This window comes from Bufo bufo, chromosome 1 (assembly GCF_905171765.1).
Source record: "Bufo bufo chromosome 1, aBufBuf1.1, whole genome shotgun sequence".
Classification (NCBI taxonomy): domain Eukaryota; kingdom Metazoa; phylum Chordata; class Amphibia; order Anura; family Bufonidae; genus Bufo; species Bufo bufo.
In genome coordinates, this window is record NC_053389.1 from 680,049,110 (window position 1) to 680,193,288 (window position 144,179).

The window sequence follows — 144,179 nt, forward strand, 5'->3', positions numbered from 1 at the left end:
TGGCACAATAGATAACGGATCCGTCCCCTATTGACTTTCAATGGTGTTCAAGACGGATCCAAGACCTAATACAACCGGATCCATTCATGATGGATGCATGCGGTTGTATTATTGTAACAGAAGCATTTTTGCAGATCCATGACGGATCTGGAAAAAACGTTAGTGTGAAAGTAGCCTAACTCAACACACAGCCATTAACCCCTTCCCGACCAGCGCCGTAATAGTACTGCGCTGCACGAAATGACTTCCCGACCAGCGCCGTAGTACTACGGCGCGGTGATCGGGCAAGTGCAGGAGCTGTGCCCGCCTGATCAGCTGCAGGGGACTGGCTGTTCCCGTTAGCCGGACCTCTGCTGTATGTGCCAGCATCGGTGAAAACACAGATGCCGGCGCATTAACCCTCACTATGCCGCGGTCGGCGCTGACTGCGGGGTGTGTAGAGGGAGCTGTGTGACGGTGACCCGACGGCAGGGAAGGCAGCCCTCTGCCGTCCATGTAAGCCTGTGAGATCCAACCCCTTGGATCTCACAGACAGGAGGGCTGTAAGTGTATTATAGTGTGTAATGCACTAACAGTCAACGCATGACAATACAGAAGTATTGTAATGCATTGTACAGGGAATCAAACCCCCAAAAGTTGTGGGAAAAAAGAAGTTAAAAAAAAGTTACAATTTTGCATAATAAAAAAAAAAATTTGTTTCAAGTGAAAAAAAAACGTTCTTTTCCCATAAGTAAGTAATACATTTTTTTTTTTAAATAGGAAAAAAAGAAAAGTATACATATTAGGTATTGCCGATTCTATAAAAAAAAGTATGCAGTAAAAAAACTAACAAAAAATCAGTGCCAAAACATTTTTGGTCACTTTCTCTTACAAAAAGTGTAATACCAAGCAATCAAAAAGGCGTATTTAACCCAAAATGCCCACTCAGGTGAATGCTGTAAATTATTATTTTTTAAACTATGCCAAAACAGCCATTTTTTTTGTCACCTTGCCTTACAAAAAGTATAATACCAAGCGATCAAAAAGTCTTATGTACCCCAAAATGGTACAAATCAAACCACCATCTCATCCAACAAAAAATGAGACTCTGCCTAAGACAATCGCCAAAAAATAAATAAATATGGCTCTCAGAAAATGGCACGACGGACGTGCACTCAGACTAACAGTTAAACCACCAACCAGGCTCTAGGCGAGAGGCAGGGGAAGGGTCACCTCCTAACTTATCCCTGATCTCTCTCCCTGCACTGCTCAGCCCACATGCAGACCTTTGTCGTAGGTATGATGTGTCCCCATGCCTGGACTGAAACACCCTAAATTCCCTGAGATGGTGAAGAGGGGAAATAGGAGCAGCCTGCTCGCACAGAACCTGGATGGGAGAGATGACACCAAACAATCAATCAAGAAACCACACTTATCTCTCTGTGCTGGAACAGACAACCTTCCTTTCTAGCTTCCAAGACCAAAGTGATTAATATAATCCGCTCAGAGCACTGGGGTGGAGTGCTATTTAAACTCATAACCCCACCCAGTGCACCTGATGGGAGGCGGATCCAGCACGGCTCCAAAACAAAACACTAAACTCGTGCTGCTATTCTGGCCGACCTCCGCACACCGTCAGGACGGGGCATGACAGTACCCCCCCTTCTACGGGTGACCTCCGGACAACCCGGACCAACCTTATCCGGATGGGACCTATGAAAAGCCCTCACCAGTCGGCTGGCGTTGACATCTAGCGCCGGAACCCACGTCCTCTCCTCAGGGCCGTATCCCCTCCAGTGCACCAGGTACTGAAGGGAACCCCGAAGAATTCTAGAGTCGAAAATCCTGAAGATCTCGAACTCCAAGTTTCCCTCGACCAGAAGAGGAGGAGGAGGCAATGGCGATGGTTCCACTGGTCTCACATATTTTTTTAGTAACGACCTGTGGAACACATCATGGATCCTCCAAGTCTGCGAAAGATCCAGCCAAAACGCTACAGGATTGATCACTGCAGAAATTTTATACGGACCAATAAATCTTGGACCCAGTTTCCAAGATGGCACCCTCAACTTGATATTCTTAGTGGACAACCATACCAGATCACCCACACACAGGTCCGGACCAGTCACACGTCTCTTGTCAGCCATTCGTTTATACCTCTCACCCATCTTCTCCAAATTCCCTTGAATCCTCCGCCAGATGGAGGATAAGGCAGAAGAGAATCTCTCCTCCTCTGGCATCCCAGAGGAACCAGTCCCAGAAAAGGTACCAAACTGAGGATGGAAACCGTATGCACCAAAAAATGGCGACTTACCCGTGGACTCCTACCTACGGTTATTCAATGCAAATTCTGCTAAGGACAAGAATGAGGACCAGTCCTCCTGATTCACAGCCACAAAACACCTCAAGTAGGTCTCCAGGTTTTGATTAGTACGCTCCGTCTGACCATTCGACTGCGGATGAAAAGCCGAAGAGAAGGAAAGTTGAATGCCAAGCCGAGAGCAGAACGCCCTCCAAAACCTGGAGACAAACTGCGTGCCCCTATCAGAGACCACATCCGAAGGAATACCATGCAATTTCACAATATTATCCACAAAAATCTGCGCCAGAGTCTTAGCGTTAGGCAGACTAGTTAGTGATATAAAGTGAGCCATTTTACTTAAACGGTCAACCACCACCAAAATCACAGTTCTCCCGGAGGAACTTGGCAGATCCGTAATGAAATCCATAGACAAATGCGTCCAATGACGAGACGGAATAGACAATGGAAGAAGTGAACCAGCCGGTCGAGTATGAGCAACCTTTGACCGAGTGCAGGTTTCACAGGCTGTCACGTAATTCTCAATGCTCTTACGTAACCCTGGCCACCAGAACCTCCGGGACACCAGATCGCAGGTGGACTTACCACCAGGATGTCCAGCAAGGACAGTATCGTGATGTTCCTTGAACACCTTGTATCGCAGGCCCTCAGGAACAAACAACCTCCCTGGGGGACAAGAACCAGGAGCCCCCTCCTAGGCTCCCAACACCTCCATCTCCAATTCAGGGTATAGAGCGGAGACCACCACCCCATCCGCTAAAATCGGCGCAGGATCCTCTGAATCACCTCCCCCAGGAAAGCTACGAGACAAGGCATCTGCCTTGACGTTCTTGACCCCTGGGCGAAAGGTAACCACAAAATTGAACCTGGTAAAAAACAGTGACCATCTGGCTTGCCTAGGGTTCAGACGCTTGGCAGATTGCAGGTATGCCAAATTCTTATGGTCTGTATATACCGTAACGCGGTGAACTGCCCCTTCCAACCAGTGGAGCCATTCCTCAAAGGCCAACTTGATAGCCAACAACTCTCTATCTCTAACATCATAATTCCTCTCGGCGACCGAGAGCTTCTTGGAGAAAAAGGCACACGGGACCCACTTGCCCGGGGATGAACCCTGTGACAGTACCGCTCCAACCCCCACCTCTGATGCATCAACCTCCACTACAAATGGCTGACACACATCCGGCTGCACAAGAATGGGAGCGGACGCAAAACGCTCCTTAATAGCCGAAAAGGCCTGCAATGCCTCATCCGACCAGACAGAGACGTCGGCGCCCTTCTTGGTCATATCAGTGAGAGGTTTTACTATGGTAGAATAGTTTGAAATAAATTTTCTATAATAATTCGTAAACCCCAAGAACCGCATCAAGGCTTTCTGATTCTCTGGTCGGTCCCATTCCAGAACCGCCCGGACCTTCTCGGGGTCCATACGAAAACCAGAATCAGAAAGCAGGTATCCCAAGAACGGAAGCTCTTGCACCGCAAACAAACATTTCTCCAATTTAGCATATAATTTATTCTCCCGAAGGATCGTCAAAACCTGTCTCACATGATCCTGATGGGTCTTCAGATCAGGAGAATAAATTAAAATATCATCCAGGTAAACTACTACGAACCTCCCCACCAAATGATGAAAAATGTCATTGATGAATCGCTGAAATACTGCTGGCGCGTTCGTCAACCCAAAAGGCATAACCAGGTTCTCAAAATGACCCTAGTGCGTATTGAAGGCCGTTTTCCACTCATCCCCCTCCTTGATTCTGATTAGATTGTAGGCCCCTCTGAAATCCAACAATCTGATCAAAAAGGTCAGAGATCAAAGGCAGCGGATATGGATCCCGGACTGTAATACGATTAAATTCCCGGAAATCCAAACACGGTCTCAGTGATCCATCCTTTTTCTTCACAAAGAACAACACCACTGCCACTGGAGACTTAGATGGTCTAATATGCCCTTTTGCCAAACTCTCGGCGATATACTTTCGCATGACCTCTCTTTCGGGTTGAGAAAGGTTATAAAGCCGAGACTTTGGCAACTTAGCCCCTGGGACAAGATTGACTGGACAATCATAGTCACGATGAGGGGGCAATTCCTGAGCCCCACCCTCCGAAAAGACATCAGCAAAATCTGAGAGATACGAGGGTAAAGCCGAAGTGGACACACCTGAGATAGAGTGCCAAAACAATTATCCGAACAAAACTCACTCCAACCGATGATTTGTCTCGCTTGCCAGTCTATAATTGGGTTATGTTTAGTCAACCATGGCAACCCCAAAACTATAGGAGCTGGCAAATCCTGCAAGACAAAACAAGAAATAATTTCCACATGTGAATCACCCACCCTTAAGTGAATACCATGAACAATGTGAGTAAGGCTTCTTTGAGAAAGATGGGAAGAATCAATTGCAAAAACACGAATCTCGTTCTCTAAAGTGCAAGTACTTAGTCCTAAATCTTGAAGGAAAAGAAAATCAATTAGGTTTACACCAGCACCACAATCAAGGAACACCTCTAAAAAAACATTTCTTGACTCCAGCGCCACCATAGCTGGAAGGAGAAAACGGGAACTGCAGGGAGCTTGCATACCTGCCTGCTCCACCACACCATTCATGCTACCAAGTGTCAGGGAAGTTTTATTTTTATTTTTCTCTACCACCTGTGGTTTAACATAAGGACAAGCAAAAACAAAATGACCACTCTTTCCACAATAGTAACATAGTTTGTTTGATTTCTAACGACATGGCGTTCTCCAAAGAGTCTGGGTATTCATGAAAAGCAAGGGCATCCTTCAGTCTTTCAGATAACCCCTGACAAAACTGGCTATGTAACGCAGGATCATTCCACTCTGATTCAGTAGCCCATCTCCTGAATTCAACACAGTAAGCCTCTGCAGTATGTTCCCCCTGAAATAAATTACGTAATCTCGACTCTGCCATCGAGACACGATTTGGGTCATCGTAGATCAATCCAAGAGCCTTAAAAAATTCCTCCACTGACCGGAGGGCCCGAGAACCAGGCGGCAGAAAAAAGACCCAGGATTGCTCGTCCCCTTTAAACAGAGAAATAATTATTCCTATCCTCTAACCCTCATCACCTGATGAAGATGGACGCAGCCGAAAGTACAATTTGCAGGACTCTCTAAAACGGACAAAGTCATCCGTACCCCCTGAAAATCGATCAGGAAGAGCTACTTTAGGTTCCACACAAACTTGACCTCCTCCTGATGCCAGAGCACTCTGACACCGTGCGACCGAACCACGCAGCTCCGCAACCTCTAGGGATAGCCACTGCATGCGGTCAACTAATGCCTCAATTGACGTCATTACAAAACCGCTGAGCAATGACAGTCAAAGTTTTGGGTGGACTATAATGTCACGACGGACGTGCACTCAGACTAACAGTTAAACCACCAACCAGGCTCTAGGCGAGAGGCAGGGGAAGGGTCACCTCCTAACTTATCCCTGACCTCTCTCCCTGCACTGCTCAACCCACATGCAGACCTTTGTGGTAGGTATGACGTGTGCCCGTGCCTGGACTGAAACACCCTAAATTCCCTGAGATGGTGAAGAGGGGAAATAGGAGCAGCCTGCTCGCACAGAACCTGGATGGGAGAGATGACACCAAACAATCAATCAAGAAACCACACTTATCTCTCTGCGCTGGAACAGACAACCTTCCTTTCTAGCTTCCAAGACCAAAGTGACTAATATAATCCGCTCAGAGCACTGGGGTGGAGTGCTATTTAAACTCATAACCCCACCCAGTGCACCTGATGGGAGGCGGATCCAGCACGGCTCCAAAACAAAACACTAAACTCGTGCTGCTATTCTGGCCGACCTCCGCACACCGTCAGGACGGGGCATGACAAGGGGATCTGTAGAGGACACTGAAGGGGGGGATCTGTGGAGGACACTGAAGGGGGGGATCTGTGGAGGACACTGAAGGGGGGGATCTGTGGAGGACACTGAAGGGGGGGATCTGTGGAGGACACTGAAGGGGGGGATCTGTGGAGGACACTGAAGGGGGGGATCTGTGCACGACACTTAGGGGGATGTTGCGGTGGGAGGTCCTGGAGGGGTGTTTGGGTGGGAGCTCTGGAAGGGGTGGGAGGTCCGATAGGTATGTGGGAGTGGGAGATCCGGGAGGGGGGGCCCATATTTTTTTTTTGCTATGGAGCCCAGTCATTTCTAGCTACGCCCCTGATTGTTAAGATTTGGCAGGCACTGGAGCGATAGAGCGCCCTGCTGTAGGAGAAGCCAGCGGGAGATGAAAGGAGGAGGGGCCAGCTCCTGGTGGTGTCGGGCACACAGCGCAAGCATGGCAGTGGAGGATCTGACTGAAGCCTAAAGACCAGACATCAAGGTAGACCTGCAGAAGAAGGTGACAGCGCAGTATGTGATGTATACATGTGTGTAATGTATGTAGTGCAGTGTGTGATCATCACATACTACACAACATACATTACACACATGTATACATCACATGCCCCCTCACAGTAATAATGCCAAGATATGTGCCCTCTTCACAGACTTAATGCTCACACATGCCCCCTCACAGTAGTTATGCCCAGATATGTGCCCCCTCACAGTAGTTATGCCAGATATGTGCCCTCTTCACAGTAGTAATGCTCACTCGTGCCCCCTCACAGTAGTTATGCCCTAATATGTACCCTCCTCACAGCTCACAGTAGTTATACCCTGATATGTGCCCTCCTCACAGTAGTTATACCCTGATATGTGCCCTCCTCACAGTTGTTATGCCCAGATATGTGCCCCCTCACAGTAGTTATGCCAGATATGTGCCCTCTTCACAGTAGTAATGCTCACACGTGCCCCCTCACAGCGTTTGCATTTCTTTCTGGCAAAGCTACCTGGTTCTGGCCCGCAAAATTTATACCAAGTCTAGTGCGGCCCTCAGACGAAAAATGGTTGGGCACCACTGGCTTAGGGGGTTAAAGTGCTCAGTACCCCCCTTAATATATTCTTTGAAGGGTTTCCAAAATAGGGTCACTTTTTTAGGGTTTCCACTGTAGGGGTACGTCAGGGTCTCTTCAAATACAAAATGGTTCCCAAAAACCATTCTAGCAAAATCTGCCTCCAAAATCCATATGGTGCTCCTTTCCTTCTGACCACTGCCACGTGCCCATAGAGCAGTTTACCACCACATATGGGGTATTTCTATAAACTGCTGAATCAGAGTAATGCATATTGAGATTTAGTTTGCTGTTGACCCTTGCTGTGTTGCAAGAATAAATTGATTAACATGAAAAATCTGCATAAATTATTTTTATTTTTTTTATTTCGCCTCCATTTTCCTTTAATTCTTGTGGAACACCTAAAGGTGTAGCAACGTTTGTAACATCAGTTTAGAATAATTTGAGGGGTGTAGTTTCTAAAATGGGGTCATTTATGGGTGGTTTTCATTATGTAAGCCCCTAAAAATCACTTTATAACTGAATTGGTGATTAAAAAAATGGTTTTGGAAATTTTGTTGAAAATTTGAAAAATGCCTTTTAATGTCCTAAAAAAATAAAATGACATTTACAAAAGGGTGCCAACATAAAGTAGACATATGTGGAATAATGACTGATAACTATTTTATGAGGCATTACTATCTGTCTTAGGCTACATGCACACGACCGTATGTGTTTTGCGGTCCGCAAATTGTGGATCCGCAAAAAAAAATGGATGACATCCGTTTTTTTTTGCGGATCCATTGTAACAATGCCTAAAACAGACAAAAATAGGACATAGTCTATTTTTTTTGCGGGGCTACCGAACGGACATACTGATGCGGATAGCACACGGTATGCTGTCCACAAAAAATGCGGACCCATTGAAATGAATGGGTCTGCATCCTATCCGCAACAGACACGGAAGCAAACGTTTGTGTGCAAGTAGCCTTAAAAGTAGAGAAATTCAAATTTAGAAAATTGCGAATTTTTTTTTTTTTTTTGTAAATTTGGGATTTTTTAAATAAATTTATAAAAAATATATTGACTCAAATTTAGCACTGTTGTGAAGTGCAATGTGTCACGAGAAAACTGTCTCAGAATGGCTTGGATAAGTAAAAGTGTTCCACGTCGGATTTGCAAAAAATGGCCTGGGCAGGAAGGTGAAAACAGGCCCGGGGTAGAAAGGGTTAATGTCTAAACTAGTGATGATCGAGCATGCTCGGCCGAACACCAGTTCGGCACAATACCGCATGTGCTCGAGCGCGATGCTCGAGTCTCCGCCCACACGTTTCTTGGCTGTGCAGCCAATAAACGTGCAGGTAAGTACTGCCCTCACTGTAATGCCGTAGCCATGTTGGCTGCTGGCATTACAGTGATTGGCTAGCCGGAACATGTCATCGCATGATGCATGTTCAGCTCATTCTTAGTCAGGGAGAGCTGTGCTGAGGAAGGGACAGACAGTGTAGGGAGTGATTTAAGAATATTTTTACCACCAAAACTTTTCAGAGACCCAAAAGTCCTTTTAAGGACTATTGTGTGTGGCAGCAGCAATCTATATTTTTAGCGCAACCTTTGCTAAATTGCAAAAACTTTACATACCCAAAAGTCCTTCTAACGACTATTGTGTGTGGCAGCAATATCTATATTTTTAGCACATCCTGCGCTAAATAGCGTACAATGGGCCGCTGCAGACAGCGACATGAGCTGCGCCACATCTCCAGTGTAAAGTGTGCGCATCCAAAAAATATCTGTGACATACAGTGTACTTTTTCCGTAGATGGTGTCCGCTGCGGACAGTGACATTAACTGCGCCACATCTCCAGTGTAAAGTGTGCGCATCCAAAAAATATCTGTGACATACAGTGTCCACTGCGGACAGTGACATTAGCTGCGCCACATCTCCTGTGTAAAGTGTGCGCATCCAAAAAATATCTGTGACATACAGTGTACTTTGTCAATAGACGCTGTCCGCTTCTGACAGTGACATTACCGGGGCCACATCTGCAGTGTAACGTGTGCACTTCAAAAATTTATCTGTGACATATAGTGTACTTTTTTGCGTAGACGCTGCGGACAGTGACATTGCCGGTGGTACCTCTCCTGTATAACATTTCCTCATTCCAAATACCTGTGACATTCCCTGTAATTTTTTATTAGCCACTGGTGACAGCATTGACATTACCTGGGGGATATCTCCTGTGTGACGTTTCCACATCCCAATACCTTTTTAAGTTAGTTTGCGTATACATTTCCAAATTCTACGCTACTGTACGTGTGACAGACTTTCACTCATATATAACATTTAATATGAAGAAGGCGAGCAGTAAGGGACGTGGCAGTGATGCTGATGGTGCACACAGAGGCCGTGGCGTGGTGAAACTGTGCCTGCTACCAGAGCACAAGAAAAACAATCATCCACGATACCTAGCTTCATGTCGCAGTTTGCAGGGCGGCGCAGAACACCACTCTTGAAGTCAGACCAGTGCGACCAGGTGGTTGGTTGGATTGCAGCAGATAATGCTTCTAGTCGGTTAAGCACCACCCTGTCTACCACCAAGTGCAGTCTCAGTAGCCAAGAGACTGCTCAACCCAATCCTCACCCTGATCCTCCTTCCTCCCACCATGGAGAGTCTGGGCAAACAAGTGATCCCACACTCGGATATTCCGAGGACCTCTTTTCAGCGCAATTCCTTGATTTGGCCCTCTCGCCAAGCACGCTTGAAGAGGGACAGATCTTGTGCCCTGATTCCCAAACTCTTGAGCATCCACAATCACAAGAAGGTGACGGGGGGAATGGCAATTACTGTTTAATGAGGTGGATGATGATGAGACACAGTTGCCAATAACTCAACGACAATTACTGTCTCAAGAGATTGATGAAGAGGATTAGACACAGTTGTCAATCACTGAGGAGGATGAGCAGAATGAGGAAGTGGAAGAGGAGGTGGTGGATGATGAAGTCACTGACCCAACCTGGGAAGGTGGAAAGCTGAGTGAGGACAGCAGTACAGAGGGGGAGGGATCTTCTGCACTGCAACAGGCTGGAAGAGGCAGTGGGTGGCAAAAGGGAGAAGGCGGGCCACACCAAACAGGCCCGCAACTGTTCCACGGAGCACCCCCTTGCGGAAATCTCCCTTGTCAAGGGGTAGGTGTTCCGCAGCATGGCGCTTTTTTGAGGAAAGTGCGGACAACAAAAGAATAGTAGTTTGCAACCTGTGCCGTACCAAATAGCAACCTCACCACCACCAGCATGATCCGCCACATGGCATTCAAGCACCGTAATAAGTGGGACGAACGCCTGGGTCCACAATCTGTGTCTGCGGGTCATACCACTGCCTCCTCTTCCCCTGTGTTAAGCGCTGGCCAATTCCCTGTCAAAGGCGCAGGCCCGGATGCCTCCCTCCCTGCACCTGGACCTTCGCAAGCACCATCAGTGACCACATTCACTTCCGTGTCCCAGCGCAGCATCTAAATTTCCTTACCACAGGCATTTGAACGTAAGCGCAAATACTCAGCCACCCACTCACAGGCCATAGCACTAAATGCGCAGCTTTCCAATTTACTGGCCGTGGAAATGTTGCCATTTAGGCTTGTGGACACTGAGGCCTTCCGCAGCCTGATGTCGGCGGCCGTCCCGCGTTACGCAGTCCCCAGCCACCACTATTTTTCCCGGTGTGCCGTCTCCACCTTACACTGGCATGTGTCCCGTAACATCACACGTGCCCTGACCAACGCAGTTACTGGGAAGGTCCACTTAACCACGGACACATGGACAAGTGCATTTAGCCAGGGACTCTACATTTCCCTGACGGCACACTGGGTGAATGTTGTGAAGGCCGGGAGTGAGCCGTACCCTGAGATGGCACAGATGCTACTGCTGCCAAGGATTGCGGGCCATAATTCCATCAGGGTTTCCGCCACCACATACATTAGTGGCTCCAACCCCCACTTCTCCTCTTCTGCCCTCCTCCTCCACCTCCGAATTATCTGCGTGCAGCACCAGTCAGTCATCAATCAGTAGCTGGAAGCAGTGTAGCATTGCAGTGGGGAAGTGGCAACAAGCTAAAGCTGATATGCTTAGGGGACAAACAGCACACCACCGCAGAGCTGTGGCAAGGGATAAGAGACCAGACTGAGCTGTGGCTCTCGCCACTCAACCTAGAACCAGGCATGGTTGTGTCTGATAATTGCCGTAACTTGGTGGCGGCTTTGGAGCTTGGCAAGCTCACACACATCCCATGCCTAGCCCACGTCTTAAACTTAGTGGTTCAGCGGTTTCTCAAAACCTACCCCAATTTGCCTGAGCTACTGGTGAAGGTGCGCCAAAAGTCATCGACAGCTTCAGGCGGTCTGTCAACACTGCAGCAGCGCTTGAAATTGCCAGCTCACTGGCTGTTGTGCGACGTGAGCATGCGCTGGAACTCTACGTTCCACATGTTGGGCAGGCTTTGTGAGCAGCAGAGGGCAGTAGTGGAATACCAGCTGCAACATGGTCGTCGCCTTTCCAGTCAGCTTCCTCTATTCACAAGCGAGGAGTGGGCTAGGATGTCTGACCTCTGTGAGGTTTTAAGAAACTTTGAGGAATCAACACAGATGGTGAGCGGCGATAACACTATTATCAGCGTAACCATCCCTCTTCTATGCGTACTCAAACGCTCGCTGCTCACAATAAAGGACGACGCTTTGCATGTGGAAGAGGTGGAAATGGGGGAAGACATTACACAGGGTGATAGCCAGACCACCCGCAGTTCGTCTTCTCAGGCGAATTGGACGATGAAGAGGAGGAGGAGAAGCAGATGGTTGCCTCCGCTACAAAGGGTAGTACCCATGGAAGTTTAATTCCACCTGTTCTGGGTGGGTAAGCAGAAGAGTAGGAAGACGATGAGGAGATTGAGAGTGATCCTCCTAATTACGACAGCTAAGTCTTGCCCATTGGTACTCTGGCCCATATGGCTGACTTCATGTTAGGCTGCCTTTTCCGCTACGCGTGTGTTATACGCATTTTAGACAACACGGATTACTGGTTGTTCACCCCTCTCGACCCCCGCTACAAAGAGAACTTCTCATCTCTCATTTCTCTGGTGGAGAGGACTAGCAAAACAGTGCAATACCAGAAGATGCTTGTGGAAAAATTGCTCCAAAAATTTCCATCTGACAACGCTGGCGGCAGAGTCCGTAGTTCCTTGGCCAACCGAGCAGGGGAGACAAGGGGAACACACAGCAGTTCCAACAGAGGCAGGGCAACACTCTCCAAACCCTTGGACAGTTTCATGACACCCCGCCAGCACCCTCACCCTGATGCGCGGCCTAGTGTCACAAGGAGGTAAAAATTTTGGAAGATGGTGGAGTACATAGCAGACCGTGTCAGCGTCCTCAATGATCCCTCAGTGCCTTACAACTACTGGGTGTCCAAGCTGGACACGTGGCACGAACTGGCGCTCTACGCCTTGGAGGTGCTGGCCTGCCCTGCCACCAGCGTTTTGTCCAAGCGGGTATTTAGTGCTGCTGGTGGCATTATAACAGATAAGCGTATGCACCTGTCAACTGAAAATGCTGACAGGTTGACTTATAAAAATGAACACGGCCTGGATTGACCATGACTTCTCGACTCCACCAGAGGAAAGCTGATGAACATAAAGGCACTTTAAATGTGTTGTTTATAATGTACTGAATACACTGTATTCCCATGCACCCCTTCCACCACAAACAAGGGTATTTGGTTGAATCTTCCTTTTCTCATCCTCCTTCTCCTCTTCCATCATATCAACATGCTTATTCGCCGCATATAATGCCCTCGCTTATATGCCCTTCGCATATAATGTTTTACAGGGTCAGATCAGCTGCAGGCCCTCGTATATAATTTTTTAGAGGGTCAGCTCACCTGCAGGCCCTAACCTACAACCTTTTAGAGGGTCAGCTCTCCAGCAGGCCCTCGCATATAATTTTTTACAGGGTCAGCTCACCAGCAGGCCCTCACCTACAACCAGCAGGCCCGCACCTAAAATCTTTTACAGGGTCAGCTCACCAGCAGGCCCGCACCTCAAATCTTTTACAGGGTCAGCTCACCAGCAGGCCTTCGCATATACTTTTTTACGGGGTCAGCTCACCTGCAGGCCCGCACCTAAAATCTTTTATAGAGTCAGCTCACCTGCAGGTCCTCACCTAATTCTACCTAAAAGTTCATTTGCGCGCATGCTGCCTTGCTTGAATGTGGTAGACGTAGCCGTTTCTCAGGCTCCCTCTCTGGAATCGAACACTGATTCACCGTTACCCGTGGTCACCATGGTTTGCGCTGAAAATAACATCAAAAGTTGATAGGGCAGACATCCGAATGGATTGTTGCCGTCACGGGGACGTGCAATCGGCCCCAGGTTATCTAGAGTCACCAAAACGGCAGCAGGCCCTCGCCCATAATGTTTTAGATGGTCAGATCAGCAGGTCCTTGCTCCAAATGTTTTTGAGGGTCACCAGCAGGCCATCAATCATAATTTTTTAAGGCTGTGTATGATGCCCTCCTTTATGTGTAACAAAGGGTGTATTGGAGTGCCGGTTCCTTGTAATTTTTGGCAGCCCTTTCACTTAGTGCATAGGCTTTATGAGTGTAAGAGTCCCACTTCATTAACAATGGTACCACAATGTGAATGAGGCCCTCCATTATGTGATATACAGGTTGTATCGGAGTGCCTCTTCCATGTAATTTTTGGCAGCACTTGCACTTTATATACAAGTAAATATACAGGAAAGAATGTTTCCTAACAATTTTTCCTCTAAAATCGATTTTATCTTCGGTTTTGTGCGTATTATTGTCAGTCTGTAAAAGTGTCGTACTACTGTAATATGTCTCTTTATGTAAAATATTTATGTATGAAAAATGTATCAACCTGATTTGGTAATCCTCTCCAATTTTAGTGTATGCTTATTTGGAGTAAAGAACACCTGGTGGACTCATCACCAGGATTCAACAAGAGTTACTGTATATAAAAAATGAATGATGTGATTTATTTTCAGTCTTCATAAGAGTTGATTACTTACAGAAATAGGTTAGGAAAAGTCTTAATCTATTGTCCATGAGTAAATGTTGGTAGTCCTTGAAGTATTATTGTTGAAGGTCAGGAATCCTCTTCTCAAGCTCCATGTGTCTTCCCTTCATCTTCCCCAGCAATCAACAACCCCCAACAGACTTGAGAGTGAGTGTAAGAAGACCACCCCTTGTCTGTCCCTGTCAGTCATTTATACCATAGATACAGGCGTGTCTTTACTAATGTATGGGCTTATGCATTGTCATATATGGTAGACTTCAAATATAGTTCTTGACGTTCCCATACAGACTTCCCATCACCCTTGTGTATCACTATAAATGGTGTCACTGTGTAGTGTAATACATACTTTATATTAAATATCAATTAATATTATATCACATATTGTTTAACAACTACTCGGACAACATCGTTCCCAGCAGTGACCTGGGAGTCCAAGATGCATCCAGACATCCTCCCCATGCTGTTCCTGAACCATTTTGGTGGCGTTTCCATCAATTTCTGACCTCTTCCTATGAACCAGGCACCCTCCCCTCTTCAGAGCAGGGGGTGCCTGATTTAATGCTAGGGTTCTCCCATTGACTTCCATTATACTCGGGTGCTCGGTAGAGCACCCGAGCATCCCGATGTGTTCAGCCAGAGCACCCGAGCACTTTGGTGCTTGATAAACACTAGACTAAACCACTGGCAACAAAAGTTAGTAAGCCCCTAATTGAAAATGGCCAAATTGTGCCAAAGCGTCAATGTTTTGTGTGGCCACCATTATTTTCCAGCACTGCCTTAACTCTCTTGGGCATGGAGTTCACTAGAGCTTCACAGGTTGCCCCTGAAATCCTCTTCCAATCCTTCATGATGACATCATGGAGCTGGTGGATGTTAGAGACCTTGCACTCCTCCACCTTCCGTTTAAGGATGCCCCACAGATGTTGAATAGGTTTTAGGTCTGGAGACATGCTTGGCCAGTCCAGCACCTTTACCCTGTTTCTTTAGCAAGGCAGTAGTCGTCTTGGAGGTGTGTTTGGGGTCGTTATCATATTGGAGTACTGCCCTATGGCCCAGTTTCTAAAGGGAGGGGATCATGCTGTGCTTCTGTATGTCAACGTACATGTTGGCATTCAAGGTTCCCTCAGTCAACTGTAGCTCCCCACAGCAAGCAGCACTCATGAGGCCCCAAACCATGACACTCCGACCACCATGCTTGACTGTAGGCAAGACACACTTGTCTTTGTACTCCTCACCTGGTTGCCACCACACACGCTTGACACCATATGAACCAAATAAGTTTATCTTGGTCTCATCAGACCACAGGACATGGTTCCAGTAATCCATGTCCTTAGTCTGCTTGTCTTCAGCAAACTGTTGGTGGGCATCATCTTTAGAAGAGGCTTCCTTCTGGGACAAGAGCCATGTAGACCAATTTGATGCAGTGCGCGGTGTACGGTCTGAGCACTGACATGCGGACCCCCCACCCCTGTAACCTCTGCACAATGCTGGCAGCACTCATACATCTATTTTGAAAAGACAACCTCTGGATATGACGCTGAGAATGTCCACTCAACTTCTTTGGTCGACCATGGCGAGGCCTGTTCTGAGTGGAACCTGTCTTGCTAAACCGTTGTATGGTCTTGGCCACCGTGCTGCAGCTCAGTTTCAGGGTGTTGGCAATCTTTTTATAGCCTAGGCCTTCCTTATGTAGAGCAACAATTCTTTTTTTCAGATCCTCAGAGAGTTCTTTGCCATGAGGTGCCATGTTGAACTTCCAGTGACCAGTATGAGAGAGTGTGAGAGCGATAACACCAAATTTAACAGACCTGCTAACCATTCACATGACACCAGGGAGGGAAAATGGCTAATTGGGCACAATTTGGCCATTTTCACTTAGGGGTGTACTCGCTTTTGTTGCCAGCGGTTTAGACATTAATGGATGTGTGTTGAGTTATTTTGAGGGCACACCAAATTTACACTGTTATACAAGCTGTACACTGACTACCATACATTGTATCAAAGTGTCGTATCTTCAGTGTTGTCCTATGAAAAGATAAAATAAAATATTTACAAAAATGTAAGGGGTGTACTAACTTTTGTGAGATACCGTATATTATTTGGCACATTATATTTAGTATGGTTTTTGTCCTTTTATTTCTGGTTGTGCACCCACAATACTGTCACATCCTTATGTCTCTTTATTAAAAATGATATAGAGACTTGGCTATGTTTAGCTGCAGTACCAGATACAGCCTATAGGTAACACTGGAGCTGTTTCTGGGGAGTCCCTTTTTTTCCCTTTTCGATTCACAACCAGTCTATGTTATCAGATGTGCCGCATGCCCCAATATGGAGCGATCTTTTGACTTTGCGGACTCATCCGGAGCCAGATCTTTCAAAATTAATCAGCCCCTTACATGCTCCAGCACGTGGGGAGTGTACTATGCCTCATGCCCATGCCCTAAGATATATGACAACACGCGAGTTGAGGGTCCGCGTGCGGGAGCATGTAAGGGACATCTTCAAGGCACAGGAAGTTAAGGAGGTTGAGGGCCTTAAACCAATTGCAAGGCATTTTAAGGAATTTAATTTATGCAACCCGAGATTCCTCAAGGTCAGAGGGATTGACTGTATCCAGGTTGATCTACGTGCAGGCAATACATCCAAGCGGCTAGCCCAAAAGGAGAGCCGCTGGATTTGAACCCTTGGGACTTTACGTCCCAGGGGCATTAATGAGAATTTGGGCTTTTTTTCTTTCTTGTAACCGTTGGGTCCACAACTGTGGATCCCATTCTTTTCTTTTAACAGTTTGTTTGGTTTTTATTATTATGTATACTAATTTGTCCTAAAAACATATTTTGTCTCTCTCTCCAGCATTTTATTTTTTAGCGGGACACCATGTCATCTTGCCTCCCTCCGGTCTGTTTCAATTGGATTCTCCTCTGTCTGTTATGGCCTAGCCAGTGGAGCCTTTGCAGCATTTTTCATGTACAGTTGCAAGAAAAAGTATGTGAACCCTTTGGAATAATATGGATTTCTGCACAAATTGGTCATAAAATGTGATCTGATCTTCATCTAAGTCACAACAATAGACAATCACAGTCTGCTTAAACTAATAACACACAAAGAATTAAATGTTACCATGTTTTTATTGAACACACCATGTAAACATTCACAGTGCAGGTGGAAAAAGTATGTGAACCCTTGGATTTAATAACTGGTTGAACCTCCTTTGGCAGCAATAACTTCAACCAAACGTTTCCTGTAGTTGCAGATCAGACGTGCACAGCGGTCAGGAGTAATTATTGACCATTCCTCTTAACCGAACTGTTTCAGTTCAGCAATATTCTTGGGATGTCTGGTGTGAATCGCTTTCTTGAGGTCATGTCACAGCATCTCAATCGGGTTGAGGTCAGGACTCTGACTGGGCCACTCCAGAAGGCGTATTTTCTTCTGTTTAAGCCATTCTGTTGTTGATTTACTTCTATGCTTTGGGCAGGGGCGTAGCTAAAGGCTCATGGGCCCTGGTGCAAGAGTTCAGCTTGGGCCCCCCTTCCCTCAAACCTTCGTGCTGCATGAGGCAAAAATTGAAACTGCACCCCCCCTCCTCCATACCAAATTCTTAACCTAACCCCTTCTGTCCAGCCAGAGGTGTAACTTGCATACACTTTCTATAATACCAGTGTCTTCTTATGTAGCACAAGGGTCTTTGGGCCCCTCAGGCTCCTGGGCCCGGTAGCGACTGCTACCTCTGCACCCCCTATAGCTACGCCCCTGGCTTTGGGTCGTTGTCCTGTTGCAACACCCATCTTCTGTTGAGCTTCCGCTGGTGGACAGATGGCCTTAAGTTCTCCTGCAAAATGTCTTGATAAACTTGGGAATTCATTTTTCCTTCGATGATAGCAATCCGTCCAGGCCCTGACGCAGCAAAGCAGCCCCAAACCAGGATGCCCCCACCACCATACTTCACAGTTGGGATGAGGTTTTGATGTTGGTGTGCTGTGCCTCTTTTTCTCCACACATAGTGTTGTGTGTTTCTTCCAAACGACTCAACTTTGGTTTCATCTGTCCACAGAATATTTTGCCAGTACTGCTGTGGAACATCCAGGTGCTCTTGTGCAAACTGTAAATGTGCAGCAATGTTTTTTCTGGACAGCAGTGGCTTCCTCTGTGGTATCCTCCCATGAAATCCATTCTTGTTTAGTGTTTTACGTATCGTAGATTCGCTAACAGGGATGTTAGCATATGCCAGAGACTTTTGTAAGTCATTAGCTGACACTCTAGGATTCTTCTTCACCTCATTGAGCAGTCTGCGCTGTGCTCTTGCAGTCCTCTTTACAGGACGGCCACTCCTAGGGAGAGTAGCAGCAGTGCTGAACTTTCTCCATTTATAGACAATTTGTCTTACAGTGGACTGATGAACAGCAAGGCTTTTGGAGATACTTTTTTTTAACCCTTTCCAGCTTTATGCAAGTCAACAATTCTTAATTGTAGATCTTCTGAGAGCTCTTTTGTGCGAGGCATCATTCACATCAGGCAATGCTTCTTGTGAAAAGCAAACCCAGAACTGATGTGTGTTTTTTATAGGGCGGGGCAGCTGTAACCAACACCTCCATCTCACCTCATTGATTGGACTCCAGTTGGCTGACACCTCACTCCAATTAGCTCTTGGAGATGTCATTAGTCTGGGGGTTCACATACTTTTTCCAACTGCACTGTGAATGTTTACATAGTGTGTTCAATAAAAACATGGTAACATTAAATTCTTTGTGTGTTATTAGTTTAAGCAGACTGTGATTGTCTATTGTTGTGACTTAGATGAAGATCAGATCACATTTTATAACCAATTTGTGCAGAAATCCATATCATTCCAAAGGATTCACATACTTTTTCTTGCGACTGCATATCATTACCATGCTCCCCTCCTTTCCCCCCACCCTTTTTTCCCCTCCCCTCTCCCCTTTTTTTCCCCTCCCCTCTTTGCCCCCTCCTTTCCTCCCCCCCTCCTTTTTTTCACACTTGCGCACTTTATCCATTTATTAATTTTTTTTCTACATACCACTGTAATTATATACACATTGGTATATTACCAATATATTGCATGTCTTATTCCTTTGCTTGATACATATATATGTTTCATCTTATATATACTTGTTCTTGCACATTGCACTTTATAAATTATGTATTTATATTGGCATAATAATTATCATAATTGCACTAGTCACATATTTCTTGTTTGCAATCATGGATTTAAATAATAACCTGACTGCATTATGTTTTTCATTTTGCACTACACCCCACTATGTTTAGGTCATTCTATTTTTGATTCACCATCATGTGTTTTTATTATATATATTTCTTGTTCATGACCCATTATAATACTTACGGTGGTCTGTTCCCATTAATTGCCTTTCCGTATTGTCATTTTTTAATATTTTGTATGCACCCACTACTTGTATATTCTACACTCATATGTATTATCTTGTATTATCATGCATTCCTAAATTAATAACGAAGTTGATAATTATTATCACATGGTTCGTCTATGTTCATATATCCTCTCACTATGATGTGTATGTATATATTATGTGGTTAAAAATTATGGATCACATGTGGGTGTACATCATTGGTTAAATGCACAATATGCTGTATTGTTGTACATATATATGTTGATTTTTTACTGAGACAATCGGTTTTTCTTTATGGGAGGCATACTGCGATACTTCCATGTTGGTGCCCTGATCCTCCTCCTCTTGTGTGATGCGTGCGCGCGTCATCCAGCGCCTCGCGTCCTTACGCCGTCCGATCATGTGACTTGTCACATGGTGTGGGCGTGTCGGCGGGACGCCGGCCGTGGGGTGGCGGGACGCGGCTCTGCTGGATTTTTGCGCGCCACTGGACATACAAACCTGGGGATGAGTAAGTATCCATTTCCCTATTGGTTGAGAGAGAGCTTAAAGGGAGTCTGTCAGCACATTTTCCCCTTTTTAACAGTTCCCATAGTGCTGTAGCCGCAACACAGATGATTAAAACGGTACCTTTATATGCTTTTGTGGACTTGTAAAACTGCCAAAAACGAACTTTGATGCATATGTAAATGAGGGCTCGCATATATTTTGGTACTATGAGCTCTATTTCTTTGTGTTTCTGCTGTTGTACTCGGGAGCTTGTGCCGAGTTACCCTTTGAGGGTGTCCTTTGTAGGCATATTGGGTGGACACTGTCCCTCACTCCTCCTTGGGACACCCTGGGTCATCCTTTTTGTTTCTCAGTTTATGTTATCTTTTACCTGCATCAGCTGAAGCTCCAACAATCCCCACCCCACAACTGACCCAAATTCAACTCTCCTGCTTGGCACAATCATCCAGGTATCAGTGTACATGATAAATTCAGAATGGTGAATGGATTTCACATGTTATTTTACACAGTTGGTCCCTTGCACAAAATGTTTGGGAGATTGGTTCCCACAGGATATCTTTTTCAATCGAAAAGAGGAGAGGAAACCTTCCCTAATATTCCCTTGGTGAATGTTTCCCCTTTCTCTTTGGTCAAGATATTTTATAGGTCATTCATATCTAATCTGTGAGGGTCTGAAACCAGACCCCCGCGGATCAGCTGTTTGAGAAGGCAGTGGTGCTCACAGTAGCGCCGCCACCCTCTCACAGCTTAGTGCAGGTGACTTCACGTTCATTGGTCACATGTGCAATGTGAAATGTACCGGAATAGATCTAGCAAAAAGGCAAAATGTTATAATGCAAGTTTTCCAGAAAAAAAAAAATGAATAAATGAGACTGCATATATTCCACATTTTATTAAAAATAAAGTGCTGTAATAAAAAATGTCCAGAAACTGCAAATCAACAGAGGGAAGCAGACTGTACAATAGGACTCACCAACACCACCTACTGACAAAACATTTGGCACAGAAAAGCGGCACATATACAGTATATTTACAACAGATGGGACGTTTCCATGCATGGGTTGTGATAAGGTGCGCGTTTCTATTGTTTTGCAACACAGGTAAAATTTCGTCAGAGTCCTAGTGGTCTTCTATATTCAGTGTAGTACCGGTAAATATCCCTGTCGAGCAGCAGCTGGTTCACAGCATTGTAGATCTGGTAATTAGCATGTATGCTACAGATGAATGTATGCATGTAGAATTGGCTACGGGAGTCGTATTATGTGGGAATGTGCTTTAGATCAGATGCTACTGACTCAATACTGTACATTCAAAGACGTAAAGAAGTTTTATCCAAATCAACATTGGTCAATGCTCCTTCCATAAAATGAAAATTTCCATAAAGGTCTATGGACTATTGTTCTGTAACATGAATAGGAAAGTTGGAGCTTGATTACAGCTGAGGTACGTGTGCTTTGTAAAGAAGTAGCTAGACTACAGCCCATGGAGAGGATAGATCCGTACACTTTAGTGCCATTCTCGTGGAGAGCTTGAAGCTCTCCTGGTGTATAAAAATGCTGCTTGCCTGGATGACCCTACATAGAGATCCTCGCAGCCTTATCCGCACAAAACTACTTTGTGCAAGTCTATACAACATCTAATAGTACTCCAACTACTTTGGTATTTTAAACACTGCTCAGAGCAGACATTTATGGCACTCTAGGAGCGAAGAGCATGTGCTTGCATTCTACTCTCAGACACCCCACAATCAGTATCTTGTGTTAGCCAAGGAAGAGTGTGCCTACAGCTTCCATAACATCTTTCATCTTATAGGTTACACCAATGACACAATGAGCCCAAGATGTATGACCATTCAAGCTTGTGTATGTCAACACAGTCCTACATTATGAAGGCACTGGAAAAGTGTGACCGGCCAGATTCAGACATTTCACGAAGAATGAAATTCTGTTTCCCTACTGGTCACTTGGAATAATGGCATACAGAAAACATCCCATTTACACACACGTTCTCAGAAAACAAACGCAAATAAAAACCCATGACAAATACACAGTATTTACACCCCCCCCCCCAAACAAAAAAAAACCCCTATGTGTTGTAATTTCTAACAGATAAATTAAAGAATCCGTGTGTGTACCTTTTATACTTTAGGCAGATTATAGCTGGTTGTTGGTGCCATAACACCATTTCCTGGTTTCACATTTTGTTAAACAAAGCAAAAAGGTAATGAAAAATAAAAATAAAAAAACATAATCAAAACACAATTAATATTTAACAGAGGATTTAGGATATGGATGATCATCAGCAGTAGGTGCAACAAGTGCTCGTGATGATGATTGCTTGGACGACATGGCAAATATCTGACAATTCCTCTGTCGGACAGAAGGGTTTCCTACACTTCTGCTGTGAGGCGTTTTGCAGTAGAATATTGTTACCAGTTGACAAGGTACCCGACTATTTTTGAACACCCTTTTCATGGCTAGTGCCAGACTCATTGTGCTTCTCGTAAAAATAAAACCTGTCAACACTGACACCATGTCCATTTGTTTTCCAGAATTACAAAGTCCAAATGCTCAGTGATCTACAAAATATTCACAGGTACAACGTTCTTGGTGATCTTCAAACATGGCGAGGCCTTGTGGATCTCCAATGACATTTGGTTTTCTCCTTTTTCTCCATAACCGATTCTCAAGACCGGCCGTAGTGGAGGAATAACACTAGTACTCCAACTTTCTACTAACCATGTGCAAATTACTCAAAGATGGTCCTTGTACACGGCTTATCAGATGAGTGTTGAAATGGAAATGTGCTACCTGGAAGCCAAGTGCGCACATGCTTCTAAACACAATTGTCCTTCTGTGTCTAGAAACCATGATGATGATTGTAACAGAAGATGATGTGCTGTCTTTCCACAATGTACACTTGTATACTTTCTGCAGTGAAGCTTTCCATATGTAGGTAGCCTGGGTTGACAATCAAGTTTTGACCATCATCATAAAGTTGCATGCACACACATAGAATACTTTTGGATCACAAAGCCTTGTTAAAAGGGTGCCTGTGGTCCCTTAAGTGGTTTGTGGCTACAGGAATGTCTTATGTTTTAGTCTCTCATACCACAGAATCTCTTATTTCTGAGCCCAGTCGTACTCTTGGTCTTGGGCAGGTTGGAGATACCTCCACAAGAGTGTCCTTGACATTCAGAGGTCTTTTCTCTGATTCTGAAACTATTTTACTAGCAATCAAAGAGTCGTGAACAGGAGTGCTGATTATATAGTTGTCATTTAGAGTCTGATAACCTTTATGGTCAGCTTGTGGGATAGGAACACTGTTCCCATTTAGAGGAACATTTTCAGCATTTTTACTTGGCTTCTTGTTGGAATTTTCTACTGGTTTCAGAATTGATTTCATTCCACTGCGATGTTTATACAGAAGGCAAAATATCATGATGACTACTACCACTCCAAAAAGTATAGTCATTATTAAAAATTCATTCCAGTAAGATTTCCCTAATAGCTGGGCAGAGCTACTCCCCGAGGATGAGGAAAGAAGATATTTTGAGGAGTTGACATCTTTGTCAATGGCACTAACGTGGTGAAAGATCATTTCTGTTTGGGTCCTTTGAGTGGTTGTCTTTATTGTACTGTCTGTTTGAACACAGTACTTTACCATCAGCTTTTTGAAATCCTTTTCTACTGACCAGCATTCAAATGTTCCCAGTCTTTCAGGGCTGTTCACAAGGATCAGGTCTCCCGTTTCGAATACAAAATATGAGGCATCAATAGGTTTCTCATTGTGAAGCCACTGACGAGAGGCTAAGTTGGATAACAAGTTGCATGGCAGAGTAGTAGCATTATTCGGTTTTAGCACAATCTTCTTACACTCCGGCTCTTCTGTGGATAAAACATCAATGGATTAATGACCAATTCTACTGACTGTAATAATAAGCATCTATCTATCTACGGTATTTTCTAATATCTATCTATCGTTTCCAATATCTATCTAATTATGTATCCAATATCCATCTCTCTTTCTAACTATCTATCTTTCTAATATCTATCTATCCATCTAATACCCATCTGTATATCTGTCTATTTATTATCTAATTATGTATCCAATATCTATTCATTTAATATCTATCCATCTGTCTAATATCTATCTATTTATTTTCTAATATCTATCTATCATCTATCTAATATCTAAATATCTCACGTAGTGTGTACACATTGTGGCGATGTGTACGGTGCAGTACGAGAGGCAGTGGGAACCTGCCAGTCCACACGGCCCGAGGTAATCTCAGCTCAGGCCAGCTGGGATAATCATTGGGGGATAAAGCAGACCTCAGTGTGTCAGTTAGGCCTCATACACACAACCATTCTGTTTTTTGCGGTCTGCAAATTGAGGTTTTGCAAAACACGGAAAGCCGCCCGTGTGCCTTGCGCAATTTGCGGAACGAAACGGGTGGCCAATTGTAGAAATGCCTATTCTTGTCCGCAAAACGGACAAGAATAAGGACATGTTATATTTTGTTTGCGGGGCTACGGAATGGAACAACGGATGCGAACAGCACACAGAGTGCTGTCTGCATCTTTTGCGGCCCCATTGAAGTGCGGACCCCCATTGAACTGCGGCTCGGATGCGGACAAAAACAACGGCTGTGTGCATGAGGCCTTAGGCGGGAGAGAAGGATGCCTGCAGAGGCTCTGTGTGGTCCCAGCTAGGAGGGCTTGGAGGGGCTACAAGGCTAAGTAACGCCTGAGTTTGGGGGTGCCTGGTGACGTCTGGAGAAGAGGGATGTCACATGGTCAGAGTCGGGAGGACTGCTGGACCATATAGCCCCAATGTATTGCATGGTCACTCCCAGGAGGACTGGTGGACCAAGCTAGGAAGCTGTCTGACCTCTTGGCTGAGTGAAGCCGAATACTGCAGTGTGAACACTGACCTAGAGGTGAGTTAGGGAAAACCGCTGTATAGAGAGTGCCTAGCCGGGCAAGGATTTATTGCTTTGTGTTGATGTAACACGTTGTGATGTGAAGCTGCGACTTCATTGTGCCAAGTGATGCAAAACTTGGAAGTTTGTTGTGCTGTGCGACAAATAAAGCACTGTTTGAGCTTGAAAACCCTTGTGTTTGATGAGAAGTGCGTCATCGCCGCCCCAGTCAGAGAGAACGATCCTTACAACATTTATCTTCTGTCTATTTATTATCTATCTCATATGCATCTACTATCTATTGATCTACTATCTAATTATCTCCATTAATTGAAATTACTGCATTAATTTGTTATTATTACACCAGATTTCATATTATTACACATCTCAGTCCTTCAGTGACTTACCAATTGATACAATAACCCGTCCTGAAGGTCCTGAGCTATTGGTCTGCTGGCAAAGTTTTTCAGTATCTGCATTTTCAATATCTTGCAGCCAGTGCCTGGAGAAATACAGAAAATAACAGTAAATAAAAAATCCATATGTACAGCCTGCACTGCTGAAAGGGACACCACAGGGACCACTTACTGGATGTTTGGATCATGTGAATGGTGGTGGACGCTGCGACAGCCTCTCTTGCTCCATGCACAATAGGGATCACGAGAGAGGATGCATTCCCCACAGCTCATGTACATACTGCAGTTTGAGACCGGAACTTGTACCACCATGGAACGAGACGAGGCGTAAACCAGGTTCTGTACAAGACACAACAACGTATGAGTTTGCAAGGTGACAAATGGAGAATCAAGGCGCGAGCAGTCAGTATATCTCTTCACACTGGTTAATAAGACTTAGATATTGATTTTTACAGAAAATGCCTGTTAATTAGTAACCTAATTGTAAACGGCATGTGAGATACACATTACCTAGCTGTCAGAAAAACTAATTGGCCTTCAGAAAAGGTGAAAGCGTACATGTGGATCTGTAAGAAAAAGAAAATCAATAGCACCATGCATGGTGGCACAGTGGTTGGCACTGTTGTCCTACAGCATTGTGCAGCCCGGGTTACAATACAACTAGAGCAGGGATGCCCAACTTGCGGCCCAACAGCTGTTGCAAAACTACAACTCTGAGCATGCCTGGGCTTCCTACAGCTATTAGGGCATACTGGGAGTTTTGCAACAGCTGGAGGGCGGCAGGTTGTGCATCCCTGAACTAGAACACTCATCAATAGCTAATAGCTATGCCAATTCTGTTTAAGGCCCAAAATGATTCCTCTTTTCCTCAGGATAAAAAATAACCTTTATTAATATTCTTTAAAAGAAACAGAATTAAACTAATCTCTCTCATCGTGTGACAGGTTTATTCTTTATCTGTGTTAAATTCTCAAATAAAGCCTCTGGTGATATTAAAAAACAAAAAAACTATCAGTGTTATTGTTTTTATTTTTTTTAAATATATTGGTAATATTGGTAGCTGGTGTAGGAAAGCGCAAGGGGCCGTCATTGATGGAAGGTATGTGTCTCCGAGGTTCCTGGCCTTGGTGAGGTAAGAGTCTGTATTTTTAAGTGTCAGCGGCAGCTAGTGCTGACTGATACTATTGGTTATTTAGTGTGGCTGTAAAGCCGATCCGGGCCGGCTCTTACTGGGAGCAGCCAAAGTGCAGGGTGGGTGGCTGTTCCCCAGGTTCCAGTTGGGTTTTGGTTAGGGATATAAAACCCAGTCAGCAGTCTCAGCTGGGTGTGGATTATCCTCCATTTCACAGTAAATCTGTGAGTCTCTGTGGTTTGAGATGTGCATGATGTGTGCAGTACTAAAGGGCTGAGAGCTGCATTGCTGGGAAGCTGGCCCTAAAGCCTGTTGGTGAATGCTTTTTGTTTTGTGGCCTTGCCATGGTGTGAATGAACAAGACGACGAACTGTCATTTTTGTTTGTGTGAATAAACACTGCACTGTTTAAGGCCTCATGCACACGGCCGTTGTTTTGGTCCGCATCTGAACCGCCGTTTTGGCGGCTCGGATGCGGACCCATTCACTTCAATGGGGCCGCAAAAGATGCGGACAGCACTCCGTGTGCTGTCCGCATCTGTTGCTCCGTTCCGTGGCCCCGCAAAAAAAATATAACATGTCCCATTTATGTCCGCGCTTTGCGGACAAGAAAAGGCAGCTATATGTAAAGGCTGTCCGTGCTGTTCGGCAAATAGCGGAACGTGCACAGATGCCACTCGTGTTTTGGGGATCCGCAATTTGCGGACCGCAAAACACACCACGGTCGTGTGCATGCGGCCTTAGTCAAAGACTTTCTTTTTGCCTCTGTACTGCGTCCGCTAATCTGCCTACCAGAGCGAATCCCAACACTGGGTACGGATTTTATAATAATGACGGTGGTTATGTTGACTCACACATACCACCACTATATAGTATCAAATTGCAATGGTTGCTGTATACTGAGAATAATCACTTATCTTTAGTAACACTCTTGTTACCAGTGTAGCAACTTGTTTCAGTTCCTGTTTGCTATGTATCAACTATATTTCTCAGTATTAGGGCTCATGCACACGACAGTGTGCCCCCTGTGGCCGTATTGTGGCCCTCATACAGCGAGTCCGCAATACACGGGCACCGGCCGTGTGCATTCCGCATCATGGATCGCGGACCCATTCACTTAAATGAGTCCGCAATCACGGAGATGCAGAACGGAGGCACGGATCGGAACTCCACGGAAGCACTACGGAGTGCTTCCGTGGTGTTTCTGGCTGTGCCTCCGCACCGCAAAAAAGTAGCGCACGCACTACTTTTTTGCGGTGCGGACCATCGGATGCGGATCGCGGACCCCATTCAAGTGAATGGGTCCGCGAGCCACATGCGGCTGCTCCACGGTCTGTGCCCGTGCATTGTGGACCGCAATTTGCGGTCCACAGCACGGGCACGAAGCCCTTACGTTCGTGGGCATGAGCCCTTACTGAAATGCCAATGGTCGGGGAAATGCCAAAGATAACAGAAGACCCATTACCCACCTGATAAATTCCCTTCCGCCGTCATTTTGTGTGCTGCAGCCATGGAGTGCCCCATTGCCCATGTGACAGCTGGAACCAATAACTGGCCTCAGCGGCCTCTTGCCGTACATAGTTGAGGCCAATGACTGGCTACAGCGATCATGTGGGTAGTCGGGCACGTCAGGACTGCAGCACAAAGACCAGAAGGGAGTGGGTGAGCGGTGGCACGGTCATGTTGGGGGATTTATCATCATTATTATTATTACGCCATACCCATTCCCGTTGGCCAATTTTTTTTCATGGCGTGCATGAATTGATTCTGAGCACAGCACTGGGATATATGCTGACACTTTATAAATGATGTAAACCTATTTTAACCATTTTGTAGCCTTATGCAAAATCAGCCTGCATCCTTACCTTGCTGTGATCTATCAGTAGCTCCTGGACTGGATCTGCACTTGGAAACAGTTTAATTTCCTCAATAACGTGGACTTTCTTATTCACATGGACAGCTTTGTGCAGCCGACCATCATCTGTGGAATGGAAAGTATTATTACCACTGAACCCACTGTAATAAACTGGGATAGAATGGTCCGTGGAGTCCGGCCGCCATTACCTGTCCCCAGGAACATGACATCATAGGTTTTCTTCAGCCCCTTGACCCTCTGCACGCTGATCTGCTGGTAGATCATCTGTGACTGCAGCAGCAGAGGCTGGCTCCGCACAGGACTGTCCATCAAGAAATGGTCTTTGATGAAGTTCAGTACTCTGTCCGGCATTTGCAGGGAGGAATTGATTTTCAGGTTTCTTGCTTTATTAGTAATGCACTGTGGGGATAAATAAATGAAAAAATATGAACGAACTGTATAGTCGTAGCCAAGAAGCACCAATGAGCTGTGTGCCAACTGATCTACAGATCGATCAATAGAATTGCAGAACAGATCATCTTCCACTTCTAATTGGTGCTAGTAAATATTCATAAAGTGCTATAACAAAGGAGGACAATGCATGCCTCAAATACAGATTATGTGGAATAGGAATTAACAGGATTGTACATTTTAAAGAAACATGCTAAGAGTAACTGGCTTTTTCTATAAATGGTCACAGACTGTGTGCAAGTCCTCAACATAGAAAAATGGAGATTGTAAACCCTACAGGGACACGGATTCGGTGTAGAGCACTGCAGAATATGTTGGGGCTATATACTGTAAATAATAGAATATAAATAACGAGTGTAAAAAAACAGACGCTGTCAAAATTCGGCCGGGTGTATACAGTTTGTCCACAAGGGGGCACTGTTGACACACATTATCCAATATAATGACAACTGCTTCTGAACTTTTAGCACAAAGGATAATAGGGAGAAAAAGGAACCGGGTCTGATCATCTGTAATTACTTAAAGCTCCATACATGGCTTTCTAGAACTTGCTGTGGTTTCAGATATACTCTTAGCCAGGTACATAATGGAATCTGCTAGTGCAGGAACAAAATGTTTCATTGTAGCTGCACTGATAACCATAGGATGAAAGATGATCTTTTTCCTGGTCTAAAAACCCTGTAAGATATACTGTGAGGCACATGCGATACTTACAGCTCCAGGTCGTGGTTCTGGTACAGAATCGGTGTATGTACTCCACTGCTGAGACTCGCGGTTCACTTCCTTGTAGAGGCCACTGAACGCTTTCTGCACATCGCTCATTGGAAAGGCACATACAGCTGAACTCCCAACACCTCCCTTGTTCCTGGAGGGAAAAATACATTTCTAGAATTAAGTGGTGCGAGTGCATCTACAACTTCCAGACCATTTATCAAATTACTACAGATATAATATAGGTTTCATATGTGTTTAATTATAGTGATCAGAAGTGATCCTGTAAACGCCATGCCGTTTTAACGGTCACATCAACAAGCTTGGGGGACTGAGAAGTAGGACAAAGTAGCCATTATAAAACAAAGGAAAGGCTGCGATGTAGTCCACAATACAAGGCTGTAATGAACTTTAAAAACAGCAATAACAGCTAAGGCTACTTTCACACTGGTGTTTTGGCTTTCCGTTTGTGAGATCCGTTCAGGGCTCTCACAAGCGGTCCAAAACGGATCAGTTTTGCCCTAATGCACTCTGAATGGAAAAGGATCCGCTCAGAATGCATCAGTTTGTCTCCGATCAGTCTCCATTCCGCTCTGGAGGCGGACACAAAAACGTTTTGCTGTCCGCTTGACGAAACTGAGTTAAACGTTTGCTCTGACACACTCTGGCACAATAGAAAATGGATCCGTCTCCCATTGACTTTCTATGTTACAGATAATACAAACGGATCCGTTCATGACGGATGCATGCGGTTGTATTATTGTAACGGATCCGTTTTTGCAGATCCATGACGGGTCAGCCCAAAACACGAGTGTGAAAGTAGCCTAAATCGCAGCATGGGACTTATAAAAGGAAAGCCAAAAATCTTGGGTGTTCCTCAAATTCACACATAGATTGAATGCCAATAACATTCTGCTTACCACTGCGAAGTAAAGACCCCATAGAACATGGTATTCTTCCAATGTTCCTCTCCTGGAGTGAGTACAAACATGTCCTTCAAAACATTAAAGGGGAAACCATCTTCTGGGCGAGTGCATAGAAGCTGGGCCTTTAAGAACGTGGTCCACTTCTTCTGTAGGACACGCTCGCCACCAAGGTCACCCTAGGAGAAGGACAATATAATGGTGTTAAAGGAGTCATTAAAAAAACAGCAATTAGTATTCAACCAAAAATTGTTAGAGAATTAGGACCATATTGGTGGTTAGGTTTTGGGAACTAAGAATTCATTGACTTCATAGACAAAGTCAGATATCATCATGACAAAAAGTGCATACAGTAGGATTTGCATGCCATTGATATAGCCTCTGTGGCTCCTACAGGGTGGAGGGCATCCGGGTCAACAGCTCAGATTGGCCCCATTCTCATTGCCCAGAGCTCCTGCACTATAACATAAGCAAAAGGTGGTGCACGATCCCTGGGATAAGACCACCCTGCAACTTGAAAAGGCCTTTGGGGTGAAGGGGAATGAGTGATGGTCTCAAAAGTCCAATGTATTGGTGTAGGGAGAACTAATTTTGAATGATGCTATACACACAATCTGCATTAAAGAAAGTCAAATCTGACAGTAGTTTATCTCCCCTGAGAGAAAAAATATTGGACATGTTGAAATCCAAATGGCCAATCCTTCTTTTCCATAATATCTGCTGTCTGGAAAGAATCAGGAGACCTCCATAGGCATTAGCTGGTTGGCCAGTCTCATAGAAATCTGTGGGTTTGGCCGACATTCATCTAATGTGAATTCATGCTATTTCCTACTGTCCAAATCATCTGACATGGTATCTTGAATGGCATGTGTTTCTAAATAGCGTTTTGCATTGTAGCCATAAGTGGGAATTTAAGGGCCTTTGATGGACCAGAAAAATTTAATTGGTAATGCAGATGTGATCTCAGCCTATGAAGTTTTAGAGAGGTCTTCTTGCAATCATATACTGTAGTATGAAGTCACTGAACAGAGGTCTTCAGCTGGTGCAGAGCTAACAGACTTTATTCACTTTCAGCCCTTGTACCACATTAAAGGGCTTGTCCACCCTTTAGATACTAATGACCTTTTATTTCAGACACGTCATCAATATCAGATCACCTCCACTGATGAGCTACCGATGATGCCAGTAACATAACAGCGGATGGATGTGGGAGCAGAAGGTTCTGTTCACCGAGTTGTAGTCGTGCTAGCATACTGCAGTATTAAACTTAATGGAAGCTGAGCTACAGTACCCCGGCATGGTCACTACACAGTGGACAGAGCCTTCTGCTTCTGGCTCCATCCACTGGTATGTTTCCAGCACCTGCTGCAAACAGCTAGTCTTTGGGGTGCTGGTTGTTGTACCCCCACTGATCTGATATTGATGATGTATTCATAGGCTGGGACATGTTCATGATCTGTGGGATGTGGTCATAGGCTGGGACATGTTCATGATCTGTGGGATGTGGTCATAGGCTGGGACATGTTAAGCTTGTTTCACATATGCATGAAACAGATCTGGCAGGCTGTTCTGGCTGGAAACGGCCTGTCGGAGCCTTCTCTGCCAGGTGCAACCATGCACTGCTGGAATCCCGTATGGCCCCATTCACTATAATAGGGGCCGGGGGTATTCCGGCAGTGCATGGTCGCGCCAAGCAGGGATGGATCTGACAGGCTATTCCCGCCTGGAACAGCCTGCCGGATCTGTTTCATGCATATGTGAAACAAGCCTTATACAGAAATGAAGTTTTTCAATACGCTCACCTTACATACTCGAGCAATCCGAGACACAATAGGGTTCTCAAAAAAATCAAACTCTTTTCCCGTCTCCGTAAAGAAGAAATAAATCTTATCATCGTCACCTATGGGGTTCCCTTCGGGAAGGTTCTCTGGAATATGAGCTGAGCCAACAAAAGCTGGATCTGCAATAACAAAGCAGAGGATAATGAGTTTAATGGCAGGTCCAGGGCACAGTTGATCACAGTGTCTGCAGCGTCCCACATATGTGTGTAAAGGGACACTTTAAACATCTGCCTATGTATTTGCATTGTATGGTATTTTCTATTATCGGGCTGGCATTGTCATTTCACCCATTCGCCCCTAGGTGATGCTGGTACCACATAAGAAAAATATATATATATAGCTTGGGTGTGTTTAGTACAGGAAGTGAAGTTAGTTACTACAGTGTGTATGGAGGAGAGGAACAGGCATCGTCCACCATGTAGTCTGCTATTCCTACCCCTTGGTCATGGCCAGGCTAAGGGAGTACAGCAAACATTTATCTACAGCAGCCAAGCACAAGACCATAAGTCTATGTCTAAATATGAAGCAAGCCTAGTGAGGGTTACAGCTGAGTCTAGCCTATGGACCTCATCAGCACAAGTGCCTGAGAGCAACTTTCCAAGTGCCGGGACAAGAATGGATAATTAGTGCACAGAATTGTCCTTATTCACTAGAAGCCTTCCGGGATATAGTGGAAACCTAAAAACCTGAATACTTCAGGAGAGCATCCTGCAAATAATGTAGCAAAAGACTGATGCCTGCCACGAGGGAGAACGCCTTTATTGGATAGATCAAGATAAGTGGAAAACAGCATATTTAGTACCAGAGTGCTATTGTTGGGACTTGAAGTAAATATACTCAGTCTTTGCCTGTCAAGTAACAGCATTAGAAAATCCCTCCATTGACAATTGCCTAAACCTGATATAAGGATTACAATTACCTTAACATCTGAATCATTACTGGTGCCATATGAATGCACTTTATTGATGGACTGTAACATCTGCCTTGAGACTATTGATTCAAGTAATGTTCAATAGTTTTACAACAACTGACTCTTCATTACCACTACTACACTCAACATTTTCACCTTACGGTGCTGGCGTCATGAACACAGGGGCCCAGCCACCAAAGCACCCTAAGCATACCCATTACCATCAAGGGCACCTCAACTTCCATCTGGCTGGTGTTCCCTGCAATAGAGAGTGCCCCGGAGGATTTAGTGCTGTCTTCCCATCCACTGCACTGCCGGCACAGGGGGGCTCTGCTAACTGTGAGTAAATGAACTACTACCCCCATCGGCCCACCGTAACCTAACGTGTTTCCCCTGTGGACCCGGCACGTTGCATGTCTATACACGCACACATCCCAGTCTGATTAGTACTCCCACTATGCTCTTATTTACACCTAGAAAGTACTCATCCCCAATCATCTCTGAATTATACTGATACAGCCATATCCTCCTTGAATATAGTAACTTAAATGGTCGGTTCTTTCTGGGCTTATGAGCAGAGGAATAGAAATCCCCAACAATGAGTTCCTGCTAGTTCAGCTATAGAGAACAGTTGGATTACAGGCAAATATTTGCAATTCAGGAAGGTTCTGCATACATCAAACACAGTCCCTGATCTCTATCAAACGCCATGTTATGTCTGAACACATTCTTATCAAAGAAGTAAATCAAAGGTCAACCTTGGAGCCAGTTCAAGGAGGTCTCAGTCTTCAGAGTAATCTTGTTGTCTTCACTCTTGTAGATAATGGGCTCATTTCCTTGGAAGGTACTGACAGTGCCTCCATACAGGTCCCCATCTGGCACCAAGACAGAAGAATTGAGTAAGCAGTGTACAGTATGTAAAATCAGAGAAATCAGGAAACTATGACTGAGGAAACTATGCTAATCTCTTGGAGGAGCTCTACTTACCAACCATTATGGCTGAGGACTTATACTCTGGATCAAACGGGCATCGGCCCTTTCCATCTTCCATGACAGGATTACCATTTGAATCTGTTTCCAAAGTAAAATCATCGATTTTCTACAATGAAAAAAATATATAAATAAATGTTTGATCAGTTGTCAGCAAGAAGATACCTAAAACTCCACGCAGATCTTACCTCCATTATATTGGAATCTACTGTAGGACCCCAACTAAACACTGAGAGGTTTCAGTAGGACCTCATCTAAAATGTATGGGGACAAGTAATGCAGAAATACTAGATACTGTACTAGATGTCCAATTAAATTAGTTATGGAGGAGAGGAAAAAGAATATCCAACCTTAGGGTACTTTTGCGTAATAAAGAAAAAAAAATTGTAGCGTACACCAATATGATATGATCACTCATTATCATATATTTACCATTAAAGTCAATAGTAACAGAGTAAAAAACTGCCACGCTGATCTCATCAGTTGTTTAACCCATGGACTGAACCAGTTTTTAATAGGACCAGTTCACCAACATGAATTTATTTTGATATTTGGTCTATATGAATGGAGTCAAATACGTATAAAATTTATTGACAAGAATACAACTGTGTTACCTATGAAAACCAGCTAAAAGCTGGAATTCTAAAAACTTTAATAAGGCTATCTGATAAGGGTACTTTCACACTTGCGTTTTTCTTTTCCGCCACTGAGTTCCGTCAAAAGGGATCAATGCCCTAAAAGAACTGATCAGGCATATCCCCATGCATTCTGAATGGAGAGTAATCTGTTCAGGATGCATCAGGATGTCTTCAGTTCAGTCATTTTGACTGATCAGGCAAAAGATAAAACCGCAGCATGCTACGGTTTTATCTCTGGCGAAAAAAACTAAAGACTTTTTTCCATTGGAATGTATTAGTACTGGATAGGGCATTCAAAATACCGGAATGCCGGATCCGTCCTTCCGGTCTGCGCATGCACAGACCGAAAAAAAAAGGTGAAAAAAATAAATGCCGGATCCGTTTTGCCAGATAACACCAGAAATGCATTTCAATGCATTTTTCTGACTGATCAGGCATTTTTAAGACTGACCAGGATCCTGATCAGTCTTACAAATGCCATGAGTTGGCATCCGGAACTGCTTGCCGGATCACCTGCCGCAAGTGTGAAAGTAGCCTAAGGCTGCTTTAACACAGTCAGTGTTTGATCAGTGATATCCATCAGAGACTGTGAGTGAAAACCAAGGTCAAAAACACAGAACAGACGCAAATCTTTACATATGGCTTATCTGTGTGTAGAATCTACTTTTGTCTTACAATCACTGATGGAAATCACTGATTAAACACTGGCCAAACACTGACTATGTGAAAGCGGCCTAAGGCCCCATGCACAGGGCTGTATCTGTTTTGCGGTTTGCGTCCAGCACTTTCTGTAGGCCCTATTGTCAAAATGCCTATTCTTGTTCCCAAACGGACAAGAATAGAACTTGTTCTATCATTTGTAGCACAGCCATACGGATGCGGACAGCACACGTCCGCAATTTTTGGCTGCCCCATAGAGATGAATAGGTCTGCATGCAATCTGCAAAAAATGCGGATCGGATGCGGACCAAATATACAGTCATGTGAATGAGGCCTGAAGCTGCATGGGGATCTTAGCTGTGACACTTGCGGTGCAGCCACTGAACAGAAAGGGGTCGCAGAATGACTCCAGCAGTGTCGGATTTTTACGAATCTGGGGTTGCGGTTGTGGCAACTTGTGAGATGCACTATGATCGCATTTACAGCTGTAGTGCTAGACAGTGATCTTTGGTGGTGACCAAGCCTTTCATTCCAGATCTTCATCACTTGGCTGGAATAGAGAGGCTCCAAAGACCGTATCGCACTCTGAAGGACCCAAAATGTTCATGCATTACATGCACAGTCCATTGACTTCAATGGGCTCTGGGTAATGCTTCCTTTTCCTTGTGGTGGTGCTGCAGGAGAATTGACCACTTGCTCACAGTTCACTCAGAATGAAGCCGATTACTGGGTTCCCATCAGTAGAAAGCGTTATGGGAACCTTCTAACAACAAGAAATTGTCCAAACTGGACAATCCCTTTAAGGGTGTGTTCACATGGTAAATTTTCCACTGTAAAAATCCATCACAGCATCTGGGGAAGAAATCAACTGACCATCCTTCTGCAGATCTGCACTAACAACTGCTGTGGGGCTCCACGTGGCTTAGTTCCATTCAATGGTGCTACTCCGCATGCGACTAACCTGCTGCGTTTTCCATACAGAAACTGTATGAAGAGGTGACATGTCACTTCCTGATGCGGATTCCAAATCTGTGTTGGAATAATCCTCAGACACATGAATGGCAAAGCGGGTTTGCATCAAAAACAATAGGGCGCGAAACTCAGAACCTGCACCAAAACCATAAATAGGAACCTTATGGTATGACCATACGATGCGGTCGTGTCTAGTCCTGCGCAGCCGCAGTGGGTTCTAATTAAAACAATGAAGTCCGCACTGTTTAGTTGGTTTGCATTGTTAGGCTGGGTTCACACCTGAGCGTATTCGATAAGCGCTTTTTACAGGCGTTTTTATCGGGCATTTTTGAGGCGTATTTTGTATTTTGGAAACGTGCGTAGTACTCGCGTTTGTGTGATTAACCACAGAGGCATCCAATGAAAAACTGCCACAATACGCGCGACAATACGCCCTAAAGAAGCTCCTGTACTTCTTGGGGCGTAGGGCGTTTTACAGCGCGTTCGTACGCGCTGTAAAATGCTCAGGTGAGAACCATGCCCATAAGGAAACATTGGTTTTTGCCTGCTGAGCGTTTTACAGCGCGTAGGAACGCGCTGCAAAACGCTCAGGTGTGAACCTAGCCTTTATGATCGCGCGGTATTATGACTGCGCCGTGTGATCGCACCCTTGCTGCTCGCCAGATACATGGCATCTGCTCTTATTTTGTGCTACTTTTATATACCGGACCTCACGCTCCACATACCTTAAGCTCTTCCTGCAGCAGATGTACAGATGTGTGTCAGTGGCATGGGATTTTATAATTGCCTTCACAGCGAGGGAGGCAATGAAGCAGGCAGGATTTGTTTGCGTGTGCCTGTTTACACTGATTCCCTGTTAGCACGGATGCCCATGTGCATCAATGCATCTGTGCAGAGACAATCCCAACTATGCTTTAGTCAGCAGTAGTTGGCATATGGATAAATATTGATATCGTTAATAATCCTCAGGTATTTTAGAGATGAATACATGCGTCTTCTGTTACTTTAATCTGATGATCGTTAACTGCTTAGATGCCACTTCCAAGTAACAACGTGCTGAATTAGATTTGTTGTGGGTGTAGTCGCATAAGATGTAGGTGTGAAGGGTGTCAGTATGGGTGACACAGGCATGGATTGCCATCTTGGCTGGTATCAGACATCGATACAAGTGAAGTCACCACTAGAAATAACAGTGGGCAGACTCTATACACAGAACCGGTTTCAGCCTATGGCCTACATACAGTACATAATAATGCCTCATTCATGGGACCAGACAAAGTCCTGGAATGTGTCTAACACTAACCATACACTTAATATATGAGATTATACAACCTGGGGGCCTTATTAAAGGACATCTGTCAGCAGATTTGTACCTATGAAACTGGCTGACCTGTTACATGTGCACTTGGCGGCTGAAGGCATCTGTGTTGGTCCCATGTTCATATGTGTCCCCATTGCTGTGAAAAATTAAGTTTTAATATATGCAAATGAGCCTCTAGGAGCAATGGCGGCATTGCCATTGCTCCTAGAGGCTCATTTGCTCATTTGCATATATTAAAACATAATTTTTCTCATCAATGAGGGCACATATGAACATGGGACCAACACAGATGCCTTCAGCTGCCAAGTGCACATGTAACAGGTCAGCCAGTTTCATAGGAACAGATCTGCTGACAGATGTCCTTTAAATACCTGCCTGACTGCCATGAGAAGGAAATGAGCTCACTGCAGCCATGAATTCTCATCTGCTTCTAAAAGCTCTAAAAATCCATTCATACACCATATTGACAGTAATGGAAATACACCCCAAAAATGTTACCTGCTTTACTACAGCAATGAGCAAGCAGTGAATTCTGGAATATTGCAAGATCTTCATGGTAATATTTCTATGGACTATGTGAATAAGGCCTCAGGCACACAACCGTATGTATTTTTTTGGACTCAAAATGCGGAGCCGTAAAATACGGATACCATTCGTGTTGCATCCACATTTTTGCAGAAGCATTGACTTCATGGTCCGCATTTGGTGGCCAAGTATAGGACATGTTCTGTCTTTTTGCAGAACGTATATACGGATGTGGAAAGCACAAAGATCATTCATATGTCCGTTCTGCAAACCGATAGAAAATGCCTGCAAAAGTTGGTACATGGGCTGCATCCGTATTTTACGGACCACAAAACAGAACCGGTATGTTGGGAGTTTTACAACAGCTGGAGTGCAGGAGGTCGTTTACCCCTGTAGTGCGGTATAACAGTACTCCACAGAGCCATTTCTAAAGTATGTCCAAATGGTAACTGTTAAGGTATGTTCACACAGTGGAAGTACAGTCAGCAAGTATTTGCCAAGGGAACAGTGTCAGAAATCAAAGGCTAATCCTCGAATTTCTGCTGTGGATTTAGAGTTTGAATTTAATCCACAGGCCACCCACCACCGTTTCCGTACGGAAACCTTCCCAATATAAATGCTCAGTTTTGAGATCTGAATGGGTACAATCCACGGCCTAATGAACTAGAGAGCGGATTGAGTATCAGTAGGACCTGAAATTTACGTTGATTTTGGTGCAGACTACGTGGCAAAATCCACATAGAGAACCTGCCGTGTGAACATGCCCTTAATAAATCAATGGGAGACATGCAAAAACATCAAATAATACAATGCATTACATTTTGCAATCGATCTGAGTTGCTGCTTGTATTATAGCCCCAAGCCGAGCTGCATTCACTTTGAATACATTTTCTAAATGTAAAAGCTGCATATACCTTAGGTTATACGCAGAGGCTGCTGAAATTTATCGCATGTGCAGCTTTTATTTCTGTTATATCTCAAAGCTGTACAGTTGCAGGTATAAAGATGACCCAAAAATCAACAGAACAAGCTGCAGACACAAAACTAGCAAGAAATTCTGGGAGATTTCAGCTCTGAAGGCTGCAGTTTAGGATTAAAGGGGTTTTATCCATATACTGATGACTATCCTCAGGATAGGTCATCAATATCTGATCAGGGAGTCCAACACCCGACACCCCCGCCGACCTGCTGTTTGAAGATGCCACGGAGCTCCAGTGAGCACTGTGGTCTCTTCCCAGGTAAGTGACATCACGTTCATTGGCCTAGTTTGAGCTCTGTCCCATCCAAGTGAATGGGATGGGGCTGCAATACCACTTTACAGTGAATGGTGCTGTGCTTGGTATGCTGTGAGGAGCCTGCAGCGCTCACTGGAGGGTCACAGCCTTTTCAAACAGCTGATTGGCGGGGGCGATGGGTGCTGGACCCCTACCCATCAGATATTGAGGACCCATCCTGACGATAGGTCATCAAAATAGGAGTCCCAGAAAAAAATCCTTTAAAATACATGTAAGGCCTCGTTCACATCTCTAGAACAGCCTGCCAGAATTCACCAGATTCCGTATTACCGGATTCTACCAATCACTGCTGGATCACTATTGACTATAATGGGATCTGGCTGCTTTCTGGTATAAATGCCGGGTTTCATCCATACAATAAACCATTGCAGGTAATGGTTTTTGCTCTGGCTGACAGCAGGATCATCTTGCTGGAGATGTGAAGGCACCCTAAAAGAAAGAAATGCTATGTATTTGCAGTGTTCATGTACACCGTATAAAACTGCTTTTCATTTGTTTTAGGGCACAAATTCCTCTGGAGATGTGCTATTTCCACAACAGCCATATATTCCTTATAAAAGAATAAGCCATGTCATTCCTAGCCCAACCCAGGCAGGGTGTGACTGCTTCCAATATAGCTAAAGAAGTGCGCTTACGATGTAGGTGCAGTTGGGGCTGAAGGCGTACGTTCCACAGGTGTAGAGGTGTGTGCTGTTCACCTGCAGGAGGATCTTAATATAGTTCTGACAATCTCTCTGAAACAATAAGAAAATCAGATTCAGGTTATTTCCTCTCATATTGCCTATTATTGATCATTAACTCATTGCATGTCTCCATCAGAAGCCACCGTCATCACAAGTGAGAGGCAGAAAAGGCACACCTATACTCTAATCACCTATAAGCTGCTCCCGGGGTCATACATTTTCTGGGATCTGTCCTGCTCGAGTCCATACAAGGTTTTTACCTCTTCAGTAGTGACTTTTTTGGATGCAAGCTCAGGTTGACTTTGCAAAATTGAGCTTTTTTTTCAATTTCCAGAGCGGACAACCACTGCATGGCATTGAACATCTATATTGTTTAAAGGACACCTCCACTAAATCTCCTACACAAGAGGTGATGCCTTATAATTATGTTATACAATGATAAATACACACTCTTCAATGACATCATTTATAACCCAATTATTAATGGGAACGGACATGTCCCCATGTGGTGATATACTTGATGCCATCGAAGTCATGTGATTCATGCGTGGTGATGCATCAGTGTAAATGTATTGTACTATAAAATTGAATCCCTCCCCGGATAAGGATTATTACAAGGTTAAAAACTGCACAATTAACAAAATTAGTGGACTCTCTTTAGTCCTCAAATAATTAAAAGATACTGTAAATCCCACATCCATTTTGCTTAGTAAATAAGTAACGCTCTACACCAGTTGACTGCAACTTGTAGTTCTTCAACCATCCCAGTTTGCCCAACATGATCTAGAGAAAAGACCTGACAGAGATGAGGCACCTGAACCTGAAATAAAGACCTATCACAGTGCAGTATAGGGGTCACACCAAATTACTTTCTGATCTCTAAAAAGCATCTCCAATTTCAATACACCCTGGAACGGACAAGCCCATGAGCTGGGACCTGGAACCTCCAATGACTGGCCAAATCATAGGGTTCCTAACACGTTAGGCACCTGTCCGTTCAACTTTTTAAACTCAAAAATCTCCAGATGCATGGTGAAGACTTGACTATAACTTTATACATAGGTAAGTCCCAGCAACTGGTAGAAGTGTGAACTTACGGACCCCACAGATCTAAACTTGTGACACTGCTCGATGACCTGGTAGAAATTTGCTAACATTTAAATAACTTTGAGGACCAGAAGCTATTTATGGTGACACATATGCAGGACATCTAGAGGTGGAAAACACGGTTTTGCAGCACAGCAGCTCTTTTTTTCGTCCATTCTCTTTTCCCATACAGGAATATGTGGCCATTTTACCAGTGTTTGCTGTACCCAAGCAGATCTCTACAAACACAGGACAGAAACCTTTTAGCTCCTGTTTACCATTTTGTATTTAAGAAGGAGGTCAAGCACAGTGCTCATGCAAATACGACTTTGTGCAGAGGATACGTGTAACAAGGGTGTGGTTGTACTTTGGACAATGGGTATGTATTCTGTGTCTTAATAGTCTCAAGTGCGGATTACTTTTTTCATTTATTACGCAAAAGAAATCAGAACAAATAAAATATCTATACTGCATCACTATCCCATGGGAAACTTTTCCTTTTGGAGGAGTCTCTGGTATGGCTGATATGAGATAGGTCTTCTCTAGAAGAAATAAAACCAATTGACATATTTTTTCCCATGGAGCACTGCCTATAAGGAATTCTCCATATGCCCGCTGGACCTCTTCAATGAGAAGCGGTATCGCCTCCCCAGTAATTTTAAGTTAAAGGGACATTTTTACTATTGTGATTAGATTTAAAAAGGGTTCTTTGGGACCCACCTGAACCCCTATATCAATGCAGTTACGCCACTCTTCTGCATTTATTTTTTACACCATATTTATGGAACACCCACAAATATTTTGAGCCACTGCAGCTCATGGCTGGTTCTCCTGAAGCAAATGGGAGATTTCCAATCTCAAATATATTAGTTATGTGTAGTGTTGAGCGAACTTTGTGTTTCAAGTTCGGCGTACAAGGTTTGGGTTATCTAAGAATTCCGTTATGGATTCCGCTACCATGGACTATAAGTTATGGTCCGTGGTAGCAGACTCCATAACGGAATTCTTAGATAACCCAAACCTTGTACGCCGAACTTGAAACACAAAGTTCGCTCATCCCTAGTTATAGGCATTTTTTAACATTGGAAAGTAGGGGAAAACCAAGGGGGAAAAAATATGAAAAAGTGAGCCTCTTTTATTGTGGCACCTCATGACACAGGAGCACAGGTATGTACGATAATGCCTCCTGGGCAGATCATGCTTCAGGACAACTGTGGGATCTTATCAAAGGTCTAAAATAGAATTTTATTCACAGGAAACGAATAACTTGGTCCCTCTTTCAGATCTTTAACAAGACTAGAGACTGCAAACATCAACTAGAAGAGACTTGTCAATATGGCTCCTGGGTGATCACCAGATCGTTGCAAGCTTCCTTGATGCCAGGTTGGACAACTGGAAGATAGCCACATACCCAGCTCAAACCACCGGCAGTCAGTCACCCTGCAGCCACAATGCTTCTGCTTACTGTTACTTTACACCCATAGATGTCTCAATATGTGGTAAAATGAGCAACATTAGCTGCAGTGTTACAGCTTGTATGGGCTTCTTCAACAGTCTCCACATGTGTCGCAACTATATCTTATGCAATATCATCAGTAGCAATAAAAATGGAGGTCTTTGCGTTGAGTAAGCAGTAGAATAGTTTATTTACAGGAGAACATACCTGGGCATCTTTTCCCTTGAAAGTACATTCCTTCTTTTTACTGTCTTCTGCTTTCCACGTTAACTGCAAAATGTAAATAAGAGAGTAAATTATTCAAAATGATCATTGGTGACAAGGTGGGTGGCCACTATTAAAAATAAGATCAGAAACACCTACCATTGACAGCGAGGTAAAGTTAGCGCTATTGAGGGAGAATAGGGCTTCCCTGGCCCCTACATATAGGGTGCTGCCATCTTTACTGAGCAGTAGGGTTGTGTAATGGCTGACTCCTTCTTCCTCAAACCTCTTTACTTTCCTGTCTGGAGAACCTACAAACAGGAAAAAACATATGCGTTTATTAGGCAGAAAGAAATAGGACATGATATTAATTTTATGTGAAGTATATAGTAAAATGTAATAAGATGCCATCTTCTAAAGAACATTAGGACAAAGAACAGAAATAATTGGCCATAGCCACGGACGTTGCCAACATAGAACCTCAAAGTTTCACATTCATAGCGTTCTTAGGCTGGCAATAGACATTAATAGCTGCATTTGGCCAACTCCCCCGTCACACATACACAGGTGGCTCAGGTGCTCTCCATAGGGAATGTGGGGTAAGCTGCTGCAAAAGTCCTCTAGCAGTGGCTTCTCTCCTCTCAGAGCAAAAAGATCGGACATGGTGAACCCCAACTGCCCACTCTACCTCTCCACCCACATCTGCCATCGGACAAGAGTAGGGAGGCCTCCATACATTAGATGGCCAGCCAGTCCTGAGACTTGTGGGTTTGGCCAATATTCATGTAATGTGTATGAGCAGCTTCAGTTTGTATGCATCTGGAAAAGTAAGATGGTTATCATGAAATACAAAGGCAAAGGGACAGGGAGATCAGAGGCAGCATTCACAACTGGTCCCTGGTGTCTACAGAAGCTCAAAAGGTATTTATTCTGTAGCACAGACCTCTGCAGTACCATAAATTGCATGTGACAAATGGATAGCACAGGACAATCTAAAGGCTTTCCTTTCCTGGTGTTTTTTTTTTTTTTTTAGCGATATATATACACTATAGACCAGGCATGCTCAACCTGCGGCCCTCCAGCTGTTGCAAAACTACAACTCTCAGCATGCCCGAACAGCCTACAGCTATCAGCCTACAGCAGGGCATTGTGGGAGTTGTAGTTTTACAACAGCTGGAGGGCCGCAGGTTGAGCATGACTGCTATAGACCATTGCACTGAAAACAAATGGTTTATATCCATCTCATGTTAGCCACACAGATCAGAAGTATGTGCCATGAATGAGGGGATTCAGATTTAATTTCTAGAAGAAAAAAAAGGGGAAATGTTTTTTTGTTTTTTTTAAAGTGGGGGAAAAAAATAGGGAAAAAAAACCCTTCACAGCTGGAAAATTAAGTGAATAAAAGAGAAGCTGAGTCAGTATTCATGGTATTCATTCCCTCGCCAACACATGCGCCGCTCCAATCAATTGATCCCCAGTGGGGAGGTATTCAGGACCGAGTGGCACAGGATAAACTGTGTCCTTTGAATAGTTTTCCAGTTCATTAACAACCATGAGGTGATCACTATTCCCCTCTGCAACTAGCCAACTTCTCGTTTCCTACGGCAAGCTTCATAGCACATACTCCGAGTGCTGCCAGATACAGATCTTTGGCTCAGAAACACAATATCAATATGTTGAACAGCATGACTGCTGCTCTGCTCCAAAGCAAGAGACACAAACCTTCTGGAACAGTTCACAAAGTTTATTAACTATGTGATGGATGAGGGGGTCCAAAGGATATATATGATGACCTGTAAATCACCAGGAATTATATTCTCTGCATTAATGGGGGGTTTCCAAGACTTTATAACTGATGACCTATCCTCAGGATAGGTCATCAGCAGGGCCGGATTAACGTAGGGGCTGATGGAGCTGCAGCTCCAGGCCCCTACCATAAAATAGGCCCATCTGCCAGCCAAAAGGCCGTCGGGAGGGTTAATAGTCCTCTGTTGTACACAGCGCAGCGTCACATAGAGCACAGACAATGCAGAGACGCTCACCTCACGCTGGCAGCAGGGAGCCTGAGGGAGGGACTCGGGAGGAGCGTAATATGATCCTAGAGTGGAAGCTGCTTCTGCCAGCCCCGCCCCTTCCCGCCCACCAACCAATCAGAGCTGAGGCAAGGCAGGCACTAGCAGCTCTGAGTCGTCTCAGGTCCTGTAAGGGAAGTGCACAGTGTAAAGTGTAGTTCCCAGGTTAGAACAGTGCATCTGCCAGGACCTGTGATGACATCATCTTCAGCATCACAGGTCCTGCAGAATCTAGCAAAGGAACTGCACCAAAAATGGTGTAGTTCCTAGGTTTGAAAGGTACATCTGCCAGGACCTGTGATGACATCATCACAGGTCCTTCAACCCCTAACAGCAAGTATTAGAAGTTCACAATCAGCTCTGCATTGATCCATACAGACTGGAATGGAGTGGTAAGAGGAGGTCCTCCACTTTTCATCATTTACCCCCCCTCCATGCCCTGTTTTTACTCATTGCTCACTCATGTATAATACTTCAGACAGGTACAGTGACCACAACCTCATGTACTTCACACACACAGTGACTATAATGCATAACTGACCACATATTTCTATAAACACTGCATCTACAGTATTATACCTTGTATGCCTCACATCTATATATATATATATACACACACACACTGCATATATTAAACAGTATTATAGATGCAATATGTACAGATATATAATATATATTGCAGTGTACTGATATGTGAGGTACAAGGTATAATATATGCAGTGTGTATAGATATATTGTATATACAGCAGTGTACTGATATGTGAGGTACAAGGTATAATATATGCAGTGTGTATAGATATATTGTATATACAGCAGTGTACTGATATGTTAGGTACGAGATATAATAGATGAAGTGTGTACAGGTATATTGTATATACAGTATTGGATTGATATGTGAGGTACGAGCTGTAATTTATACCTCATATATCAGTACACTGCTGTATATACTATATACCTGAACACACTGCATATATTATACCACGTTCCTCACATATCAGTACACTACTGTATACACTATACATCTGTACACACTGTATCTATTATGCCTCTTTTGTGTGCCAGGCCTGTTTTGTAATCCCAATCCGGCTCTGATGGCATAAATTATAAAACAGCAGCGAACATAGTTCATGGAACAAAGAAAGAGGCCTGGAATGGGTAGTGGGAGGGGCTATAAAAGGGGAATGGGGGCCCAATTTAGATTCTTGCTATGGGGCCCAGAGAGATAAGAGAAGTGACAGATGACACAGAGTTTAGATTACAGGTTGAATTAACCCTTTAGGATCAAATTGGCTTCTCAGGAGATATATATGTTAAAGGCATCTCATTCAGTAGCTATATAACTAAGGGTGGGTTCACATCTCCTTTATGGATTCCGTTAAGTGGGGACTGTGGGGACTATTTTATTATCAGCCAGTGACTGTTACTGTAATACTGTTATCAATTCAGCACATAGTTTTCCCTGTGCGGGCATTTACATTTCACTTCACTTGGTTCGTTGTACTACTGTCAGTGTCCGACTGTTGTCACTGTGGGTAACAATGCACAACAGACAACAATGCACACCACAGTGACAGCTCCTGAGTCCTCCTGTCCGGCGTCAGCCTCAGCTTCCCTTCACTATCACTATAATCAATCACTCTTCCTGATCCTGACTCACTCATTAGCGAGCTGAAGAGCCGACTGAGTCAGCAGCAGCAAGTGAATCGGATGGATAGCATCTGCGCATGCGCACCGGCACCTAGAGTTTTCGGTTCACTTGCGAGTCAGCTCAGCAGTCAGTGACTCAGCAAGTGAACCGAAGATCCGATTCATGAACCGATTCATCTGAAAGATCCGAGCTTCCCATCACTACTGAGGTCATATCCGGCTGGCCGCGGCATTACAGGAACAGCACCAGCTGCTCTGACGTCCTGCCGCCGGATATACGTCACAGGATATCCGGCGGCAGGACGTCAGAGCAGCTGGTGCGGTTCCTGTAATGCCGGCCCGCCGGATATGACCTCAGTGCGCCCGCGGTTATCCCTCCTGCACGCTGTGCTGTGTACAACCTACTCAGCAGTTTCGACCAGCACACGGCCCACAGCGCTCAGCCACACCAGCCCGTGAGACAGCAGGAGCTTCTAGAGCAGGGCAGGTATCAGATAAACTCATCCAGTTGGAAGGGAGGGCAATCATAGTGCTGTTATGATTTATGGACACAGCTCTCAGCATGCTTAGCCAGCCTTCTATCTGGCTTTGCATCTTGAGAGTCACAGTCCACAGGCTGTTTGAGCCTGTGGACTGTGACTCTCAAGAAGCACAGCCAGATAGAAGGCTGGCTAAGCATGCTGAGAGCTGTGTCCATAAATCATAACAGCACTATGAAAATTACTGACTGGCTAAGCATGCTGAGAGCTCAGTCTCTATAACATAACACATTAAAGAAATTACTGTTTCTAGCTGCTAGTCCACAGCAGCTAGAAACAGTAATTTCTTTAAAGGGATTCTGTCACCAGGTTTCACCCCTGTCAGCTAAAAATATGCTGATGTTCAGGGCGTCTTCACGATTCCTAATGTGGGCTTATAAATGTCATCTGTGGGCTTATTTAGCTAAAAAAACAGCTTTTACTAACCTGTCAGTCAAACAAATAAGGTGCCTAAGGGGATGTTAATGGGTGCAAGATGCCCGCCGCACCCACCGCCGTTCGTGCCCAGCGCCGCCTTTCCGGACTTCTGCACCGCCTCCTAATCCTCTGTGCCGCCTTTCGCTCTCCCTCCCTCCCTCCCCCTCCTTCTGCTGTAAGATCTCGCGCTTGCGCACAGGGCTCTGCCTGATGCGCCCGTGCAGACCTCTCCATTTGGCTTCTTACAGCGAAGTGCGCATGCGCCGGCACTTCGCTCAACCCCTGTATGCGCAAGATCTTACAGCAGGAGGAGGGGGAGGGAGGGAGAGCGAGAGGCGGCACAGAGGATTAGGAGGCGGCGCAGAAGTCCGGAAAGGCGGCGCTGGGCACGAACGGCGGCGGGTGCGGCCGACACCTTGCATCCATTAACATCCCCTTGGGCACCTTATTTGTCTGACTGACAGGTTAGTAAAAGCTGTTTTTTAGCTAAATAAGCCCACAGATGACATTTATAAGCCCACATTAGGAATCGTGAAGACGCCCTGAACATCAGCATATTTTTAGCTGACGGGTGAAACCTGGTGACAGAATCCCTTTAATGTGTTATGGTATTTAGACACAGCTCTCAGCATGCTTAGCCAGCCTTCTATCTGACTGGCTAAGCATGCTGAGTGCTGTGTCCATAAATCATAACACAGCTCTATGGAAATTACTGTTTCTAGCTGCTGTTGTCCACAGTCCACAGCAGCTAGAAAACAGTAATCTTCATAGTCATGTTAAATGATCACTATAGTGTCAGGAAAACAAAGCGGTTTTCCTGACACTACAGTGCCCTGAGGATGCCCCCACCCTCAGGGTCCCCCTCCCGTGGTCCCCCTCCATGTTGCCAAGATAGACGCCAAATGAAGGGGTAGTTGCAAGAACAAAATACTTTAATGGTATCGATAAAATATATATGTAATTAAGACACTGAGTGCAGTTCCATAAAAAGGCCCAGCAAAATCCTCAGCACCAGGCCCATGATGCTCTTAATCCGGCCCTGGTCATCAGTATCTGATCAGTGGGGGACCTCCGCCGATCAGCCGTTTGAGAAGGCAGCAGCGTTCGCAGTAGCACCGTGGCCTTCTCGCTGCTTTCCACGTTCATCAGTCAGGTGGCCAAGGCGCAGCTCAGTCTTATTCAAGTGAATGGGGCTGAGCGCAATACCATGTACAGCCGCTATACCATGTACAGCGCTGTGCTTGGTGAACAGAGAGAAGGCCCTGGTGCTCACAGAAGCGGCACTGCCTTCTCAAACAGCTGATGGGCGTGGGTCCCGGGTGTCAGACCCCCACTGACCAGACACTGATTACCTATCCAGAGGATAGGTCATCAATTCTAAATTCTTAGAAAACCCTTATGCTTCCCATAGCTTCTCTAAAGAACACACTTGGGCAGATTGGTTCAATCATTTACCATACTTTTGTGGCATAAAAAATAGTTTCAAATTATAGCTCATGCCATAATATGAATAATAATAATCTTTATTTACATAGCGCCAACATATTCCACAGCGCCTTACAAGTCAGGGGTTCATGTACAAACTGTCATAAATAACATAGCAACAGACAAGTCGATTATTACAAGAGGAATGAGGGCGCTGCTCGCAAGAGCTTACAATCTGTGAGGAGATAGGGGGTGACACAAAATCATAATTTGAAAAAAAAATTCACTCAAAAGTGGTGAGAACAGGCTTATTAGCATGAGAGGATGGGCTAGCCACAGCCAGATGATTTGATACAATTGAAGCCAGAGACTGGCATAATTTGGACTCCGCTCATAGCTTCCATAAATTTGATTTTCTGGTGCACAGATTACCAGAAAAGCCCCTCATTTAATAAAAGGCCTGGTCCTCTTAATAAATTTGGAGCCACGTAGGAAACACCAGTCTTAGGGCTGTTTCACACGAGCGAGTCCATTGCGGGAATTACGCTCCGTGTGTGAGTGTGATCCTCCGCTCTGGACTTCGGCATTATCATGATGTATAATGCTGTGTGTCTCTGCTTGGCCTTTTTTCCACAGAATCATAGTGACATAAAGCTGTCAGTATGATTCTGTAGAAATAAGGTCAAGCAGAGACACACAGCATTATAAATCATGATAATGCCGTGCGCTCCTGCAAGTCCAGAGCGTAGGATCACACTCACACACGGAGCGCGATTCCCGCAATGGACTCGCTCGTGTGAACCAGCCCTTAGTAAATCTGTCCTGGGTATATACAGTCATGTGAAAAAATTAGGACACCCTTTGAAAGCATGTGGTTTTTTGTAACATTTTTAATAAATGGTTATTTCATCTCCGTTTCAACAATACAGAGAGATTAAAGTAATCCAACTAAACAAAGAAAACTGAAGAAAAGTCTTTTCAAGATCTTCTGTAAATGTCATTCTACAAAAATGCCTATTCTAACTGAGGAAAAAGATAGGACACCCTCACATGTATTCCCTCTTAAATTGGCTCAGATCTCACACAGGTATATCACACCAGGTGCACATAATTAGTAGATCGTTACTCTGCATGTTGAATGAGGCTTGCCCTATTTAAACCTCAGACATTTAGTTTGGTGTGCTCCTGACTGTTGAAGTGAGAGTGAGCACCATGGTGAGAGCAAAAGAGCTGTCAGAGGACTTCAGAAAAAAGATTGTAGCAGCCTATGAGTCTGGGAAGGGATTTAAAAAGATCTCAAAAGATTTTGAAATCAGCCATTCCACTGTCCGGAAGATAGTCTACAAGTGGAGGGCTTTCAAAACAACTGCCAACATGCCCAGGACTGGTCGCCCCAGCAAGTTCACCCCAAGAGCAGACCGCAAGATGCTAAAAGAGGTATCCAAAAACCCTAAAGTGTCATCTCGAGAACTACAGCAGGCTCTGGCTACTGTTGATGTAGAAGTACATGCCTCTACAATCAGAAAGAGACTGTACAAGTTTAACTTGCATGGGAGGTGTGCAAGGAGGAAACCTTTGCTTTCCAAGAGAAACATCGAGGCCAGACTGACATTTGCCAGCGATAAAGTTGACAAAGACCAGGACTTCTGGAATAATGTTCTTTGGACAGATGAGTCCAAAATTGAATTATTTGGACACAACAGCAGAGGACATGTTTGGCGTAAACCAAACACAGCATTCCAAGAAAAGAACCTCATACCAACTGTGAAGCATGGAGGTGGAAGTGTCATGGTTTGGGGCTGCTTTGCTGCAGCAGGACCTGGTCAGCTCACCATCATAGAATCCACGATGAATTCTACTGTGTATCAGAAGGTGCTTGAAGAACATGTGAGACCATCAGTTAGAAAATTAAAGCTGAAGCGGAACTGGACCATGCAACATGACAATGACCCAAAACATACTAGTAAATCAACCAAAGATTGGCTGAAAAAGAAGAAATGGAGAGTCCTGGAATGGCCAAGTCAAAGTCCAGATTTGAATCCCATTGAGATGCTGTGGGGTGACTTGAAAAGGGCTGTACGTGCAAGAAACCCCTCAAACATCTCACAGCTGAAAAAGTTCTGCATTGAGGAGTGGGGTAAAATTTCCTCAGACCGATGTCGAAGACTGGTAGATGGCTACAAGAACCGTCTCACTGCAGTTATTTCAGCCAAAGGAGGTAACACTCGCTATTAGGGGCAAGGGTGTCCTATCTTTTTCCTCAGTTAGAATAGGCATTTTTGTAGAATGACATTTACAGAAGATCTTGAAAAGACTTTTCTTCAGTTTTCTTTGTTTAGTTGGATTACTTTAATCTCTCTGTATTGTTGAAACGGAGATGAAATAACCATTTATTAAAAATGTTACAAAAAACCACATGCTTTCAAAGGGTGTCCTAATTTTTTCACAAGACTGTATATATATATATATATATATATATATATATATATATATATATATATATATATACAGTATATATATATATATATATATATATGTGTATGAAGAAACCTGGACACTCTGGGACACCTATTGCCTGGAAATGTCACCTTCAAGTAGCCACGTACATAGGTTGATAGTTGAACAACCACTAAATGGCAATAGTCTGGTGAACGGCTGTTCCACCAACGCAGTCATAAACATTTTAGCCTGCCACAGTCGTTCAAACCTACAGGTCCAAAGACACCGGGTGAAGGATGAACGATCTTTCTGGGAACATGCAAAGAAAGATCTTTTGTAGACTATCAAAAATTTTACCCTTTTTCTTTCAGACACGGACAGTCTATCAAGGGTTGGCTAGACATTCGTTTCATGTTTCCCCCGACCAGCGATCGTTTTGGTTGAAATTGTCAGTTTCGATCAACTTTAGAATAATCTGTATGGTCACCTTTAGATATCAAGCCTCCTCCAACAAATTCTATTGTCTCTTATTTTAAAACCATATATGTAAATGAAATCATTTTACCAAGCCGTGGCAGGGGCGATAAAACGACGGACTATAAGGACACTAAACCACCTGCAGAAACTGGAATACTCTTCACTAGGAGATGAATGTGCCGGGCTGACAAGAGTAATGAAGAGCAAGCTTAGAAGATATTGTTCTCCTCAGTGTCCGGGCCTCCTGTGAGGCGTGATCCACAAATGCAGCCTGACCTTTGTCATCTTTCATGCCGTGTTTCACAACATTAGACAGCGTTCTGTGATTAGTGTTCATTAGCTTGTCTGAACAGCCTTGACATTTTCCAGTTGTGACTTGTCAGAGGAAATTAAGTTCACGTTACTTCTAGCTTTCAGCATTAAAAAATACTGCTGGTGTACTCAATGGTGGTGGTGGCTTTTGGAGATTTTTGAAAACTGGGAAAAACATATCAGAAGGGGACATTATTTGTCGATGCCTATACAAAGCTGTAAAGAGATTGTCACCATTCAGATCCTGTCCCCAGTTGGGTTCACAGCCTAATTTCCATCTATCTCATTCGAACACCCAAAAGCCAAGTGAAGGCAGCCATGCACATGAGATAACTGTCAGGCAGACAAGTATCTCTCGGACCCTCCCCACACATGCATGCCTGGCTGAACGTGGGAGAAAGCTGCTGCCAGACAACTCTGGTGGAGGCATTCTCCCTAAAAAACGAAAGAATTGGATACGCGTTGATATCCAACATGCCCAATCCTTCATCTGCCATCAGGGGAGAGTCAGGAGGCCCCAATATAAATTTGATGTTTGGCTGATCCTGCCGACATACATTTAATGTGTATGGCCAGCTAAACAGGACCCGTCACCTCTCCAGACATGTCTGCTTTAGTAACTACTTGCATTCCCCATGAAATAAAAATTCTCGATTATCTAAACTTTTGACGCTGTGTTGTGCCATTCCTTTATTATTCCTTCTAGAAGTTAAGAATTATTAGTAGTTTACAATGAAGGCCCAGATGGAGGTGTGTCCCTGGACTAGTCTGACACTGCCATCACTGACTGAATAGTGTCAGACTGTACAGGGACACACTCCCAACTGGTAACACCCATCTGGACCATTACTGTAAACTGCTTATAATTCACTCCCAACTTCTAGGAGGAATATTAAAGGAATTTCACACCATAAAGTCATAAGAACAGATGCTTACAAGATATTACAAGAGGAATGAAAGTAGCTGCTAAAACAGACCTGTCCGGAGAGGCTACAATTCCTCTGTATCTTTTTGAAGTGTGGGCGGTAACTGGAATGTCCGGAGAAAATCTATAAGGCCTGTTTCACACGAGCGAGTTTTCCGTCAGGGTGCGATGGGTGAAGCAAACTCATAGTATCCTGATGAATCCTGACCCAATCATTTTAATGCATTTTTTTACACATCATTTCTGCGTTCAGGAAAAAAAAAAAAAACGCAGCGTGTTCTATATTCTGTGTTTTTTCACGTTTTCCATAGAAGTGAATGTGGCTTCAGTGAAAAACGGAAGGCATCCGAATGCAATGCGTTTTTCACTGATGGCTGGTAGGAGATGTAGCAGTTTCTTTTCACGTGCGTGAAAAACGCATCAAAAAATGACTGCACCCGTGCGGATAAAAACTAAAACACTGAACGCAATTGCAGACAAAACTGACTGAACTTGCATCCAAAACCATCAGTTTTTTCCTGAACAGACCCCAAAGGGGGTCAGCGTGTGGGGTAAGAGTTTGTGCAACCACCTTGAAGTTATGTCTATGATTATATAATTATTGATATAACAATCCCTTCCTTTACATCGGGGAATGTTCCAATAATTATTAATACATTTTATTGGACAGTCCTGCAGGGTACAATAGAGAACAGCTCACTTTAATAAGGCTACTTTCACACTAGAGGTTTTACTGGATCTGGCAGGGCTCAGCAAAAACGCTTCCGTTACTGATAATACAACCATCTGCATCCGTTATGAACAGATCCGGTTATATTATCTTTAACATAGCCAAAACGGATCCGTCATGAACTCCATTGAAAGTCAATGGGGGACGGATCTGTTTTCTATTGTGGCAGACTGTATTAGAGAAAACAGATCCGTCTCCATTGACTTACATTGGTGGTCATGTCTTTCTCCGCATCTCAGGACGGAAAGCAAAATACAACATGTTGCCGTTTGCTCTCCGGTATGGGAACGCAACTAAATGGAACGGAGTGCATTTTGGTGCTCCGTTCTGTTCAGTTATGTTTTGTCCCCACTGACAATGAATGGGGACAAAACAAGCGTTTTTTTCCGGTATTGAGCCCCTATGACGGATCTCAATATCGGAAAACTAAAACGCTAGTGTGAAAGTCGCCTTATTCACCCAATATACGTGATACTATCAGAATGCAAGACAATATTTATTTACCGGACTCCACACACACATATCACTTCTCAAGAGAATTTTGGAAATGCTACAGGACATCATATCTGGGCTGCGTGTATTGTGTATTGAGCCGCTGCCATATTGTGTCAAGGTCTTCTTCTGCTGTTTCCTCCTCTTAACGTAGCCCTGGCCCATCTGCTGGACAAGTGTGCTTCACAATCGTGCTGAATACAGATTCATTAGAAAAAGCAAACATCAGTTGTGGTTAACGCTGGAAAAGCAACACAGGGCGACCATTGTACCTCATAATAAAAACACCCCCCGGCCAAAGAACTTTGAATTTTACAGGGTTATTTAGAATTTGTAAAACCATCTGCAATAATAAACAGTGGTTTTTAGAAGAACAGATTTAAAGAAGCACTCGGTGTTTTTAAAATTTTATTTATTTTACATATTTTTTCACATTTTATTTTACCTATATTACTAACTTATAGCAGTATAATATTTATATCCCTAAGGCTACTTTCACACTTGCGGCAGTGTGATCCGGCGGGCAGTTCCGTCGTTGGAACTGCCCGCCGGATCCGCCGATTTTGATGTGACCGAAAGCATTTGTGAGACGGATCCGTCTTGTATTTTTTTTCACATCTTTACCGGTCTGCGCAAAGATCCGGCATTCTGGTATTTTGAATGCCGGATCCGGCACTAATACATTCCTATGGGGAAAAATGCTACGGTTTTATCTTTTGCCTTTTCAATCAAAAAGACTGAACTGAAGACGTCCTGATGCATCCTGAACGGATTGCTCTCTATTCAGAATGCATGGGGATTAGGGATCGACCGATATTGATTTTTTTTAGGGCCGATACCGATAAATTGTGAACTTTCAGGCCGATAGCCGATAATTTATACCGATATTCTGGGTATTTTTATTTTTGAGAAAAACATTTTTTCCTACACAAATCTGCTGAAAATTAATATGTTTATTGTTAACGTGTATTTTTATTTTTTTTGTAAATCTTTTTCATTTATACTTAATATTTTTGTGTTTTTTTTTTTTTTTTTACTAACTTTTAGCCCCCTTAGGGACTAGAACCCTTGTCCCATTCACCCTGATAGATCTCTATCAGGGTGAATAGGAGCTCACACTGTCCCTGCTGCTCTGTGCTCTGTGCACACAGCAGCATGGAGCTGACTATGGCAGCCAGGGCTTCAATAGGCTGCCATGGTAACCGATCGGAGCCCCAGGATTACACTGCTGGGGCTCCGATCGGAGGAGCAGGGGAGAGGGGATCCTGTGGCCACTGCCACCAATGATTAATACTGGGGGGCGCACTGCACCACCAACGTTTTTACTACAGGGATGGGGGTGGGGGGCGCACTGCACCACCAACGTTTTTACTATAGGGATGGGGTGGGGGGCGCACTGCACCACCAATGTTTTTACTATTGGGATGGGGGTGGGGGGCGCACTGCGCCACCAATATTTTTACTATTGGGATGGGGTGGGGGGCGCACTGCGCCACCAATGAAGATAAGTCTTTCATTAATTCATATACAGGAGGCGGGAGCTGGCTGCAGAATCACATAGCCGGCTCCCGACCTCTATGAGCGGTACCTGCGATCCGCGGCACCTAAGGGGTTAACTACCGCGGACCGCAGCTACTGTTCATAGAGGTCGGGAGCCGGCTATGTGATTCTGCAGCCAGCTCCCGCCTCCTGTATATGAATGAATGAGAGACTTATCTTCATTGGTGGCGCAGCGGCCACAGCCCCTCCCCTCCTCTTGTCTTCTCTCCTGTCATTGGCGGCAGCGGCAGCAGCAGCACAGGGGGAGGGAGACACTGCTTCCTTCTCCCCTGTGCTGCTGAGGGAACACAGAGAGCACTGACAGCAGGGCGTTCTGTGTTCCCAATACATTATCGGTATATCGGCAAAATAGATGCCGATACCGATAACGGTCAAAATCCTCAATATCGGCCGATAATATCGGTAAAACCGATAATCGGTCGATCCCTAATGGGGATATGCCTGATCAGTTCTTTTCCGGTATAGAGCCCCTGTGACGGAACTCTATGCCGGAAAAGGAAAAACGCTAGTGTGAAAGTACCCTAACTCAGTTGCATCCATACATTTTGAACCTCAAGTCTGACTACTTGCTCTAATGTGTAAACCTTAACTCAGCCTCTCCCTGTGGCCGATTTCCTGTGAACTACAGGATGACATCTTCACCAATCAAATCCCTCCTGGCAGTATTCAGTCTTTAGTCCAGGTTTTTGGTGTAAAAAGTAGCTAAATTTGGAGCAAACAGTATTTGTTTTGCAAAATTTTTGTGACGTTTTCTGCTGTTGCTGCCGCCCTCTTTAAAAAAAAAAAAAAAAAAAAAGAAGGGGGGCATAACCACAGCAGCACAACACATTTACAGTAATTTACACTAGAAAATTGTCATAAATTATTTTACACATTTATATAATGCAGCACTCCAGTGTGGCCCACAATCTGAGCTCCCTATCAGTATGTCTTTGGAGAAACCAGAGGAAACCCACACAAACTCCATGCATATGTTGTCCTTGGTTGGATTTGAACCTAGGACCCCAGCGCTGCAAGGCTCCAGTGCTAACCACTGAGCCACCGTGCTGCTTCTAGCTGGAGTAGATGTCAGTTTCTGGTGCAGAGAAGATGCAGAAATACTGCCGCTGATTACCCAATGGACGAGCAATCATTCATCAGGTAGGCCAGATTTTTAAGCATGCTTAAAAACAATCACTTGCCTGCAGCAGATTGTACTGTGCAATTACGATCTGCCGCCAGCAAACAACTATTTATCATGGGGGCAAGCGATGGCATCAGTGATGGCTCCTCCCCACACTGTGGAGGAGATTTCTGCATGTAATAGCAGCAGTCACCTCCACTTACGAGCAGGTGGTTGCTGGGAAGGAAAGCTTCGCCCGGTGTGATGCTAGTTTAAGACTGACCTGTGAAGTGCTGGTCTTTACTAATTGAGCCCTGTTGTTCTGCACAAGAAGTGCGGAGTTGCGATACCAGCGTTTTTACCATACAAGTTGTGATGACCACAGATCAAAAGACAGAACTGGGAACCTTCAACCTTTCCTTCTTCTTCTCCCCCTAGAAAATGAAGTAGTGTCAGGCAGTCCCATAGCTGGAAGACATCTCCACAGTGGGATCTCATTTCTCCGGGAGATCGGGGACTGCAGGCCTGAAGACCCCCAAACTTGTGTTTGGTTGAAAAGGAGATTGTTGCAAAAAAAAAAAAGAGGACAGTAATCCATTAATGTATTCTTTTACTGGGGAGACTGGAAAATGGGATTAAAATCCATTTAATGTTGATTATTTCTTGACCATTTTTCTAATCATAGCTAAGTACTCAATTAACCGGGATAGTCTGATAGTTTTCACTTCTAGAAGTATTCAGCAAGCTTTGTTCCACTGATCCCCCCATATGTAACAGTCCGCTGAGCCGCCCAGACTCGGATTGTTCAGCCCCATGCAGAGCTTCATTCTCAGCAGTTTACTGTAGTGCCAATCTCGAAAATTTACAAGCCCGCGGGGACACAGCTTTCTCTGAAAGAGATGTGTTACCCTTTGATGCTCGACAGAGTTTAACGAAATGTAATTTACAAACCGTGAAAAATCCTTTCCTGTCCTGGCGTCAAGGGACAAAACCTTACTGCCTTACCGATTTGGCGTGCCCTTTCAAAAACCTGCTTGGAACTTCGCAATGTACAGGGCGAGAGTAATGGGTCTTTTTCAGTTTATTTTCGGCACCTCGAACTGCACTAATTTTCGGCCAAACACAAGAGTTATATGAACTCTAATAATGTATATATTTGTAGGTGTGCATACATACAGCTATCTATCTAGAGCAGGCATCCTCAAACTGCGGCCCTCCAGCTGTTGTAAAACTACAACTCCCACAATGCCCTGCTGTAAGCAGATACCTGTAGGCTGTTCGGGCATGCTGGGAGTTGTCGTTTTGCAACAGCTGGAGGGCCGCAGTTTGAGGATGCCTGATCTAAAGAGTAAAAGGGTCTAAATAACATTGGTTCTGGCTTCCACCCTCAACCCAAGATGATTCACATTAAGGTCTCCCTACAACAACCTGTACAATCAGCATCACCAGACAGGAGAACTAGATATAGAGGGTGGAAGAATATTACTTTAGTGGTACCATTATATAAGAACTACATAGTAGTGTTAGGCACAATATGGCAGTATCATTTCAGTAATGTCATGTCAAAGGGTTGGTGCTATATGGGATTATTTCAATACACACAAAATATATACACAGAGAAACATACACACATGTATACATAGAAAAACACACATATACACATACTGTATACACCCAGAAAAACACCCATGTACACATATATACCCAGAAAAACACCCATGTACACATATATACCCAGAAAAACACATACGCACATGTATACTTAGAAAACATACTGTACATACACATACGGTATATATGTAGATTTATTGAACAATTTCTTGCTATATAAAACTATAACTGAAAATATGCTGATTTGCCATGAAGATAAGGATGCTAATCCACAGACGATGTGGGAGATATCCTGGAGAGCGGCTGCCGGGTGGTTCTGGATATGCAGGCTCTCAGCAGTGATCCCAGTCTGTAATAATTAACTTTCAGACTGATTAACACATGCACCATCAGCTGAAAAGATTAGGATGCACAACATAAAGGTATAGGAGCAAAGTTCATTTGCTTTGCTCTGTAGAGCATGTAAAGTAGAGATGAAGAAGGAAGTCCCAGCACGTCTCCAGAAACCAATGAGGAGGAACATCCAATCTGCTGCCTTTTTATATCATATGGAGCATTTACCCCAAAAGTTCTATTCTGCCGTTCCTCTCATAGGCAACTAGCAAGGTCGCCATTACATTTTCTTATACATCTAAATGGCAAATTTGCCTATTTTGTAAACACCGTAGCATGCCCTACCCGTGCCTTGTGGTTTCTTTGTGGGTTTGCTGCATGCATTTAGACTCAAAACCATTGCTGTAAAAATTAAATACTAAAAACACATGCCACAAATGCAATAATTACTAACGCTCAAGTGTCAACTTGTAATTCTGGCAGCTTTCTGCCATATTACTACTGGCACGTATGGCCATACCCTCAAGCCACTCAAATACTAAAGACGTCAACCAACTCTACCTAAACTTAAAGGAATAAGCTGTTGTCAGACTTTATGGTTGTGGTTTATCCCCGGCAGTAACAAAGCCCTGAAATACAACTGCTCAATCCCTCTTCCCCCTGATATCTGCTGTTGGCGGACAGTCAGGTGGACTCCATTCACATGTCTCAACTTTAGCTGCATTTAGAAAGGTGGCAGTCCTTGAAGTACTATATATTCCTTTCACATGGGCAAATTAACTGCCTATAACGAGCACTGATTGACGATATAGGAACTTGATCGGCGCTTGTACCGTCCTTTTTCACAGAGCATTATCAGGAGGCGCGTTAACAAATGAATGTGAATGTGACTGAACTGCCATGTGACCTATGAATGGCCGCCACACTCATGGGAGCGCCGTGGCCTCTTCAAACGGCTGATCAGCAGGGGTGCCGGGAGTTGGACCCTCACCAATCAGATATTGATGAACTATCCTCAGGATAGGTTATCAGTATTGAACTCTCTGAAAACCCCTTTAAGTACACATTTATTTTACCAGCTCCTTATTTTTTGGGAAGAAACTACAGCATTCTGATTTCCCTGGTGGATAAATATAATGTGAGAGCTACAATGGCTTATACACATATTGTGCAGTACTAGATGACAGTATCAATAAGAAGTATTGCAGCAGAAAGGTCTATCACCACCGATATACAGTACTGTGCAAAATTTTAGGCAGCGTGGAAAAAATGCTGCAAAGAATGATTTCAAAAATAGAAGTGTTAATAGCTTATTGTTGGCAATTAATCATATGCAAATTGAATGAACAAAAGAGAAATCAAAATTAAATCAATAACTGGAGTGACTGCCCTTTTCATCTGAAGATATGCAGAGACCATTAACTAAAACAGCTGTGTAGGAGGTGTAAAACTGGGTAAGGAACCGCCAAACTCTGCTACAAATGTGAGGTTGTGGAAGACAGGTCATACACCATAACGAGACACAAGGTAGTTGTACTACATCAGCAGGGGTGTTTGGAAGAACTGATGCTGTTTTAAAAGGCAAAGGGCGGTCACACCAGATACTGATTTGATTTAGATTTCTCTTTTGCTCATTCACTTTGCATTTTGGTACTTGATAAAAATAAACTATTAAACACTTCCTACTTTGCAGTATTTTTTCTACACCTTCCTAAACTGTTGTACAGTTTTGTATCTCATGAACTGCTGAAGAGAATATAAAAAAGGTCACACAATAGGATGGCGCAGATATTTACTCATGTATTTCCCTCAGAGGTGAAATCCTTATTTAACGATGTATGTCGCTTTCGGCAAAACAAAGGATCTACAAATCCGTCTGACTAGAAAGCCATTTGAAGTCCTGGAGCGAGATGGAAAAAGCTGCAGAATGTAAATATCAATCGTCTGGAAAATGGTCCCAATGTATTTTCTCTGCTGGGGTCAACCAATTGCGTAGCTTAGATTACACAAACGACTAAGCTGCTATCTAAAGGGCATCACCAAAATAAGTGGAGTCAACAGTTCAGCAAATGGCCATAGCCGTGAATGTGGTGGACAGATAATACACGCACAGGTCAGCTGAGGTCATCTGTCCGCTGAGATTCAGGCAAATGGGATTAGATTGCTAGTAGCGTTCTTCAGTGTGTTCTTCGGCCATCGGTTTGTGGTGTACTGCATTACACCTTTTCAGGACAGAGCCTACACTTTATACAATTGCCCTGGTATGATGCTGCATTTCTGCCAACTGGTGCCACCGTCATATAATACTGCCTTACTCTAACCTTCAGGGCCATTATCCCGCATGTGAATAAATCACTATTTCAACCTGCTGCCCACATTCTGTGCCATTCATTTACTCATGTCATTACACATCAGCCAAGATTTCCTATGGCTTTACTGGAAACAGATTAACTCTCCATTCATTAAATATGTGAAAAGGAAATCGCCAGTGCAGAAACATTGCTAAAAGGGAAACTTCACATCGACAGTCGGAACAAAACAAAGAAATAAATGAGTTCTGGAAATTTCTGGAAAGCTCCTCCACCCTCATAACTCATCGGAGCATCCACTGAAGCCATCATTTGTCAAAATGGATGTGTCGGTAAAAAGAAAATAAGTAAAGCTTCTTATATATGGAAAATCCCCCCGAAAAGTATATACAATCAGTTTCACACATCCCTTATGCTGGGTTCACACCAGAGCGTACTGAACGTACGCTCTGTATGCGCCGTTCCGTTTACAATCGCGCCGCGGAGACAAGCGAACTCCCATTGTCGCGCGTTCCCGGAAGTCTATGTACAGGAACGCGCGACGCTACGGCCCAAAGAAGCTCCTGAACTTCTTGGGGCGTCGGGCGTTTTACAGCATGATCGTACGCACTGTAAAACGCCCAGGTGAGAACCATGCCCATAGGGAAGCATTGGTTTCTCCTTGTTGAGCGTTTTACAGCGCGTAGGAACGTGCTGTAAAACGCTCGGGTCTGAACCGGCTGTCAAAATGAAGGGGTTGTCCGAGTGTTTGGGATGAAAAGAAAAGGGAACAACAAATGTTCTTGGGGGGAAAAAAAATAAATAAAAAAAACTGCACTCACCTCTTCCATGACCCACTGATCCAGTGTAGATGAAGCGGCTGTCCCATGCCAGTCTTTTATGCATAGCCTTGGTGATGTCAGCAAGTACAGCACATGACCACGGGTCGCGATTTAGAGGCATTCCGTCATACTAGAAGTCTATGGCCAGCATAACGGATCCGTCGGGTTTACGTTATGCTGGAGTCCTCTCCTGCATAACGGAAATGGGACGGATCTGTTTTGCAGCCAATAGACTTTTATTATGATGGAATGAATAACGGAATGTCTCTAAAAGGCATTCCGTCATAGAATTGCGTTATGGTCCGTGGTAACGGAATCCATAACGCAATTCAATAAATACCACAACAAGTACCTGCACACGAACTTCAAAGTATTAAATTCACTCATCCCTAGTCACGATCACAGACCGCCATGACAGGTGATTGCTGGCAGCCTAGTTGGGGAGAGCCGGAGCATCTATGCTGGATCGGCAGGAAAATTACATCTACTACCATCAGCAGGGGACAGGTTAATTGTAATCTAACCTATAAAATTGCCCACACATATAAAAGTACACATTGGCATTTACAGAATGTAGGTACTCTAGTTTTATTGGATTACTATACTTTATGGGTTTATGGTTAATTAGTGGACATTTGTCAGAACACATGATCATTTTACTTGACTGTGAAGCCAGTCACATGATCCAGTTATACATAGTGTCTACATGTTCATTGGGTGCTTGTATTTAGAAACTCCCTAAAATTGTAGGACACCTAAAGTAGGCTTTTTTATGTGCATTGAAGATGGGGGAGGGGATAGAGTTGTGCCACAACCTTCGTACTTTGTAAAATATTTTTTTTAATCCTTTAATCAAAACGTCATCCATCCGATAATCCCGAAATGAGAATATTGCAACACTTGATCTTTGCTGTATTCACGTCTGCAGTGGAGGTTCCATCACAGATTCCAGCAAATCAGTATGTCCGTTCTACAAAAAGATAGAACATGTCCTATACTTGGCCACAAAATGAGACCATGGGCCGGTTGAAGTCAACGGGGCTGCAAAAAAGACGGATGCAACACGGACGTCATTCGTATTTTGCGATTCCGTATTTCGCAGACCATAAATGACATACGGTCATGTGCATGAGGCTTTAGCTGTGAGTAAGACCCCCCCACATGACTCCAGCATATAAAGAGCAGACATTTAAATGAGTAAGGCTACATGCACACGACCGTATGCGTTTTGCAGTTCGCAAATAAAAAAACGGATGACATCCTTTTTTTTTTTTGCGGATCCATCGTAACAATCCCTAAAATGGACAAGAATGGAATGGACATACGGATGCGGATAGCACACGGTGTGCTGTCCGCATTTTTTGTGGACGCATTGAAATGAATGGGTCCGCATCCTATCCGCAAAAAAACCGGAACGGACACAGAAACAAAATACGTTCGTGTGCATGAGGCCTAAGTTATACAGAAACTTGACCAAAAAAAAGTACATATCAATCTGCTCAGCTCCTCCTGCTCTATAACGGGCTGCCTGCAGATTACACTGCCTTTTCATGATGACAGGTTCCCTTTAATGGCCTAGACGTGAGCAGTGACCTAGCCTTTCAGGTCCCTTGTTAGGCCTATTGCACACTACCGTATGGCTTTTTCAGTGTTTTTTGCGGTCCGTTTTTCACGGATCCGTTGTTCCGTTTCCGTTGTGTTTCCGTTTTTCCGTATGGCATATACAGTAATTACATAGATAAAATTGGGCTGGGCATACCATTTTCAATAGATGGTTCAGCAAAAAACGGAACGGAAACGGAAGACATACGGATGCATTTCCGTATGTGTTCCGTTTTTTTGCGGACCCATTGACTTGAATGGAGCCACGGAACGTGATTTGCGGGCAATAATAGGACATGGTCTATCTTTAAACGGAACGGAAATACTGAAACGGAATGCATACGGAGTACATTCCGTTTTTTTTGCTGAACCATTGAAATGAACATAAGCGGTCGTGTGCAGGAGGCCTTAGCCTACATTTCTGCTATTTATAGCAGCTACACAAATCCCCCCCTTTTTACTTGCAAAAGGTCTTAAGACCAAAGTGTTTTTGGCTCCTAAGTATGAACACTGTGCCAAAAATATATAGCGAGGGAATTCCAAGCTGTGCAATACAAATACAATACATAAAATCGGGGCCAGGCATAAAGGGAGCCGTTCTATTCTTCTCCCAGAGCTGCACACAGCAGTTATAAGAAACTCTGAGATTACAATGTTAAATGTATTTTTACTTTCCAGGGAAACAAACACAGAAAAAAAACGAATGCAACACGGATATCAAATGGACGGCATCCTTATTTTCTGCAGATCGCAAAATACATATGGTCGTGTGAATGCATCCTCACTAATACTATCTAAGGGCTCATTCACACAACCTGATGTCCATTGTGCCCATGTTGTAGACCGCGAATAGCGTCCCGCAATGTATGGGCACCAGCTGTGTGAACTCCATGGTGCTGTGCAGACCCACGATCTGCAAAATATGGCAAACGATAGGACATGTCCTACCTTTTGCAGAGCGGAGACACAGATCGGAAGCGCTTCCGCAGGCTTTCAGGTCAGTGCTTCTGCACCACAAAAGAGAGGACACGGTTTTATCTCCGGCCCAAAAAAACGGAACTCCCGAATGTTTTTTTTTCCCATAGGAAATGTGACGGATCCGGCATTCAAATTGCTGCATTGACTGATCCGGTATTCCGGTCTGCGCATGCGCAGACCTTTAAAAATGTGAAAAAAATAAATACCGGATCCATTTTGCCGGATGACACCGGAAAAACGCATCCGGTATTGCAATGCATTTTTCTGACTGATCAGGCATTTTTCAGACTGATCAGTCTGAAAAATGCCTGATCAGTCAGAAAAAATGGCATGCGTTTGCATACAGTTTGCCTAATCAGGCAATGGAACTGCCTGCCGGAATCAAACAACGCAAGTGTGAAAGTACCCTAAATGCAATTTTTTGTACTTGGCTCAAAACAATATCATAAAAAACTAAAGTGGAAAATGACTGTGTGTAAAACAAGCCCAACTCTTCAGCAGTAAGAAGAGCGGGCTGTGCTACATCTGAGGCAACCATATTAATTAACCCCTTCTCCCCGGAGACAGCAATTTCCTGGGTATTAAGACTGTTAATGTGGGGAAGCAGCTGCCCAGGACCGAGCATACTTCCAATGTATGCGCAGCTTCTGCCCAGGACCAATACATTTATCTATGTCTGTTATGTTCATCCTTGTATTGCTGTTTCCCTTTAGGTGTCTGCAACAGCTTTCTGTTCTAGAAGCAACATACTATCCAATGTCCATTCCTTCTGGGCAAACGGGACAATGAAAATAGTCTATAAAAATGTGCACAATTCAAAAATGTAAGAATAAAAAAAGACCAGAGTTCTCCAGATTTGTGTCCTGCACCACCATATAGCTACGTTACCAATCAAGTGTCCATCACTTGACTGTACTGCGTATTTTCGGGAGAATTTCTTGTCCTGCCTCCTTAAACTACGACAACATGAAGCAATGTTACATTCCCAGGATTTTTGGACACTCTGTACAACCAAACAGTCAAAAGGATAACATTTTGTAGGCCTTTCCTCTGGGTCACACGGGACGTTTCGCTCCGATTTTTCCCACAACAGAAGCAACTTTGTTGTGTTCCCAAGTGTTTCCTCAATTTCGAAGTGCAAATTACAGAGGGTTTTAGCGTTTCAAAGCAAAGCTATTTTTATGTGGCTGGAAAAAGCATTAAAAGGCTTGTGTGACACACTTCGTAAGTTATATACTGCACTCCAAGGTTCACCACGCAAATAAATCTGCCTAAGAGACATGGAGGGGGCACAGGTCCTGGAAAACTACAGGAGCTACTTTTGCTTTACATTCTTACACATTATACATTAAGGTAGACACTGCCACAGATATACATGGAGTCACTGACCACAGGCAACTCAATGCAGGTGAAACCATGGATCTGGCTAAATAGGCACTTACGGCAACAACCGTCAATGTCATGGCCAGTATGGCTGAAGGCTTCAGACAATGATCAGCAGCCAGGTCTAGCATACACCAGACAAAATGTGCTGCATAGCTGTATTTAATGTGATGAAAAGTCCATTAAGCAGGTTGCTTCATTACAGGTGACCCCCTAAATCAACAGCTGCCTTGGCGGATTGCTGATTGTGCCATGGGAGGGTTCAGAAGCTACTTCAGTCATTCAGATGAATGGTCATACATGAACATCTTGACCCTGCTCCAGCTCTGGGTGGGGGAGTGTGGACCCTCCTTCTTTAGGAGGTCAATATACCCTAATAGCACTTACAAAGTTACAAGTACTCTACGTGATCTAGCACTTCCAACATATTTAAAGGGGTTGGCCCATGAACAACATTTATCACCTATGATGATTACTGGGGGTCCGAATGCTGGAACCCCCAGTGATCACAAGAACGGAGGTCCCCAAGTTCCCTTTTTGAAGGGAGCAGTAATGCACATGTGTGACCAACTCAATTCTCCTTCTATGGGACTACTGGGCACAGTTTTCAGATATCTCCCTCAGTCCAACCAGAAGGAAGTGTAGTGGAAGTCACACAGGAGACTCGGGTACCTCCGTTCTCATGATTGGTTTGGAGTCCCAATGGTCAGACCCCCATTGAACATATCTTTATCATCATTCAGCTGGACTTGCTCACATTGGTGCTAATCATTTCCATCTGTCTGCTTCGTTATAGGGCCAGAAGAAAGAAAATAACGGAAATGCTGGATCCGACACATAACAGATGTCAGCAAACGGACACCATTGACTATAATGGGGTCTGTCGGGTTACCATTTGGTTTTACTGGACAAAATAGTCATGTATGCTGCAAGGGAAGCCACATGTGAACCTATCCTAAGAGATTTTTTTGTTCCCTAGAAACAGCTTCCGTCCACAGGTATTATCTGAAATGACCTCATTTAAGTCAAAGGGGTTGAGCTACAATAGAAAAATAACCAGACCTTTTATTTTCAAATCTCAGACAACCCCTTTTACTAGTAATCACCAGTGGTGTAGATGATGGAGCACTTGAGCAGAAAAGGAATCATGTACTAAACAAGTACATCTTTATAGCACTTCCCAGTTGACTGGGAACAGGTCGGTAATCTGTACCCTTATATTGGAAGTTATTGCACAGTCAAGGAAATGATTGTTCAGCCAAAGAAACGTGTTAGAACTTGGCCTACCCCTCCCAGGTAAAACCCCTCCAGGCAGGATCCTGTCTGAGAACTCAATAACCGCACTGACTGCAGCTAACCAGCAATCTGTCAACAACCCAACGGTTCCCTGCCAGCCTGGGACTATCAAGCCCCATAAACAAATAAAACGCTCACACAAAGCTATCTACCATCTAGAGTTTCTCAGGCAATACTTGCAGTTCCTCTTCAGTTCAATTACTTTATAGCTGCCCTGTAGCCTTGTAGAGGTGGGGGTGTCTCTGATGTCCTACACAACACAATCCGGTGGCTCTTCTACAAGATTAAAGGGAACCTGTCACCGGGATTTTGTGTATAGAGCTGAGGACATGGGTTGCTAGACGGCCGCTAGCACATCCGCAATACCCAGTCCCCATAGCTCTGTGTGCTTTTATTGTGTAAAAAAAACGATTTGATACACATGCAAATTAACCTGAGATGAGTCCTGTCCCTGAGAGGAGTTTTTTTTTACAATAAAAGCACACAGAGCTATGGGGACTGGGTATTGCGGATGTGCTAGCGGCCATCTAGCAGCCCATGTCCTCAGCTCTATACCCAAAATCATGGTGACAGGTTCTCTTTAAAGGGGTTATATCATGATTGTCCAATTTTTAATTTTTTTACATCAATCTCGCTAGAACCAGCCCTGTACCTCACATGGATCCAGCAATCTCTCCATTCACAGCTCCAATTGTTCTACCAGATTCTCTTTAGGTTGACAGCCCAGGGAGCATGCAGTTTATCAGGGGACATATCCTTTTCGGCTGTAGCTCTTTACCTGTTACTGCCACAGCTTGTAACAGAAAATATGCCACCACCTCAGTCAGGTGGATGGATGGATAAATAAAGAAAAGAACAAACAGCAGGTGGCGCTATAAAGATACAATTTATCAAATAGATCTGTGGTTATACAAAAAAAATTTATTACACGCATTTAATTATTCAGATCCAGATGCTGGTTTTTCACGAGACACCCCTTAAATGGTTCTATGAATAAAGTCCCCATGATAGTTTTAGATCATTCTAGATAACCATTCATCTCCCATGTATTAAAAAAAAAAATGAACCAAATCTTTATTTTTGTTAATATCTTAAAGGGGTTGCTTGGGCTAGATATATTGAGGACCTATCCTTGGGATAGAGCATCATTATTAGATTGGTGGGGGTCCGACACCTGGCATAGCCCAGATTTTTTGTTCAGCAGTGGCGTCGGAAGAGTAAAGTGCATGTAGGGGAAGGAGAAGGCTCTGTACCCTCTGCATCCATGGGAACTGAGCTTCAATACCCCGGCACCACACAATGTATGGAGCTGTCGGCTTCTGCTCTGTCCATTGTACAGTTTCTGGCTCCACGGCTGCCCAAAACAACTGACTGGTGGGGGTGCCAGGTGTGGGACCCCCCCCCCCCCACCCCCTATCTGATAGTGATGATCTATATGAATTTACTTCTATACTATGTTCATGTGGGCTTTTTTTCTCATTACTGGGTCTGATACAATTAATAATTACCTAATATAGGCTTATTATCAAAATAATTCATTCAAAAATGAAATTATGAAAGTGAAATATTCTGAGAATAATAAGCATGATAACATCTTTAGGGAGCTGCGCTGCTGGAAGATGGTAAGATTTCTGCCCAATAACGAACACAGATCAGTGATACATAATGTCGATCAGCGCAGTTTACATGTGGTAATATCATTAGCATATGGAGGAATGATCTTTAATACGATCATTTGTCCCCCTGCAGTTCTCTTAGGCTTTACCCCATCCCATGCTTACATGAAGAGAGGTGCTGCTGAAAAAAATGCAGATTTATAGTGCTGCATAAAAGACGCAATCACCTGACAGCGGGTGCTTGCCTCGGGTGTTCAGGGGCAAATTTACATTAAACAAGTGTTTAAACAGACAAACATGTCGGTGGCATAGCTATGGGGTCTAGTGAGTAACAGCCCATAAAAAGACACCAGTAAGAGTAGTGTATCATATTTTAAATTAAATACAATCAAAAGTATTTGGATTGAGGCATGACTCTCGTACGCCTGACATGCCTACCCTACCACCTCCCCCAAATCCATGCATGCTCTGCCAAGCATGTATGTGTCCTGAATGGGGAGAAAGCCCCTACCAGACACCTCTAGCAGTGACTTATCTCCTCTGAGAGCAAAAGCCACTACAATACAACAGCTTAATTCTTCTTTCTTCAGATATCTGCCATAAGGGGAAGTCTGGACTGCTGCATACACATCAGATGCTCAGTCTGTGACCAACATTGCGCTAATGTGTATAGCCAGCTTTAATCATAGTCTCAATTCTAACAAATGAAAGGGAGACAGGGCCTTCACCAAATTCTAAGTCTACGCAAGGGCGGACAAAGAGCTATAGACTGGCTATCCGTCTTAGGCCTCTTTCACACTACAGTATGTCCATTTCAGTGTTTTGCGTTCCGTTTTTCACGGATCCGTTGTCCCGTTTTTGGGTTCCGTTGTGTCTCCGTTTCGGTTCCGTTTTTCCGTTCCGTTTTTCCGTATGGCATATACAGTATACAGTAATTACATAGAGAAAATTGGGCTGGGCATAACATTTTCAATAGATGGTTCAGCAAAAAACGGAACGGAAACGGAAGACATACGGATGCATTTCCGTATGTGTTCAGTTTTTTTTGCAGACCCATTGACTTGAATGGAGCCAAGCACCGTGATTTGCGGACAAGAAAAGGACATGTTCTATCTTTTCACGGCACGGAAATACTGAAATACTGAAACGGAATGCACACGGAGACACTTCAGTATTTTTTGCTGAACCATTGAAATGAATGGTTCAGTATATGTTCCGTATACTGAACTCAAAAAACGTCCAGTATACTGAACGCAAAATACTGTAGTGTGAAAGAGGCCTTATGTTGTCAGACAATAATATCTTTCACACCCATTAGTAGAAAAACCTCAAAAAGTTACACACCGGTAACAAGTTTCTAGCAGCACTGACTACATGGGAATTGTCCAGCAAGTAAAGTAAAGATCCACATTTATTAACTAGACGTAACCATGAAGATTGTGAAATATTAATGACCTGTTTGTTTCTAAATATACATTTATATAGGACAATTAAGATGATGGAGTCCTTTAATAAGGTATTTACCATGGAAGTCTATTTTTTACTCGTCTCGACGCTAGTAAAAAGAAGTCTATCAAACAAAAAAACATTTTTCAGCCGAGATGGACAGGAGATCTAGTCACATGGTGGAAGCTTCTCAACATGTGCGAGCACTCTCCACCGGCAACATAACCCTGGGAGAGTTCATCCACTGAATAGTCCAGCCACGTGCAACCCAGCCACTTAAACTCTGACAGCCTGGATCACAAGGACCACAGGTTAGTAATTTGGTTGGAAGCAGGCGGCACTCTTCCTTGTCCCCAGCAAAACAAACATATATGAAACTGAAGGTATTTTTTTTCAAGCCCAAAAAAAATAATCCACAGTAAAATATGTGTGAAGGAGGCCTATGGGTATAGCCACAAGTCCAGGTTTCTAGATGCAATTCTGGAAGCAAAAATCAGTAGAGACAGTATTAAAAGGGTTGTCCGGGAATGAATAACCTTTCATGGAGGTCCAATCATACTTACCTGCTCCCAACTACTTCGGCCCTGCGTGCGCTCTCGTATGTCCATCTTATGGTCCCTGGCATGGGCATGATCACCTGCTCTACTGAAGCCAACTGGCCACTAGAGACCACTAGCTTTGGCTTCCAAAACTGAATAAAAAAACCTGAACATGTGGCCGTACCCTAATAGGGGACATATTAGTTTCCCAGAAATCTGTATAATTAACAAATGACTGAACAGGTATAAATAGGTAAGGCTTTGTATACAAGGAGTGCTGCATGCCTCCGTATGGTGCCTCTAGTAATGCTTCTAAGGCCGGGTTCACACGGGGTTGCGGGAAAATGTGCGGGTGCGTTGCGGGAACATGCGTGATTTTTCCACGCAAATGCAAAACATTGTAATGCGTTTTGCACTCGCGTGAGAAAAATCGCGCATGTTTGGTACCCAAACCCGAACTTCTTCACAGAAGTTCGGGCTTGGGATCGGTGTTCTGTAGATTGTATTATTTTCCCTTATAACATGGTTATAAGGGAAAATAATAGCATTCTGAATACAGAATGCATAGTAAAATAGCGCTGGAGGGGTTAAAAATAAATAAATAAATTATTTAACTCACCTTAATCCACTTGCTCGCGCTGCTGGCATCTCTTCTGTCTTCATCTTAGCTGTGTGCAGCAACAGGACCTGTGGTGACGTCACTCCGGTCATCACATGGTCCGTCACATGATCTTTTACCATGGTGATGGATCATGTGATGACCGGAGTGACATCACCACAGGTCCTTTTCCTGCACACAGCTAAGATGAAGACAGAAGAGATGCCAGGCTGCGCGATCAGAGCTATTTTACTATGCATTCTGTATTCAGAATGCTATTATTTTCCCTTATAACTATGTTATAAGGGAAAATAATAATGATCGGGTCCCCATCCCGATCGTCTCCTAGCAACCGCGCGTGAAAATCGCACCGCATCCACACTTGCTTGCGGATGCTTGCGATTTTCATGCAACCCCATTCATTTCTATGGGGCCTGCGTTACGTGAAAAACGCACAAAGAGGAGCATGCTGTGATTTTCACGCAACGCACAAGTGATGCGTGAAAATCACCGCTCATGTGCACAGCCCCATAGAAATGAATGGGTCCGGATTCAGTGCGGGTGCAATGCGTTCAATCCGCGCGGAATACTCGCCCGTGTGAAAGGGGCCTAAAGGAGAATACCTCCATAATACGGCATCTGATGGACAATGACTTATTTCTCTGTTGAATACAGACAGAACCCAACAGAAAAAAACCTCTATATTAGGCTACATGCACACGACCGTGTGTTTTGTGGTCCGCAAATTGCGGATCCGCAAAAAAAAAAAAGATGACATACATATGCCATCCGTTTTTTTTTTGCAGATCCATTGTAACAATGCCTAAAACGGACAAGAATAGGACATGTTCTATTTTTTTTGCGGGGCTATGGAACGGACATATGGATGCGGATAGCACATTGTGTGCCGTCCGCATTTTTGGCGGACCCATTGAAACAAATGGGTCCGTATCCTTTCCGCAAAAAAAAAACAAAAAACAGAACGGACACAGAAACAAACAACGTTTGTGTACATGTACCCTAAGGCTACTTTCACACTGGCGTTTCTGGGTCTGCCTGTGAGATCCGTTTCAGGGCTCTCACAAGCGGCCCAAAACGGATCAGTTTAGCCCCAATGCATTCTGAATGGATGAGGATCCGTTCAGAATGCATCAATTTGGCTCCGTTGCGTTTTTTAGACGGTCACTAAAAGGCAGCTTGCAGCGTTTTTGTGACCGTCTGACTATGCAGAGCCAAACGGATCCGTCTAGGCTTACAATGTAAGTCAATGGGGACGGATCCGTTTTTCACTGACACAATATGGTGCAATTGAAAACAGATCCGTCCCCCATTGACTTTCATTGTAAGTCAAGACGGATCTGTTTTGACTTAGACTTTTTTTTTTATGAATAATGCAAACGGATCCGTTATTAATGGATATCAGCGTTTGCATTATTCGCGCGAATCCGTCTGTGCATATACAATACGGATCCGCATGAAACGCGAGTGTGAAAGTAGCCTTACTCTGTACGGACTGAGATATACAGAGATGTCAGCTCAGATGCACAGGGCCTTAACCAACTGACTACTAAAATCAGTCTATAAAAATACAGATGCTTTATTTCAATCACAATGCACCAACAAATTGTGCCCCAGCCTGTAGAACAGATAGATGTCTCGGTACAGCAGACAACTCCTTGGAGACGTGTCCCTTTGAAAAGCTGCGCTTTCCCATCGCTGACATTTGTGGTCACTATTGATCTTGTTCTTTTGATTTAAAATATCTAGACCCATTAACCTTACCAAGATGTCAATCCAAACATCCTGATCAAGAACAGGAAGAAACCTCTAAAGAAATAAACTGGATTGTACTTCCCACACAGACTTGAGAGTAGACAACTGAAGCCAAGATCCACAAGATGTGCGAATATATAGGTTATTAAAATGGACATACCTCGGAAATTCACATGCTTCTGGTCTTAACAGGGATTTTAATATTGATGGCCTATACTCACGGTAGTTCAACAATTACGGATTGTGGGGGTCTGACACCCCCCCGCCATTGGCTGTTTCGAAGGCCAACTACACAGCTGCGTCCATTGTGTAGTGCAGTGTTCCCCAACTTCTGTCCTCAGGGCCCACCTACCAGTCATGATTTGAGAATAACCCACAGAATGAATACCTATGGTAAGTCCTGATGCACCTGCTGAATACTAAGGAAATCCTGAAAACCTGACCATCATTTCAATGGTTCAGCAAAAAAAACTGAAATGTCTCCGTGTGCATTCCGTTTCAGTATTTCCGTACCGTGAAAAGATAGAACATGTCCTATTCTTGTCCGCAAATCACAGTGCTTGGCTCCATTCAAGTCAATGGGTCCGCAAAAAAAACGGAACACATACGGAAATGCATCCGTATGTCTTCCGTATCCGTTCCGTTTTTGCTGAACCATCTATTGAAAATGTTATGCCCAGCCCAATTTTTTCTATGTTGAGGAACACGAGTTGAGGAACACTGGTGTCGTGGACGGAGCTGGTTACTGCAGTGCTGCTACCATTCACTTGAAAGGAAGCGACAACAAAATAAATAAAAAGAGAATTGAAAACGCTAACTGATAAAAGTGGCGTTTTATTTTTTTTTAAAATGCCAGAAACAAGCAGGGTAACACTAAAAGGTGGCATCCCTGCAGTTACCAGCTCTGTCCAGTACACAACGCGCGGAGCTGTGTGGTTTTGGCACCAACGCTACTCTGAAAAAGCTAATTGGCGGGGTGCTGGCCCACTGCCGATCAGATAGGCCAATAATATTAAAATCCCTTTAGAGATTATGATCAACTTTTAACAGTACCTATAAAAAGTTGAGTCATTTTTTTATATACCCTTTATTATTTGTCTTTTAATCATTCTGAGTTTAGCTGGCCAACACATTAGATAATTGTCAGCCGGCAGGACCGGGAGACCACCTCATGTGTATGGGGGTGTCCCGACTGTCCTCCGACAGCAGATATTAGGGGAAAGAAGCTTTGTGTTGTTGGATTTCAACAGGCAAGGTACCTGGCAGCGCCTCTCTCCGTATAGCATATATAGTATGCATGATTTGCTGAGTTAGCATTTATATAGAGGCGGTGGCCGACAGCTAGCTAAGGCTACTTTCACACTGGCGTTTTGAATTCCGTTTGTGAGATCCGTTTCAGGGCTCTCACAAACGGTTCAAAACGGATCAGTTCAGCCCCAATGCATTCTGAATGGATAAGGATCCGCTCAGAATGCATCAGTTTGTCGCCGTTCAGCCTCCATTCCGCTCTGGATGCGGAGCCAAACGGATCCGTCCTGACTTACAATGTAAGTCAATGGGGACGGATCCGTTTTCACTAACACAATATGGTGCAGTTGAAAACAGATCCGTCCCCCACTGACTTTCAATGTAAGTCAGGACGGATCTGCACCTATAATGCAAACGGATCCGTTCTGAACGGATCCAAGCGTTTGCATTATAGGTGCGGATCCGTCTGTGCAGATACCAGACGGATCCGCACCTAACGCAGGTGTGAAAGTAGCCTAAAACATATGGCCAGCTTATATTCACAATTCGGCTACTTGCTTTTCTCAAATATTTCATCCATAACCACCCAGAATGCAAATCATCAGAGAAATCTCTGAGCTGGTGTGCAGGACGGAGGACTAAACTGAATTCTCCCCATTTTCGGAGCATGTGACGTACCTTCCCTGCCACAGGTGACAGGTATAGACAGTGACATGACAGCTAGGCTCTGCCCTGGGAGAGGCATTTGAACAGGCGAATGGAAAATATGCACCACGTGACCCAAGTCAATTACGTAATAAGGGCTTTATCATTTATTGTATAACTCCCATCATCACTGTTATATTACATGCATGCAATGTTATGTATTTATCACAACGTTTTCCTTTAGGCCCAAGGCAATCCCTTTAAGCAGAGAGCCTTTAATTAGTCCAGGCTCGTTACATAAATGTTGTTTTTAGCGGGCCAGCATGTCTTCTGGCTCGCTGCCAGCACAACACCTTAGTTAGAAGTTAAGAAAGGAGCAGGTTTGTGTCTATCTAAGTCAAAGTGAATTTTCCTTAGAACATTTACAAACAGCTCCAGGAAAAAGAGAGAACGCCAGTGATATTTTCCATGCGCAGACAGTCTGGTTTACGGATAGAGAAAGCCAAAAGATTCCGGCACGAATGGAAGGCCGGAGCTTCACAAAACTGACTTTATAACTGGGAAAGGTGCCATGTGTCCAGAGAGCGGCAGCCACAACAGCTGGTGCAGATCACTGCGCAGATCCTGCAGCGTGCGCAGATTATCTTACCATATAGAATTTCACTAACAGAGGTAACATGAGCGGCAGGTCTACTGAAACACACGGCTCAGCTTTCAGCAGCGGACACAAGCCATTTGGGTCGGCTTTGTCACAACCCTGCCCTGTCAGGGTTAGGAAATGTTTAGAAGGCGTCCTTACACTTAGTTTTTGTGGCTTTTTATGATAAAATGTATGCATTTTATAAGCTTTTTTGGGTGGTTTTTGGTTTTAGGAGATCAGAGTCAGACTGGGGTTCCTGGGGCCAGAGGAAATTATTCATGAGGTCTAACCCCTATATCATCAAAAACGTTTACTAGAAATAGACCCTAGTGGCAAGTGATTGGCTGCAAAGTGGGTCTTTTTCTCCAGGATCTTTGGGGCCCACTGTGGTATCTGACCGTGAGTCCAACCCTGCTGGCGATTATCAAATTCTAAAGTGAAGCCTATGAAAAAATGCTTGAAAAATATATAACACACTCAGAACATGCTGCAATTAGAAAAAAAAAGACACACCGTAGACCCAAAGGCACCAAACACTGCACCAAAAAATATTGTAGCATATACTATATATATCACAATGGGCTTTCAGCTAACATCTGCCCGCCTGGTTGTTTTGTGGGGGGAAATAAATTATGTATTTTTCTGAAAAACATGGAGGCAGATTTACTAATCCTATAGACGGCATAAAGGCACCAGGTTTATCACAGGGGCTCAGGCTGGATGATAAATGTGGTGCAGGGAAAGAGATTTTTCTTGGTTGGCTTACGCTGAGATGATTTTTTACATCCGGATTTTTGTGCAATTTTGGCCCTTAGGCCTTGGCTACACTGCGGCTTTTTGTAGCACTACTAATTGATTTTAACTATTGAGTGGCAGCTGCAGTCCTTACGATTGTATACAACCGAATATATTCCTTTGGACTGCAGCTGTCGCTTAAAGTCAATTTGCAGTAAAGCCCTAGCCTAAATTTGGCATATTAGGTCATGCCCCTTAGGGCTCATGCACGCGGCCGTAGTTTTGGTCTGCATCCAATCTGAGTTTTTTGCGGATCGGATGCGGACACTTTGTTCTCAATAGGGCCGCAAAAGATGCGGACAGCACACGTGTGTGTGATGCACATCCGTAAGTCGGTTCTGTGGCCCCAGGAAAAAAATCGAACATGTCCTATTCTTGTCCATTTTGCAGACAAAGAAAGGACATTTCTGAAAGGGTTTCTGTCACCCCACTAAAGTGATTTTTTTTTTTTGGGCTAGTTAAATTAGTTATATAGCGATATCTGAAAATATAATAGTGTTCCTTACTTTGATCCAGCAGTTTAGTCAAAAAACGAAGTTTTATCATATGCAAATTCGGTCTCTACCAGCAAGTAGGGCGTCTACTTGCTGGTAGCTGCTGCAGAAATCCGCCCCCTCCTCTTGTTGATTGACAGGGCCAGCCGGGATCTCTTCCTCTGGCCAGCCCTGTCGGCATTTCAAAAATCGCGCGCCAATGTTGAATCTGCGCAGGCGCTCTGAGATGAGGAGGCTCGTCTCCTCAGAACTCCCTCAGTGCGCCTGCGCCGATGACGTCTTCTATGTCGATGATGTCATCGGCGCAGGCGCACTGAGGGAGCTCTGAGGAGACGAGCCTCCTCATCTCAGAGCGCCTGCGCAGATTCAACACGGGCGCGCGATTTTTGAAATACTGACAGGGCCGGCCGGAGGAGGAGATCCCGGCTGGCCCTGTCAATCAACACGGCGAGGGGGCGGTTTTCTGCTGCGGCTACCAGCAAGTAGACGCCCTACTTGCTGGTAGAGACCGGATTTACATATTATAAAACTTCGTTTTCTAAAGAAACGGCCGCATGAAAGTAAGTGATAAGATTATATTCTCCTATATCGCGCTATAAGGAATGTAACTATCCAAAAAAAAAAAAAAATGACTTTTGTGGGGTGACAGAAGACCTTTAAAGGAGTAAAAAAAAAAAAAAATGGCAGCATGCACTCGGCTGGTATATGTAATTTGCGGACTACAAAACACCTATAGCCACGTGCATGAGCCCTTGAGCTATAATTTCTCTCAACCTAGATGTGCCAAATTGCAACACATTTTGGTGCAATTTACTCCAGAATCTAGGTGTATTCACATTAGTAATTGTGGGTCATTATTTATGATACCTCCCTCATGATACCTGGAGCACACAAATGGAGAAGTCATGCTGTATGTACAGTATTGTAGGATTGCCATATTGATGGGCTATTCTTAGGACAGGCCAACAATATTATAGTGGTGAGGTCCAAGTCTTAGCACAACCAGCGATCAGCTGTCTGAAGGGGCAGCTGCGCTTATATTTGGATAGGCCATAGGTGTACGACCACACGGTCAGGTTTCCTGATGGAGGTTTGGAAGCCAAAACCAGGAATGGATTTAAAAAAGGGAGAAGTAATACCTGTCCTCCATACTTTCTCTCCTTTTATAATCCACTTCTGGATTTATCTTCCAAAACTGTATGGGGAAACCTGGCCGTGTGGCCATACCCTAATGCAAATCCCATTTTCCAGATGATTGCTGTAAACATCTGCTCCAGCTCACCAGTCCCATTGGCTGAATAACCTCTGCGTCCATGGCTATGACAGGATCACAGTTCAAATAGGCCACACGCAAATGGATGAACTGTGATGAGGCACCTGTCATCCGGATACTCTGAAGCCTGCAGATGTCTTCAAGGCCTGGAAATGAGAATGGAAGAAGAACGCAGAACATATCCTTTCCTGACCGACACGGATGTGGTCATCGCTCTGCATCTGAGCTATCAGGCCAGTTTCTCAATATTGCTGCAATTATCCCAGCGTGTGTGGCCAATTCGTGGTAGTCCGACCGCAGAGTTAACGAATAGGCAGGACCTGGTCATTTCTCATCCACTCCTCCAACCTCTGTGTGTGGAGATGTTGTGTAATTCTTGGCTTATCCCCTCTGCTGTCAACAAGCAGATCCGGATAGGAAGAGCAGCGCACATTCGGGAAAACAGAAAACATAGGACATATTGTGCCAAACATGTGCGAGAGAAGAATAGAAGAAATGATGTGTGAGGTCTGTGTTCACAGATGCAAAACCCTACCAAATCCTGCAATCCCTGACATTGCACTTGGATCCAGCGCTCTCCACCGTGTACATGTGCATATAGGGAACTCCGTATGTACAAGCGGGTTTATACAGGGGAGATTCCCAATAACCTCTCCTTCCTTCCAAGAATAAGGAAAGGAACAGTTCTGCTCTATGCCAAACTGGCTGCAAAAGAAAGACCATAGAAACAACTGCTGTATTGCATATACTGTATAGAAAACATAAAATAAAAAATAATCAAATAAATAGTTTAAAGGGGTTGTGCAGCGCTAGTATATTGATGACCTATCCTCAGGACATGGCATCAATATCATGTTGGCGGTCTGACTCCCGCCGATTAGCTCCGGCCTCTTCACTGTCTGGCTAGCTTGTAGCATTGGTGCAGTGAATTAACAACCGCTCTTCCCATTCACTACACAGCAGCAGAATGGTTATTACATGGGGAAGTTGCTAAAACAGGAGGCATTACAGGACCTCTTTAAAAGGGGTTGTCTCACTTCAGCAAGTGGCATTTATCCTGTAGAGAAAATTAATACAAACCACTTCATAGATTGTAAGCTCTTGTGAGCAGGGCCCTGACTCCTAGTGTCAATTGCATATTATCCAGTTATTTTTGTTTTGTATATGAACCCTATGAACTTGTAAAGCGCTGCAGAATATTGTGGCGCTATATATCTAAAAAAAAAAATATTATAATTATTAGATTACTAATGTATTGTGATTGTCCATATTGCCTCCTTTGCTGGCTGGATAATTTTTCCATCACATTATACACTGCTCATATCCAGGGGTTACGACCACCCTATAATCCCGGAGTGGTGGTCGTGTTTGTACACTTTAGGAAAAAGCACTGGCCTCTCTGATGGCCAGGACCATGGGAGAGCACTTAGGCACAAATGCACTGGAGCGCCCATCCCGGCTACCTCTTATCTGTGCTGCAGCGGTGGTCGTAACCCCTGGAAATGGGCAGTGTATAATGTGATGGAAAAATGAATCCAGCCAGCAAAGGAAGCAATATGGACACTAACAATACATTAGTAAGTGCCTTGTATTAACTGCATCTACATGATAAATGCCATTTGCTTTAATGAGACAACCCCTTTAAGTCTGACATTCACTCTCAGCAATCAGAGATCTTAAAAATGACGAAAAACTGAAATATAAGCAAATCAGAAGAATGTAGAACTTTCTACTATGCAATGGGTCATTTACCAAGAATTTACAGGTTTTTGACATACGAAAGTTGCAAAACTTTTTGCTTTACGCCACTTGTGCTACTTTAAAAAAATAAAATAAAAAAATGAGTGGAGAAACACAGAAGGTATTGGGACCACCAGGGCCTGAAGGATTTACAATAATTTACACCAGAAAATTCATCATAAATTATCTGAAATCTCCAGAAGAATTTCTAACAAGGCATGCACCTCTTAATAAGAGCTCATGCACACAAAAGTGTTTTCTTTCCGTGTCTGTTCTGTTTTCTTTCGGGCCGTATACGGAACCATTCATTTCAATAGGTCCGCTAAAAAAACGGAAGTTACTCCGTGTGCATTCCGTTTCCGTATGTCCGCATGTCTGTTACGCCAAAAAATAGAACATGACCTATTATTGTCCGTATTATGAACAAGGATAGGTCTGTTCTATTAGGGGCCAGCTGTTCAGATCCACAAAATACGGAATTTACACGGACGTCATCCATATTTTCTTTGCAGATCCGTGTTTTGCAGACCGCAAAATACATACGGTCGTGGGCATGAGCCCTAAACTGTCTGGATCTTCCTCCAGTGGACTGTCACTGAGACTGGTGTGGGCAGTGCAATGATTTAGATTTATTTACATATCATTTGAAGTAATATTATTTTTACCTTCCAGATTCCCATCAGTCCCATGAAACAGTTAAAGACTCACTAATGTGAGAAGATGATGCATGAAACACTGTTGACCTTTTGTATGATGGAGGAGATATTGCCACAAGGCCCATACCGACTCATTCCAGCAGCTCCAAGAATGGTGTATTTCCTAGTTTTAACAGATTCCATTGATTTTCACCCTTTCACCTAACAGAGTAATATATATCGGATTTCAGCACCTCTCATATGAAGTTTTCCACAATCCCAGATAATTATTATTCTCTGAAGGTATCTAGCCAGCGTCCATGACTGAGGGAATGATAGCTAGAAGAAAAAAGCTGACAAGTACACGACTCTTCGTGGCACCTCTACCATGTCAAATTGTCATCTTTTGGCACTTCACGTAATGTCACCGAGATCCCCTCATGCCATATATTTCATCATGTCCTCCGGATAACAAGTCCATTTATTGCAATCCATTTCTGAGTTAAAGAGAGTCCAGAGGGTTTCTTTAGTAAGGGGGCTTTACCTGCTTAAAAAAAAAAGCAGGTCGCCCAGGGCTGGTCTTCTGGAGCTCTGAGGAGTACAGCATGGTTTTTCAACACGTAGATTATAAGATTTGTGGAATACGTCCACGTGGAACAATGCTCATACAGTGCGAGTCCTCAGGTATGGAGCCTGTATGGCAGCACATGGCGTCCTTACAGATCTACATTAGGCACTCTGTGTGCTGTCATATGGTGCCTCTATACACCACCTTCATATGGTGTCACACTCCATTGGCTGCCATAGAGACGGAGGTATACACAGAGGGAGTGTATCTCTGTATATATGATGACAAGCCATAGACTACGTGCACATGGTCTATGTGCATGAGGCCTAAAGATGGAAGCTTTGAGCTTGTATTCTGGTAAGAGAGAGGACACTTCTCTCCGAGCCGTCCACTGGTAATATCATTTCTGCTGTAAACAACACTCGAGTTCTCCCAAAGGCTCCTACATGGCGGTAGTATCTCATTTTAAAACTCCCTGGATAGCTGATGTGTTATTACAGGATCACTTCTGCTGCTGAACGGTGCAATTCTGAAATTGCTTATCATGCAATTCCCCCATACGCATTAACCTATAGTCGACTGAACCCATAAGAAACGGCAGGTTTGTCTGACAATCTGTAGTGTATGATGGAGGGGGAGAGAAGGAACGAGCATGTCGAAATTCAATCCTTTTGTTTTTTTCCAGGCTGATTCCTGTATGTCCACTAAGCTGCATCCAAGGCGTCTCACCCAGCCAGCCAGAATCCTGCTCTGTACTGATGAGGGGCAAGCACCCCGAAAAAAAAAAAAACTGTGCTTGGATATTTGGCCTTACTATTTTCCCCTGTCATGCTCCGAGGGTAGTTAAAAAGTCGGGCTTTGACTCGTCGTGAGCCATTGCCAAAAGGTGGCGCTATCGAGGCGGTTTTCTTTGCCCGAGAGATACCTCTTTCCATATTGTTCTCCCAGGAGATAAGCTACCAACATGGGTGTCTGGCAATGGCTTTCTCCTCTCACACCATAGAAAAACATATAAATGGTCAGCCAAACTGAACGTATGGGGGAGTCTGGAGGGATCGGCTGACAGCTATTGAAGGTGTATGGGTACCGTAGAGAGGATGTCCCATCCCGGCTTTTCATAAGCACTGGATGGGAGGGCTGGAATTGTTTCAGTAATGCTACATGCACACGACCGTATGCGTTTTGCGGTCCGCAAATTGCGGATCCTCAAAAAAATAAAAATAAAAAGGATCACGTTCCTGTATGGCATCCTTTTTTGGGGGGATCTATTGTAATAATGCCTATCCTTGTCCACAAACTAGAAAAAAATAGGACATGGACAACGGACATACTGATGCGGACAGCACAGAAATAAATGGGTCCGCATCCTATCCGCAAAAAGAACGGACACGGAAACAAACAACGTTCGTGTGCATGTAGCCTAAGGTCCCATGCACAAAATTGCGAATTCCACAAAATACGGATGTGGTCCGTGTGCAGTCTACTTTTTATTTGTGGACCCACTGTTTTCAATGGGTCCGTGGTCCACATTTTGTGGACATAGTCTGTCTCTTTGCAGACCACAAAATGATAGAGCATGTCCTATACTTGCAAAATGCGGACCACTGTCCCATTGAAGTCAGTTGGTCTCAAAAAAAATGCGGATGCAACATGAACTGCGTCCATATTTGCGGACTACAAAACTGATAAAGTCGTGTTGCAAGTTAAGGAAACAGTTAATCTCCAGTTCAATGCTATGGGAGTTATGGCCATGAAAGGCCGAGATTGGACGACCCCTTTAGTAGAATGAATACACTGCAGGAGCTCAGTACAACTGATAGGACTACACGTCATCAAAGCAGAAATGCAACCAATCCTCGTCCACTAGCTTCCAACCATAGAGGAGATCTGGTTCCTGCTGGATTGTATTGTTTCCCCCTATACTAAACAACAAGTAGTATGACCGTCCTTTCAGCAGATCCAGACAAGCAGTGCAGATCAGCTGCAACATGCACATGGAATTCCTAAGATATACTCTTGGATTAAAGTATAAAGATTTCACAAATTCTAGGGTTCATCCCTCCTGCACGGTCCACACGTCACACTTCTGAAAACATTTAATCCTGCAGCAAGTTTACAGACTACTGTGCACGTCTTCCGTGATTTATCCTCAACCAACAAATCAATTTCCATTACTGGATCGTCAGACTCTCCAGGTGATCAGAGTCCAACAAGACTGACTGAGCCACATGATCGGTATGATCGATACGACACCACCTCAACGAAAGGGTTAATAGAAAGATAACAGGAAATTACGTAGGTCAATCTTTAAGGGCCCAGCTTACATGTTTTTTTGGTAGGATCCGATCTCCTTAATATGTTTCTGTCTGTGTGGATCCAGTTCTGGCTTTGTTTTAATAAAAAACTGCATGAAAAACTGCCACAAAACCTGCATATGTGATTCCAGCCTTAGTAGGCAGGCAGTACGAGTATGATCTGTATTTCAATAGAAGATAGCTCATTGGTAGGTAGTAGGTACGTACCTGAAGCAGAACCTCTCCGGACATGTCTGTTTTAGGGAGAGTTCACATTAACGTTTAACTTTCCATTCTTTTGATCCATCAGAAGAACAGAAAAAAAAAAGGATCCGTTATTTTGAGCATCAGTTGTGCTCAGTTACCATCAGTATGCACTAAACATAACTGATCCAGTTTTTTTTTGGAGCATCGGTTATGTTCAGTTTGTGTCACTTCCGGCAGAGATCAGTTATTTTTGAGGAGAAAAAGTCCTGCATGCATACTAGAAGTGATGAATGAATCACTAGCAGTTTGCAATGAAGGTCCAGGTGGGTGTTACCAGTTGGGGGTGTGTCCCTGCACAGTCTGACATTATCCAGTCAGTGCTGCCAGTGACAGACTGTGCAACTGGTAACACCCATCTGGACCTTCAGTGCAAACTGCTGGTAATTCAGCCTACTTTCACATCTGCGTTTTCCTTTCAGGTTTTGACATCCGGCACAGGCTCTCAAAACCGGAGGAAAACGCTTCAGTTTTGTCCCCATTCATTGTCAAGCTGAACAAAACGGAACAAAGTGCATCAGAATGCATTCCGTTCCGGTTGGTTGCGTGGCTGGCCAGTCTTGCTAAAATAAGCAGGTTCCCCTTCTATTGTAGGCAACTATAGATCACCCCAGATCCTTTGGCAAATTAGAATTAAATAGGAGCTACCTCAAGTGTTTTATTACTGAACACATAAGGTTCAATCTACAATCCATAACATATGCTTAGGCAATGCTGATGTATGGAAGAATGATCCCAGAAAGGATTGTTCTTCCTTCACCAGATGTATTTGAAAATGAAACCATTATAATGGCCAATATGGACTAATAGTGTATGGATGTGTCTGTGTAGTGATCGTTCACTGGATGAAACCATCAGCCTACTTCTGTCTAAGGCCTCATGCACACGACCGTTGTTGTGTTCAGTCACGCAAAATGGGGTTCCGTTGTTCCGTGATCCGTCTCCGTGTGTCTTCCTTTATTTTTGGAGGATCACCAGACATGAAGGAAAGTAAAAAAAAGTCTAAGTCAAGTTTGCCATGCAAATGATGGGGAAAAAAACGGACGCGGATGACAATCTTGTGTGCCTCCGCGTTTTTTCACGGTCCCATTGACTTGAATGGGTCCGCAAACAGTTTTCCGTGAAAAGAATAGGACAGGTTATATTTTTTTGACGGACTGGAACCACGGACGCGGATGACAAACGGTGCATTAGCCCGAGTTTCCAACGGACCCATTGAAAGTCAATGGGTCCGCAGAAAATCACGGAAAACTGAACAACGGACATGGAATAAAACAACGGTCGTGTGCATGAGGCCTAATGTGTATGGCCACCTTCATAATGATCAAAATGCTGGCCATACATTGCCTTTGGATCCCATTTGTCTCCTAGTATCTGCTATCAGTGGAAACAAGGATCGGATATATTGGGTTTCCACCAGGAGAAACAATAGGAATCGAGGGTTGCCCCTGTCTAACATATATGGCCAGCTATAAAATAAGTAGCCCTGTATTTTGCCTGCTTGAAGAGCACCTATAGATTAGAGGTGATAGGGCCTGTGTGACGGAGAAGACGTGTAATGTACATGCCTCCTCCGGCAGTCCGTGCCCCAGAATGACATCCACAGCAGTTCGAAGTTCATTTCAGTCATTACTTATGCCAGTTTCTGTCCTAAAAATGGCAGTTGCGACTTTTTAACAGCCAAAAAAGATGTAGGGGGAATGATACATTTCCCCCATAATTTCTAGGTCAACGGTGGTAGTTTTATAATTACAGGGCAAGGATCAGATCAGTTTCAGCAGATGATTCACACATACAAATATTCACGGTAATTAGACTTGGTCATACAACAATATGATTAGCTTTTTGGTAAATGTCCAGTTGGTCACAGGTAACATGAATCACCCGTGATCACCAGTATCTGGTGACATCTGAGCTACCACACGTGGACAAGACATTGACCAATCCAAATGTTAATGTGATATGACAATCAGCATTTGGGTTGTTTACTATGAATGCCTGTCAGGACTTGACTTAAAAATAAGTTCAAAAATGTACATTTTTAACTTGAATTATGTAATTGAAAAGGAAAAATAAAAAATAAATCACAACCAGAACTTCTCTGCCTTTTTATGGTGGGGAGCTGCTCCAGATTGATTTACACTGCAGTCCAGGGTTGTGGAGCCGCTCTCTGATCTTTATTAGAAGCAGATTTTGACCGCACCCTTAGACATCAAAGCAAGAACTGCAAAACAGGTTAGGCTACTTTCACACTCGCGTTTGGTGCGGATCCGTCATGGATCTGCACAGACGGATCCGTTCAGATAATACAACCGTCTGCATCCGTTCAGAACGGATCAGTTTGTATTATCTGTAACATAGCCTAGACGGATCCGTCTTGAACACTATTGAAAGTCAATGAAGGACGGATCCATTTTCTATTGTGCCAGATTGTGTCATAGAAAACGGATCTGTCCCCATTGACTTACATTGTGTGCCAGGACTGATTCGTTTGGCTCAGTTTCGTCCGACGGACACCAAAACCCTGCAAGCAGCGTTTTGGTGTCCGCCTCCAGAGCGGAATGGAGATGAATCGGAGAGAAACTTCGGCATTCTGAGCGGATCCTTTTCCATTCAGAATGCATTAGGGCAAAACTGATCCGTTTTGGACCGCTTCTGAGAGCCCTGAACGGATCTCGCAAACGGAAAGCCAAAACACCAGTGTGAGAGTAGTGTTAACAGCAAGTACAGGCATGAGGTTCATCTCAATGGACACCGGGTCTTTCATGTACAAAAATACAACAACAAAAAGGCTTTTTCCAAACTGGACCAACTAATGGCGTGTGCGCATTGCTGGCAGCGCTGTTTAGCCAATATTGGCGCGCAGAGTTATATTAAATCTCCATTTTGGCACAAGTGTTGTTGGGGAAGGAGAATATTTGGCTAAAAAAAAAAAAAAGGCTTGATCGGACGGGTGATAATTAACTAGCGTAAAAACAAAAGCTTTGCTGTGCTGTAAAGTCGAAAAATGTCAAGGCCAGCCAAATGCAGCAGGGGACGTTCATACACCCGCCATACAAGAGGGCCACTGGCATGAGGTGTTAATAGGAGTCCTCGGATTCCTCTCAATAGGAAAACAGTGTGAAAACTTTAATGTTACATATCATGGAATTCTCTATACATAGATGGGGTCATTTATTAAAGGGAACCTGTCACCTCCAAAAGTGATATAAAACCGCCAGCATTACCTTATAGCAGCCCCCAGCCTGTTACTGATGATGTGTGTGAGCCAGAAATTCGATAATCCATACTTGATAAAAATTATTTTTTAATCTCCCTGAGCGCTCTGTTTCCTGTGAGCTTGAAGTCAAGGGGGCAGCGGCCTCCTTGCTTCAAGTCAAGCAATGCCCACCTCTTACCCGTCCCCTCCTGACTATGATTTACATATTTACTATTCATTGGGATCGTGCTAGTCTGGCGCCTGCGCGGTGCGCCGCTTCTGACTGCACAATCCCGTCTCGGGCTCCCGCAGTCAGCCATGCAAAATTTTGTAACTGCGCATGCGCGGGCCCGCTCGATTCGCCGAGCGCACACGCTGATTATTGCTAGCGCGCGCACGCCGACTCAAGCCGGCCGGCGCACGCGCAGTTACAAAACTATGCCTGGCTGACTGTGGGAGCCCGAGACGGGATCGTGCAGTCACAATATGTGACAGATATAGGCCAACAATTGACATGTATCTAATAATAAATGACCCCCATAGTTTATGTCTGTGTGTCTGCCCTGCATCTGTTAATAGATACAGCACGTGTCTGCTGCAGTCTGAGCAGAATACAGGCTGCCATAAAGTCATCCATCTACAAGAGAGCTGTTGGCCAACCTATCATTTGTGAGATATCCATTTCTGTTGACTGCCATAAACCAACGTTTGCCCGAGTATGCATGTTTATTTCAATGGGGAGAAAGGTATAAGCCACAGCTGAACGCCTCTGACAGCTGAAACAAAGGATTGGACATGTTCAAATCCAACATAACTGATCCCATCTACCATCAGTGAACAGCCAGCACGCCCCCATACACATGAGACCATTGGCCGACATTACTCTCATGTGTACGGCCAGCTTAAAGAGGAGCCGTCACCTCTCCTTACATGTCTGCTTAATCGGTACTTACACTCCCCATTTATGTCTCTGCAGTGCCATTCCTTCATTATTCCTTCTAGACGTTATGAATGAATTACTGGCAGTTTACAATACAGGTCCAGCCGAGTGTTACCAGTTGGGGATGTGTCTTTGCACAGTCTGACACCGACGGCACTAATTAGATAGTGTCACACCCTTCAACTGGTAACACTCAGCTGGACCATTATTGCAGACTGCTAGGAATTCATTCATAACTTCTAGAAGGAATAATAAAGGAATGAAAACATGCTCCCGGATTGTTATTACATGGGGAATGCAAGCAGGTACTAAAATAGACATGTCCGGAGAGGCGACAGGTCCTTTGTAAAGGGGATGTCCCGTTTTCTATATTGACGACTTCCATCTGAGCTGTAATTATGCTGCTCGTCACTGCGATGTCAACGAGGTAAACAGTGAAGAGAAGGCAGCACTTGTACAAGCAGCTGATCAGCGGGGGTACCAGGAGTCGGACCCACGCCCTGGCTGATACTGAGGATAGGACATCAATATAGGAAACGGGACAACCCCTTTAAGTGACAACTAGGGATGAGCATAAAACTCCAGGTACCACCTGGAACCGAAACCGGGTTCAGTAAAAGTTTTTTTGCTGTAGAAATTAATTTCTGAAGTTATTACCCAAAGTCTCGTGAGACTTTGCAAATTATTAACTTCGGCTCATCAGAGCCAATACATTCTAATACGCTGCTCGCTCCGTACAGTATTCTAACAAAGTTTTATGCGAATCGACTCCGGATGTTTCATCCGAAGTTGATTTGCTCATCCCTTAACATAGAGGTGTAGTGGGTCTTCTGCCGAGCATGAAATTTAGGAGATAAATAACATAAATTCAGCCATTTTCGAGTTTATAAATCCAGTCCTAATGGTGTATTATAATGGTCCTGAAGCGGTGACAAATATTCCACCAAGCTAACCAATAAGGCTGAGAAAATATGTCATGGCTACACCACTCTGCTGTTCCAGTATGGGCACCGCGTGTCACATATAACTGAGAAACACAAATCCCTGCCAATCCATAAAAATAATGGGGTACTAACATTTCCGATAGCCCCTGTGGAAGCATTGCTGTGTACGCTCAGCAGTCAGCGTTATTACTGTATGCCCTGTCTGCAGGTAGATACAGTGACAGGTGGAGAAGAACTATATTACTAAGGTAATAAACATCTCTGAACGATACAGAGAAAACCAAAGGTGAAACTGACGTGCCAGGGCCGGATAAATCTGTGCACTTCCTGTACCCGTCACCGTAGGTGTGATTCATTACTCAGCCGTGTGCCCGGAGGGGAGCGGGGGACAAATGTACTAAACAGCTTTTCCACCAAAAAATAATAATAATTACAAAAAATAAATAAATGCAGTCCTTGAGTTGCCCTTTTCTGTCAAGTTGTCAAACTATTTCTTAGCGTTATCGGTTTCTGGGAAATCTGGGTGACAACCAGTATGGGCACCAATACCTGCGCTGTCACCCATCTTTCCTAGAGAGAGGAAAGGATGAATTCAATTTTAACAACATGAAAAATGAGACCAGCCTAATGGATTCTTTTTGGAAAAGCCTTTTTTAATCAGTATCCAGGCTCCTAACACACGTTTCATTTTTTTACATTTATTTTGGATTATTAAAGGGAACCTGTCACCAGGATTTTGTGTATAGAGCTGGGGACATGGGCTGCTAGATGGCCGCTAGCACATCTGCAGTACCCAGGTCCTATAGCTCTGTGTGCTTTTATTGTGTTAAAAAACAGTTTTGATCCATATGCAAATGAACCTGATATGAGTCCTGTGTCCGGAGATGAGTCCAGCGGAAAGGAGCCCAGCACCGCCCCGCGTCCTCCGAATCTCCTCCTTGCTGGCTGACGTCACAGAGCTGGAGCGCCGAAATCTCGCGATGCGCGAGCTAGCGCATGCGCAGTGTCGGCATCATGTTCATTCCCTGTACTGGCATCAGCACAGGGAACGAACTACGCATGCGCTAGCTCGCGCATCGCGATATTTCGGCGCTCCAGCTCTGTGACGTCAGCCAGCAAGGAGGAGATTCGGAGGACGCGGGGCGGTGCTGGGCTCCTTTCCGCTGGACTCATCTCCGGACACAGGACACATATCAGGTCATTTGCATATGGATCAAAACTGTTTTTTAACACAATAAAAGCGCAGAGAACTATGGGGACTGGATTTGCGGATGTGCTAGCGGCCATCTAGCAGCCCATGTCCCCAGCTCTATACCCAAAATCCTGGTGACAGGTTTCCTTTCAGAAAACACTGAATTTCAGACTTTTTCTGGTGTTTTTTCTTACATTTGAATTGTTTTTTGGTGTCCTATAGACATGTCTATGGGACAAAACACTATAAAGCATGCTGCAATTTGGGGGGGGGGGGGGGGGACACAAATTCAAAAAGACACCAAAATGCCTCAAAACAGAAGATACCAAAATGTGTTTTCTATTTGTCCATAGTGTCTTTGGCCAAGACAGGCGGGGATCGAGACGGATTCCAGCATGAGCGCCAGGTTTTGGCTGGACAAAAACCAGTGTGTGCGCCAGTCAGGGGTGCACCTAGCCTTTCTGCTGCCCCTCCCTAATGGCAATTTCTTAACCCCTTCCCTTCAGCCCATGGCCCTTTGGCTGCCCTCCCTCTTGCCCCTACCTGGTGCTGCCTGAGGCGATCTCCTCACCTTGCCTCATTGGTGGTCAACCCGTGGCGCCAGTTTATGTCCAACCAAAACCTGCCAAATCTCCACCAGATCCCATTATAGTCATTGAGGTCTGGCAGTATCTGGCTAGGCCGGTTGCAGTGACCTCCGGCAGGCTGTTCCCCTGCCCGATAGCTTTACCGCAGGTGTGGAACTAGCCTTAGGCTCCATTTCTGTCTACACAAGCAGCAAATATTAGTTGCATGACTTTGTCTTTCACCATGTGTCCTCCTTATGTGATATCTATCAATGTGTATCTTTATAGCTGTGTAAATGCATGAAAAAGATATTGCTTTGCAGTTCCAAATTAGCCAGGATTTGATGCATCTCTACAGTAAAGGCCACATCTGTAGCATGGCCGGAGCCGACCTTCTAAACCTCATCATGGACATCATCCTTATCAGTTTACACTTTATCCATCAGCGCAACGCAGCCATCATCCTCGTGTGGCTTTTGTGGTTACAGGGTGATTAGTTAAAAAGATCTCTGAGCAGTTGCCAAACTAATCCTTGACTTGTCAGCTGAAGGTGAAGAAGGGTTAATGTGCCAGTTCTATCAGCAGGGGGCAGTCAGATCCGGCTCCTCTTATCATCCCTTACAACAACATGGCAAAGGTCACCAGACCAGAGGCAATGTCTCTCCATTACTGCAAACATCTACCTGATCCATGCAGCACGGAAGGCACTTCTCAAAGTCACCCAAAAACAGCCGAGTCTTTGTATTTCTACCAGATCCAGTGTATACTGCGAGGTCAATATGTCTATTCTGGAACAGCTATTGTTGTGTCTCCTACACTGGCAGCACGGGGGCTCAGGGGTTAGCACTGGGCTCCTGTAAGTTTCCACCAGGGACTGAGGTTTCCTTCCACACTCACATAGTGTCAGATGCATTGGTCGACATATTGGTAGCGATATATGTCCTGGGAAATCTGTAAAACACAACTAAGGCTACTTTCACACTTGCGTTGTTTGATTCCGGCAGCCAGTTCCGTTGCCTGATCAGGCAAACTGTATGCAAACGCATGTCATTTTTTTCTGACAGATCAGGCATTTTTCAGACTGATCAGGATCCTGATCAGTCAGAAAAATGCCTGATCAGTCAGAAAAATGCATTGCAATACCGGATCCGTTTTTCCGGTGTCATTAGGCAAAACGAATCCGGTATTTATTTATTTTTCTCATTTTTAACCGGAAGGACGGATCCGGCATTTTCGAATGCCCGATCCGGCACTAATACAATCCTATGGAAACAAAATACCGGATCCGGCATTCAGGCATGTCTTCAGTTTTTGTCGCCGGAGATAAAACCGTAGCATGCTGCGGTTTTCTCTTTTGCCTGATCAGTCAAAATGACTGAACTGAAGACATCCTGATGCATCCTGAGCGGATTGCTCTCCATTCAGAATGCATGGGGATATGCCTGATCAGTTCTTTTCCGGTATAGAGCCCCTGTGACGGAAGAAAAACGCTAATGTGAAAGTAGCCTAATTAGTAGAATTCTTATTAACCTGACAGAAGAAGACAAAAGTTTTTGGGGGATTTTTAGTTTAGGAGGACCAGCACTTTAATTGGCACAGTGCAAACAATACAGTAAATGCTGGGAAACCATCAGCAGTAGGTACAATGTGCCTTACAGAGAATTATCCTCTCCCGGTCATCACATGGACGATCCATGACCCATACAAATCTGAAAACAAGTCTGAATTATTTTTTTCCTAATAATTCCAAGGATTGTAATTGATAGCATCTGCCCCTTCTGGTGTCATGGGCCCAGTGGTTATGGTGAAGAGGGTTTGTTATAGATCATTTAGGATTAAAACAAACTGCTGTGCCTATGGACAGCTTCCCAAAGTAGATGTGTGTGGATCGGGGGGGGGGGGGGGGGGGGCATATAAACATTAATAAGACCATATCATCATGCCATACCCTCCACGAGGGGACACGTTGGGCGCAGGACACGTGGAGGGTATGGCATGATGACATGGTCTTACTAATGTTTATATGGCTGCTATAGGACTGATAATTTACGGAATGTATGGCTACCAATATGGCTTTCTGACTATTCTATAATGTGTGTTTTGTTCCTTGGAGCACGCTGTTGATGAATTAGGACAGGGCCAGCTCCATGTGCCTGGGCATCTTCTGTCCCATGTTCTTTGTACCCACCTGTACATCCAGCTACATTTTTATAAGTCAATGTTTTTATTTAATCATGTGATGATAAAGATTGGTCATTTATAAACTTTCCGATTGTTGCTATTTTTGGTTTTCTTGGTGGGGTATTGACCCTTATTTTTCATAGGTTTTAATAATACTTATACATGATGTAGGCATGTGTGTGGATCACACCGGGGGCACTACCCATACATGATGTAGGCATGTGTGTGGATCACACCGGGGGCACTACCCATACATGATGTAGGCATGTGTGTATGGATCACACCGGGGGCACTACCCATACATGATGTAGGCATGTGTGTATGGATCACACCGGGGGCACTACCCATACATGATGTAGGCATGTGTGTGGATCACACCGGGGGCACTACCCATACATGATGTAGGCATGTGTGTATGGATCACACCGGGGGCACTACCCATACATGATGTAGGCATGTGTGTGGATCACACCGGGGGCACTACCCATACATGATGTAGGCATGTGTATGGATCACACCGGGGGCACTACCCATACATGATGTAGGCATGTGTGTATGGATCACACCGGGGGCACTACCCATACATGATGTAGGCATGTGTGTATGGATCACACCGGGGGCACTACCCATACATGATGTAGGCATGTGTGTATGGATCACACCGGGGGCCCCACTTGTGATCAACACACATGTCTACATTATGTACAAGTGGGGCCCCGGTGTGATCCACACACGTCTACATTATGTACAAGTGGGGCCCCCTGTGTGATCGACACACATGTCTACGTCATGTATGAGTAGTGCCCCCCGTTGTTATCAACACACGTCTACATTACTACTCATACATGACGTAGACATGTGTGTTGATCACACCGGGGGCCCCACTTGTACATAATGTAGACATGTGTGTCGATCACACCGGGGGCCCCACTTGTACATAATGTAGACATGTGTGTGGATCACACCGGGGGGCCCCACTTGTACATAATGTAGACATGTGTGTGTGGATCACACCGGGGGGCCCCACTTGTACATAATGTAGACATGTGTGTGTGGATCACACCGGGGGCCCCACTTGTACATAATGTAGACATGTGTGTGGATCACACAGGGGGCCCCACTTGTACATAATGTAGACATGTGTGTGGATCACACCGGGGGCCCCACTTGTACATAATGTAGACCTGTGTGTGGATCACACCGGGGGCCCCACTTGTACATAATGTAGACCTGTGTGTCGATCACACCGGGGGCCCCACTTGTACATAATGTAGACATGTGTGTGGATCACACAGGGGGCCCCACTTGTACATAATGTAGACATGTGTGTGGATCACACCGGGGGCCCCACTTGTACATAATGTAGACCTGTGTGTGGATCACACCGGGGGCCCCACTTGTACATAATGTAGACCTGTGTGTCGATCACACCGGGGGCCACTACTGATACATGGTCTTCACATACAGATAAAACGCTGTAACAACCCGCACCTCATAAAACAAACAGAGAAAACCAAGGCTGTAGTAAAGGCTGAGGCGTGACAACAAGTGGCGGAGCAGACAGCAGTTACCCCTGGAGATAGTCACCCTCCTCCCTCCTCACAAACAGGATCCTCTGGGAAGGGGCCCCTCTGTGTCTGGGTTAACCCTTTACAGGCAGCACTGCACTTACCATATTGCAAGGTGAGTCTAGGCATGGCTTCATCCACAGACTGTACCAGCAGGATAGTAGCGACTGTCTGTCCCAGGAGAAAGAGCCATGTCCAGGTCCCCATAGCCAAGCCTGGCCTCTCTTCTGTAATAATCCAGATGGGTCTCTTTTCCGACTTCTCCTCTCAGGTTTTGTAATCCAAAGCAGAGCAGATCTGGAGCGCAGGACGAGAGCTGGATATTTACTCAGTAATGAAGGTTACAAAAGTTTGCCGAGTGCTGAGTCTGTGTCCCGCCCAGCAGAGCTGTCCTCAGCCTCCTCCTCAGCCTCCTCCTCCTCCTCCTCCTCCTCCTCCTCACAGACCTGTCACATAGAAGAGAGAAACAAGAAAGAAAAGGAGAAAGAGGTGAGGTTCCCTCTAGTGTCACTGTCACCAGCAGGTCACTCAGCATAGCGATGGGGACACATGCCATCCCCTGTGGTGAACGAACTCAGAAAACAAGTTCTGGACAAGGTTTTTATCGAATATTCAATATCATAAAAGTTACAAACCTGGATAAGAAACAATGAGGATGAAACAATTGGAGCCGCAATCTCAGCTGGTATTCACCAAGATCAGGCCTCTTTCACACGGCCGTAGTGCTCCCGTGGCCGTATTGCGGGCCGCATACGGCGGTTCTGCAATACACGGGGCACCGGCCATGTGCATTCCGCATCACGGATGCGGACCCATTTACTTGGATGGGTCCCCATATCGGGAGATGCGGTGCGGAACAGAAGCACGGAAGGGAACCCCACGGAAGCACTACGGAGTGCTTCTGTGGGGTCCCGTTCCGTGCTTCCGTTCCGCAAAAAAAATTAGAACTTGTTCTATCTTTTTGTGGAACGGATGGATCACGGACCCATTCAAGATCACGGACTCCAAGTTGCGGTCCCCAATGCACGGAACGGAACCAATACATTCGTGTGAAAGAGGCCTAAGAGAGTATATAAGAGTATATAAGATACCTTTACAAAGCACATGAACCAGGCTGGAATCTTCACAGACAAAAGAAAATTAAAAATGGATATGAATGGATTGGGCTTCACTCTTTTACCTCTTGTAAGGCTAGGGTTGTGTCTAAAACTTTTTGTAGTAAAATATTTTGTTCTATAATCTGAAACTCTAAGGGCGTGAATGACAGCCAAGCCTCGTCCCGGACGGCAGAGACACGGAGCGTTAACATGACTGATAATGCTCTTTGCCTCTCTGTGACCTTTTTACTACAAAATCACGGCGAGATAAAGTTGTCATTGTGGTTTTGTAGTAAAGAGATCACAGAGAGGCAAAGAGCATTATCAATCATGTTACTGCTCCGTGTCTCTGCTGTCCCGTACGGGGCTTGGCTGTCATTCACGCAGCGGATTCCACGCACGGGAAGTTTTCATGGTGTGAAAGAGCCGTTGTTCCACCATGAAAACTTGGCACGTACATGATACAGTGGGGTCCCAATGGTTGGATAGGTGATAGGTTGGAGGGGCACCCCCTTTAAAGGGTTTCCGTCACCCCAATTTTCGCTATTAAACAGGCTGACATTACAGATGTGAAAATGTGACCTGAATTTCTCACTGCGCCTGCGCCGAATACTGAACAGGACGCGAGATTTACACGGCAAACGGGGCCAGCAGGAGAACCAACGCTAGCCTGGCCCTGTCAATCAAGACAGAAGGGCGTGGAAATGAGGTGGCCAGATTTTCAAGAGATTTTCATCTTACTCTATGGAGGAAAAAAGTAGCTTCTACTTTTTTTTTTTATTGCAGCACATAGCCATTCAAAGGGCTTCTGTCAACTCCAAAACCCTTTTTTTTTTTGTGGATTTGTTAAAATCCTTATTGAACGACTATTCCCTACATAGGGCTCTTACCTTTGGCTGTGGCTTCTTTTCCTTAAAAAACGATCTTTTAAAATATGCAAATCACTTCACTACCAGCAAGTGGGGCGTCTACTTGCTGGTAGCAGCCGCAAAAAACCGTCCCCTCCTTCAGTTGATTGACAGGGCCAGCGAGCGCTCTCCTCCTCCGGCTGGCCCTGTCAGCATTTCAAATCCCGCGCCTGTCTTCATTCGGCGCAGGCGCTCTGAGAGAAGGAGGCTCGCCTCCTCAGCACTCCCTCAGTGCGCCTGCGCCGATGACGTCTTCTCTTTCGTCTTCTCTTTCGGTTTTTTGCGGCGGCTACCAGCAAGTAGACGCCCTACTTGCTGGTAGTGAAGTGATTTGCATATTTTAAAAGATCGTTTTTTGAGGAAAAGAAGCCACAGCCAAAGGTAAGATCCCTATATAGGGAATAGTCGTTATAAAAGGATTTTAACAAGCTCCAAAAAATAATAATAAGTGTTTTGGGGGTGACAGAAGCCCTTTAAAAAAAAGATATCACTAGCTGCTCACTAGAGCTGAACCCGGAGATATCCCCCCCTTCCTCTGACATGAGCAGTTCATGCTCCGATGCTCTCCCTTGCCCTGCGCTAAAGGGCTTTTTCTGGGGATCCGATGACGTACCAGGCTCTCCATGGGTAAGCTAGGCAGAGGCTTAGCATTTTAGCAGCCCACAGGGCTTTCCGTCAGGGGTATATGCCTGAATACCCAAAAATGGTATTCACTTATGCCATGACGAGTACATTCATTTTAATGGGTCAAACATCGTTCAGTGGATTCATCTTTGGACTCCGTTTGACCTGCTTTTCGCATGTTTTTGTCTTTTTGAATACTGTGGTAAATTTCACTTTTGCGTCTACTAATCGCTTCGCCAATGGCGCTCTCAGCCAATCACTGGTCACTGTCCACATTTCTACAGGGTCCAGAATGTACAGAGTCTGGATGGGACAGGAGTGGTGGGGACAACACCTTTAATGGAACTGAAAAACGAATTAGCTGTTCACAGATATTATTTACGTGTTTTTCTTCTTGTAATGTGCAGGAATCTGGCGACCATTAAAGAGGACCTTTCACTAGATTAAAAAATCTAAACTAAGCATACAGACACGGAGAGTGGCGCCCAGGGATCCCCCTGCACTTACTATTATCCCCGGGCGCCGCTCCGTTCCCCCGTTATAGCCTCCGGTATCTTCATAGTTAGGCTCCACCCAGGGGAACCTGACAGCGTCTTTCTCCTATGCTGTAGCGCTGGCCAATCGCAGCGCTCAGCTCATAGCCTGAGAGAAAAAAAAACCTCTCAGGCTATGAGCTGAGCGCTGCGATTGGCCAGCGCTACAGCATGGGAGAAAGAGACGCCAGCAGGTTCCACTGGGTGGAGCCTAACATATGAAGCTACCGGAGCCTATACCAGGAGAACGGAGCGGCGCCCAGGGATAATAGTAAGTGCAGGGGGATCCCTGGGCGCCGCTCTCCATGTCTGTATGCTTAGTTTACATTTTTTAATCTAGTGAAAGGTCCTCTTTAACTCTGTGTCATTTATCAGTTCTATACAAATAAGGTGCCAGATGCAATCAGCACACAACTACAATGTCTTTTAAACGTCTGATTGTGAACAGTCTCTAGAAACTCTATCCCATTGTCAGGGGCAACCACAGCAATGAAATCAGTAAATGTTCTCTTTAGGATACATATAACCAGTTCTTCACTCTGCGACCCACTTCCATGGTCCTGGAGCTGGCCTACAGCTTAGGCTCTGCTCTGTACTGTGGAGGAGATTTATCAAAACTGGTGTAAAGGAAGACTGGCTTAGTTGCCAATCAGATTCCACCTTTCATTTTTCAGAGCTCCTTTACACAATGAAAGGTGGAATCTGATTGGTTGCTATGGGCAACTAAGCCAGTCTTCCTTTAGACCAGTTTGATAAATCTCCCCCTGTGTCTCCATCTTGCAGCTATTACTTTCTGAATTCAGCAACTCATACTTGGGGCCCAGCTTTTCACACCTCTGTTTCTGCCATCTCTCAGTCCCGAATACACTACATCCCCTCTGTCTTCTTCAGTCCAGGAACTCTGGCGCACACTCCTAAAGCCTCATTCAGACGTCAGTGTTTCACGGACGTGTGCTGTACGTGTTCTCCATGGACAGCACACGTCCCTATTCATTTTAATGTGTGTATTCACACATCAGTGTTTCAGCACGGTCCGTTTTTTTTTTACCACGGATACATGCTCTATTTTGTCCGTCACGCCCATTATAGTCTATGGGTCCGTGAAAACCACGGATGCCACCCGTGTTGCATCCGTGTTTCACGGATCATTAACAAGAGGTTCTTTGGAAAAAAAATTCAGCTGTTGAGTGTTAGTGAAACACGGATGCAACACGGACAGCAAAAAATGGACCCACCACGGATCTGTCACGGGAGAAAACACGGATTGATCACGGTCCGTGTTACCACTGATCTAAAACTGACACGGATGTCTGCATGAGGCATAAAGCTTCCCCAGCTGTCTCCTGAACTTTGGTTCCACCTCCCTCCTTCTGACACACAGCACCTAAACCCTGTGCTAGGCTCTGCCTGTAGGGGGCGTGCAGCTTCTCTAGGTGTTACATTCTTATTACACTTGGTTGTTGGATTCCAAATTCTGTTATATGATTAGATACAAACATGATAGTTACTGCTACAATCCTACATTCTCCAGTGAATCTTTTAGTTCAATCAGATCTGTTCGGCACGCTCCACCATACATATGCACTGTCAGCTCAGCCCATTGTGCGCTTTCTTATATGAGGGTGAACAAACCACTGCCACTTTTTTGGGTGTAAATGTGATGTGTGGTTGATATTCTAGAGCAGGCATTGATGGGGGGAAAGAGGGGGTCATGATTATTCTTTTTGAGGTGGCAAACCTTCCATGTTAGAGATATCCTACAGATATTGGGAAAACTAAACATTTTATTAATAAAAAAATAAAAAAAACTACTTTGAAGCTAAAATGTGCTTTAAAATAATAATAATCCTCATGAATACATTAATATGTTCTCAGGGGTATATTTCCTCAGAATTTCATGCCAGCTGCAGCGCTCACTAGTGTTTGATATTCCTGTACAAATGTTTGGGTATCGACTTTCCTAGGGCCCCTCTCTGTAGTAGCGATCACATCTCACATTTACAATGGACGGATTATTTTATTTATTGCTATTTTATTGTTACAGAAAGCAGCACAGTCTAGACGAGCTGAGACGTAGCCAATAAAACGTGCGCGCTGCTTTATTTTCTGAATTCCGTCTCCATAGTCCTGAAAATGGGGATAAATCTTGACCCTTTCTATGTGTGAGGAGCAAAATCCACACCTGTTAAACACTCGGAGAACCTGTTAATGGAAGCATCAGCTAGGACGACAACTTTAAAATGTAGAGTCAATGTCAAATAAATCACGTTATCCATAAAAAATAATTGGAAGGAAAGCAGAACACAGTGCTTATATGAAATAGTAGATTAAAAGGCATTTTGGCTTCGAGCACACCCTCTCCACCCACCATCCGTATAGTCCTGTGTTTACAGAGCTTTACACTAAGCAACTCATCTCATGCCAATAAAACAGCAAGACAGATCTCTTCTAAAGTCATTTTCAGAGGAGCTGAGCTGTGAAATGCCCAGCATAAATGACTACATTACAGCACCGGAAATACTGTCCCCACTGTGTGCTGGTGTATATCTGGAGCTACCAGAGCAAAATCTATCTATCTATCTATCTATCTCATATCTATCTCATATCTATCTATCTATCTATCTATCTATCTATCTCATATCTATCTATCCCATATCTATTGTAGGAAGGCGCAAGGGACCGTTGTTGACGGAAGGTATGTGTCACCGAGGTTCATCGCCTCAGTGCAGTAAGAGACAGTTTTCATGTGTCTGCAGCAGTTGCTGTTTGACACCTTGCTATTTAGTATAGCTGTAATAGCTGATCCGGGACGGCTCTTACTGGGAGAGGTCAAAGTGCTGGGTGGGTGACTACTCCCCGCGTTCCAGGCCAGGTCTTGACTGTCCTATATAAAACACCCAGCCAGCAGTGTCAGCTGGTGATAATTACCTCTCTCTCTGACAGAGGAGCTCTGACAATCGCTGGATTGGGATCTGAGCCGTGTGCTAGGCTGGAGGCCTGAGTTTGGGAGGTCTGCTCTGTCCTGAGCAATGTCGATCGGGTGTGAACTAACACCTAGAATAACAGGTCACTCTTTTGCTGTATGAACTGTCTAGGTGTGTACGAACACCAAAACTGCAAATGGACTGTCGTACTGTTTAGTTGCCATAAGTGTGAATAAAACAATGACGTTTTTGAGTTACAAACTGGTCTTTGCCTCTCTACTGCGTCCGCTTGTCCTGTCTACCAGAGCGAATCCCCACTCTATCTATCTATCTATCTATCTATCTATCTATCTGTAGTACAATACAGAGCTGTATTCACAATTGTAAAGTCTTCAGAATTTAAATCTCCCAGCATTCCTTGGTTCAATGTCTCTATCAAGCTTTTATTCTGATGATCTGTATTTTAGGTAATCTTCACACCAGATACTTTATAGTAAGCCAGTGCAGTAAAAATCTCACTACATTATATGAGCTCAGCTGACAATGTTATTAAAGGGGTTTTCAACAATTGTCAATATTAATGGCCTATCTTTGATATAGGTCCACAATATGAGATCGTCAGGGGTCCGACACCCAGATCCCCCGCTGATTAGCTGTTTGAGGAAGCCGTGGCACTTACTGGAGCTCTGGTGAGAGCAGCGGCCTCCTCACAGCATACCAAGCAAAGCAACGTCCATTAGATTCACTTGAATGGACCTAAACTGTATCTTGGCCAAGTGACCAGTAAACGTGGCCTAGGAGGAGCCATAAGTGATCACTTACATCAGATCGACAGGGGTGCCAGGAGTCAGACCCCTGACTGAGGATAGGTCATCAATATTGAAATCCAACACACATCCTGCAGAATATGCTTAGCAACTCTTTATTACGCATTTCTCTCCAGTTCCCATTTTGAAAACCTCTGCTTGCTGGCAGCTAATAGAAACGTGGAATATATTGTGCTAATACTGTGTATTATACATTGTGGTATAATGTCCAGGGGAGATGAAGACTGAAATAAGATTATGGACTATACAGCAGATTCCACCATAATGACGTTCCTGTCGGACTTGTGCAATAGGATGTGCAGTATTAAAGGAACTATTTCCGCATACTGGCATTTTTGTATTAAGGTTAATATGAAAAAGTGTGACTTGGAAATAGAACCTGATGTTATTTATAAGCTGTAATTAACTTGATTTCGCTGAGTAAGAAATTCCTCTTTGTCTCTGTATACACGCGTAGTGTCAGCAGACTACGGCTGAAAAACAACCAGTGGATAACAGTCTACTGTTAGTCACAGACAGTGCCCAGAGTGAACACTGGCACACTAAAGTCAATGGACAAATCCACAAGTGCATTCTTTCTTCACAGACCATCGGTACCATGCATTTACATCATGCACTATTTGGCGCCATCCTTGCGCAGTCCATTTTCACAGATGGTAGCTGGGAGCTGCTGAAAAGAAAAGAAGTGAATGCTGTTTTTTGAAAAATGCATGACATACTGATGCCACATGGACCGATAAAAAGAGGTCAAACGTAACTCAGTCAAAGACAATACCAATCCACAAGGATGGAAATTAGGCAATTTTTACCGGACTGAACATGGATGAGTATTACAACACTTATCTGACTATAGCCTTTGGATGTATACAGATTAGAAAACTTTAACTTGACATTTAATGGTTAAAAAGGTTATCCAAATACATTATGCAGGGGCATAGAGTCAACCCTGACTTCCTTACAGCATTAATTACCACCAATCCAAAACCTGGGGTGGATGCTACTATGGTCACAAATTACCGTCCCACATCTCTTTCAAATATAGACTTGAAACTTCTGACTTGTATTCTAGCCTGCAGACTCAACTCCTTTTTACCTTCCCTTGTTCACAGAGACCAAGTTGGTTTTATCCCAGGGCGTAAGGCCCCTGACAACATACGTAAAATATTAAATGCCATTCACGCAGAAACAGATCCCACACTCCCCTAACGGTCCTGGCATTGGATATAGAGAAAGCATTTGACAGCTTATCTTGGACATACCTGAAAGTGACACTCCAAATGATGGGGTTTGGAGATTCCTTCCTTAAAACAACTGGCGTCCTATACTCTAACCCCACTGCCAACCTAAAAAACTCCCTTCTACTACGATTTCACCTATTCATATTGATAGGGGTACGAGACAATTTTCTCTGGCTATGGACCCCCTGGCCATCCAGACAAATCCAGATATCAAAGGTATTTCCATTGATGACTCCCATACCAAACTGAGCCTTTTTGCAGATGACCTGCTACTGACTCTAACAAATCCCCTTACTACCCTTCCTAATTTTATAAAAAAAGGAAAAAGTCTGGTACCGTGTTAGCCAATAGAAAACTAGTTTACTGCTCTCATTAAAAGAAACAAAATAATTTTGTTTCTCTTAAAGGGGTTGTACGGGTTCAGAGCTGAACCTGGACATCCCTCCATTTTCACCCTGGCAGCCCACCTGACTTGAGCATCGGAGCAGTTCATGCTCCGATGCTCTCCTTTGTCCTGCGCTAAATCGCGCAGGGCAAAGGCATTTTTGGGAGATCCGGTGACGTACCGGGCTCTCCATGGGGCTGCTAGGAAGCCCGGTGACGTCACCGGCACTGATGGGTGGGATTTAGCGCTGCCCTAGCCAGTAAAACGGCTAGGGCAGCGCTAAAGCCCGCCCATCAGAGCCGGTGACGTCACCGAACACACTGCCGGGCGGAAGCTTTCGCCCTGCTGTGTGTGATTGTAAACAAAAGAGCCCTTGCCCTGCGCGATCTAGCGCAGGGCAAGCGAGCACATCAGAGCATGGACTGTTCCGATGCTCAAGTCAGGGGGGCTCCCGGGGTGAAATGATGGTTATGTCCGGGTTCAGAGCTGACCCCGGACAACCCCTTTAATGAGAGCACTAAACTAACCTTATGAAAGTTCTGACTCAATTTGCTAGGATGTCAGGTCTCAAAATCAATGCGTCCAAATCTGATGTTCTCTTCTGTAAAAAATACCCAAAAACTCATCGAGCTAAACTTTGGTTTTAAAACCAGAAATCACTATATACCTCATCTTGGCTTTAAAATGACTAAGAACATAGATAACCTTTACAAAACTAACTATGACCCCATTTTTAGGCATTTGCACTCTGACCTACATAAATGGGACTGCCCGTTCCTATTATGGATTGGCAGAATACATGCAGTGAAGATGGTATTGTTGCCTAAAATCCTTTATTTGTTTAAAACCCTCCCCATTCCAGTCCCACAACATGCGATCCAAACTCTGCAGAAGCAATTTTTAGCTTTTATTTAGTCTCATAAATGTCCGCGCATAGCTAAAAAGATTATGTTCCTACATAAAAAAAGTGGGAGGAATGTCTGTACCTAATATAGCAGCTTACTATAAAGCAGCGAGACTTGCCCAGCTAGCACCAATATTAGCAGGCCCTACTGCACCTCTATGGATCTCCCTTGGACTTCACTATTCCCGGCGGTATATTGGCCAGCCCTCTTTTGGACTGAAGTTTCGCTCCCTGCTCATATGAAACAAATAGCTCCTTTTACCTTTTTTTCCATACTCTATGGCGTCAAGTGAGATTAAAATCTAAACTACAGTCTAAACCCTCCATGCTGACACCTATATTCTCCAATCCAGCTTTACCCGCAGGAGAAACCATATCAACGAGCACTTCCCCTAAATTAGAGTTGAGTGTTATAGAGTCCAAATGCAAATTCCACTCCACTTCCCCGGGAATCCTCTCTTGCCTATATGGGGAGATTAATGTGCCCCAATATCGAGATAAATTACCGTTTATGCTACAGTGGGAGGCTGATATGAATGCCCCCATGTGTATAGAACGTTGGCACCACTGCTGTACTCTTCTAAGCAAAAACAGCTGGCAAGTTTCATTAACTGAAACGTCACTTAAAGTTTTACATAGAACATACATGGTCCCTGCCAGACTACACTCAGTCTATCCAGATGTTCCGGATCAGTGTTTTAGGGACTGTTTGGAAAGAGGCTCGCATCTACATATTTCGTGGTCCTGCCCGATAGTAAATAGATTCTGGAATAAGATCCGCCATCTTTTACATTCAGTTATAGCTGCCCCAACTAACTTAACCTTATCTGTATTGCTATTAGAGGACAAACCCCCAAAGCTCAGTAATGCCTCTTTTACAACACATCCTTATGGCAGCTCAGTAATGCCTCTTTTACAACACATCCTTATGGCAGCCCGTATCAATATAGCACAACAGTGGAGACAATCAACCCTATGTTTCGAAGCAGTCATTTGACGGATCAATACAGTAATGCTCTATGAGAAACTTACAGCCATTCGTATGGATAGAGTAATACACTTTGAAAAAATATGGTCTCCCTGGATATCGTATTATGCCGCCCCAGATTGACATTATTATCCTCAGTTGTGATAAGTGTTGAAATCATACACAGTCATTGGAATATACCTGCTTTGACTATATTGCGGTCTGTATATTTGACTAGATATTGGATCATTGATATTGATCTTGTTGTTTGTTATTTCCTGTTCCCAACTTTTATATATATACATCCCCCTGTGTGGGGTACACTGGCAGTATGTTGCCGTCACTCCTTGCTAAATACCTTTTGAAACTAAAAAGGTTATCCAACACTAGACTTTTTTAATAGAATGAAAGAAAACCGGCACTCCCAAAAATCTTTGCTGGTGATAGATTTATTGGTCACTCATATGACGCGCGGCGTTTCGGCACTCACAGGTGCCTTTTTCAAACAAGAAGTGAGCAGCAGTATGCACTCATACTGCTGCTCACTTCTTGTTTGAAAAAGGCACCTGTGAGGGCCGAAACGCCGCGCGTCATATGAGTGACCAATAAATCTATAACCAGCAAAGATTTTTGGGAGTGCCGGTTTTCTTTCATTCTTCTGATTTTGGGATTACCTCCACACAAACCGAGCACCCCTCAACCAGTACGCTGTGCCGCCTGACTTCATTACACAGTAGACTTTTTTAATAGACATCTTCAGGGTGGCTGGGCTGGCGATGGGGTTCATATTTACCTGGTGGCTGCCGCTGGATTCCAGCTGCATCACTCCAGGGCAGCCTCGGCAGGTCCCATGAATCAACATCCTGTGACAGCTGCAGCCAATCACTGGCCAGAGTGGTGACCTGTCACCCATGCGGTATGTCACTTAGTCACATGCCACACAGGTGACAGGTCACTGCTGAAGCCTGTGATTGGCTGTAGCGGTCACGTGATGCCCATCAACAGGATGTTGATTTGCAGGGACCCAGGACCTGCAGAGGCGGCCGCAGAGCAATGCAGCCGGAATCGAGCGGCGGGAACTAGGTAAGTATGAACCCCACTGTGGGTCCAGACATTCTGAAGGGGTCTGTTAAAAAAGTCCAAAGTCTTGGATAACCCTTTTAACGTATCATTATGCCATAAGCTTTAAATACACATTTAACACAGCACTTGCCATTTAAATGTCAAGGTAAAGGGGTTATCCAAATTCTAAAAGTCCCTCCCCCATGCCCGGGCCTCTCAAGGGGGCTCATCGCCGTTGTGGCCTGCTATTGGTTGCCCTTCCCATCGCTGGATGTTTTGATCCACGTTACGGGGAGATGTGGCGGCCGTGCAGGGATCCAGAGCGACGTTGGTGCCGGGGAGCAGGTAAGTATAATGTTTACAAGGTGCCTGGGCATTGTGGGGGATCTTTTAGAATTCGGATAACCCCTTTAAGGTTGCTGCATCTATACCCGGCAGATTGGTTGCAGAAATGCAAGCTGCATTCATATAAATAAGTAGCAGACTGTTCTATGATAAATCTGTCACGTGTGAACATACCCAGGGATGCACCTAGCCTTTCTGCTGCCTGAGTCGAAAATTGAAACGGTGCCCTAACCTCTTCCCTCCAGCCCTACTGTAAAAAGACATACTATACAGAGCTACAAAACCTACAGGATAATACAGTGCCATATACTGTGCTTCCCAATACTATACTGCAGAAACAGATAATCCCCCTTCCGCTGCCCCCTCCTGCCCCTAGCTGGTGCTGCCTGAGGCAATCGCCTCATCTCGCCTCATTGGTGGTGCACCCCTAAACATACCCTTACTGTACTGCAATTCACACATCCTCAGATATGGAGAGCATTTTTATATAAATTAAACATTTACTCTCCAGACTAACATTTCACAAACATGACGCATGCTATCCCTAGACCCTTCCTGCTCCACACCTCAGTCTCGTCACATCCCTACAGATAGCCTTCAGCTAGCATGCTTTGACTTTACTATAAGGGGTGAGTTGTCGGCTTATTCATACTCAATGTCATACTTTATATCTGTGATGCAAGACTGGGGAAAATATCTGAAAAGATAATACAAATGTTGAAAAAAATAAAATGATCTAATATAATTATAATGGTCAAGGCTTGATAATTCTATGGTTTGTGGATGATGCTGGTTCAAAAAGACAAAAAACAATAAAAAAAACAGGACATACTGGTAGCAATATAAATTCTATAGGAGTGAGAGCAGCGATGTCTCCACTGCTCCGCTCCATCCTTGATGTGAGATGTCGTAAACAGGCAGATTACAGACTTTGGCGTGCTTATATTATAAGTTTCTATTACTAAGTGCAGACATACCGTAACCTCAATTACCACTCACCTGTCTGACAACATCACTGAGAAATTTGACTCTTTGAACTTTACCTACAGAGGGCCACTTACCAATGTCTGAACAGCCAGGGAAGAGCACCTCATTGTCTCTAATGATTTAAGAGTCTCTTTTTTTTTTTTTTAGACCAGAGTATAACTTGCCTCCAACGAAAGCGTGTAAAGGGTTAAATTGACCATAAAATTCAAGGATAGATATCAGTATATAAAACATTTAGCCAAATTATGGCATCTGTTTGACAATCTGGAGCAAAACCATATGCTGGGCATTTCTCCGCAGACTGGAGTGTGTATGTATAATTTCTATGTAGAAATGGAAGTAGATATTCAAGGTGGTCATATGTCCAAATGAAAAAAAAAAAACATTGGAAGTGCATGCAGTAGGAAAATAGAGAATTGTGGTCTGGGCTCCTTATCCGCGGTATTGCTCATGTATGACTGTAGATAATGGTCCAAAACTGGGGTGACATATTCCCTTTAAGTTTGTCTAAACAGTGTCAGCTGTCATTTGGCCAACATGTATCAGTTATTGCCCAAAAATTTGCACATTCAGTTTACCCAAACATGCGTGCCCAACTGCCCATGTACTTATAATGTAACTTCATTTTAGTACATGTTGCTCATTTTTTCACATTTACTATGGTAGCGATCAAGGAATAGTATTGCCTGGCTACTTCTGTCAATCCCACAGGCTACAGCAGCATGCATCCTAGACCACCGCACCGCTCCATTCAAACTCCTCCTCGCCACAAAAAGGGGGACTTGGGTCTGGTGGAGGTCTCAGTGGTGCCCAGGGCCGGTTTTAGACAAAATGTGGCCCTGGGCAAAATGAAAAGGGGGGCCCATATCTTGTAATAATGTGCTAAAAACAAAGTCCAACGTCCGACACCCCTGCCGATCAGCTGTTTGAGGAAACGGCGCGTGCTGTTCACTGCTGTTATCCCATAGACATACAGCAGCAGAGCAGGAAGAGAGGAGGAAGACGGCACGTGCGCACAACGCACGTCCGACTTCTCAAACAGCTGATCGTCCCCGACGATCTAATATTGATGACCTATCCTAAGGATAGGTCATCAATGTGAAAAAACTCGGAGAACCTCTTGAAGCTACCCCAAATACTGTGCCTATTGTGCGCCCCCCCATGTCCACAAACCCTATACTATACACCCAGACTGCCCTCATTAGTAATGGTGCCCCTAATAGTGATAATACTCCCCAAGATAGCCCCCATTAGTAGCAATGCCCTCCATATTGTGTCAAATAATAACGCCCCTACAGTACCCTAGTAGTAATAATATATTAATAATGCTCCCAGTGGCTGTAATGTCCCCCTGTTGTGCCCCCCACTAGTTCCAATATACACTGCTCAAAAAAATAAAGGGAACACAAAAATAACACATCCTACATCTGAGTTAATTAAATATTCTTCTGAAATACTTTGTTCTTTACATAGTTGAATGTGCTGACAACAAAATCACACAAAAATAAAAAAATGGAAATCAAATTTTTCAACCCATGGAGGTCTGGATTTGGAGTCACCCTCAAAATTAAAGTGGAAAAACACACTACAGGCTGATCCAACTTTGATGTAATGTCCTTAAAACAAGTCAAAATGAGGCTCAGTAGTGTGTGTGGCCTCCACGTGCCTGTATGACCTCCCTACAACGCCTGTGCATGCTCCTGATGAGGTGGCGGACGGTCTCCTGAGGGATCTCCTCCCAGACCTAGACTAAAGCATCTGCCAACTCCTGGACAGTCTGTGGTGCAACGTGACATTGGTAGACAGAGCGAGAAATGATGTCCCAGATGTGCTCAATTGGATTCATGTCTGGGGAACGGGCGGGCCAGTCCATAGCATCAATGCCTTCGTCTTGCAGGAACTGCTGACACACTCCAGCCACATGAGGTCTAGCATTGTCTTGCATTAGGAGAAACCCAGGGCCAACCGCACCAGCATATGGTCTCACAAGGGGTCTGAGGATCTCATCTCGGTACCTAATGGCAGTCAGGCTACCTCTGGCGAGCACATGGAGGGCTGTGCGGCCCTCCAAAGAAATGCCATCCCACACCATTACTGACCCAATGCCAAACCGGTCATGCTGGAGGATATTGCAGGCAGCAGAACGTTCTCCACGGCGTCTCCAGACTCTGTCACGTCTGTCACATGTGCTCAGTGTAAACCTGCTTTCATCTGTGAAGAGCACAGGGCGCCAGGGGCGAATTTGCCAATCTTGGTGTTCTCTGGCAAATGCCAAACGTCCTGCACGGTGTTGGGCTGTAAGCACAACCCCCACCTGTGGACGTCGGGCCCTCGTATCACCCTCATGGAGTCTGTTTCTGACCGTTTGAGCAGACACATGCACATTTGTGGCCTGCTGGAGGTCATTTTGCAGGGCTCTGGCAGTGCTCCTCCTGTTCCTCCTTGCCCAAAGGCGGAGGTAGCGGTCCTGCTGCTGGGTTGTTGCCCTCCTACGGCCTCCTCCACGTCTCCTGATGTACTGGCCTTCCTCCTGGTAGCGCCTCCATGCTCTGGACACTATGCTGACAGACACAGCAAACCTTCTTGCCACAGCTCGCATTGATGTGCCATCCTGGATAAGCTGCACTACCTGAGCCACTTGTGTGGGTTCTAGACTCCGTCTCATGCTACCACTAGAGTGAAAGCACCGCCAGCATTCAAAAGTGACCAAAACATCAGCCAGGAAACATAGGAACTGAGAAGTGGTCTGTGGTTACCACCTGCAGAACCACTCCTTTATTGGGGGTGTCTTGCTAATTGCCTATAATTTCCACCTGTTGTCTATCCCATTTGCACAACAGCATGTGAAATTGATTGTCACTCAGTGTTGCTTCCTAAGTGGACAGTTTGATTTCACAGAAGTGTGATTGACTTGGAGTTACATTGTGTTGTTTAAGTGTTCCCTTTATTTTTTTGAGCAGTGTACAATGCTTCCCCCCATAGTGCCAATATATATAATGCTCCTTCATTCCTCCCCAGTAGTGCCAAGTATATACGGTATAATGATCTTTCCCCCCATAGTGCCAATATATATAATGCTCCTTTATTCCTCCCCAGTAGTGCCAAGTATATACGGTATAATGATCTTTCCCCCCTTCCCCCCATTTAGTATAAAAAAACAAAAACAAAACTGCCTCCCTCCCGTCCCCCACCGCTGTCTGCGATGCAGACCACAGTTTTATCTGTGGCTTGTGTTGCTGCGTCCTTATGCATGCGGTCCCAATGACATCACCACTCCTGCTCTGGGTCTCACATGATGACGTCCTCATGCGAGACCCAGCGCAGGAGGCCGCAGTGATGTCATTGCGGCTTCTTGCTCTGTTCTAATGCCTCACAGGCTTGAGGCCTAGTAGCCTGAGGCTTGTGAAGTCGGACGGTCATGAGTGAACCCCCCTTTATGGGGCGAAGTGGCACCCTAGGCGGATGACTACCTTCCCCTATCCCTAATTCAGAGCACATTACTGCAGGAGGTATAACAGGAGAGGACTATAACTCCCAGCATATCTAATCCATTATTATTTAATATCAGAGCACATTACAGGGGGACATATAAGAGGATGGGACTATAACTCCCAGCATATCCAAGCCGTTATTATGTAATATCAGAGTACATTACAAGAGGAGGTATAAGAAAAGACTACTACTCCCAGCATGTCCAAGCAGTTATTATGTAATATCAGAGTACATTATAAGAGGAGGTATACACCTCCCAGCATATCCAGGGTGTTGTAATGTACCCTGATATTATATAATTGCCTGGACATGCTGAGAGTTGTAGTCCTCTCCTTTTATACCTCCTCTTATAATGTACTCTGATATTAGGGGAGTTGTAGTCCTCTCCTCTTATACCTCCTCTTGTAATGTACTCTGATATTACATAACAAGCTGGACATGCTGGGAGTTGTAGTCCTCTCCTCATACCTCTTCTTGTAATGTACTCTGATATTACATAACAGGAGGTATAAGAGGAGAGGACTACAACTCCCAGCATTTCCCTTGCACTTACATTGAATCCCTACTTCTTCACATGCATGGCTGGTCTTCTTCTTCATTACTTTACTGCACTGCTGAGCTCCGCCTCCTGTTCTGGTCACATGATGGTGAGGTCATCACAGGTCCTTCATCCCTTCTTGTCTGCTGAGCTCCGCCTCCTGCATCTGACATTATGCAGGTCCTGTCAGCAATAGGGTAATGATTTCTCTTATATGTGAGGGAGGAGACTGTACACTGCATTGTAAAGTGCAGCTGTTCAGCTGTCCAACCTTTTGCTTCCTCAGACGTTCAGCTGAACAGCAGCACTGAAGCAGGGGCCCCTTAGACAATGGGGGCCCTGGGCAATTGCTCAGTTTGCCCCCCTTACTTCAGCCCTAGTGGTGCCCCCCTGTGATTGTGTATTTACTGGGTGGGAGGAGCTATAAACTAGCTGGGTGTTGTTAGGGATAGTGATATCTTCCAGCATGGTTGCTTGACATTTCCCCTGTTTGTTGTGTCCTCCGGAAGGGGGTTGGTTTCCCGTAGGGTGACCCACAAGCCTGCATGCAGCGCTGCCTGGGGCTGCCATGCACCTTGCGGCAGGGGGGTCCTGGCGGAGTCTGGTGTGCTGGATACCTGTGTGAGTTGCTAGTACGGTGTCCTGTTTGGTGTTAGGGATCTGGTACGTATGCACGGGTTCCAGTTATGGGGGCTGCGGCAGGTAAGTGTGTTTATGTGTACTTACATGCCGATTTAGTTACTGCATGCAGTCTCCTACTTTTCCTTGAAACTAGGCCATTTAAGACTCCTGTTCTTCCGTGTCTTGGAAGAACAGGTCGTCTCTCCCCTGCTCCTATTAAAGGGATTATCAGGGCGACTCAGTTTTAAAGGTATCCTGGGTATGAGCCGTCCTACCATCCAGGTCCGCTCATACGGTGAGGAGTTAGGGCGAGGATTAGGGACGCTTTCGGAGATGATCTGCTCCCTGATCCCGGCTTCCTGGCCTAGCTGCTTCCCTTTTATACCTGACATTGTACGGTGGGGAGTTTCCCCCACCCCCCACCGTAACAGCAAGACTACGTTTGAGCGTCCAGTGGGGAAGGAATTCGAATTCCTATCAATCAAACGCTAAGGGGCTGGAAAGGGGGGGGGGGCACGCTTGACTTTAGGTGAGAAAGCCGCTGCCCCCTTGACTTCAAGACTATCGTTTACATAGCGCACCCGGTTGAATAAAAGTATTTTTTCAGACTTTTGGCGCATTGTACAGAAAAGATACAGACACCTTTATAATCTTGCTACAAGCTGCAATAAGGTACTGCTGGCGGTTTAATATGCATTTTCTAGGTGACAGTTTCCCTTTAAAAAACGGGTCTGGAGAGTCCAAATATGTATGAGAAAGAGAAAAACGTACATGAGGTAAGAGACTACATGAGGATATCTGTTAAAAACCATAGTAAACCCATAAAACCTGTTTAAGGGGTTAATAAATTATGATGCACTTTGGTCAGTAAATCTGCCAATGTTATTCTGGCCGGCATGTACAGCATAAAATTTTTGGCTGGTTTTGTTTACTTTAGGTACTTTCACACTTGCGGCAGAGGATTCCGTCAGGCAGTTCCGTCGCCGGAACTGCCTGCCGGATCCGGCAATCCAGACGCAAACAGATGGCATTTGTCAGACGGATCTGGAAGCGGATCCGTCTGACAAATGCATTGAAATACTGTATCCGTCTCTCCGGTGTCATCTGGAAAAACGGATCCGGTATTTATTTTTTTCACAGATTTAATGGTCTGCGCATGCACGGACCGGAAGTACGGATCCGTCAATGCGGCAAGTGTTCAGGATTTTTGGCCAGAGAGAAAACTGCAGCATGCTGCGGTATTTTCTCCGGCCAAAAAACATAAGAGGGACTGAACTGATGCATACTGATGCAATGCTCTCCATTCAGAATGCATAAGGATAAAACTAATCAGTTCTTTTCCGGTATTGAGCCCCTGTGACGGAACTCAATATCGGAAAACAAAAACGCTAGTGTGAAAGTACTTTCACACTAGCGTTATTCTTTTCCGGCATAGAGTTCCGTCCTAGGGGCTCAATACCGGAAAAGAACTGATCAGTTTTATCCCCATGCATTCTGAATGGAGAGCAATCCGTTCAGGATGCATCAGGATGTCTTCAGTTCAGTCTTTTTGCCTTTTCAGGACAGAGATAATACCGCAACATGCTGCGGTTTTATCTCTGTCCAAAATTCCGGAACACTTGCCGGAATGCTGGATCCGGCATTTTTTCCCATTGAAATGCATAAATGCCGGATCTGGCCCCGAGTGTTCCGGCAAAACGTATCCGTTTTAGCGGTCTGCCCATGCTCAGACTGCAAAAAATGTGAAAAAAATAAATGCCGGATCCGTTTTTCCGGATAACACTGGAGAGACGGATCCGGCAAAGCAATGCATTTGTCAAACGGATCAGGATCCTGATCCGTCTGACAAATGCCATCACTTTACAAACGTTTTGACGGTTCCGGCGACGGAACTGCCTGCCGGAATCCTCTGCCGCAAGTGTGAAAGTACCCTTAGGAGAGATTAAATACTTTGGATCCCGATATTATGAGAAATCCAATAGACATATGATGAATAATTGAAGTAATGGGGACTTGTTTATTTACCCAGTATAATGTGGAAAATGTTTATTTGCATTGTGTTAGGAGAGCATTATCTGAGTGTTTACTACTCTCATTTCTATCAGAGATGTATATGTTGAGTCTTTTTCCTTCCCTTTGTTGCTGGGTTAAATATGAATGGATTTTTCATACTGCAGTTTCTTTCCATATAGGAAAAATTGAAGTTGGGGTACGGTCCTAGTAATAAAGCATTTTTTCACTTCTTGTATGCAACACAGAGGACGGAACTACCACCGAAGCAACTATAGAGGCTGTTATGGGCCCGCAGTGGCAGGGGGTCCGAACCATAATGGCAATCTAGCATGCTGGGCAAAATCGCAGTGGGCCACGCTTTGGGCCACACTGTGGGTGGCCCTGGGCCTGCACTTGTTAAAGGGGTTTTTCAAGATATACATATTGATGACCTACAGGGAGTGCAGAATTATTAGGCAAGTTGTATTTTTGAGGATTAATTTTATTATTGAACAACAACCATGTTCTCAATGAACCCAAAAAACTCATTAATATCAAAGCTGAATATTTTTGGAAGTAGTTTTTAGTTTGTTTTTAGTTTTAGCTATTTTAGGGGGATATCTGTGTGTGCAGGTGACTATTACTGTGCATAATTATTAGGCAACTTAACAAAAAACAAATATATACCCATTTCAATTATTTATTTTTACCAGTGAAACCAATATAACATCTCAACATTCACAAATATACATTTCTGACATTCAAAAACAAAACAAAAACAAATCAGTGACCAATATAGCCACCTTTCTTTGCAAGGACACTCAAAAGCCTGCCATCCATGGATTCTGTCAGTGTTTTGATCTGTTCACCATCAACATTGCATGCAGCAGCAACCACAGCCTCCCAGACACTGTTCAGAGAGGTGTACTGTTTTCCCTCCTTGTAAATCTCACATTTGATGATGGACCACAGGTTCTCAATGGGGTTCAGATCAGGTGAACAAGGAGGCCATGTCATTAGATTTTCTTCTTTTATACCCTTTCTTGCCAGCCACGCTGTGGAGTACTTGGATGCGTGTGATGGAGCATTGTCCTGCATGAAAATCATGTTTTTCTTGAAGGATGCAGACTTCTTCCTGTACCACTGCTTGAAGAAGGTGTCTTCCAGAAACTGGCAGTAGGACTGGGAGTTGAGCTTGACTCCATCCTCAACCCGAAAAGGCCCCACAAGCTCATCTTTGATGATACCAGCCCAAACCAGTACTCCACCTCCACCTTGCTGGCGTCTGAGTCGGACTGGAGCTCTCTGCCCTTTACCAATCCATCCATCTGGCCCATCAAGACTCACTCTCATTCCATCAGTCCATAAAACTTTAGAAAAATCAGTCTTGAGATATTTCTTGGCCCAGTCTTGACGTTTCAGCTTGTGTGTCTTGTTCAGTGGTGGTCGTCTTTCAGCCTTTCTTACCTTGGCCATGTCTCTGAGTATTGCACACCTTGTGCTTTTGGGCACTCCAGTGATGTTGCAGCTCTGAAATATGGCCAAACTGGTGGCAAGTGGCATCTTGGCAGCTGCACGCTTGACTTTTCTCAGTTCAGTTATTTTGCGCCTTGGTTTTTCCACACGCTTCTTGCGACCCTGTTGACTATTTTGAATGAAACGCTTGATTGTTCGATGATCACGCTTCAGAAGCTTTGCAATTTTAAGAGTGCTGCATCCCTCTGCAAGATATCTCACTATTTTTGACTTTTCTGAGCCTGTCAAGTCCTTCTTTTGACCCATTTTGCCAAAGGAAAGGAAGTTGCCTAATAATTATGCACACCTAATATAGGGTGTTGATGTCATTAGACCACACCCCTTCTCATTACAGAGATGCACATCACCTAATATGCTTAATTGGTAGTAGGCTTTCGAGCCTATACAGCTTGGAGTAAGACAACATGCATAAAGAGGATGATGTGGTCAAAATACTCATTTGCCTAATAATTCTGCACGCAGTGTATACATCAAAATGAGATCGGCAGGGGTCCAACCCCCATCAGCCCTGTTGATCAGCTGTTAGAGGAGGCCGAAGTATTCTGGTGAGTGCCACGGCCTTCTCGCAGCTTACCAAGCACAGCGCCGTACATTGTATAGTGGCAATGCTTGTTACTGCAGCTCACTGTATTGGGGCTGAGCTGCACCTAGGCTATGTGACCAGTGTACTAGGAAGAGGCCCTATTGCTCACGGAGCGCTGCAACCTCTTTATACATCTGAGGATTGGCCATCAATATGTAAATCCCAGAAAAGCTCTTCAAATTAGCCAAATAGAGCAATTGTGAGCCGTAGAAGCTAGCGTCAGGAGGAAGTGATGTGCAGGGATGAAAACTGGGCCGTCTTCCTCCTTCTTCTGGGCACATTGCTCTTCTTCCTGCCTCTCCACTCCAGGCAGGTACCCGAGCTGCAGACAGTAATATGGGTGGACAATAGTAAGAGGCTAATGAGATCTACATACTATGAGAGGCTGGGGGCATTATATACTGTGAGAAGCTGGGGGGTATTACACTATATACTGAGGAGCTGGGAGTATTTTATTGTATACTATGAGGCGCTGGGGGTGTTACAATATATACTGTGAGGAGATTGGGGTGTTAGATTATATAATGTGAGCTGCTTGGGGTGTTACACTATATACCATGAGGCATTGGGGGTGTTACATTATATACCATGAGGCACTGGATGTGTTACATTATATACCATGTGGCACTAGAGGTGTTACATTATATACTGTGATATAAACAGCACACAGTATATAGGAAACATGAGATGTGCTCTGTTCATCAGAAGAATGGAGCTAGGTAAGGATTTATGTTTTGTTTTTATTTTATTTACACCACATGGGCTTCATTAATGTAAGCAGGAGCGCCAAGGGGGAGCATTACTGTGTGGGGGCTCTAAGGGGGAGCATTACTGTGTGGAAGCACCAAGAGGGAGCATTACTGTGTGGGCCACTAAGGGGGAGCATTACTGTGTGGGGGCTCTAAGGGGGAGCATTACTGTGTGGGCCACTAAGGGGGAGCATTACTGTGTGGGAGCACCAAGAGGGAGCATTACTGTGTGGGCCACTAAGGGGGAGTATTACTGTGTGGGGCCACCAAGAGGGAGCATTACTGTGTGGGCCACTAAGGGGGAGCATTACTGTGTGGGGCCAATAAGAGGGAGCATTACTGTGTGGGCCACTAAGGGGAGCATTACTGTGTGGGGCCACCAAGAGGGAGCATTACTGTGTGGGCCACTAAGGGGGAGCATTACTGTGTGGGGCCAATAAGAGGGAGCATTACTGTGTGGGGCCAATAAGAGGGAGCATTACTGTGTGGGCCACCAAGAGGGAGCATTACTGTGTGGGCCACTAAGGGGGGGCATTATTGTGTGGGGCCACCAAGAGGGAGCATTACTGTGTGGGGGCTCTAAGGGGGAGCATTACTGTGTGGGAGCACCAAGAGGGAGCATTACTGTGTGGGCCACTAAGGGGGAGCATTACTGTATGGGGGCTCTAAGGGGGAGCATTACTGTGTGGGCCACTAAGGGGGAGTATTACTGTGTGGGGCCACCAAGAGGGAGCATTACTGTGTGGGCCACTAAGGGGGAGCATTACTGTGTGGGGCCACCAAGAGGGAGCATTACTGTGTGGGCCACTAAGGGGGAGCATTACTGTGTGGGGCCAATAAGAGGGAGCATTACTGTGTGGGGCCAATAAGAGGGAGCATTACTGTGTGGGGCCACCAAGAGGGAGCAATACTGTGTGGGCCACTAAGGGGGAGCATTACTGTGTGGGGCCAATAAGAGGGAGCATTACTGTGTGGGGCCACCAAGAGGGAGCATTACTGTGTGGGCCACTAAGGGGGAGCATTACTGTGTGGGGCCAATAAGAGGGAGCATTACTGTGTGGGCCACTAAGGGGGAGCATTACTGTGTGGGGCCAATAAGAGGGAGCATTACTGTGTGGGGCCAATAAGAGGGAGCATTACTGTGTGGGGCCACCAAGAGGGAGCATTACTGCGTGGGCCACTAAGGGGGGGCATTATTGTGTGGGGCCACCAAGAGGGAGCATTACTGTGTGGGGGCTCTAAGGGGGAGCATTACTGTGTGGGAGCACCAAGAGGGAGCATTACTGTGTGGGCCACTAAGGGGGAGCATTACTGTATGGGGGCTCTAAGGGGGAGCATTACTGTGTGGGCCACTAAGGGGGAGTATTACTGTGTGGGGCCACCAAGAGGGAGCATTACTGTGTGGGCCACTAAGGGGGAGCATTACTGTGTGGGGCCACCAAGAGGGAGCATTACTGTGTGGGCCACTAAGGGGGAGCATTACTGTGTGGGGCCAATAAGAGGGAGCATTACTGTGTGGGGCCAATAAGAGGGAGCATTACTGTGTGGGGCCACCAAGAGGGAGCAATACTGTGTGGGCCACTAAGGGGGAGCATTACTGTGTGGGGCCAATAAGAGGGAGCATTACTGTGTGGGGCCACCAAGAGGGAGCATTACTGTGTGGGCCACTAAGGGGGAGCATTACTGTGTGGGGCCAATAAGAGGGAGCATTACTGTGTGGGCCACCAAGGGGGAGCATTACTGTGTGGGGGAACTAAGGAGGAACATTGCTGTGTCGGGACACTAAGGGTGCATAACTACTGTGTGGGGCTCTAAGGGGTATAACTACTATGTGGGTAAGGGGTTGTATGGTGAGCATGGGCGTTCTTTACTAGCCATGGGAGGATGGATTGTGGGGAAAAGTGATATCACAGGGGGAGCTGCAAGCTAGATGTCCATTAGCCTGCTGTCTGTTAGACCTGAGATCTATATCAAGCTCCCTCTTCTATAGAAGAATGGACAGTCCCTACCATTAGTTCATAGGGACGTCATAGTCTTGATGAGACAACCCTTCAATTTAAAATGCCAGACAAAGAAACAAAACATTTTTAAGTTAGATTTTCTTTTAAATTCTTGATGCACATCTCTGCATAGCTATGGACGAATGTGTCCATGTAAACCAAACGTCACATATGTGTATTTCATATGCACTGGAGTCCTCTCTGGAAAGTATGCTATCTATGAGGCCAGTGAATTTCTATCCTGGGAGGAATCGCAGCTGTCTTACAGAGCACCGCCGGTGACTTCAGCTTAACCCCAGGTGCAGAGGTGGCTGCTCACTGCTTGTAAGTGGTAACCTGAACCGAGACAGAACCACCATTATACAGGTCTGTTCTAAACCAAACACATTAATCACGGTGCTCAGGCAGGAGCAGCCTGCCTGAAATCTGCGGCCTGTTCAAACAGGTTTCTAAAATATTTTTATTCAAATCTCTAGATGAACAGCACTGGGTGCAGAAAACACCCAGAGTTCTCTCTATTAAAGGTTAGTCACGGATGTGACATGGCGTATTGCTCAAATTCTGATGCATTTCTAAATCTACTTAATCATCACTAATATCACCTACACATTGTAAAGAATTTACAAGAAAGAAAAGTGATTTTCAGATCTCTGATTAGATTTATAGGGCTTTTTCCTTAAAATAAAAATGCACCAATAAATATAAATGTTTGTATTTTTCTTAGGCTACGTTCACACCTCCGTTTTGGACATCCGGCAGCCTGATCTGGCTCAAATGCTGGCTGTCAGCCGGAACAAAAAACGTTGCATGCTCAAGCACAGCATTTATGTTGGAAATCGAACGGTTCAACGCTGGACCTCGTTGCAGTCAATGGGGAAACGGCGGTGAAGTAGAGGGTTCGGCAGGCTGCTCTGGGTGGCCCTCGTAGACATCGGCTTAGCGGGAATTTTCCCTGTAGGGTCCATGGCCAATCCACCCCTGCCTAATCCTAAACTGCCTGCCTGATTAAGCAACTAGCCTTACTTCTGTTTTTGGGAAAAGCTAAGTGACAGCCAACATGGCCACATAGGATGTGGTTGTTACTCAGTTTTCCCAGACCTCTAATCATCCTGATGAGTTACAGTACATCCTCTACTTCTCATCGTGTCGTCAGTCAGACAAAATAACTGTACTGTAAAGGTAGGCGTACACATTTAATAGCTGTCGGCCAAACGATCGTTCGTCTGACAGCTATCTCTCCCAACGCTTTCTTGGGTCCCCCATACCCATACACGTTCAGCTTGGCCAAAAATGTATGGATATTTAATGGGTAGGGCGAAGAAAGCTGAAAGACACTTCTGGTGGCAAAAGAATGAAGTGAAAATATTAACTTCGTCCGATCCTTCCCCCCCCCCCCCCCCCCACATCAGACTGTAGGCTGATCTTGCCATTCAGACCAAACACACCCATTGAAGTCTACGGGTCATTAAAAACCACTGACAGAACATGTACTTTGTAGCATATACTACTACTACTTTGTAGCATATACTTGTAGCATATACTTTGTAGCATATATTGGAGGCGTGGCGATCTCCTTTGAGTCAAGCACACCTGACCAGTTAATCTGTCCTGGAGGCTGGTTTTAAAGTCAGTATAAAACTGAGTCTGCTTATATAGAGCCTACCATTAGCCATCTGGCTCCAGGAGAAGTATATGGTGGGCTCAGCATGCATGTTGGTACTTGCATCCCTGGATCCGATGAAAGCTGTAATGGCACCGGACGGGGTTAAAAGCAGAGTGTACTTGGCTTGCATGCTGACCTGCATTCCCTGGATTTATGTGGCTGTCATGGCCCATAAACAGGTAGGAACAAGAGTTAGGGACCACTCAAATGAGACGACCTTGACGCGGTGAGTGGCTTAATACGCTTTGGCCAAAATGTACACCAATGTCTCATCCAGCATGGAGGGCAGAGTGCTGGATGTAGTGTGCGATCACATTTGCATTTTCCGTTTGTAGAACATGGATAGCATCATGGTTTTCCACTGACCATTTGTAGGAGATGCTCTGGAAATCCCTTTCTCAGCCTAGCAGTGCATGTGGAATACGATGACACACAGAGGGCAAAACATGGAAACACAAACCAACAACGCACCCTTCACAAACATCTTCATGGATGAAACACTGACCCCCTTGTCACTGACAACATCACAGACACGGACGTGTGAAAGGGGCCTAAATCTTAAAACTGTATGGTTTAATGATCAATGAACATTTCCAGCAAAGACCATTGTCTGGGAGAACTCTATCGAAACATTTCCCTTTTATAAATAATCTACCAGAGATAAGAACATCTGGTACCAGGTTCAAGAACTTGTCCGCCCCCACATAACACTATAGAGGTCCATTTACACTTCTTGTTACGATTCAAATGATTTCAAGCACTTTCAAATTTCTAATTATTACCATATGTCTGCAAAGAAGATTTTAACAGAAGTGCTGGACTCTACTTCTGTATTGTATTATATGTCAGATACATCTGAAATGGTTATACAAGGGACAAACCTTTTCTATATCGTATTAGTAATTCCACTGAATATGTGTGCCAAATAGTTCCAAGTAAGTAAGCCTGGTCACATTACCATTTTCTGCTGCATCTTCACAGAAAGAATAGTATACTCTGTGGACAGGGCCGGTGCTATAATAAGGCAGACCAAGCGGCTGCCTTAGGGCGCAGAGACGGGGGGGGCGGAAAAATTAAACTTTAAAAAAAATGTTTTTAAATACCCCGTATTTTTCACCCCTGAGTCTTATGGGGCGAATACTAATGAAGCGGTTCCATTTTAGTACCGGAAGACAGGAAGAGGTGAAGGATCTGTACTCACCGCTTCCTGGTCCTCCGCTCGGCTGTCTTCTGTGCAGGGCTGCGCACCATGTGACCTCACTGTGCGCAGCCTTCACAGCTGACAGCCGAGAACCAGGAAGAAGAGAGCGAGCGCTGGTGGTGAGGAGTAGTGGCGTCCAGGATCAGGCGAGGTATGTTATTTTATTTTATTTGAGCTGATGGCTGACATGGGGGGGCATGATGGCTGACATGGGGGCATGATGGCTGACATGGGGGGCTGATTTGAGGCATTGGGGGTCTGATCTGAGGTCTGCTTAACATTGGGGGTCTGACTGGGGCTGTGAGCTGAGGTCTGATTTACATTGGGGGTCTGATTGCTGGTCTGACCTGAGGTTCAATGGAAATTTTTTTTTTCTTATTATCCTCCTCTAAATCCTGGGTGCGTCTTAGGAGCCGGTGCGTCTTAGAGGGCGAGAAATACGGTCCTCAAACCAGCGATTGTCTGAAGCAGAGAGAAGATACCAGGACCACATAGAGGAGAAGCCAGCTGCTGCAGACGGGACCAGGGCCAGGTGTTGGCAGGTGTTGGCTTTGCTTGTGTTGGCAAAAACCCTTGCCCCTGCCCTGTCTGTGGACTGTTCTTACCATACAAAAACTACCATCTGATGACCTTCTATTTTAAATCAATTGGACATAGCTGTCATGGCTCCGATGTGAGCAGAAGACCTGAAGTTCGTGTAAACAGAGCCTAATGGCTTAAATGGCTTTTCCGATAGTTAGATATTGATTGGCTTTCCTGAGGATAGGTCATCAATATCAGATCGGTGGGGGTAGGACCCCCAGCACCCTCATCGATCTTAGAGTCAGGCAGACACCAGGAACTATACAGTGGATGCAATGCATTTTCCACGTGGTAGTTTCCAGTACTGGCGTCCTGCAGCTCAGCCTCCATTCACTTGAACAGGAGCTGTGCCTCAGTACCCGCCAACCCGATCACTACACAGTGGACAGAACCTTCTGGGCTTGATCCATTGTAGTTCCCAGCACCGGCAGCTGCCTGAAAAAGCTGATCGTGGGGGTGTCAGGTGTTGGACCCCACCAAGCTGATATTGATGACCTATCCCAGTGATGGCGAACCTTTTAGAGACCGAGTGCCCAAGCTGCAACCCTACAATGGCAATTTAACCTGAATACTACCGTCCACTATAGTATATCTTCCATGTACTTTATCATTTAGCTGTAATATCCTGCCTACATGGCAATACATTTCATATTGTGCCCAATCTAAAACTTATTAAATAAACATACCATTAACAAAAAAAAATTCACTGACTAGAGAGTGGAGGTAAACGCAACTGATTTATTAAATAAGTACCAAATACAACTTAACTTAAACTTTTAAGAGCCCAGTCATAAACTCAGACTCCAATAATAAATATATATATATATAACTAAACTCAGAGTCCATCCCATCACGGGACGACTATCATTACTTCACCCAACATCAATCACGGCCCCAAAACTTACCATATATAAAGGGCGGGCGGGAGGGGCACACAGGATCCGGCTCCACAGGCAGGTTCAAGTCCAAGACAAGCCCCAGCCTACGGAGCACGGACAATTATAGCCCTCTCCACATTCCACAAAGCCAATCAGCTGTCGTCTCCAGGGCTCCGCTAACCTTCCCTCAAACCCTGGGCTATCATAGGCTAAAATTACACCAATTACAGGGTGCTCACTGGGCAGAATTATTCTTTTGCCCAGTGATCCCACAAAAGTGGGAAACCCTTTTCCCGCCAAAATTGCCTCCCCATAACTCATCTATCACCGGGCAGACAATACCACAGGACAAATGACCATTAGGCAAATGCCAGTATGGCCATGCGTCCCCCTCCATATTGTCCGGGGGCCCCTCATTCAGTGCGCTGCCTGTGCTGTTCATAGTGTGCCCTGCGCTGATGAATGGCAGGAGAAGTCTAAGGCATATTGGTACACTATAGACTTTTTCCAGGGTGCAGGTGCCCACAGAGAGGGCTCTGAGTGCCGCCTCTGGCACCTGTGCCATAGGTTCTCCACCACTGACCTACCTATCCTATGCTATTGATATCTAAGTCCCGGAAAACCCCTTAAAATATCAATCTTTTTGTTGTTACAATTTCAGGGTTTTCTGGAACTGCTCAGTAGTATAAAGCTGGTCATACACCTTAGGGCTCATGCACACGATCGTATGTATTTTGCGTTCCACAAAAAACGTATCTGCAAAAAATATGGATGACGTCCGTGTGTATTCCGTATTTTGCAGGACGGAACAGCTGGCCCCTAATAGAACAGTACTGTGCTTGTCCGTAATGCTAAAAATAATAGGACATGTTCTATTTTTTTGAGGAAAGGACATACGGAAACTGAATGAACACGGAGTACCTTCCGTTTTTTTTGCGGACCCATTAAATTGAATGGTTCCGCATACAGTCCGCAAAAAAAAAAACGGAACAGACAAAGAAAATACGTTCGTGTGCATGAGCCCTTAGATAGCCGACAGTCATGGCCACACCTATTCCTCCCAACCTCCCATACACATGCATGCTTAGCCTGGCAAAGTGTGCATATGTTCTGAATGGGGAGAGGGGTGTAATCTGCTGCCGCCCCATCTATATAACTGCTCTGCAGGTTCATCATGGAGTCCTTCTTATTATTGCTTCCAGTGAGATTTTTTTACCTCATTGGAAAAATTTCACAATACCGTTATTATATGCTGCTTTCCATCATACCGCCATCGTGTCCGTATCTGATTGTAATTTGTACCATAGATATTGTGAGTCTTGGTAGGATCATTACAATAGAGACTTTGGCTGCACACCTTTGGTCATGATTTTACTGCTCCAATATGTATTTTTAGCTGGGAGGATAAGGGCAGCTGAAAAAACAACCAGGAATAAGTCCTTTCTTTCTACCATGCAGCAGTGCGGTCAGCCTACATAATTGCCACATGTAACCTCCACAAAGAGGAGCAAACCAGCGGCTTCAGATTTAGTACAGATAATAAAGCCGAGCCTACATGCGGTGTGCAGCTTTAAATTACACTGATGGCAAGTATGTATGAATTGCTTCATCTTTTCATTCCATACCACACAATGGCGGAGCTGTGGTAAGATGGAGTCGGTAAAAATCTCTGCTTTATACAGTTTCATTTTACTGCGAACTAGAAAGTTATATTTATTGGCTAAAATGTAATATGAGCTTTTCTACTAAAATTATTATAATGTTATTATACATTTTCTGGCTATAAATTCTCCTCAGCCATGTTGTATGGTATATACAGTTAGGTCCATGTATATTTGGACAGAGACAACATTCTTCAGATTTTTTGTTCTGTACATTACCACAATGGATTTTGAACAAAACAATTCAGATGCAGTTGAAGGTCAGACTTTCAGCTTTAATTCAGTGGGTTGAACAAAATCATTGCATAAAAATGTGAGGAACTAAAGCATTCTTTAAACTCAATCCCTTCATTTCAGGGGCTCAAAAGTAATTGGACAAATTAAATAATTATAAATAAAATGGTAATTTCTAATACTTGGTTGAAAACCCTTGGTTGGCAATGACTGCCTGAAGTCTTGAACTCATGGACATCACCAGACGCTGTGTTTCCTCCTTTTTAATGCTCTGCCAGGCCTTTACTGCAGCGGTTTTCAGTTGCTGTTTGTTTGTGGGCCTTTCTGTCTGAAGTTTAGTCTTTAACAAGTGAAATGCTCTATTGGGTTCAGATCTGGTGACTGACTTGGCCATTCAGGAATATTCCACTTCTTTGCTTTAATAAACTCCTGGGTTGCTTTGGCTTTATTTTTTAGGCCATTGTCCATCTGTATTATGAAATGCCGACCAATCAGTTTGGCTGCATTTAGCTGGACTAGAGCACCCAGTATGTCTCCGAAAACCCCAGAATTCAATAAACACTAGGGACCCATGCATGCCCAAGCCATCACACTGCCTTTGCCGTGTTTTACAGATGATGTGGAATGCTTTGGATCATGAGCTGTACCATGCCTTCACCATACTTTTTTCTGTCAATCATTCTGGTAGAGGTTGATCTTGATTTCATCTGTCCAAAGAATGTTCTTCCAGAAGTGTGCTTGATTCTTTAAGATTTTTTCAAAGTCCAATCTAACCTTCTTATTCTTGAGGCTTATGAGTGGCTTGCACCATGCAGTGAACCCTCTGTATTTACTTTCATGCAGTCTTCTCTTTATGGTAGATTTGGATATTGATACGCCTATATCCTGGAGAGTGTTGTTCACTTGGTTGGCTGTTGTGAAGGGGTTTCTCTTCACCTTGGTAATTATTCTGCGATCATCCACCACTGTTGTCTTCCTTGGGCGTCCAGGTCTTTTTGCATTGTTGAGGTCACCAGTGCTTTCTTTCTCAGGATGTACCAAACTGTAGATTTTGAAACTCCTAATAGTGTAGCAATTTCTCAGATGTTTTTTTTTTCAGTTTTCGCAGATGATGGATGGCTTGTTTCACCTGCATGGAGAGCTCCTTTGACTGCATGTTTACTTCTCAGCAAAATCTTCAAAATGCAAGCACCACACCTCAAATCAACTCCAGGCCTTTTATGTGCTTAATTGAGAATGAAATAATAAAGCAATTGCCCACACCTGCCCATGAAACAACCATTGAGTCAATTGTCCAATTACTTTTGGCCCCTTTAAATACAGGGTGCCACGTGTAAAGGAGCTGAACCTTTCATCCAATTTTAATGTGGATACTCTCAAATGAAAGCTAAAAGTCTGGACTTTATGTTCATGTCCATTATATAACTATAACTTGAATATGTTTTAGTAAACAGATAATAAAAACAAAATGTGTGTCAGTGTCCAAATATATATGGACCCAACTGTATGAATCCAGTGTTATCTGGACTCCAGATGCTCCAGGATGGTCACTTCAATACTATTTGTATTACTTTAATGTGATTTTGTTGTGTTAACGTGTTAAGCCAGTCAAGATAATGTTGGCTACATCCGTATATAATATGGTAATAAGTTAAAGGGGTTGTCCCACAAAAAAATATTTCAAATTTCTCAAACCAGCCCCTGGATCTGAGTTATTCAGTAAAATGTATCCGTATAGCGCCACCTGTTGCTTCCTCATTTCCTCGTTTCTCTGTCCACCTCAGTAACATCGCTGAGGTAGTTGCACATGCCCAGTTCTATCCTCCAAACGCCATCAGCCATACCTACCGATAAAACAGTGACAGTTACAGGGAGAGAGCTGCAGCAGAAAGGACATGCCCCGTGAGAAAGAATAAGCCTCCTGACCTGCAGAGCTAAAGCAGAAAAGACGCATCTCCTGAACTGCAATAGAAAAGACATGCCCCCTGAGAAAGGGGACGCCTCCGGAGCCACCAGCCTGAAGAGAATCTAGCAGAATTGAAGCAAAGAATGGGGAGATCCAGGAGCGTAGCTATAGGGTGTGCAGTCGCTACCGGGGCCCAGGAGCCTGAGGGTGCCCAAAGACCCTTGTGCATAAGGCACCGGTATTATAGAAAGTGCATGTTGGCCAAGTTACACCTTTGGCTGGAGGGAAGGGGTTAGGTTAAGAATTTGGCATGGGGGGGGGGGGGGGTGCCATTTCAATGTTTGCCCCAGGCAGCAGGAAGGCTATGTGCTCCCCTGTCCACAAAGCATTGAGGGAAGGGGCCCAAGCTGAACTCTCGCACCAGGGCCCATCAGCCTTTAGCTACACCCCTGGGGAGATCTCTGGATCAATGTTTTTTACATTAATCATGGGATAACTCCTTTAATGTTCTGTTCACATAAGTGGCATGACTTTGGCTTTTCAAATTGATCGCAACAGATCCTGAGGATACCATTGACTTATAGTGAGTTCTGCTAGCCTTATGCCACTTTATGATTTTATTTTGTATGGCAAGAGTAGCAATGCCTATTTCACATGTAAGTAAATACCATACCTATTGACTTTAAAGGGCATGTGTCTTCTGAGACATTGGTGGCATATTGCTAGGGTTTCAGATAGGTGCAAGTCACAGAGGGTCCCATCTCTGGAACAGGGTCCCTAAAGTGAACGAGAGCGCATCGCACATGTGCAGCATGCTCTCCATTTACTTCTAGGAGAGTTCTGAAAATAGCAGAAGGAACACACTCTGCTGTTTTTGGAAGTCCCATAGAAGTGAATAGAGAGTGCACCGGGCATGTATGGCCACTTCTCCATTCAGAAATAGTCGAGCTCTCAGCTATCTTTGGAACTCCCATAGAAGTGAATAGAGAGTGGCCACACTTGCGCGGTTCGTTCTTTTTCACTTTGGCTTCTCTGTGCTAGAGATAGATGAGGGTCCCAGATTTAGGATCCACACCTATCTGAGATTGGTGGCATATCCTAGCGATATGCCACCAATATTTCAGATGAGACAACTCCTTTGATGGGTGTATTCATAAGTCCATGAAAACCATGGCATTCATGTTTGATATATTGGTAGGAGATGCTCTGGAAATTCATTTTCATCCTAACAGTGTCCGTTGAATACAGATGAGACATGGAGGGCAAAAAACGGACACATGGACAAAACACAGACCCTTCATAGACGTCTTCACGGATGAACCACTGGTCATCACAGACACAGACATGTGAATGAGGGCTAAGTTATTCTTGTTTAAAAAACAATGGGGGCCTAATATGGAGGGAGCACAGTGCCAGTGTGTGCACTGTGTGTAAGCATATACTCAGGGGCGTAGCTAGAGGGGAAGCAGGGGAGGCAGCTGTTTTGGGGCCCTACCTCAGAAGGGGTCCACCCAGGAGGTGGACTAAAATATTTTATTGTCAAGTTCCCCTCAACAGTATCATACAATGACATTTTATACAGTATATATGTAGTGTCCCACTAGGTAAATGTGGGCACTACACAAGGGTCAATTGGGCCACGTTGTACTCCACCTCCTGTGGGACAGTGGCAGTGTATTTCACAGTACATTTTAATGCATTTTTAATATGTATTTATGTGTATTTTTCCTGTGATATGTGTAGCAGGCCTATTAGGGTGTAGTTCAGCATCCTAGGCACTAGAGGAAGCTAGGGAACACCTAGTATATATATTTAGACCCAGACAGAGAGGAGTCAGTCTGTGGAGTCTGGAGTGTAGAGTCAGAGGCCAGAAGACACTTTAGCCAGAGTGGGGCTGAGGTGCAGGCTCTGACATGCAACTAGACAGCCCAGGTTTCTAGTTGACACCAGGAGGCCAGGGAGAGTGGATCAGCCTGCCTGAGGATATTGAGCCAGAGTTAGCTCAGAAGATTGTACCTGCCATTGATGTGAAAGCCTGCTTTATACTGCTGCATTACCTGGAACTTACAAAAGACTGTATAAAGTTAACCGTTTTCCAGTAAAGGAAGTTTTGGTTCACCATAACAGTGTGTTCCTCACTTATTACCACTATCAATCAGTGTGCCACCGTTACAGGCACTGGTGTCACGAACCTTAAAGGGACCTTGCCCCCGGCACATTAAACATCTGCAACATCCAGGGCACCTCACCCACCATCAGGCCTGGTCCCTATATACAGAGAGTGCCCCAGAGGACTTCTGTGCCAGCCTCTCCATCACTGCTGTACGCCTGCCCAGGGTCTTCCTACAAACTGTGAGTAACCCATAGCAACCCTCGTTTGCCTAAGTAACCGTGACCTCACATCGCTATACCCTGCAGGTCTGCGTACTGCATATACATGTAGGAAACAGACGCAGGGGCTGCTGGACCTGATCTGAGAGAGCGATCTTAACTAGTCACAGGAGTGGGGGTTACGAAGAAGTTGGGAAACCATGAATTCTGTGAAACCATGATGACCACTGATTACTAGGGTAGCGGTAGTGGTGATTATACCGGGTGGGAGCTTTCCCAGAAACAGGTATAATCAAAAATAGTTAAATAGAGGCTTTTATAAGGGTCCATTCACACGTCCGTAGAATGAGTCTGGATCAGTTTCGCAACGTTGCGGAACGAATCCGGACCCATTTATTCTCTATGGGGCCGGAAGAGATGCCCGCATCCGCATTTCCGGAGAGCGCCCCCCAATCTTCCGGTCCGTGGCTCCCGAAACAAAAAAGAACATGTTCTATTCTTGTCCGCAATTGCGGAAATGAATAGGCAGTTCTATGGGGGTGCCAGCCAGGTGTATTGTGGATCCGCAACACACTACGGACGTGTGAATGGACCCTAACTTGGCATTAGAGGAAAACTCAAGAATTTACACTTACTGCTTTTATTTTATATGAAGATGCTATTTAGGGAGTTGTCCAACCTTAAAACCTCTATAAACTCCAATTTTAATCTAAATCTAATATAACAGATATGTAAGGAATGTTAGACAGAAACACTGCATTGAAATGGCGTGGCATAATTGTAAGTTGGCAAATGATAAAGTTCTCTCCTTCATATTATGGAGATGAATTGCTGTAATTGTTCTTTGATCTCTCCTGGTATTAAAATAATCTTTAGCGCAACAACAAATGTAACATTGCGCAACAACAAATTATAGATGCTACAATAATAATAATGTATGTAGTGGCAGCCTGGGCTAAACTGAATATATATGTGTGTGCTACCAAGCCGGTATCGACTCTTCATGCTTACCAATGGCATGTTCTATATTTCTGTTCCTTTTAAAACTGTATTTTCCAATTAGCTAAACACATATATCCAAAATTAGATTATTTTGCAAATTTTTGCTCCAAGTAGAAGCTCTTGTTTGGTATTTGTTTCACATGGACATAACGCAACCGCATTTTAGGGTCCATTCTACAATTGCCACACCCATATGTTGGTCTAAGCCCAGTAGAACCTAGAGGGGGTACAGGTTTGCGACCATTCTTATCGACATTGGCCATTTATGTAGAAGAGACAACAAGAAGTGCAGTCATATTTGTCACTTTTGATTAAAAGGGTATGTCCAGTTTTCAGCAAGAAAGTGTTGACATCATCCTGCTCTGCACTGTCAATCAACATGATGAGGGCATGGCCAGAGGAGGAAAAATAGCCGCGTACTGGATGGGCTATTTCCGACAGTCCCATACAGGGGCGTAGCTATAGGGGAAGCAGGGGAAGTGGCTGCTTTGGAGCCTGAACTCAGAAGGGGCCCACTCAGGAGGAGGACTAAAAGATTGTATTGTCAGGGCCCTCTCAACAGTATTATACAATCACTTTATATACAGTGACACTGTAAGAAACGACTGAGCGGCTGCTGTGTCTCATCTGAGAAATTGATCTTGACTAGCCACAGGGGAGAGGGTTGTATGGAAGGAGGGGGGTTTCCAAGTTTCTGGAAGGGGGGCCAAATCAAAGATTGGCTGTGGGCCCAGTCATTTATAGTTATGCCACTGGTCCCATAGTGGTAAATGGAGAGGTGGCTGCACCTGCCCTGTGCACTCTCTGAACACAGCCGAGTGCACTCCTATACTGATGAATGAAGAGCACTCCAGTGTGCCATCCTTCACTTCAGGGGCCCCATTCTCTAGATGGGAGCGGGTCCCAGAGGTGGTACCCACACCTATCTGACATTGATGGCATATCCTAGTGACATACCATCAATGTCCCAGATGGACCAAACCTTTTAATGGCCTCCTAGAATATAAACAGTATATACAGTTGTGTTCAAAATAATAGCAGTCAGACATCACTAACCTGAACTATCACTGTTTTTGGTAGAAAATGATATTTCTACATGGCAAATAATTTACTAGAAGGTGTTGTAGAGTAATAGAAATCCAACAGACCCAACAGTCATGACATACGTGCTGCTGAGTGTCTGAAATTCTGAGGAAAATGGGTCGTTCAAGACATTGTTCAGAAGAACAGCGTACCTTGATTAAAAAGTTGATTGGAGAGTGGAAAACATATAAAGTGCAGAAAATAATAGACTGCTCAGCTAAAATGATCGCAAATGCTTTAAAATGGCAATCAAAACCTGAAAGACGTGGAAGAAAGCGAAGAACTACCATTTGAATGTATAGAAGAATAGCCAAAATGGTAAGGACTCAGCCAACAATCAGCTCCAGAAAGGTCTAAAGTTACCTGTGAGTACTGTTACAATTAGAAGACGCCTATGTGAAGCCAAGCTATCTGCAAGAAGCCCCCGCAAAGTCCCACTGTTGAAAAAAAGACTTGCTGAAGAGGTTACAATTTGCCAAAGAGCACATTGACTGGCCTAAAGAGACATTTTGTGGACTGATGAACGTAAGATTGTTCTTTTTGGGTCTAGTGGCCGGAGACAGTTTGTCAGATGACCCCCAAACACTGAATTCAAGCCACAGTACACTGTGAAGACAGTGAAGCATGGTGGCACAAGCATCATGATATGGGGATGTTTCTCATACTAAGGCCTTTTGCCCACGACCGTATGGCTTTTTCAGTATTTTGCGGTCCGCAAAAACCGGATCTGCAAAAAATACAGATGACGTCCGTGTGCATTCCGTTTTTTGCGGAACAGAACAGCTGGCCCCTGATAGAACAGTACTATCCTTGTCGGACAATAATAGGACATGTTCTATCTTTGAACAGAATGGAAATACAGAAACGGAAGGAATACGAAGTAGCTTCCGTTTTTTTGAGGATCCATTGAAATGAATGGTTCCGTATTCGTGTGCAAGAGGCCTAAGGTGTTGGGCCTATTTATCGCATACCAGGGATCATGGATCAGATTGAATACATCAGAATACTTGAAGAGGTCATGCTGCCTTATGCTGAAGAGGAAATGCCCTTGAAATGGGTGTTCTAACAAGACAACGACCCCAAACACACCAGTAAACGTGCAACATTTTGGTTCCAGACCAACAAGATTCAAGTTATGGAGTGGTCAGCCCAATCCCCGGATCTTAATCCAATAGAAAACTTATGGAGTGACATAAAAAATGCAGTTTCTGAGGCAAAACCAAGAAATAGAGAAGAACTGTGGAATGAAGTCCAATCATCCTGGGCTGGAATACCTGTCACAGGTGCCAGAAGTTGGTTGTCTCCATGCAACACAGATGTACAGCAGTTCTCAGAAAAAGTGGTTATACAACTAAATATTAGTTAAGTGATTCAAAGGGAAGCAAAATCTTCAAACTTTTTTCAGTTTATATAGTGAATGTTTGAGTTTGTAAAGAAGAATACAAACACTGCTATTTTTTTGAACAGTCTAATATTCACTTTTCTTAATTTTTTTTAGAGGAACAACACAAATTTGATATATTTTTCTTCATGTTTTGATTTGGAATAAAATGTGTAGTGTTCCCAATGCATTTGTGTGTATGGAAATAAAAACTATTAGAAGGATTTTGAGCTTTATTCACTTTTTTAAATACACTGCTATTATTTTGAACACAACTATACAAGCAATCGCCCAATATTTGCTAAAAAATTGGTCTTCTAAAAGGATTGCCAGTGTGTATATTACATGATGGAAAGATTGTCAGCATGTGACAGCAGACACGCCAGTAGCAATTTACTAACCAGAACAATAATTATCTACTTGAAAACAATCCGGTTATTGCAGCAGATTTACAGCTTCAAATTCTAGTCTATTGCGCAATATATTGAAATATTAGCTATCATTCATCTTTTATTGAATTATAGAACAATGGGATTTGATTTTTCTGAGCAATAAACACTTATGCAATGCCTACATGGGCACTCTGCCCCAACATCTGTATTCGTCAGTGGTAACTTCCCGTATCTAAGACTTCTCCTAAGCTGCTCCTTATTTTTTAAATGATCTTATAACCTATTCTGTATGATAAATCAGTGTATAAAGCTTTAAAAGGGCTTAAAAGAGTTATTCAGGAATTTGATATTGATAACCTATCCGTAGGATGGGTCATCAATATCTGATTGGTGAGGATCTGGCGCCCCTGCTGATAAGCTGTTTGAAGAGGCTACAGCACTCTGAGAGCGCGTAGGCCTTTTCCTAGGCCAGTGATGCCAGTCACAAGGCCTAGGCACAGCTAAATCCCATTCAAGTAAATGAGGCTGAGCTGAAATACCAAGCACAGCCGCTATACAATGTATGGCATTGTGCCTTGCAAGTTTTGAAAAGACTAGAGCGCTCACTAGAACTCTGGTGTCTGCAGCAGCCTCTTCAAACAGCTGATCGGTTGGGGTGCCATGAGTCGGACCTTTGACAATCTGATATTGATGACTTATCCAAAGAGGTCAACAATATCAAATTCTTGAATATCCCCTTTAAAATTCCTACCTCTTTGAGGAAACCTACCCCAATACCTACTGTGGGTAATACGCTATACACTTGTTCTCCTTTTTAGGTCCTAGAACGATTGCTGCTTCCTCTTTGCCTTATGGTATCTTCAACCATAGCACTTCTGTTCACCAAGACCTCAACTGTGTGGTTGGTCATGTTGAGTTTAAACACTTATATGTATGTTAATATATTTTATATCTTGGGATAAAGAGACCTGAAACCGCGCTGGCCACAAAGAGGGACACCACTATTAACCCCTGTATAGTTGGAAGGAAAGTACTGCTGGGTGAATTGGCAAGTTCTGCCCATACAGGATTTTGTCCGTGTGTGGCAGGACCGCGCTGGCTATAAAGTAACACTGGGGTGGTACCTCTAGTACAGGGAACCAGACAACCCAGCTGACCTTACCTAATTGTAGACAGCGGTCCGACCACTATAGAACCTGTGTGTTAAGTGTATGAATCCCAATACCTAAAGAGTTCACGCCCGGAGACTATGGCACATACGATTGTATAGTTATGTAACTTACTTCAGGTGTTCCGTTGCCGAGAGTCTCTGGGGCACAGTAGTGAGGGGAATCTCAAAGGAATCCGGTGGTTCAAATGAGTTGAAGAGATCTTCTGTTTCCACTGTCAGCGCGCGCGGTCCCGGCTGGTGACGCGCACGCGAGGGAAACTACGCTGGTAACTTAGAGAAACGAAAGTTCAATGTGACGTCACACCTTGGACAGATGCCTGCTTGGATCAGAATACCTCTGACGCGTTTCGGAATTGACGAATTCCTTCTTCAGGGAATTCCTGAAGTAAGTTACATAACTATACAATCGTATGTGCCATAGTCTCTGGTCGTGAACTCTTTAGGTATTGGGATTCATACACTTAACACACAGGTCCTATAGTGGTCGGACCGCTGTCTACAATTAGGTAAGGTCAGCTGGGTTGTCTGGTCCCCAATGCTAGAGGTACCACCCCAGTGTTACTTTATAGCCAGCGCGGTCCTGCCACACTCGGATAGAATCCTGTATGGGCAGAACTTGCCAATTCACCCAGCAGTACTTATCAACTCTTTCCTTCCAACTATACAGGGGTTAATAGTGGTGTCCCTCTTTGTGGCCAGCGCGGTTTCAGGTCTCTTTATCCCATTTATACAGTGTTATATGCTTGGAGGGTGTTTGGGCAATTAACCCTCTCTGAACCAGCAGCGGCTGAATTTTACAAAGATTTTCACCATCCTCTACCCTTATCAATATATTTTTTCCCCTCTTGGCCGCGCGGGTAGCCATTACTATTTTATATCTTATCTCAAATAATATCTTGTTTCTTGATATTGGCTTTTTCAGGTGGTAGACATACACCTGTTCCTATTGTGCTACCCCCATTGCTGACATCTTTATACAATGGGTTTTTTTTATTTATTTTTTTTGAAGAAAATGTAGCATCCAGGTGTTAGTTGTCAGTTAATGGAAAAATATGACTTGCAAGTCACGCAATTTTATTTTATTTTATTTTTTTGCGAGTGTTTTTAGGTCACTGTGTTTTGTTTTCAAAGACTCATCATGCTGTTGGTGAGGCATTTATATCACCTACAGTCCTCAATCTACTGCATCTTTGTTGAGTTTTTGATGCATTTTTTCTAACTCGTTCATCAGTCTGTTTTAAAAATTCAATGTTCTTAGTAAATGAACTCCTACAAAAGCCAACTTAATTGGGCAGCTTCTTATAGGACTCAGGCTGTCTCATCTTGGAGAAAATCCCAGTTTATAAACTCACCTGGATTTCCTTAGCACAGCTTTGATGAAGATATTTTTTATTTAGCCAAAACCAGGATTGGATCCACAAAGAGGAGTATAAAGCTTTTTGTTTTTTTTATCCCTTCGGGATCTTGGCTTTGGCCAAATACGTCAGTAACAAGAGCATGCATGTCTGGGCTGAACAATAGGAGGTGGGGAAGAAGGTGTTTAGGCAAGAAACTTGGATTGGATAGGTAGCGGTGAACAGTGGCGGAAAGAGGGTAAAAAGAAGACCAGGGAGGGAACTTGGGAACAGCTATTTGTGATTTTTCACCTTACTCTGGCCTGAATGGATGTGGATAAATGCAATTCAAGGGTGAATTACAATGCTTCACTCCATAATGGCAGTATGAAGTCCACTGTGAGCATGTCACAGACTGTATGCATGTTGTGGGGGAACACTGGCTTTATGATGGCTCTTCAGTGGTTGCCTCTGGCAGCCATGAAGGTTGTTCCATTTGTCAAGAAACACCTGAGGGTCTTTGTTGAGGATAGGTGGGACCAGACCAGCCTTAGCAGATATGATATAGCAAAGGCCGATGGGGTATGCCATGTGCCCAGGTTAAGGAGTAAGGTTTTAGAATTGTCCATACAATTATGTGAAATGCAGTTGAATCAAGAGTGGCCAGAGTCTAACTTAGGCCGGGTTCCCATCTGTGTTGTGAACTGCGGCACTGCAATCCGGTCACTGTATGCTGTGTACATGCTGGCTTTCAGCCGGACAAAAAGTGCTACATGCAACATTTTTTGTCTAGATGAAAGTTGGCATATATGCTGGAGAACTACCCGATTACCGCCGGATGCCATTGCAGTAAATGGAGATCCGATGGTGCACGGTGGTATGTCGGAGTTCACAATGCAGATGTGAAACTTCGTTTAGCCAACAGGGTTCCTTGTCCTGTTCATTATGTGTTTAGTCAAGGTGGAGGTAATCACGTTACATCTTATCACATTTAATACTGCACCACACTGCTCTGTCTTTGGCCGAAAGGTACTTTCTGAGACCAACAAGTAAAGTTTAATGAGCCCAATGAGTAGAATACCTTGGTTTGTGATTGCCCCAATCCTGGCCAGCTTTGCACAGATATATGAATATATTACTGATTAGTGGAGGTACATGGAGTAATAATCTCTCACTGGTAGCCTGCAAATTGTGACCTCCGGAGAGCCGACAAAACAAGCAACTATACAGCATAAATAGGCATTATTGACCTCATTTAATAGTAAAAGCACAGACATTAGGAAAGCTAAATAGGAGAGACTAGACACTTACACATCGTGGATCTCTGCCACCTTTCTACGAGTTGTACCACAGACTAACAGCTCACACCTGGGGTGTTATTTGACATGTTTGTGATTAGTCTACATTGCTCATTTTACCTCGCCTGACCCTGGTGCCTAGTTTAACCAACAGTTAGTCACGTCTTATTTTCTGCACCTGAATTTACTTTTGCACACATTCTTGTCTTATCAACATGTAGAATATAAGGCTGCTGTTCATCCACTCCTTTAAGCTGTCATGGAGAACCCTAGACCATATTTACCTATAGGCAGTGTAGGCCTGAGCCTGTAGGAAGCCCTGGTGGAAGGAAACCTGCTGAGGAGAAATTTATATATGAATAATACACGGAACAATGTTTAATCATATGTAAATGAGGCATATTTATATGTTAATTAGACCTGGTGCTGGATATTGTGCAATGCTTTATGTTGTCAGAGCGGCCTACTTGACGGCCAGTCTAAAGATACACACGATTCTGCTGATTTCAGCTATCTTATGCATTTGGGGGTGAGCCGACACGCCTCCTTCCCCGATAGAAAATGTTAGGGGAATAAAGAATAGGGAATTTGAACAACTCATACTTTTCTTCTCAAGGGCGATAAACCACCACCATAGGTGTCTGGCAGCGGTTTTCCCTCCTTCTCTTTTGATAACAAGGTGGTGGGGTGTCCAGTAGGGAATCAGGAAGAATAGCCATCAGCTATTGAAGGCGCATTGGCTCCTTTAGGCACTGGACAATCTACAGGCTTCTGAGATATACAGCAAATCCAGTTTTGCATTGATCCTTAGTATTAATATACAGCTTCTCTCAAAATAAAGTATAGTATGTAACACCTGTAGGATATAAATGATGGCTGATTCTTTTATTTGTCTGGTACTTCATCTGCTGAAATACGGTAATTATTATTAGGGCTTGTCCTGGACATATTATTATTATTATTAGAAATCCATTCTGAGGACTGTGCTCATTAGGGACTAAGACTTGCTATGTATTGTATGTATTGCTGTGTAATTTGAAATTAAAAACTCAATAAAAACGATTGAAACAGAAAAAAAAAACGCATTTATATGTGTATATGCTGAAATAAAGACACATTTCTCAGTCCCATGTAATCTTTAATGAAAGGGGTTGTCTTAGATCTTGATATTGAGAGCCTATCCTCAAGATAGGTCATTAATATCTGATCGCTTGGGATCTGACTGCCGGCACCCCCTGCCGATCAACTGTTTGAAGAAGCCGCATTGCTTCGATGAGTGCTGCGGCCTCCTCACAGCTTACCAAGCACAGCGCCATACATCTTATAGCGGCTGTGCTTGGTTTTTCAGACCAGTTCCATTCATTTGAATGGGGTTGAGCTGTGCCTAGGCCATGTGACTGATGAACGTGACGTCATTGGCCTAGGAAGAGGTGGCAGGAGTTGGACCCCCACAATCAGATATCGATGAACTATCTCAGGGATGGCCAACCTGAGGCTCTCCAGCTGTTGAAAAACTCCAACTCCCAGCATGCCCAGACTGCCTACAGCTATTAGCCTACAGCAGGGAATGGTGGGACAGAGCTGATATTCTTAACATAGTTTTTAAAAGAATCGGGTTCGGATACAGCTATCCGAACCCGATTAGCTCAACCCTAGTCATCAGTATGTGATCTATGGAGGTCCACACCCCCCAGCCTAGTGTCGTCATGTTCATCAGTCATATGAGCTAGGCACAGCTCAGTCTCATTCAAGTGAATGGGGCTGCAGTGGCAAGCACAGTCGCTATTCAATGGACAGCACTGTGCTTGGTAAACTGCGAGTATTGCTGACTCTTCAAACAGCTGATCAGCAGGGGTGCAGGGAGTTGGACCCCCATGGATCAGATAATTATGACCTAACCTGAAGATAGGCTATCAGTATTAAACTCTCGGAAAACCCCTTTAACATCACTAGTATCTTCTGATATCAAATCCTAAGAGCTACATTTGGAGCAGGGCACTGTTTATAACAAAGAGGAACTGGTTTAAGTGGTGGCCACACATGGTCATCTGCTTCTACACTGAAATCGTTGGGAGTTATGGTAGCCTGGGGGAATGGGCATCCGGTTCCTGGGCACCAACTTGACCGAGCCTTATGAACACAAGGTCATTTTAAACCTACCTCTACTAGTAAATCATTTTAGGGCGTGTTCACATTTGCGTTAGGGAATTTTATTTTAGGTTCCTTTATAACAAAGATATAACAGATTTTAACGGAATTTTAGGTCGGAATGCCAAACGGAAGCCTTCAAGACGCATTCCGCTTTGCTCTGTCCTAATACATGTCTATGGGGACACATAACAGTTTTGTTTTGTTCCGTTATACATGGACAGGACAATTTTTTCCGTCATGTATAACGGAACCAAGTGGAACCGTTATGTGCCCACATAGACATGTATTAGGAAGGAGCAAAATGGAATGCATCTTAAAGGCTTACGTTTTGCATTCAGTCCTAGAACTCTGTTATATTCCGTTATAACTGTGATAACGGAACCTATAATGAAATTTAATGACGCCAGTGTGAACCCGCCCTTACTTCTTTACAAAGTGATATAGTACTTTGTCTCTTTTCTCTTCTTTCCTCAACCAAAGACCATTTTGACTGTGCATGTAAAAGGGTCATATAAAAGCAAAAAAAAAAAATGGTACAATATATGACATGTGAATAGGGGTTTGCACTTTTGGCTCATGGCTCAGTGTCTATGTAGAGCTAGGCTGGAATAAGTAGTGGGGGCAACATGTAAGTGGACTAACGGTAAGTTTGTAAAGTTTTCTCAGCAGCAGGAAAACTCAAAGGGGATTTACTGCGCATGCGCTAATTACAGAATTTACGCTGCATGTGTGTAATTACAGGGCCAGGCGAGAGCACAATGAGGATGAAAGGCCATGACAGTCAAGGGAAAGAGGGCATGTATAAGACAGGAAAGCAAAGTAGCTGAGGTGCTTGGAGGGCGTAGGTACCTTCCCTTGGTGCCCTACAGCTCTCATTAGCATATTGATTAAAACTAAGATAACTCAAGAAAGGCACAATGAATTTGAGCAATAAAGGTATTGTTCTAATTGGCAGGATCAGTCCTACCAGGTGGTGAACCTGGTTTAATAGGACTGCTCCTGCTGACACAACCTCTTTAAGTACAATGATGCAAGGAAACTTTATATTTGCACATCCTATGCTGTGCTGAGCTGTGCGGTCAAACTTCATTCTGTGTCTGGTTTATGGGCCGTTTCCAGATAGGGTAGGCGATATCTGTAGACAAGCACGTATTCAGTTTAGTTACAGATATACAGCTCACTGAGGGGGGAAATGAGTCATTTTGTAGGTTAAAGAAAATTTATGGTCAGAGGAGGCTGTATAGATGGTAGACATCAGCAGACAGAGGAATGAGGGCAGGTGTTTGCAGTGAGGCGAACAAAGTAATTATCATTTCACACTCAAAAAGTTTTTGGTTTTTTCTTAATTTTATCTTTGCAGATTAAGGACATTGAAGTGTTATGTGACTGTCTTCTATTATTTAGGGGGAAATCTCATCCATTAATATGTGAGTAAACCTACAGGGGAAGCAAATCTTCAGTGCTTACCATAGTGCATTATATAGAAAGAAGACTTGGTTGCACAGTATAAAGGTGCCCATTCACCTTCCATCTGTTGGCTGAGCGTGTATGTGTTCTCAGTGAGGGTAGTAAGCTACTGTCAGACACCTCTGGTGGAGGCTTATCTATTGGGAGAACAAAAGGATCGGGTGGAAATATTAATATCGCTCGATCATTGTCTTCTGACTGATGATGTGAAACGGGGACATTCCCGTACAAGGTAGACTATCGGCCGAATCTGCTATTCTCAGGGGGCTTCAGATAACAATACACTAATGTGTATGGAGGCCTTAAATGGATCAGGGGTTAGCACTTTTACATTGACGCATTAGGGTCCTGGGCTCAAATACAGCTATCGCCAACATCTTCATGGAGTTTATGTAGGTACTCCAGTTTCCTTACATTGTTAGCTTACTATGAAATTAATCCTTGGGTAAGTAGATTGCAAGCTCTACTGAGAACAGTTGTGACAACTCTGTACAGTGCTGCGGATTAAATGTCTGTGTACATATTAATTACATGGTGCAGACTAGTTGAACCTCAAGTTAATGCTTAATCCTCCCCTCAATGGCGGATTATAAAAAGGGCGTTTGGGTTGACAGCTCCGGGCCCAACATTTCTGCAGGGCCCAAGGAACCAGAGCCATACCTCCCAACTGTCCCAGATCCAGCGGGACAGTCCCCAAATTTTGTGGCTGTCCCGCGTTCCCGTAACAGGGGAGGTATGTTCCACTCTCAGGCAGCTGTCTCTGCTTCCATAGGACACTCTCTGCTTTATCATCCCTCCCCCTGTCGACGCTCCACACTGCTGGTCTGTGCAGGGGGCAGAGCCAGCCGGAATTCAGCTGTGCTCGACTTCCTCCTACACAGACGAGCATCTCCGTGTGTATCCTGCTGGGGAATGTAGAGTTATTTTTTTTTTATTTTTACTTCCTGTAAGGGGCACATACCTGGGCATAACTACTGTGAGAGGACACATATCTGGGCATATTACTGTGAGGGGCCACATATCTGAGCATATTACTATGAGGGGCACATATCTGGGCATATTACTGTGAGGGGGCACATATCTGGGCATATTACTGTGAGAGGGAACATATCTGGGCATATAACTGTGAGAGGGCACATATCTGGGCATATTACTATGAGGGGGCACATATCTGGGCATATTACTCTGAGGGGGCACATATCTGGTCATATTACTATGAGGGGGCACATATCTGGGCATATTACTATGAGGGGGCACATATCTGGGCATATTACTCTGAGGGGGCACATATCAGGACAAAACTACTGTGAGGGTCACATAACAGAGCATATTACTGTGAGGGGGCACATATCTGGGCATATTACTGTGAGGGAGTATATATCTGGGCATAATCTGTGAAGGGGGCACAATGTGGGCATAACTACTGTGGTGGCATACAGGATGAATAATTACTATATGGGGCATTTAGGGGACTGGGTGGGCGTTGCCCTGGTGCAGAAAAAATTGCTTATTGAACCTTCTTTTCAAAAGTTTAGAAGTATGCCAGAGCTGTGATTCTCTTGGGAGAAAGGACCTTTGATGACATCATCACCATGTGACCAGTAACATATTGATGTTACTAGTCACATGGCGATGACATAATCTAAGGTCCTTTCTCTCTACCAGGAGTTTTGCTGCAAGAGAAGTTTGCATCAGTATGGAGTCTTTTTTGTGAAGATTACATCAGGAAAAGGTGACGGGGCTATTATACTGTATACTGTGGGGTGCTATACTGCTTACTGTGGGGTATTACACTGTATACTGTGGGGTGCTATACTACTTACTGTGGGGTATTAAACTGTATACTGTGGGGTATTACACTGTATATTGTGGGGTGCTATACTGCTTACTGTGGGGTATTACACTGTATACTGTGGGGTGCTATACTGCTTACTGTGGGGGTGCTATACTGCTTATCGTGGGGTATTACACTGTATACTGTGGGGTGCTATACTGTATACTGTGGGGTGCTATACTGCGTACTGTGGGGTATTACACTGTATACTGTGGGGTGCTATACTGCTTACTGTGGGGTATTACACTGTATACTGTGGAGTATTACACTGTATACTGTGGGGTGCGATACTGCTTACCGTGGGGTATTACACTGTATACTGTGGGGTGCTATACTGCTTACTGTGGGGTATTACACTGTATACTGTGGGATGCTATACTGCTTACTGTGGGGTATTACACTGTATACTGTGGGGTGCTATACTGCTTACCGTGAGGTATTACACTGTATACTGTGGTGTGCTATACAGCTTACTGTGGGGTATTACACTGTATACTGTGGGGTGCTCTACTGCTTACTGTGGGGTATTACACTGTATACTGTGGGGTGCTATACATCTTACTGTGGGGTATTACACTGTATACTGTGGGTTGCTATACTGCTTACTGTGGGGTATTACACTGTATACTGTGGGTTGCTATACTGCTTACTGTGGGGTATTACATTGTATACTGTGGGGTGCTATACTGCTTACTGTGGGGTATTACACTGTATACTGTGGGGTGCTATACTGCTTACTATGGGGTATTACACTGTATACTGTGTGGTGCTATGCTGCATACTGTGGGGTGCTATACTGCTTACTGTGGGGTATTACACTGTATACTGTGGGGTGCTATACTGCTTACTGTGGGGGTGCTATACTGCTTATCGTGGGGTATTACACTATATACTGTGGGGTGCTATACTGTATACTGTGGGGTGCTATACTGTATACTGTGGGGTGCTATACTGCGTACTGTGGGGTATTACACTGTATACTGTGGGGTGCTATACTGCTTACTGTGGGGTATTACACTGTATACTGTGGGGTATTACACTGTATACTGTGGGGTGCGATACTGCTTACCATGGGGTATTACACTGTATACTGTGGGGTGCTATACTGCTTACTGTGGGGTATTACACTGTATACTGTGGGATGCTATACTGCTTACTGTGGGGTATTACACTGTATACTGTGGGGTGCTATACTGCTTACTGTGGGGTATTACACTGTATACTGTGGGGTGCTATACTGCTTACCGTGAGGTATTACACTGTATACTGTGGGGTGCTATACAGCTAACTGTGGGGTATTACACTGTATACTGTGGGGTGCTCTACTGCTTACTGTGGGGTATTACACTGTATACTGTGGGGTGCTATACAGCTTACTGTGGGGTATTACACTGTATACTGTGGGTTGCTATACTGCTTACTGTGGGGTATTACATTGTATACTGTGGGGTGCTATACTGCTTAC

At 44.4% G+C, this 144,179-nt stretch overlaps 1 protein-coding gene across 2 annotated transcripts; it reads right to left on the reverse strand.

The window, feature by feature from the left end:
- Positions 1 to 21,060: 21,060 nt before the first annotated feature.
- On the reverse strand, positions 21,061 to 95,203 carry SEMA4B (semaphorin 4B). Of its 2 annotated transcripts, none has more exons than XM_040414133.1 (14): positions 94,938 to 95,203; positions 43,365 to 43,516; positions 43,209 to 43,271; positions 40,412 to 40,510; positions 34,363 to 34,474; positions 34,134 to 34,250; positions 32,427 to 32,584; positions 30,622 to 30,803; positions 29,705 to 29,855; positions 28,729 to 28,939; positions 28,530 to 28,645; positions 25,706 to 25,872; positions 25,525 to 25,619; positions 21,061 to 24,077 (listed from the first exon to the last, which is right to left on the reverse strand). In XM_040414133.1, exons 1-14 carry the CDS (start codon positions 95,038 to 95,040, stop codon positions 23,299 to 23,301), a joined length of 2,505 nt encoding a protein of 834 aa, XP_040270067.1. In that variant the 5' UTR covers positions 95,041 to 95,203; the 3' UTR covers positions 21,061 to 23,298. The 2 variants fall into 2 exon arrangements, with proteins under 2 accessions (XP_040270067.1, XP_040270066.1); XM_040414132.1 differs by having other exon boundaries at positions 21,061 to 24,080.
- Positions 95,204 to 144,179: the final 48,976 nt, after the last annotated feature.

What these genes read in the sequence shown, in the direction of transcription:
- SEMA4B (XM_040414132.1), bottom strand. Translation starts at nt 95,040, where the DNA reads ATGGGGACCTGGACATGGCTCTTTCTCCTGGGACAGACAGTCGCTACT. An exon ending in TAGACTCACCTTGCAATATG is followed by an intron (nt 43,517 to 94,937) that starts GTAAGTGCAGTG and finishes TCCTGTTTGTAG; the next exon opens with GTTCTCCAGACAGGAAAGTA. An exon ending in ACTTTACCTCGCTGTCAATG is followed by an intron (nt 43,272 to 43,364) that starts GTAGGTGTTTCT and finishes TACATTTTGCAG; the next exon opens with TTAACGTGGAAAGCAGAAGA.